Source organism: Pararge aegeria, chromosome 6 (assembly GCF_905163445.1).
Source record: "Pararge aegeria chromosome 6, ilParAegt1.1, whole genome shotgun sequence".
Taxonomy (NCBI): Eukaryota; Metazoa; Arthropoda; class Insecta; order Lepidoptera; family Nymphalidae; genus Pararge; species Pararge aegeria.
The window spans coordinates 8,983,783-9,127,961 of record NC_053185.1 but is presented as its reverse complement, the minus strand read 5'-3'; the positions used below and the strand labels follow the sequence as shown (position 1 = coordinate 9,127,961).

General features: G+C 34.8%; 2 protein-coding genes across 4 annotated transcripts; one reads left to right on the top strand and one right to left on the bottom strand.

Annotated features, from left to right (window-relative positions):
- Positions 1–45,674: 45,674 nt before the first annotated feature.
- LOC120624302 (G-protein coupled receptor dmsr-1-like) lies at positions 45,675–117,844 on the top strand. Of its 2 annotated transcripts, none has more exons than XR_005658758.1 (6): positions 45,675–45,830; positions 82,663–83,533; positions 100,162–100,342; positions 111,598–111,764; positions 115,819–115,894; positions 117,401–117,844. XR_005658758.1 is itself a non-coding variant. In XM_039890767.1 (6 exons), exons 2-6 carry the CDS (start codon positions 82,772–82,774, stop codon positions 117,417–117,419), a joined length of 1,209 nt encoding a protein of 402 aa, XP_039746701.1. In that variant the 5' UTR covers positions 45,675–45,830; positions 82,663–82,771; the 3' UTR covers positions 117,420–117,844. The 2 variants fall into 2 exon arrangements, 1 of the variants encoding a protein (XP_039746701.1); XM_039890767.1 differs by having other exon boundaries at positions 111,598–111,768.
- LOC120624304 (protein ALP1-like) lies at positions 96,565–99,044 on the bottom strand. Of its 2 annotated transcripts, XM_039890769.1 has the most exons (3): positions 98,639–99,044; positions 97,399–97,797; positions 96,565–97,227 (listed from the first exon to the last, which is right to left on the bottom strand). In XM_039890769.1, exons 1-3 carry the CDS (start codon positions 98,926–98,928, stop codon positions 96,915–96,917), a joined length of 1,002 nt encoding a protein of 333 aa, XP_039746703.1. In that variant the 5' UTR covers positions 98,929–99,044; the 3' UTR covers positions 96,565–96,914. The 2 variants fall into 2 exon arrangements, with proteins under 2 accessions (XP_039746703.1, XP_039746702.1); XM_039890768.1 differs by having other exon boundaries at positions 96,565–97,797.
- Positions 117,845–144,179: the final 26,335 nt, after the last annotated feature.

Below are 144,179 nucleotides of genomic sequence, written 5' to 3'. Positions count from 1 at the left end.
TATATCCAAATTATTACAGCTGGCTTCGCGATATAATTTTATAAATTCTTTCTCGGGGCTTTGATACTCAGGAATGTTTTGAATTTTCTCAATTTTAAGTAAATTGATTAAATCCATTATCTTGTTTTTCATTCGTCTGACGAGAGAATCAGTGCTATCAAGATGTTTATCATTCGACCAATTTTCAAGCATCGATATTACCTTTCTATGTTCTTTACACATTTTGTTTTTAGTGGTCTCAGTGTAAGTATCTTTGTTTGCTGATGGTAATGTATTTATACCTCGGTTAAGAAGGGGTACTCGTATATCATGTTGAACACTCGTTGTTTTATTAACACAAAGGTAAGCATAGGTATTAGTTTGTACAGCTACCGTGCGATATTTCATAGGTGGCTGTCCTACTTGTATACTTTTTGATTTAAATTTCGTGCTCTCTCCTACTTTTCTTCCCGAACTTTCAGGAGCTGATCTGCCTTCTTGAAGTTCTTTTGTTCTTAAATGTTCGTTTTCAGTAAAATTAGTAACATTTTCAGATATCTGGGGCTGCCCCAAGAGACGTTTGCGTAATGCATTTACTAAATCATTAGATGGATCATTTACCAGTTGTGCTATACCCCACAGATAACCAGACATAGGTTTTATAGCCTTAGGGTCGGTTTATCAGTCTGTAAAAATAATTGTACGCTGAAAAATAAAAAAAACAACAAAAATAATACATATACAATATTTTTGTTGTTTTTTTTATTTTTCAGACTGACAGGTCCGTGATGCTAACTTGTCAACGAGATGTTTTATCTACAGGTTTCTTCCTCTTTGGCTTTGTGCTCAGGTGAAATGTGTCTTCACTTGACACGAACTTGACAGATATATAATTTTTGTTCTTAGTTATAAGTCAAATTTCAATAACTCCGTCAGATACCTGATAGTTGTGATAACTAAAGAGTACCTATAAAATTTCTTCATTGGAGTAATTTTTTAATTTAATTTTACGTTCGCTGCCATGAACTTCACTGTTATATTTATTACTCTCTGAATTAGCATTAAAATAATAAAATACCTAGACTTGACTGAGAACTCAGCTCAGAAAATTTACTATTTTTATTCCATGAACAATCATGCTGTCAATATTTCTTTTGAGTTCGTTTGTTTTCTGTCTAAGAAAGCCCACCCGAGATTTATCGCCGGTAGTACATAAATCTACCATTTTCTGATAAATAATTCCATAATCCGACATTCGAAAGCTGTAAGACGAATCGCAGTCCTACGAGTAGAGTAAAATTACCTAGTTCTTCGCCACCGTTCTTCAAAAATTATACGCGTGACAGAATTATAAATACAAAGTCTCAAAGACTCGTTTGACAAGTCAGTCTGTTTGAAGTGACTCTCGTACCGGTGCATGCTAACTATGTTATATAGCAAGTTGTTCAAGAATTTGGCCATACAGTGTGCATCGACTTTGGCCTATGTTTTAAAAAGTTGATGAAGATGATATACATATACGGTGACTTTTTCTTCGTCTTACAGAAGACACCGGCGACACCTGAGATATAAATTCAATCAACTGCAAAAAAATATTTTTTATAATTTATTTTATGTTTTATTTTTTATCACTAAGTAGAGTTAATTTAGGACTGGAAGATAAGTCTCACTGTTTGACGGATAAATCAAAGTTAATAATTGTAACCTAAAATAAGCTGAAAAAATAATGAATTGTTTTAATTGAAAAGGCATTTTGATTAAGTACCAAAAAATCCTAGGTCATCTAAATAGAGAATTTTAATATTATATTCGGTTATATTTTATCAGTTACTTAATATGATAACTTGTTAAACTTACAGAGTATTTTATAAAAGTAGGTGGTGCATAAAGTGGAAATCTTAGACCGACGTAGATACACCAAATCTACCTTTGAAAATTATGTGTAATAGCCATTATCCAGTTAAACTAATATTATAAATGCCATATAATCTTGTTTATGTCAGGAATCTAATTTGAAATAATATTTTTGCGTTAGATTTCCCGTTAATTGGCTTGGCATTTATTGGCGAGGAAAGTTAACGGGGAAGTAACATCACTCTCAACAGTAAAGCTAGGCGAGTAAAGCCACAGGTCACAACTAAAATGTATTTTCTTCAGTTCATGGAATGATAAAAAACAGTCGAGTAATTACTGTCTATTTTAATCAACAATTAGCTATGATAATCTAAAACAGAACCGACTTCATAGAACTACGTCGTACAGGATAAATTAATAAACCATAACAAAAAAAATAATTAATAAACAATGCATTTATTTTTCAATCGACTTTGATCGAAATTCTTTTTTTAATTTAATTTTTTTGTGTGATCTACTGCAAGTCTTTGGATGTTTGAAAGATAGTTTGAGGTATCCCTCAGTCTTAGCTCCTATTACTAACAAAGAATAGTAATCGTTAAAGGAAGAATCGAAATAGCACTTAGTTAAATCGTATGCTTAAAAATTAACCAAGAAAATTTTATTTCAGTATCGGCCTCGGTTCAGTAACAGATTATATTTTTTAATTTTTTTATCTTCAAGTATCTCTTTATTTCGTTTGTGTGCTCTGTTTCTATTAATTGCAAAGTTACCTTTTAACTCTGACTTGACATGCCGGAAATCGAACCTGGGACCTTGCACTTATCACAGCGCTATAAAAGTTAACTCGTCATTATTTAGAAGACACGAAGAAAACCCTGTCTACTTTTCAAATGCTTTATTAGTATAATTATTATTTTATTGATGAAATGAAAAAAATCTATCATAGGAAATGAATGCAAGCAGACTTCATGAAGAATTATCGCTTTATAATCTGAAGAGACCCATATCACAGTGTCGACGAAGCGTCAAATTGTTCTATGATTAATCTATGATTAATTGATAGCTTTCATGAATACCACTTGCTTGTTATCATTAAACCAAATAATAAATTCTTATTTCTTATAGGTATATGTATTATGATAAAAAAATAAATAAGTAATATTATGAAACTTATTAAGTTTGCAAATAGCATAAACAAATAAAAATAAATAAATAATAAATTTACTACGACAATACACACATCGCCATCTAGCCCCAAAGTAAGAGTTGTGTTATGGGTACTAAGATGACTGATGAATATTTTTATGAATAACACACATAAATACTTAGAATATACATATAAACACACAGACAATGAAAAACATTTATGCTCATCACACACACATTTACCACAAGTGGTAATCGAACCCACGGCCTTGGGCTCAGAAAGCAGGGTCGCTGAAAACTGCGCCAATCGGCCGTCAATAAACGTCATTGGAAAAAATTTGGAAATGTTTTATCTTTTCATTTCACAGAATATCATCAATTTTCTGTTAATGTGTAGTAGTTACAGGTTTTGATATTATCTTTTTTCCAGCTTCTTAGTAGAAACTGCAAGTCGACCCACCGATGGTAAGTAAAGGTCAATAACAAGACTTGCAATTGGCTTTCCAAAAGAGCCTGTGAAGTTGGCCTTATTATTTAATCATCATAAAGCCAAGATAACAAAGATTAAGAATAAATAAATTTCTATAAGCTTGCATTCAAAATGGCTAAGATAATTTGGTTGTATTGATAATATCTCCGTTAAAAGTCGGTTAAAATATAATACGGACAATCACAGCTACGAGTATGTATGCACATGTATATTTACGATTTATTACGATTATGGCAGTGTTTTGTTATCCAAAATAGCAGATTCTGAGCGCGTCTTAAGAGTTTGAAAACTTTGCTAAGGGAGCTAATACTGCGTAAGAAGTTGCGTAATCGAATTGAAGGTCATTGTTGGTCTGAAGCTTTTGAGTTGTGAACCGAGTCACATGGGGCGCAGCTGCCAAGAGATCTCATAATAAATAACATGTGGTAGGTATGCCGTATAAGTAACGAAGGTTACCTCCTACTAAGCTAGGAAGAAAATATTTTGTGTGGCAAATGTTGCAGAAAATTTGTATTCGAATACGATTATAATTTTGACGGCCGATTGGGGCAGTGGGCAGCGACCCTGCTTTCTGAGTCCAAGGCCGTGGGTTCGATTCCCACAACTGGACAATATTTGTGTGATGAACATGAATGTTTTTCAGTGTCTGGGTATTTATCTGTATATTATAAGTATTTATGTATATTATTCATAAAAATATTCATCAGTTATCTTAGTACCCATAACACAAGCTGCGCTCACTTTGGGGCTAGATGGCGATGTTTGTATTGTCGTAGTATATTTGTTTTATTTTTTATAACTTTCGAATAAAAAAATTATGATTTTTGATGCATTCATCCGTTTCATTTGTTTGAGGGCTACGATGACGCAGATACACTGACAGAAACGACAATTACCCCATATTTGCTTCGTGACATGAATGAATTGTGCCTATGCTTTAAACGGAAGCACAAAAGAGTTTCACTTTTAGTTTGACCGTTGCTATTAGAAGCAAAATGTACGTTCTCTTCGTTTATTTAATACAATGGGTCAGCTTAGCCTTTCATTGCTAAAAAGCTTTTTAAGAAAGAGTCGATTCTGAATCAAAATGCTAGTGAACACGCTGCAGGTAAGTACGATTATGTTAACATTACAAAGGAAACCTTGTGTAGGCAACCTATAAGATAGAAAAGACCGGAGTTTATTTGAAACATCACTGATTTTGCGGAAATTTAATTGTTAGCGCACTGGAACCGTCGCGCGGTTGTATCTAACGTCGTAAATATATTCATTCCACCGACTTAAAAATATTCATTTCTTGCTTTTTAGATTATATTTTGATAATTGGTATGTTTGTAGTTTCGTTTGTGTAGTAGGTAGTAATACCTTTGTTTCAAAATCACAAACACACACCTACACATACACACGTGCACACACACACACATACACACACGACACACACACACACACACGCACACACGCACACAGGCACACAAATACACAAATAACAAATTTGCCACTTATAACCCCGGTATTTTTTGCGTCGAAGGTTAAATAAATATATGTCTAGTTAAACAATAATTAAACATATATATATTTAAACCCTTCGTTTCCACAATACGTGTTACCTACGTGGGTTGGTAATGATGGCCTGTCATGCACTAACGAGGGTATTAATCATCTGGACGTGTTCACGCACACGTGTTACAACGTCGAACTGTTAAAAGAAAGTATGAAATTTAAGTTTTTTTCAGTTTCTGAAAGCTGCGTGAAACTGTTTTTTTGTTTGAATGCGCTTATCTCCGAAGCTAACCGTAAGATTACATTTTTTTTTGCTTAACAATTTAAACACGTTAGATCATTTATAAAATATCTACACTCAAAGAAGTTATGAAAGTTTATTTCTTAGAATGCGTTAAACTCAGATTTTTTTAAACCTTTTGAAATTAATGTGCAATACACAGGAATAGGTATTGATAATTGACAAAAGGTATTAATAACAATCTATTTTATCTTCTAGAAAACCATGAACTTACATATAAGTATTTTAGAATTTCTTACTTAGCATTTGCTTGTAATTTAAGTAGAATTATAGTAATTCATACAAGTAGCATGTAATTATATTCCAGAAGTTAGTAACCACGCGATCATAACCGAATATAATTATATGTAAAGTGGACAATACACAGGAATAGGTATTGATAATTGACAAAAGGTATTAATAACAATCTATTTTATCTTCTAGAAAACCATGAACTTACATATAAGTATTTTAGAATTTCTTACTTAGCATTTGCTTGTAATTTAAGTAGAATTATAGTAATTCATACAAGTAGCATGTAATTATATTCCAGAAGTTAGTAACCACGCGATCATAACCGAATATAATTATATGTAAAGTGGACAATTATATTAAACTTAAAGCGATTAGGGAGAATCTAATTAGAACTGTACAATATCCTGTCGTGACACTAAGAGAATTAAGCCAACAAGTGCCTCGGGAGTTCTCGATTTCCGTCTCGTGAATTTCCAATAAAACAAAAGGTTTTAGTAATATAGATGACGTCGGTATATTATAGATTTTAATTTTTGTGTATAGCATGCTCGATTACTGATCACGAGATCCTGTGTCCGATTCCCGGGTCTGGCCGGAATGTATTGGCTATAAAAAGTCATGCGGTGCTATCTTGGAGTTGTTACAATCTCACCAAACAAATGTACCAATCTTGTAAGAGTTTCTAGTCGGTAACTTCTCGGTAGAATTTGCCTTCCGAACTGGTGGTAGAGTTTGAAAAGTGGCTTACTTGAAATAAATAAATTTACAGAAATAAATTTCATCTGTGTAAGCAGAAGGTTTAGAGTATGAAATTAAAAGTTGTAGTCGAGGCAAATTTTAGATTATACGCAAGAATTAAAATCAATGTTACGTGCATCTTGCTGTGTCTTAAAAATGTAACGAACTAAATCATATTGAGTGGGTGGGTTTTAGAATTAGACTCTACATAAAGTATTTTAAAAAAATATATAGAAAATGTAGTAGACGCCTTTTTGTGAGTGTTAAGTAATAAGCAAATACTAAAGTTGCCAAGGGCGAAGAGTCTAATGAATCGAAATGAAATTGGGACAGTAAATAGCGGCACACCCACACTAGTTCATTGCACACCTAATCCAGTTAGATTGGGCCAATCTTAATGAAAATCATGTAACTTGTATAATAGGAGTAGTAATATATTTATACCACAAAATATCTTTTTGATTTAATGGTTATCGCGTTATGATCTATTAAAGTGTTACGTTTCATCAAGATAAACCTCTTTTTAACTTTAAGGCATTTAAATAACTACGTGCTAATACCGTATTTAGTATTGCTAATTTAAAATTCTTTATCTTTTCCCTCGAAGACGTAGGCGTGTTCAATAAAGTGGACATATTATTTTCAGGAACATATTATGTATGATATGATATACATATGACTAAAATCGTGGGCTATGAGGCCAGGGTATATAGCTCTAATTGCTCTTGATTGTACCTCATTTACAACAATTAAATAAAAAAATCTCAATCTTTCTGGTTAGTTACATGAACATAAAATTTAAGATTTCATACACTGCCAACCCCACTTTCTATAGCTTGTCTTGTCTCTATTTCATACCTACTGTGATATTTTTATCCTTAAATACTCATAATGTAGGAATGTTGATGCCAAGTTAATACCTACTGTGCCACGTAAAAGTTCACAAATTCTGTCTTCCATTGCCCGTTGTCCTAAGTAATTAATTGAAAAAGCCTTTTTAATTAGGTTTCTGTGTGCTCACGTCCCTCGCTTTCAGATTATGTCTTTGATCAATCTAATTTATATTGATTACGGACCTTAGCGGCTAAGAATGTATTTCGAATAAGAACCAGGTTACAGGTTACACTTACAGTGAATAGTAAACTTTTTGTAAAAATCATTTAGAAGTGTTAAGGTAAGTATATTATACTACGTTCTGAGGTAAATGATATATATATATATATATATATATATATATATATATATATATACCCTACTACACGTTAGCTCTTGACTGCAATCTAACCTGATGGTAAGCGTTAAGTGATGATGCAGTCTAAGATTACCGGCTAATACCGTACATATATACACTTTCGGTGGGCCGAGTTCGAATCCCAGCACGAACACCTAACTTTATTTTTTTCTAAGCACACTGATGATGATAATATTTTTTTCCAACATATTATGTTTTTAGCGTCTTTATAAAAATTATTAAGATCACAATATCCTTTATCATTCCACACTTTACGTATATTGGACAATAAAACAAAAGGAAAGCAAAATAATCGATTGGGGTGTACAAAGCCGCTTAGCAAAGAATAGTTTTCGTAATGTTTATTATTAAACATGCGTGTTACTTTATCACCTTTTTTTGGGATATTTGTAACATTGGTAAACACCTTCCTTTGAGAATGATTTCTAATTTTACGATATAGGGATAGAAATTAAAGTTTTCTCTAAGTACTTTTTCCAGGCACATTGAACCCAAACAAAGACCGCACGAATACGCTTTCATTATAAAATGAATAAATAAACTATAAATTAACCTTAACACATTAAACTATCACTACTCAAACTTTTATAAGTTATTGAATTTATGCACTTGAACAGTTTATTTATCACCAACGCCACGGAGCATTGTTCGAAGGTAAACAATAATGGCGATTGAATATGCTAATGATAATATTGCAATCGAAATTAGTCAAAATATGTGTTTAATTTTTTTGTAAGTATGGGTACGAACGCTATTTTATTTTGATATGTAAACAATAAATAGAAACCATATTTATTGTTAACTCTCTCACTTTCCAATGATTCCTGGAAAACCTAAAATATTCATTTTTCAAAATTTAGACAGCGTTTGGTTTCGTAACTTATTTTTAAAAGGAAAGACTAATTCGATAATATTAGTTTCTTAATTTTCTTAAAAGACACTAAAAGGTATTTACTTTTCTTAATAATGTTTTTAATTCTAAAAAAAGAATAATGACCGTTAACAACAATAACAAACCAAACAAATAATTTAATTCATAAAAAAATCAAACACGTAATTGATTATCCACTTCCGTAAGCAGTCCTTATAGACACCCACACTTAAGGAATTTATGAATGAAACTATTCACACAAGACCGATGATAATCTTGTAAGTACAAGCGCACGATTATAACATTACACGCCACACACTACTAACTTGCACGCACACATCTAGCAGAACGATTCTTTCTTTGGGCGTGCTTATTTTATTTGATATTTCTATGCAACAGTAGAGGGCGTCATATGTCGAGTGATTCATAATAATTGATTTACCCTGAAATCAATAACATGAGATTTAAATAATAATAAGGTATTTTATGTGTTTTAAAAGGTAAATATTTAGCGTTTACGGTAAAAAATTAAAATAATAAGTAGATTTTATTTTGTACGCTATACGCCTCGTGCGCGCTGGTTGCGCTGTCGCCTGTCTAGCGACAATTGACCTAGAAGTTTGGCCGCTCATTACTAGATGGCGCTTTCATTTATTTTTTACTTAGTGTTTTTTTAATTACAAAACTTTAATGGTCCTATCTGAAAGCTCTTTAAGACCCTGAGGGTAGGGTATGCACTGCTTATTTGCATATATGCAATGCACGCCACTGCCTGTAGTGGGCCGGTGAAGGATTGATCTGATGATGATGACGTGATAATTTATGTAGGTATATCTTATATGAACATATAGAGCAGAAGAGTTTGTTTGTTTGCTTAAACGCGCTTATCTCAGGAACTATTGGACTGGTTTTAAATTTTTTTTCTGTGTTGTATAGCCCGTTTATCGAGGAAGGCTTAAGGCTGTAAATTATTAAATAAAAACTGGAGCTCCTTAAGGAAATTGCAATACAGTAAAATTAGCAAAATTCACCTACAAAAAAGACTGCTAGAACATATTATATCTAACAATCCAATTTAACTTAGGTATAAAAGCAGTTTTGTGATGAAAAATTTTATTAGTTCGCTGGTAAAAGATTTGTATGCAAACAAATTAATTGTTTGTTAATTTGTTTGTTGGTCTTTCCTTCACACTCTAACTAAGCAACCAATCAACTTGATTTTTGGCATAGAGTTAGTTGAAAGGACGGTGAGTAGTAATACAGACTACTCTGGATTTCTAAAAACCGCAAGAATTGGGAAAACGCGATTAACAGCTAGTATCTTCTTAACTTAAATTTGTAAGTTTTCACATTGCCTGCCATATACGAAATTTTTATATGCCTTTTTATCAGTGTTATGGCCACCGTAATTCTTATAAGTATGCATATTCAATTTATAATTAATTTTTCATCCGACTATAACTTATTTAATTAACAACACAGAGAACACGACACGGGTCTCCTCCCACAAAGAGAAGGGGAGGTGACCCGTACCCTGTAGTAGGCCGATAATGGATTGATATGATTATTTCATCCGAGTGTAGTTGAAACCATAGCGATAAAAACTCTATTAGGATTGTTAAAAAGTATTTAATTAAGTTTAATGAATGTAATAAAAATTTCACACCATCCGCACGCGCCAAGATTCTTTGTAGCACTCTAAATAATGAATAATTGACTGAAAACGTTTTAATGCTTTTAAAGCGCCATGTCACAGCAGGAAATGAAACGAATGCGTCAAATGATAAATTATTGGATTGCTAAAATTATGATTATTTCAACGAGTGTATGCCAGTTATTCAGATTATATATGCGTGTATGCCAATTATTCAGGCCAATGGGCGAAGTATTAAAACATCAATACTTTATGTTAATGGTTTGCAATCGGAATTATCTGACCTTGGTTTTTAAGTTAAACGCTGGCTTCTTAATCTTTCTAATTCTTTTATTTTCCCAATGCTGGTTTTGGCTTGCTAGGCAAAAGATGCGAAATATTGTAACAGTATTCCTTGAACTTTGACTTATAACGATATTGGCAAGATCATATCTGGATAAGAAATTTAAAGGCCACCCATTACCTTTTAGAATAGTAAAGGGTCAAAGCTCCCATGAGAGAAGGCCTAGTATCCCGAATTGGAATACAATCATCATACTGGTTATTGTGGTTGTCAAAAATTTAATATGAAAAGTGTGTTTTATAAACACAGTTTGCCTTTGTCTACATAACGTGCTGTTTTTCAGTACAACAACAGAAAAAACATGTATTGAAAGGTTGTACGTCGAAAATGGACAAGCTAATAAAATATGAAAATGAAATTGTGTGGCATAAAACTTGCTGCCACGCAAAGCATAAAAGTTACCAAAGCAAATATAAAATATACGATACAATTTGATCTTTACAGATTTTGTCTAGGCTCCATTTGCTCGGTAAGTACAACCATATTGAAACTATGCAAGTAGTAGAATATTCAAACTATGTATATATTCAAGAACGTTTGTAGAGTTATATTAGAGTTCTACCACATATATGAAGAACTATTCATTTAAAGCTGTAAGTGCCAATTAATACTAATTGCCTAGCGCATATTATGCAAGCAACTGTTGTTATGAAATCCCGTTCCTTGGAAGTTTGGTGTGAGCTTTCAAGATTAATATTCCGTGAACATTGCTTGGGGTCTTTGATATTATGTTTCATAACGTGTATAGCGTTATGATATGGGTTTGGTCAGTTTAATTAAATATAACTAGCTTCTATCTGAACCTTTAAACTTTTTCGTTTGTATAAATATTATTTATGTAATCACTGACGTAATACGTCATAAACGTAATATTACGTCGGTGTATGTATTCAACAAAAGTAGATACGTAACTTCAAGCTTGACAAGCCTGCATAACTAATTATTTAATGCAAACATGCTTGAGCGCCTGAAAGATGATTCTGTGGTGACTGCACGTTGGTTCGATAGGCCAAGTTCGAATCCCAGCACGCATCTCTATTCTAAGTTTTGTGCGTATAAAGCAATTAAAATATCACTTGGTTCAACGGTGAAAAAAACATCGAGTGAGATGCATGCCTGCATGCCTGAGAGTTGTCCATAATATTCTCAAAGGTGCGTGGAGTCCACCTTTATTCACTCGACCAGCGTGGTGGTCTACGGCCTTAAACCTTTCTCATTGTAGGAGAACACCAATGCTGCGTAGTGGGTTTATAATGGCTATGATGATGATGATAATGTTGGGTTACGCCAACAGTCCTTTCTTTCTGTGGGAAAGGTATCTATGTCCTTTATTGTAACCCTGTCAATGTGTATGCGAAACTGCGTGATGATCGGTAAAGCAATTAAAAAACTCACATTCGCTATATTATCGCTATATTGGGCAGGATTCCTATATAAAGAGCTCTACAACGCAGATTTATGATTCCTTTGCGCACTCGACTTCTGCGACATTTGAGATGCATTTACGTCTCTTGCTGGATTCACAAAATCTCCTATTAGAAAGTTCTGCGTCGCGTCATTTAAAAACGTCAGAGAAGTTGCATATTTAGGGCACGTCATAAGGCACGAGAGATATGATCAACTCATCATGATGGGTAAAGATGCCAGAAGAAGAAGCTTTGGTTGTGAAAGAAGTCTCGGCTAAGCAAAAACTAGCTGTAGACCAGAATCGCGAGTGTAACTCAATTATTTCGCCTCGGGATGAATAGACAGGAGCGTATGAAGCTGACTGCAAACCTCACCAGTTGGAGAGGCAACTATCTTAATTTACTTAGAAGGATTGCTATCAAAATCACAACCTAACTATCAAAGTTTAACGTCTCTTTGAGAAGACTGACTTTTGTACCTACCACGCAAATCCTCACGTGACTATTACAGAATACCCTACTTGTCAAAATGATTCATCAGTAAGTACTGTTATAAGTATAGATTACGAAATTTTGGGTAGACAATAAATGGCAACGCTTGTAGCTGACACATGTGACAACACATGGAATTATTATTTTTTAATTTTATCCAGGATACAATATCATTCATACCTGTGTTATTCCCGGTGCCTGTGACACCTAATGATGCCCTGTCAAGCCCTAACGATCTTATCAATCATGGGCGTGTTCTATACAATTATTTAGATAAAGGCTTTAATATAAAAGGGTTCTTTTAAAGTTCTCACGACTTCCGCGTGTACCACCGTGAGGATCTACACTTATTTTCATTATATAAGTAAACTAATATGCGCATTTTTAATATGAGTAGGTTTTTCGGGATTGAATGTGTCTCGTTTATAAAATGATCCAGGTATTTTTTACGCAAAAGATGTCACCCTCTGACCTATAACCTACTTTTATACAAAATAATCACGCCATTCCATTGCTCTACACAACACAATTCTATACTATGACATTTAAAAGTAAGGTTTATTTAAAATTATTTTGACGTAAAAAAATGTATTTATACCTAGACTTCATTTTTAGGAAACATTTCTCGGTTATCAAATATTTTTAGATGCGAATATCGTAGTTACTTTACCTTCTATTACTGCGATATAAATATTCTAAAAAAACATGGTACTCTAATAAAAGATAGTCAATCGCAATCATATGCAATTCATAGTTAGTTTCTGATAGATTTCGCATCCAGTAGGTAGTTGGTATGTTCGCACCCAGCACATTCCGCAAATGAAACTTTCGGGAATACCATTTCTCTTTTGGCCTTCACTCTGAGCCGTTAATTGGAAACATCCATCTTAATTATTATGTTTTTGTATGTTCACGTTCCGCTTTCGGTTTTAGTTTGAACGTTTGGTATACATTTGTTATTTATACGATCGGAGCAAAGTGTTTGAATTCCCTTAGATGAACTTGCACTTTTTTTATGTATAGGCGAAAAAGAAGGTATACTATGAATTGCTACCATGTTAAAGACTTTTTTTTGCAAAAATACAATTAAATAGCTTTTTTAACAATGACACAATGTTACAAGCGTCTTAAGAAAGAGAGTGGTATTTGTTTTCAAATTCGATCGACAACAAAAGTTTTATTGACTGAGGATTCTTGTTCTTTTAATTTGGAAATGTTTTTTTAATTTGCATTGTTGTTTCTTGTCTTAGTAAGAAACTGAACAAACAGGTAATTAAATTCGAAACTCGTAATTGCGACATACATAAGATACAGCTGTGCGAAATTTAGCTGAGAGTTTTCCATATAATAAAAAAACAAGCGCTGTCTATTCAAAATATTAAACGTTAAGTCTCAGGAGTTTGTAGTTTTATTTTATTTTTTGGCAAATTTCCTGTTACCATTCTATTCATTACTTGCCAGTAAAATAATTTTACTTCGTCACAACCATGTTACAACCCAGACCAGGCGTGGCTTCCTAGGGGTTTTTTAAGTGGGTAGAAATCCCTCAAGCCTGAGCCTACCCCATTTTTCTCCCAAGCCTCTCATCCCTATTATTAAGTCAGTCAGTCTAGGTTTGTTTTATTTGTGGCCGCTATTGTATAGGAGCTGCTTTCTATCGATTTGTGTTAGTAACGTACTTGCGCTGTAATTTCAATAAAGTGTTTCTAAAATAAATTTGGCCTGGTGCCTATATAAACTACCTACTTAACTTCTGATTTAACTAAGATTTTGAACAAAAAGCCGCGTATTCGAAATGAATTTGTCTTTGTTGTGTAAAATAGAAACATATTACATCAAGTTTGGTCTCAGTTTGTAAAGTACGTAAATAACTTATAATAACTGTAATTTGATATTTTATGTAATTGATAAATTTAACGAATGTGCTAATAATTATTATTAATAGATAAATGACGGTCTCTTGACTTCGTATATCTCGCCGTATGGCATATCAACTTTTGTCACCAATTTCCGTCATCCTAAGAAGCACTGCCAGCAACAGCAAGCTGCCTGAGGGAAGGTTATCTTCGGCATCGTACGACCCTGATGTTTCTAAATAGTATTTTTAAATAATAACAACTTTTTCCTAAAATTGAATTTTGTTTGGTTTCGGTCACGGTTAACACGTTTTTTTTATTGCGCGGTGGGAAAGCTTTATGGCTACCTATGTTCTTTGGGCAGGCTTCTTAGGAATCCTCCCCTCTGAGGGGAGAGGGGTATTTCCGAACTTAAAACCACCACGGCATGTCCCTCTTGTTGGCTTTACTAGATGCTCTGGAAATGGAACGAGTCTTCAAGCAATTAAGCGTATTGGTACGATGTCGCTTAAAAACCGATTTTAGGTATAGGTTTACTATAACTGCTATTGCCCCTAACAGGTTGGCCCGTTACCATCTCAGACTGCAACATGGTTTGTCATGGTAACCAGGTGACATTTCAGTCAAGGGTTAACTTGTATTAGAATAAGACACACAAATACAAAGTGTCTATAACATACGTTATAACGGGGCCACGGATAACTATGGCAACAACAAAAATATTTTTTTGTTTATCTAGGACCCCCTAGATAATATAAAAATTATTAATTTACGTTTACATGTAAATACACACTTCATAATGACTTATAATTGTACACGTGTACACATGTAAATGCAATTTCAAGTCTTTACAGTATATAGAGATGTACCAACTTTTATTAATAGAGCTGTACCTAATGTTACTTTTATATGCAAACTGAAATCATGTATTACGTATATGAAATTTTAATAATTGCTCTAAGTCTAAACAGATTATTATATATACTCTTAACGAATGGTAGGTATCCCAGTAGGTACTTTATAGGTATCAATTGGCTTTGTATACATTAATTACTTTATAAAGGAAAATCTTTGCGCGTTATAGAGGTAAAATGTCGTTAGGATATTTGCTTCGGTGTAAAAGCGTCACGTACTTACGTGGAGAGAGTTTTTACTTTTTTTTTAGTAACACGTTAATAATACACGCTTAATACACGTTAGATTAATAATAATTTTAACTAGTCATTTAAAAGACAAAGAAGAGCGATACGGATTAGATAGCTTAAAAGAAAACGAAATAAAACGCCGGTTTACATTTCCTTTTAATGTAATTTGTTTCAAGATTAAAACAAATTATCTTTAAAGAGATGCTTCATTATTACTCTCAAGAAGTGTCATCGTTAAAGTAAACAATTTACGCAGATTAATAAAGTTGAAGTGTCTGTCTGTCATTTGAAAACCATTGTAATTTCGACCGATTGATAAACAACTGTCTGTATTATGTGAGAAAACTATGACTCTGTCTTGTATTCTGGCTTAAAGTACTTGTTGGAACCAGTTTGATGTCCTATGTCTGCCTACGGGATGATCTCCACTTCTATACGTTGGTACTCCAGCACCTTGACACTTCATCCATCATTCAGTCCATCCGACTTTTGTGTCTCATAAAATAACTTATCTCTCTTTACTGTCAGGTAGTTTATGTATTTATTGTTAAAAAATATTATATACTTGTCTCGTTACTGCACCGTTTATTTGAATGACAACATAACCCCGATAAGCGATTCAAAAAACAATACAAAAAAACCGAAAACTAAAACAAAAAAAAAAAATATTTTCTAATTTTAGACGGTGCCAGTGGTTAGCAAACAACTACTTCACTCACATCAATTTGTTATATGAATAATGTAGATAATATAAATAAATGAATACCAAGAATTTAATAGGTTTATACAAGCTTTGCGTAAATTAAGTACCTATTTCATCAACCTGATAACACACGATATATTTTATAATAATACATATTATTAAGTATAATTAAAATAATGAAATAGAGTCCCAACGAAGATGGCTTTTTATGTTAATCTTTACAATATGTAGCCTAGCGCCATATAAAGAAAATTTATGACCCGCGCCTGAAAGCTTGTGCTCAGGGTGATCTTTTAGTTAGCAAGATTTGCGAGAGATGGCGTTCAACGAAAATGTGTCGTTTAACTGCCTGCCCTAATAGATGACACTGATTTAAATTCTTCGACTTGTTACCATTGATTTAAAGTGTTTCTATTAAGAGGTACGCATAACTTTTTGAAACTTTTGAAATTTTTTTGAAATAAATATTTTCCATTGTTTGAGGCTTAATAGATTTTCAGGAAATCGTTCCCAAACTTAAAAGTGATTTAATACTTGGATTAACCTGCTCATATTGTTATTTTCATCTATTTTTGACCATGTTAAACAATTATTAAGGACAAGCGGTTTTTTGCGAATTTGTATGCGTGCATTTTCTGATATGTAAGTTCATTTCCCTGCTATTACACCGCGGTGCTAAAGCAACGAACTCTGTCACAAATAGCTCAACTACTACTGGAGGGGCATAATAATTAAAATACAACATGAGTGACATGACGAATTGCCGCCATATTTAACAAAATTATTTGCTTTAAGCTAGTAACTATATTACGCCCATAACTATAGGTTCGTTCTAGTTGCCAAATATGATTATATTACACTCACTCAATCATGCGAGAATTAATTTGCAATCATAGTTCATATATTGAGTTATTATCGCACTTATAGATACTACTTCGTTCATTTCAAGCAGACCAACTTTATAATATAATCTTTTTGAATTATCTACTCTGTCCGTCTGTAGTGACATTCATTGATCATTCCTTTGCTATGAAAACTCTACACGGTTCAATGCTTTATTTTTAGCAATGTGCAAATTTCTACATTTCTATGTGTACTGGACCACACAGTTTAAGAAAACAATAAGTATTATTTTGAAGTAACTATAATCCGCTCTAAGAATAGCGGTTCTCTGATTTACACAGAGAAAAATACACGAAACGGTTATAAACATAAATGTTTATGTTCAGAAAATGGAGTAGACGTAAGATGCATTCCAGCGCGTTTTCAAAAACAAATGCTTACATTTGTAGCTACTCAAATCAATTTATCTTCTACAAACTGTTTGAAGTATTTTTTAAACTGTTAATTGTGGAATTATGTAGATACTTAAGTGAATAAAAATAAAAACTAAAATACTTAATACTACAAGCTCGCTCAAAAGTCAAAAACTTGAAAAAAATTATAGACATAGAATATCATTATCCGATCATCATATGCAAAATTGTATCACGATCGGTTTTGCTGTGCGTTGCATAGGTTACAAAGTTTTTTTATCCTGTGGGATTCTTAATTTGTTGCTTTTTTGAGATAAAAAGTTCTTTTTTAAGTCCGCCTCCAGGATCTTTGCACCAAAGGGTTTTAGTATTACATACGTCTTGTCTTTTTCTTTCGAATGCCAAATAATTAAGAACAGATAGACATAAAACATTGTTTGATAACTAATCTCCGTTTAATATTAATAAATATATAGTAAAGTCCTATTCTACAACCTTCTTATATAAAGGAGCTACTCAACGCAAAGATTTTACAGTCAGACTAGGTTATTTCCGGACATTAAAATAAACTTTTCAGCCTTACAATATTGAGTAAAAATAATATTACTGATAAAAAAAGCCGTGATCGTAAGTTTGCTAGAAACGGGTGCACTAATTTTGTAGACGTCAGGCTACTAATTAACAATATAGTTGGCAAGGCCTAGAAATCTAACTCAGGGCATCACTCCGTAGCCCCTTTGCTGAATACACAAAAGAAATGCTAACTAGTTATTTATATTCGGGATTTGTTAGAATAGCGAAAGATCGCTAACTTTTAAAGGAAAAATAATAAAGAAAATCAAACCAAGCTTTTCACACCTAGATTGCTTTTTGATAAACACAAACAAAGTCGTCGACACGTATTCGTACTTTAGACAATTTACTTTAATGGAAAAGAAACAGAAAAGTGCGTTGGTACATTATTCTGTTCAAACCGATATAATGAAGCCTTTCGATGTAGGTCAAGTAGCAAACAAGATCCTACGGAGTACCTTGATAAGGAGGCTTTGCGAAACTTCAAAGCTAAGCTTGTTACCCGACCACGGAATAGTAATGATTTTAACAGAGCTTGCCTTTCTTTGTCTGTACATTTGTCTCAAACTTTATGTGATTGTGGGACATTACAACCGACCGGACCGGTGAGTTAAAGAAAAAATAAAGTAAAGAGGTTGGTAACTTTTTCGAGGTGTAATTAGGCATAGTTTTAGATTTTTTTATAATTGTTTTTGTTCACTGAGAGCTCAACCAGTGTGTATAATAACTACGTACAAAACAGGTATTTTAAACCTTTTTTGTTTACCAAAAGAACAAAGTGCAAATTGTCAAGCCAAACTATATTTTCGCTACAAAATTTTAAGTAAGTATTTGTTTTTTAAACCCTTAATTTATTTATAAATGTGAGCAATAAATTTGTACTTTAAATTCAAAACTTCACTACTACGCAAAAAAAAATCCTTTTCCTCGAATACCAGGTAAACTGGAAGAAAATGTCATTAAGTTCGTTTTTCTACCTACTAAGTCATTAAGTGTGCAATAAAGAATTACAATAAACCAAAAAGTAAATAATGAAAATAATAACTCTTAACAATGTTAGTATGCGATTCGGTGTTTTCTAAGCAGTCGAATAACTACGCATCTTCGAAGGTGTGCAAGTTTGACTCGCACTTGACGGTTTAACAGTAATAAAAATAGTAGTATTTTAATCCAAACTGACTCTTGGAGTCCGGAGCATAAAGCTTATATAGCTCAGGGCACTTCCAACACGTTTTCTGCAAAACTTTGGTTGGTATGAACTTTTAATTTAAAAGTTAATGCATAAATCTCATTAAACACAAGCTGAACGTGATAAAAAAAATATGGAAAAGCACGTATGCTGGTAACTGCTTCGTTGGTCTAGTGGTTACAGTGTTTATTAACGTAACACGAGGTCTTGGGTTCGAATCGCGGGTCGAGAAAAAACTTTTTAGGTTCTGTTGAAAAAAAACTTAGTACCCAGTGTTGAGAAATTGTCGGTGTCTGCCCCCGTGCCTCGGAGAGCACGTTACTCTGTTGTTCCCGGTTATTGTCACTAATTGGAAATGATAGTTTTTAGAGCCCACCAACCCGAAATGTCATGAGTTCCTTAGATGTTACATAATACTTCACTCATTCCATATAATATCTTAACGACATCGGTATGTCTTTTAATTTTTCTAGAGAGACACCCCCAGGTGTCGGAAATAAATAAATATATTATGACGATACACACATCGCCATCGAGCCCCAGTAAACTAAGCTTGTATTATCGCAACTTACTAAGATAAATGACATAAACATGAGTATTTTTATGAATTATATACATAAATACTTATAGTATATATATATATATATATATATATATATATATATATATATATATATATATATAAACACCTAGATACTGAAATACAATCATGTTCATCAAGCAAGCATTTTCCAGGTGTGGAACTGGAACCCAGAGCCTTGGACTCAAAAAGCAGGGTTACTGTCCACTGCGATAATCATCGATTAAATTCTAAAAATAATAACGTATGTGCATACACACGCAGTTTCTTTTTTTAAGTTATAATTATTGAGTTAATAATGAAATGTTAAGACAACGGCAAAGATTCGTTCCATCGTATAAAAGGAAGAATATTTTTCTCTCAGATGATTGAATGTAAACAGTAATTTGTTTTCAGGTGAATAAATCGAAGTGAACTCCTCTGAGTCAGAATTAATTCTAGATGAAATTTTTTTCATTGGGTACGTGCCAATTTGTTCAATCAGATTTCCGTGGTTATGTACTTAATGTTTTAAAGTCAATATAATTTAGAATAGCAAAAGGTCTCATACATGGTAGTATTGTTTTTTTTTGCTTTTAACAGATAAAAAAAAAAAACTCTGTTTTACACTTGTATTTATTACAGTCTTAGAAAATCCTTCACTTGGCAGGTTATTTTACTGTAATGTTTTGACTGTAGTGCATGCGATAAAAACAAAAAAACATTAACTATTTGAGAGAAAATGAATGAAAATACTTAAAAGGTATCTTAAAATACCCAATATGTCTAAAATAATACTAAGTAAACGAAGCGATGATAGCTCAGCGTGTAGGACTTCGACTTCACTTTCGGGTTCGAATCCCAGCACGCACCTCTAACTTTTCTAAGTTTTAAACAATTCAAATATTGCTTCAACGGTGAAGGAAAAAATCGCAAGGAAACTCGCATGCATGAGAGTTCTCCATTATGTGCTCATCAAAGGTGTGTGAAGTCCACCAATCCGCACTGGGCCAGCGTGGTCGACTAGGGCCCTAACCCCTTCTCATTGTGGAAGGAGACCTGTGCCCTGTAGTGGACCGGTGATGGGTTGATATGATGATGATGATGAAATGCCTGCATTCATAAAACAAATTTATCGTGTCATAGCTGTTGCCTGCATTCTTTGTAGGCGTTTTTTTGCGGTTTTTTAACAAATCCTTTGCAAAGCAAAGCCTTTTAACTAACTCTATGCCTAAAATAAAGTCGATTTGTTGCTTAGTTAGGTCGTAAAGAAAGGACGGAAAGAAGGAAGAAACAAATATACACAATTTAGCATTTATAATATTTTTTATATTACAAGCTTCTGGCTACGACTTTGTCTGTGTGGTCTTCAGAATTGGGTCTAAAGCTTCGCTCGTGAACAGTATCCAATTTCCCCTTAGGGAACTACTTAAAGAATCGGGATAAAAGGTAGCCTATGTTCTTTTCCATATCAAAGTCTACGTGCATGCCAAAGTTCATCCAAATCGATTCCACCGTTTTTGCGTAATTTAGTAACAAACATCTACACTTTCACATTTATAATATTAGTAGCATTGTGTATAGATCAGTACTTTTCTTACGTTTTAATGGGGTAAAATATGTTTGTTTGTATTAAGAAACGCTCTGAAATTAAAACTTTGGTAATATAGAGTAAGTATATTTTTATTTTAACATAATTAAACATTAAACATAAAATTTGAGTTGCTAAAAGCTTGCTAGTAAGAAGAAAAAATATCACCTATTTTATATTATATTTCCGAGATACTCGTGATGCACTCGAACGGAAATTAAATAAGTGCGAATGATATTGTTGAAGAATAATATCATTTATCTGTCTAGATAAACAGAAGCTGTGGAATAACGCTCCCTAAGCGATCATTATCAAGGTACAGCTGCTTCGAAATGTCCCTGATATTTCAAGAACTCGGGAGCGGAGTATTCACTTGTGAATAAAATATCCCTACGGACCCCTTTGTTGTCTACAAGAAAGTCTTTTTAGACCCAATTTTTTACTGTACCTACAGGAGTAATAAGCAGGTGACATAATAAGTGTTATTTATACAATAAAGTGCCTTTCAAAAGGGATGTTCGACAGACTGATTACGACAGGCTTCCGACAGGCGTAAATCTTACAGTCTATGCTGCCAAACGTCATTTTTGTATAATTTTTGTATGCACCAGTCGCCTTTACACTTGTCGCATAGCTGTTGTGAGATACGTAATCACCCTGCCGGATAGACGTGTAGCAAAGAATAGGTACGATTAATAACTATACTAACTGACCGGTTCTAATTTTTGTTCCCAAACGCGAAAAATCTATAAAATAACCTAGTTCATATGATTATATAATATCTAAACTATCCCAATTACACAAAAACTAAATTTATAAAACTTTTAGAAGTTGACTTCGAATAAAAAAAACACCGTGACATGTAATTAATATTTATCTGAAGCTGTGCCCTGCGATTTCACCCGCAAAAACTACGAACGCACGCAACTTTCACAATCTACCTCACGGAAAATTTTACACATTACTGATACAGTAGTAGGTACAGATAGTAACAAATTGAGCTTTGTACGAATAATATATCTACTCTTGCTTTTCGAACTTCAAACCCACATTACCTATTTGAAACCTTCAATTGCGTAAACGTATCACCAGGAACCAACTCCAGTTTAACTTTACTTATTATTTTTTAATTCCCTATCAGAAATTACTGCAAATGATGTGGCCTAGAACAGGTAAGTGACCTAAGTCTGTTATATATGGGTGATTGACTTTGGAAGTTTAAAATAAAATTTTGCATCTGTCAGTTCAGCTCCTACTCCTAAAAAAAAAGAAAACGGAAGATTCAAAGCATCAATAAGTTGACTTGTATACAAAAGGTTAACCCATAAAAATTCTAAAGTCCTCAGTCGTCGCATAGAATCCCTCTCTCTTGGCTGCTGGCTGCTTCTCTGCTGTTGGCTGAGGAGTTCTGTTCCTCTTAACTTCAATAATTAAACTGCCTTACTAGTTCAAAAATTATTATTTTGTTCGTTATTAAATTTGATTCGTAACTCGAATTTGATTAATAAATTTCCATAGCTATGGTTTGAAATCGATAAAATTTTCATCTCCACTCTCAAACACAAAAAATATCCTACCTCGTGATATGAACTCAGGTTTGTATTAACGTAACTATCTTTGGTAACGTTACCACACAAAGTTCCTCTAAGTATAATAAACAAATTATACGCTTTTTGACACAAAGTAGATATGTATCTCGCAAAGCTATAGAACTCGCGTGATTCCTTATGCTAACGATCTTTAATGATTCATTCAGATGAACTGAGCGTTTGTTAAGAGATGGACGAATCTGAAACAAACTTGAATACGAAGTTTATATTTTTGTTGAATGTTTCGTCCTTTTATAGAAATCAGCGGAGTGGAAACATGTAAAAATTTGTTAGGTTTATAAAGTAGCTGGCATCTGTTTATACGATGGTTTACAATCCTTGTTGGCATTTTCAAATATCAAATATGGATGAGAATTCAGTTTTTATTCCCGGTTCGAGCTTAAAAGTGTTTTTAAGGTCGAACCGGGAATAAAACAGTGTTAGTATTATACTATAGTAGTGTTGCATTGGATTTCACGGAGTTTGGTGATGGTTGTCTGAGTTCCTCGGAGATCTCATCAAGTCAAGTGAAATACTAAAAAAATAATCGCTTAAGCTCTCAAAACCCAATTAAATAATCCTAGATGGAGATACAATATTCAAAACAGACACGCGAGAGTGCGTCAGCATCTACATCAGCGGAGGGTGTTCTGATCTTTCTTTTGACGAGAAACCTAGCTAACCTAGGCGAAGCAAAAACAAAAAAAAGTACAATGACAAAATATATGACCTTAACTTAAAAATGGAATACTTTTCTGCAATTTACTCTTCAGAGGTGATATTACACGTTCGGTAAAAACTGTATTACACGTTCCATGTTTATACGGGTAGCCAAAATATCAATTTTCGTAATAATAACTTGTAAGATAAAGTAGGTTCTTTACCTTTTTCACCTGTTTAGCCAAAAAATTAAGTTGCTGTTTTTTAACCAAAACCCTAAATACAAAGTTTCGTAAATTCATTCAAACTTACCTTCTGTTTAATTCCAATACGTGTAGCATTTAGTACACCGAGGGTTAAAAATAGAAAATGTAAGAAATATTGTCTCATAATATCAATTTGTTAACCAGTCAGAACATAGACTCTTATAGTTATTTATTTATTTATTAGCTTTTCCAAGAAAACGAACAGTAGGTACTTTTACGCTATATGCCTCAATTTTTTCAATGCCCACCAACTTACTGGTATTTATGGGGCTAAATTACCATACATTTATTCAAATCAAATACCTACGTTTATTTATATTCAGATGTAAGCAGAACAGATATTACAAAATATATAAGTAATTCTCAAGGCAATCGTCTAATGTAGAACATTTCAGTGAACAAAACGTTGTTTTTTATATAAAAACATTAACTTCGAATTTGTGCATTTCATCTAAAATAAGCTACATTAAGACGAACGACGTGATACATCATTTTAAGGTTTTCAATACTTCATAATAATATATTATGGAAACATCTAAAGTTATTGTTCCTTCACAACGGAAACAAACAAGGACGAAGACGTGGGCAATATATATTACCTACTATACTATAACAGCCTACTAGGCGATATATATTTCAAATTTATCATTTATCCCTATCCCTACTTCACTACTAATATTATAAATGTCAATGTAAGTTTGTTTGTTACGCTTTCACGCAAAAATTACTTAACCGATCCTCATGAAACTTAGTACACATATTCTTGGAAGTGTTAGAAGTAATATAGGATACTTTTTATCCCGACATTAAGCTCGGTTCCTTTGGGAGAGGGGATGAGTGTTTGACGATTTTACACCATAACTCCGACAAATTATAACCGATTTAAATGATTATTTTTGTACTATAGAGGTTACAATATGTGTTTCATTTTGCCCAAACTGTGCCTGGAGATAGAGGACAGAACTCCTCAGCGGACAGCAGCAAACCCCTCATTTAAGGCCGTTTTATCCATTAATTCAACCCATGAATGTGCTGATTTTTTTTTTAGATCTACTTCTGAATTTAATGCCACATAAAATAAACAAAATGAAACGCAGACGAAGTCGCGGGCAACAGCTAGTAGTCTCATAAAATTATGATTACATTTTCAACCATCACGAATATGAATTGAGAAAATTTTAGATTATAATATCGATAAATTTTAATATTTCTATTTCAATGCTCTTCTCATGGTCTGTGTAGATTACTTAACTATAAATTTTTATGATCTCCAATTTACCGAAATACTCGTAGTTGGTCGTCGTTGATTTATTATTTTGTGAGATTTTATATAAAGACATCCTAAAATAATATTTCTTTTGGCCAGCAGGTTATTAGTGTTAACGGATTGAAATAGAAAATGTTGTTTGAGTAATTTGCCAGAAATATAAGTACTTTTTCTGGTGAAGTGACGATAACAAAACATCTTGCACGCCCAACAACGTGTTATTTTTAAATAGGCTTTTCCCGCGACGTTGTTTTATGTAAGTATAGGTAATACTAGATTTACGTTTATCTATCTCATAGAGACTGGGAATTTTTCCCGGATTAAAAGTAGCTTACACTTAGTAGTAAAAGTAGTTACTCTATGCAAAAAAAAACAATTTTAACCGTTTGTCTGTTGCAGCGTGATCTAAAGCGCATCCAACAAACACACTTACTCGACAGGATGTAAGATCTAACCTGTATATACAAGACTCGTGAGAGAATATCTACCTAACATAACATACCATAATAAAACACTATTGCCCGTTTTTACCTAAACTTTTTACCAACTGGCGAGCTCTTTTACAACCAAGCCCTACTGATACTCCCGAAATTCCCATGGAAAGACCTTTGATTAGCGGTGCTCGTTTATCGGTTCTGAATACGATGTCCCCACTTTGATGTACAATTATTTCACGTGCACATAGAATATAAAACATATGAAAATAAATTGCAAATATAACTAAAAGCGTTGAACTTAAACTTTTGATTTAACATTATATCGTGTTGTTGACTACGTTAATTATCTACGAGCTGTTTTTCAGCAGAATTTTTTCCTGAAACTTTATTATGGAGAGATGTTTTTAAGTCGTGATTGCGCCTGATCTCGATAGTAGGTACGTTATGCGGATAATAGATAATGCAGTTTCTGAAAGAGAGCACTAACCTAAAATGTTCTTAAAAAGTGTATTCTTTGCTAATTATATAATTAATCAAGCGGTGGTAGCCCGGTGCGTAGGACCTCGACTTCACTCTCGGGGGGTCGAGTTCGAATCCCAGCACGTACCTAAAACTTGTCTAAGTTATGTGCGTTTTATTTAATTAAAATATCACTTGCTTCAACGGTGGAGGAAAACATCGTGAGGAAACCTGCAAGCCATAATAGCTCTCCATAATGTTCTCAAAGGTTTGTGGAGTCCACCAATCCGCACTGGGCCAGCGTGGTGGACTTGGGACGTGGCCCGTGCCCGGTGCCCCGTAGTGGGCCGGTAATGGGTTGAATTGATGGATGAAACAGTAATTATGGTCCAAATTAGCGTCTACTGAAGACAAACGTTAATACCTACCAGTATTTTTAACGTTAACCTGATGATTATCTACGACATTGAAATTTGTTAAGTTAGGTACCTAGTAAATAAATACTTAGAATGCACGAAAACCCAGTAGTTTTTACATTTAATTGGCACCAACTTTTTTTCCCGTTTCATTGTCAATATTTTTTTCCCTTTTAAAATATGGCATCTAGTGGTCGTATTTTGATTACTGTCATGTCTATAGTGTCATTCGTAAGATTTAAACTAATCGATTAACGTAAGAATCACCAAAACGCCAACCCACGTATTAGTTCTCTGGAGTGCCTCAAAAAATCCTTTCTGAGAACTCTTCTAGGGTGCTGAAAGAATATTCCATTAATTTTATAATCCTACAGTCAGCCGTTTGGGATATAGGTTTAATATTGGTAAAATGTAACTACGGTACGGTACGGTACAGTAGGTTTGTCAGTAATTTAGGACAAAATCTTTTGTAGTTATTGATTAACCTTTGATTTTATTTTAAAATAATGTTTAAGATTGTAATTAGAATAAAGTCCTACGAATTATGGTTATTTTATGATGTAAGCAAATATATCAAACGCGAAGTTTTTAAATTGATATTTACACTAACAGCGTATCCTTCGATTTTAACCACATGGATCCTCACATGCTTGACTTTGTATATTTATTAGAGTTGCGTTATGTTCGTTTTCATGTTGTCTCTATATGTGTGAATAACCCAGTTTAAAGATTTATAACAGATGAATTTCATCAACATTTTGACAACTTGTTTGGCACTGCGTAATTATCTCAGGTTACTTTGGCTGTGTGTTTTATTAGTGGAAAGTCCGAGATTTGGTTTATTGTAATACCATTTTAGTAATCCCATTATGGTATTCCCATTAGGAATTAATATTTCTGATTCTAATTGATGGATTCGGCTATAAACCATTTAAGTAATAATACATATAGATGGAAATAATAATTACAAACTAAAATTAATATTTATAATAAATATAAGCCGTCTAACTGTTCACTTATGGGCATGGTACCCAAAATGCTGGCGCTATTGCCCCTTTGTATAGCTAGACTTAGCCGTTGGGCTAAATAAGCGCCAGCTCTTGGGTCACCAGACGTAAGGACCAATTTTTGTGACACTATGTTAATAAAATTTTTCGTGTCCGAAGACCATGGCCCCAGAGTCTCAAACGCAAGCGCCGCAAAAACGTAGTCATTACAAATAACGGAGTATTTATGGCGCTTAAGCATTTGAGCAGATTCGGCAGCTGCTGCCGCTTTTTGGGACGTACTCGGCAAGTGAGAAGCTGCCAACGTATCAACGCAGGTCGCATCCCACACCAGCGCACGCCCCATCGACCACGGTACTATAGTCATACCGTCTGGTCTCTTGCCATCATCCCTGAACAAACCGGGAGGTTCCAATTTGCTATAAACCGCGATAACTAGACATACTGCTAATCGATTAAGCCTACCTACTGGCCGAAGCTGCTGTGACTTGTGAGACTACAATTACCATTGTGGGATAGTTGGTTTTAGAATAAGGAAAATCCATCTTTATTGTACAGATTGAAGATAGTTCTTATTGTAGAGCAGAAATGTCAGTGCCCTAAACTATTAAAATTGCAAGCTTTGTGAATGTTTAAGGTTAGTCAGAAATAGGTATAGTCGAGAATTCTCATTTATTATGAATTTCAAATTTATAAGTCGGGTGTTCTGGAGAAAGCTTGAATAAGAAACTAAATACGAGATTTATAACGCTTTAATGGTGTAGAACATGTTTTGAATTGTGCAACTTTGTCCGTCTGTCACAATTTTTGTGCGTTTTAAACATGCCACAGACATAACGTTGATGGTCTAGAAGAAATAGTAGGTGATCATTTCAGGAGAGATGTTATAAGTTTCGTAAAAATAATTAAGTAATTATTAATATGCAGCGACGATTTGAAAAGCAAACACATTTGTGCAACGATGTGGTGTTTGGTTTAAAAAGAAATGTTTTTTTAATGTGAAAGTTTTCTCAATTAACACATTATGATACATTATTTTGCTAAGTAACGGCACTTTACATCTATTCGATATTTGAAAACGCAATAGCATTAAGCGTGCTGAAATATAATATGCGAAAAATCGTCAATCAGCTTGTTCTAACATTTTGTTACAATACCAAAACAACTATACTTAAGGTAACGTACTAACTAGTTAATTATTCTATTAGAGCACTCCTAACCAGATAGACTCGCTCGCATTAGCCAAGAACAACCAGAAATATCGGTATATAACAATGGTATCGACATAAAAAGTAGGTACGCTTCAAAATAAGGAAAAATTTCACAAAGCGACACATCAAACACTTGCAGGTTTCTCTTTATCGCTGTTAGAGACATTCTTCTATAGCTAAACACGTCAATAACAAAGATTTTTCAGTGAGTAATACATAAACCATACAATTTGTATTGGATTTATTAAAGCTCCTTTACAAAGAATAACTATTAGATAAAATTGTTCCACGCAAGTAATATTTTAATGTTAGTATGTAACATCCTCAATAGAGGATCTCGTAATTTTTAAAATCATTTAACAGAAGAAATAAGGTAATATTGGTTTTGTCTTGCCTCTGCCTCGTTGGTACAGTGGTTAGCATGTTTCACTGAATATCACGAGGTCCTGTGTTCGATCCCCAGATCGGGTCAAATTTAAATTCAAATTTCAAGTTCAAATTCAAAAATGTTTTTATCATGTAGACCTTATTACAGGCACTTATGAAACGTTCATACATTTAACATGTTACACTAATGTTAGTGATGGTGATAACTGCATTCGTTAACTTAAAACTAAAGCAAAAAATTTTTCTCTTAAAAACTCTCTTGGGCCCATTTTATATATTGCTCGAACAGCTCTCTTCTTCAGTACAAAAATAGAATCAATATCAGCAGCATTATTACCCCATAATAATATGCCGTAGGACATAATGCTGTGAAAGTAACTAAAACACACAAGTCTGGCAGTTTCTAAATCTGTCATACTACGTGCGTCTCATGACTCCTCCCAGGCTTCAAATATATTTTGTATTAACTCAACAACAGCATTTTTTCCAATAGGTCCGATGTTACTGGCACAAAAGTTATTTTATGTTTAGATAATTTATTCTCCCAATTTTTGCTTTACTTTGCGGAAATCCATGATGAATTATGAAAATTAGGCTTAATTGGCTATAGTCCCCGAAAAGTAGGAGAATACTTCATCCATAACCCTATCAAAAAGTTCAAAGTTTGATAAGGGTGGCCTATAAACAGTAACAACAATGAATTGCTCTAGTAAAGAATAGTACTGGGTTTTTCTATCAAGAAAGTCTTAGTACCAGTCGTGAGTTTAGAAATTGGAGTTGACTCTACCCTGCCCTGTGAAGATTTAACGAAGAATCTTTTTTTTACTACTCAAAATAAGTTGACACTTTAAGTTCGTATGGATTAAAAAAACTTCATTAAATGTCCAGAGTTGAATTTTATTATACGAAAATAACCTGAATGATAAAATCACTGATCGAGTTTATCGATATTGATCCGCGCGCTCAGGCGTTTCTAATTAATTTTATCGCGTAATATAAATAACAGGTACAACCAATTGGTAACACATCGTTTGTACAATAAGTACTCATCAAACATTTTCTGATAAAATAACCTATCCCGAATAAGCGCTCGGATTTAATTGATGACACTTTTGGTATAAATTATAAAATTGAAATTGATTAAATAAGGTTAATATTTATGGTTAATATTTATAGATTATATCTTCAAAGCGTGTAAGTGTCTAATAGGACGGTACTTACCGGGAATATTTGGTTTGCAAATTTAATTTATGTTTTACAGTAAGTATTCGTTGAGTGCGCTTTTGTATCGGAAGATCATTTGTTTGCCAGCAGAAAAGTTAGGTGAGTGGTGGTGTATGTTACGAAATTTTAATTTACTTTTGACTTTTTTACTTTTTTTCTTCCTCTATTTTCAGTGACAAATGAAAAATTAAGATAACGTTTTCGTAAATTTTTTTACGAAATACCCTGCTTGAGTGGCAAATTCAAGCGCAACGAATGTTTGCTTTTCAGTTTCAGTTCAATACAATATGCGGGCGTTCGATAAGTTAAAAAGTAGGAATATTTTAATAGAATAGTAGGAATATTTCATCACACCCGACTTAAATTAGATATAAGTCAGGAGTAGTGATATCCTAGCGGTTAGGACTCTGGCTTTACTTTCAGGTGGCCGAGTTCGAATCCCAGGATGCACCTCCTAATTTTTCTAAGTTATATATACCTTTTGAGCAATAAAATTATCACAATCCACGACAGTGAAGGAAAACATCGTGAGGAAACCTGCTCGCCTAAGAGTTCTCCATAACGTTCTCAAAGGCGTGTTGTGTCAACCAATCCGCACTGACAGAACGTGGTGGACTACGGCCTTAAACCTTCTCATTGTGAGAGGAGACCTGTGAAATGTAGTGGGTAATGGTCGGCATATGGAGAATTTAATTTCTTTGATGAAAATGCCATCTATTCGACATCTTGTTTTTTTATAGTGGCATTAGAAAAAAAACTTCTGTATAAATTTCAACACTCTATCTGTGGTTCAACCAGCCCACTGACAGACAGTTGAACGGATTCATATGCAGACGTCCGGAAAGCGTAGGCTCCTCAATGAGAGGTGCCTGCCGTTGGAACCCTTCGCTTACGGAAACCTAAATATATACATGAGCTATTACAGATTTGTGGTGGAAATGTTGAGGTGAATGTTTTAAACACAACGGTGCTTATAACATCTGTACCAGATTTCCCACACTCAAGTGCACTCAGTAAGTTTTTATGGAAACTTTTTACTCTGTCCTAAGTTGATGACATGTTATCAAGCGGGCAAATTGAGTGCAAATTCTGACTTAGTAAATACCGAGGGACGTATTTTCTGAAACTAAGTAATTGAAGCAGTGTCTTGCTTATCATTGGGGAATATCATATATTTTTTTCATATCTTGGGCGGTGTGATAATATGTAAGAATAGTATGAGTGATATAAAGGAGGAATGGGTAATACTTGATGTTTCACAACGTCTCGCACATTAATTTTTATTTAATTTAGCTTCTTCATATAGACTCATTACCGGCCCACTACAGGGCACGGGTGTCCTCCAACAATGAGAAGGGCCGTAGCCGTAGTCCACCACGCTGGCGCAGTGCAGATTAGTGGACTTCACATACCTTTGAGAACATTATGTAGAACTCTCAGGCATGCAGGTTTTCTCACGATGTTTTCTTTCACCGTCGAAGCAAGTGATATTTTTAATTACTTAAAACGCACATAAAGTTAGAGATTCGTGATGAGATGCGAACTCGGCCTCCCGAAAGTAAAGTCGAGCTCCTGCCCACTGCGATTTCGTCCTTTCTTCACGCTCTAACCATGAAATGATTAACTTAATATTTGGCATAAAGTTAGATGAATGGACGTAGAGTAACATAGGCTACTTTTTTACTCTAGGAAACCAAACGGTTCCCACGGGATTAGGAAAAAAAAGCCCAGGTATATTGTGTATGAAAGTATGTATGGGAAAAATGGACTTATCAGAAGTGCTGCGAAACGACTTAGAAGTTATAATATTATATTAATATGCTTAAAGCTTGAAGAAAGACTGAATTTGGAAAATATTATTTCGTTAACATTCTGCCACAAGACAAAGTGCCGACGCATCGTGTCGTATTGGTTAAAACCATACGACTTTTAAAGCGTATAAAGATGTAGACAAAAGGTTTTTCTGTAAGGTAAAAAAAATCTTCTTTTTAAATATGTAAATAACAACACTTTAACAACACTTCGTGTGTTTAGTGATCGAATCCGAATCTGTGCTATAAACTTTTATAAACTGTCCCGAAGTTATCCTTTTAGTTATATTAGAAAAGTTTCATACTCCATTGAACACTGATACTCTCTTTGTAAATCTGATATCATGCTGAAATGGTTTTCTATACAGTATAAAAAACATAACCAAATTATACGTTTTTGGTAATCTTAAGTATCTCTTAAGATCGGTGATAGCCTAGTGAGTAAGGCTTTGGCATACCTTTCGTGGAGATCGAATTCGAGCCCCGGCACGACCACCTGACTTTAAACGTTGAACGAAAACATCGTAAGGAAACCAGTATGCCTGAGAGTTCTCCGGACAAGGATGTGTGGATAATACCAATCCGCACTTGGCCAGGGTGGTAGACTACTGCCTAAACCCATCACAGGGCACAAGTCTCATGTTGAAGAATACTTTATATAAAAATATGTAAATCTTTATAACTGAAACCCACTACAATTAAATCTTTGGCATATCGACCCCTCAACTGAGTAAAAGCGTAGCTATCTCATGGGCCAGTGCCTTCCGAAACATTGATTAAACCATTGACTGTATTACTAGTGGACTTTAACAAGAACTAAACGTGTGCGTGCGTGCGTGCTTGCATACGTACCTTTCATTTGCTATTATTTACATTAAAACCTGCACGACCGCGTCACATCGTTTCAAACAAACGAAAAAACTATTTTTGAGCTAAATTAATAGTATTAAAGATAAAAGTAGGTACAGATGCAAAATATGTTATTTGAATTCGATTTTTTATTTGTGATTAGCACTAGCTGCATAATGGTTGACTTCTCTTTATTTACGCCTATAATTTTATTTACCATCCAACGTGATGTACATTAAAATAATTACTGAAAACATGATTTTCAATTCACTCATATCAATACTATCTTTTGCCCGTGACTTCGTCTGCGTTTGATTTTGTTTTTTTGATGTGGCATTAAATTTAGTTGTAGATCTAAATAAAATTAAAGTATTCAGTATCGCTAAGCCTTAAATAAGGGGTTTGCTGCTGTCCGATGAGGAGTTCTGTCCTCTATTTCCAACCACAGTTTGGGCAAAATTTTAAAAATATTATAACCTCTATAGTACAAAAATAATTATTTAACTCAGTTATATTTTGTCGGAGTTATGGTGTAAAATCGTCAAAGACTCATCCCCTCTCCTAAAGGAACCGAGCTTGATGTCGGGATAAAAAGTATTCTATGTCACTTCTAACACTTCCAAGAATATGTGTAACAAGTTTCATGAGGATCGGTTAAGAAGTTTTTGCGTGAAAGCGTAACAAACAAACTTACATTGACATTTATAATATTAGTAGGGATAGGGATAGGGATGTTAAATGAAATGTCTAACATGCAATTATCTATGACAAATAACAGATGTCGTTTTCGAAATTTACAAGAACAAAGGACACCGACAGCTTTTACTAGCCATGATATTCTAAATGAACAAAGTAGAAGCATATATTATTATTAAATATATATAAGTAGAACTTTCGCGTAAAATATAATTGTTTAATTCGATGTAGCTGAATTATTATGACCGGTTTATTTTTTTCAATGTACCTAGTATACTTGCACCACGACTGACTATAGACTAATTACCAGAATATGTCTGCCAGGCAATCGTGCCAGCGTTTTGGATACCTGATCCTGGATATGTGATATTTTAGACGGCATAATTAAAAATTATTTACTGTTATGGAAATATGTGTGAAGTAAATATCTCCTGAGAATGCTCCGATGTCGGAGCGATAGTGTGTACCCTACATTGCCTAAGATCTGTTTGGTGTAGAGTATAAAAATTGAAGAAACTATAAATTACACCATTTTGTCTTACACCATTACATAAATTACACCATTTTGTTGATTGTCTTAATTTTCATAATATATCATGGAATTTCGTTAAGTAACGCCTGTTTCCACATTATTTACTGCTGCCCAGTACTTCTATGCTATGCGTGTGTCCACATCTTTTAAAGAATTATATAAATATAAACAAAAAATAAAAACCAACCTTTATCTGTCCGGAATTCAAGCTATGCAAAATTTCGCCAACATCGGTTAGAAGCGATGCTAAGCTATCTAAAAAAAAACTTTTTTTTTAATTTCGCGGAATAGGTATTTTTCAGGGGAAAAGTGTTAAGATAGGCTCTTAATTAAAAAAAAATTGAGTGATAGCACATCTTGCAAACTATATGATTACGTGAAAGTTGTGCTCGATAGCCTAATGTACGAGTATATAGCTATTGTGGTTTACAATACAAGGTTAGCAATAATGCTTTCCGCCTCTGATTGAGTGGGAACTGCCATGGAAACTTAGTCGGTAATTGCGATAACCCCTTCGCTAATGAAAATTGCTGATATTGTGTGTGTACTCAAGAGAGGTGCTTGAATACACAGCTTGAATACCATATCATTCCTTGTTCAGCTTTGAACCATACAATCACATTGTCTTTGATTTGTTACAAAAATCGGTTACACTTGATATGATCACCGACTATAAACTTTTATAAAGTACCTTTAATTTGTTTGTATTCCCACGAACAATAATACTTTTTCAACCGACTTGAAAAAACAAGGAGGTTCTCAATTCAACAATAATTGTCAGGAGATAACTCCACTAATCATAAACCGTTTTTTTATGATTTTGTTTTTGTTTGGTACCCGTTTGTCATACTTCAGAACTGGTCCCATTTTAATGTGGTGAAAATTTATTGATCGGAATCCTGTATCCTGACAGAACTCTTCGTTTATTATACGCACTCCTATAACGATTTGAGTATTCTCATGAAGACCACGGATGCTACAATAATAAGAACGACAAATGTAGAGTTAAGGGTGTATACTAGCTGACCCGCGCAACTTCGTCTGCATCAAATAGGTTATTACCGGTTTAAATATCTTAAAAAAACCTTAAACCTAAATGCAGCGCAACCTACCGGGTCCGATTTTACTTCCTAACTATTCCAAACAATAGGGGCGTACTCAAGCATTTAACTTCGTAGGAATAAAAAAATAAAAATTGTGAATCCAAACTCCAGCCACCCAGGAAACCCACTCAGACAAATACCTCGTTAGTTTGCGAAAATCTTCTTAAATACAGTTAGAATTCGATTGCAGTACAACCACCGAGTCCAATTGAAATAAAAACAATCGTATATAAGTATAGCTCAATTTGGACCTAATGACGTGTTACACATGTCTGCAAAATTTAAATTTAAACAAAAGGGGGTTATAAAATTCGATTCGGCACTTCGAAGTTCACTTGAGACAAACACCGTGACACGTTATTTATATTAAACTGTAAATGAAATTAAATGAAATGTATTCGCTGAACATGAGCTTTCATAGGATCTTATTTTAATATAACATTCCTTCATATTCCACTATAAAGCATGCGAAATGTAATGTGCACAACAAGAACAATCATATATATACTTATATAATACATGTGTGCAAAATCTTTTTGAGCAAGGATGGAAACATAATTAATAAATTATACTGTTAATTTTAATGGTATCATAGGAATATCCAATAATAATATAACATTTAATTCGAAGTATCTGTCCCACCCGCAAACACTACGGGACGCAACCTGCAAAATCTTCACCAATAAATGAACTTTATAACAAAAGGAGTTTATAGATTACTGATACAGTAGGTACAAATATTAAGATATCGGTGCAACATTCCGCGGATGATAAGTCAGACGTGTGCGGAGCGTTTTCACTGTCTTTGGACATAATGCACTGTTTACTATAATGGCTGCATGAGGATTCTGTATGTTGTTAATTCTGTGCTTTATACTTTATTCTGTGCTATATATCTGTGCTATACACATATAGTGCATTATTCTCATCATCAATGATTTTCGCGACGGCGTGAAGGAAAGCTCGTAGTCGGTATGACATCTTTAACAAACATCCTTATATTACGGCCAATTTACAGAAAACCATAATAAAATATACACTAAAACCTTCCGCAAGGATAAATTTTTTATATACTTTGTTTTATAATATGTAAAGATGTAAAGATAATAAGTAAGCAATTTATGCTCGCCACAATAAAGGAGCTGATGGTTAAGTGCCGTGAGAACCATTACCCCGGGCGGCTTAAAGAAATATAAGTTTTTTCAAAAAAGCAATATTTAAAAAAAAACTTATGGGCCGTTGACATGTGGCTATGCTAGCTTAGGAGGAAGTCCCCTAGTGGCGGACTTTCAGGTAATAAAGGTTAATAGTTTTTCAGGTAATAAAATAAAAACTATTGTGAAAAGTGTAACATTATTAATTAATAAAAAAGGTCAATAAATTTTTAAATAAATATAAATAAACTAAAACGAAACTTCTGCATAATTATATTTAAAAACCAAGGTCAAGCAATCACTGGAAGTGGCACCTAGTAAGTAGTACCGGACAAACGTTAAACGACGTCTAGCACCGGTCTTTTTAAAATGATTATGATATGATATGAAACTATCTATCACATCCCGGAATGTCGGCGCACGCTTTATGAGCCCACCCATGGCAGCTGAATTACTGTATCCAGTCTTAGTCGTAATTTTCTGAACACGAAAATGAATTTTTTTGGATAATCTCTTGGATTCCGCATAAAATCGCATCGCTATCGTAGAGGGTACTCTACATTGCCGATGATCTGTTTTGTGTGGAGTATAAGGATTGAAGAAATTATAAATTACGCCATTCAGATTCTCCTAATTAAGCTTAATTTTCATAATATAGCATGGCAAGCTATATCTGTGTCCGCTTCTGTAATTCTCAGACGAGCTGTGTTACAAAAAGCTTAGTGACTTTGGTTACTTGTTTCAATTTTATCGAGGCTATTTATTTCCGCGACAAATTTGGAGATTGTTCTTTACAAACTTTTACATTTACATTATCTACTGTTTATCGTTTAAATATGGCCTCGCGCGCTGTCTCTGAGAATGGCTTTCCATATAACTAATTTCTAAAAACTTACAGTGCAAGTCATTGCACTTTGGAATGCATTCCCAATAGACATACGACAGTCTAAATCAGTACTATATTTAAATAAACAGTTAAAAATCATTGAAAACGACTTTATATTGTTTTTACTGTTTTTTTTATGTAAAGTAGTACATGTATTAGTATGTCATTGTTAATTGTTACTATACACCGCCTTCAGTCTGTTTTCTTAATCGTAATGTTGCCTGCCGGAGATCGCTAATCAATAAAGCCAGCCTTTAAGTTCTGCTTCCGTCTTTCTTTTCCATATTCTTCTTTCGTCTCTTTAACTTGCAGTAGTGTGTAAAAAAAGTATAGGTACATATGTAATTAAATTGTCTGATTTTTACAGAGAAATTGATAATACTGCAGTTGACATCAATAGTAGGTAAACAATATCAAATCAGCGGGCACTTCTAGTTCTAGGTACGCAAATGAAAGCCGTTTATAGTGCCAAGTTACATCCAACATACACGTTATTTATTTTAATGGTCGTTAAGGCTTGAAAGCTTTTATTATTAATATTTGCTAGAATTTAACATATTCGTCAAATTCACGGTCGTTTTAACCTTTCGATTCATTTCTAGGAATTTATTGGCTTAAGGCTGACCGCAAATTATCGCTGCGTCGTGGAACGCTGCTAATATGTATCAAAGCTAGTGTGGAAGGCGGCAAATCAAATTAGCAGTTGGTTTTCCCAGTCGAGTGCTTACTCTTGCTATTTTATAGAGCAAAACCAAGTCAATATCGTACACGCATTTATTTAAGACGATAAGGACAATAATAGTAAGGATAAATATAGTATTTTAAGCTCTCTGATGAAATTTGAAGTAGATTCTTTGTATTCTTTTTTTTTTTTTTTTTAACTGTGTGTTAAAATCTACTTATATATATTATGTTTGTTATATATTTATATATATTATGTATATTTTCTATGTATATATCATGTAGGTATATTTTATATATTACGTATATTTATTTAAATTATATATGTATTTGTATCTTTACATTTTGGTATGTATGTATATCTATCAAAACTCTTGGCACTATCCCGTTCTCTTGCTGTAAGTCCTATCTACAAAGGTTGCCTATAAGAGATTGCTTGCAGCAATAAGGCCGCCTTTGCATGTCTACATTGTGTACTGTATACTCCTTACTGTTTCTTTTCCTGTATGTTATACGTGCAATAAAGTGTTTTTTCTTCTTCTTCTTCTTCTATCTATATAGTTGATTGAGGAGTTGTTAAGAAGGCTTTGAGGTGGTTAGATACGAATATGCGGTTGGCCTTAGTCCTTTAAAGCAAATTACGACTGACCTTAGTCCACAACCCATTTCTATTACGCAGTTGATCAGCAACAATTTACTTCAAGTGCTATATTTGCATAATTACACATAGCCTACCATTAGTTTGATTATAAGTGAAAGTGAAAAATATTAGAAATCGGAATGTAACATGAATAATCTTATCTTGAAGTCCTATATTAATTCAAATGGGAATCCTATTTTTATATGATCGAGACGGAGAGGTGTATATATATATAACATGTCCCAATAATCGGGCCCCAGAGGTTCTAATTGTTCACAACTACTCGAGAAAAAAAGTGTGTGCGTGTAACCGCGATTAAAGTAAAACCTTTATTATTATTTATTGATGAAAGAGTAATATGTTCCTGGGAGTCCGCCATTTCATTTAATATTAACTATTCATATCTCATTTAAAATTCTATTTAAAATTCATTAATATCACTTTCACATTTTATAAATACTTTCATTTGTTAAATAGAATAATTAAGAGTAGAAAATTGAAGGTTAGATCAGCACATGTCAATACAACCTTGTCATTGAATATTATAGAATATCGCAATCAATCGTCAGAGAATTTGTTAATAATTTATTTATTACAAAAGTTATAAATAAACAAGTATATTTAAAGATTTTCAAAAAACTTTGCAATTTAATTATTTTTTTAAACTGTTGAATTTTTATATATATATGGATATCACAGTAAATTACTGTGATATCTTTTTATATGTACAAAAAAATAATTTAAATCCTTCCAAAATTTACCACCCCTTTGATATTGTTAACTACAATAAACTCCACTTTTTAAATTTATATGTTTTTTTTTCTATCGACAACTAATGTAACCCTGCTATCCAAAAAGATCCATTAAAATGCCAGGTTTGCTGTAGTTTTTACCAAAAAAAACAATGGAAACTATTTTTTCCCCAAAAATATTGAAATACCTTTAGTCGAATTGCACTCATGTTGATGTAAAAAAAGCATGAACACTGATAAGGCAAAAAATTGACGCAACTTACAAAGATTCCGCAATGATATCATACTTTAGGAAAACAATCCATAAAGGGTTTCGGTACGAAACTCTTCGGGGTGTATCGTTTGCATTCATTTTGTATATCCATTAATTCTTTCGTGTCCGGTTTTGCATTACGTAGGAAGTGCAAGCAATCAACATACCGAGGTACTGACTGGGTAGATGCAATTGTGGTTTTTTTTTTAATATTTACATAGTACCTATATATTAGTACGAAAAATAAAGTTTAACATAAAATGCATAGGACGTGCATAACGACAACTAATAATTCTCTATAGATATTTCTTCCATAAGCCCTCGAACGTAAAAAAAAAATGCTGAGAAGGTTCTTATAGAAATAACTATAAGAATACAAATATAGGTACAATACAATATATGACATGCACAGATATAGTATATACCAAACGTAAACTACAATGTGTGAATATATATATATATCTACATACAATAATGTATGAAATTTAGAATGATCTTTATACGAATAAACTAATTATATGGAGAAGCCAGATATTGCTTCTTGAGCCTTGACTTGAACACATTCGGGGATGGGTAATCACACAGAATCTTGAATATTGTGTGGAAGAGAATTCCAAAGTTGAAATATTTTATGATTAAAGTCAGTTAGGATGTTATTTAATAATAATAATAATAATAATATCACTAATAAAGAATAGATTTTAACGCCCATCTTCGTAAAACACGCTCAAAGTAAATTAATAAATCTATAAGAGCGTGTATAAATTCATTTTGTGACTTAAATGTTTACTCATATCACATACAATAATAGTCAATTTAAATTTCATTAATTTATCATTAATTTATGAAAACGCGAGACAAAATTTTATTTATTTGAATTGAAGTCACAAATTGTGGATAGCAGTTGTGGTTGGTTGTTATGAATATGAAAACAATTATATACTTTCGTACCACTAAAACATACATTTCCTGGTTACGAATAAATAATACAATTTGATTATGATATCTTTAGCGAATAAAACTACATTAAAGCAATGGATTAACAGCCAAGAGTTAGCGCTATTCAATTAATTAATGGGAGATATACTGTATTTTATTTGAGCCGGATATTCCTACCAATCCTTCAGTCCTTAAATAATATTGGTACCTACCCACAAACCATAAAATTAGCAACAACTCCTTCCGAAATTACCTACAAATTGCAATAAATTTACAAATAAGAAATATATAATAAAACATTTTTTGCTTAGGTAAGTTATGAAAAAACTTAAGGACTTCGAGTTGCCCGTAAATAATTAAACGCAGCTTAACGTAATGGTATACTTTTATAAAATACGGCACTAATTTATTTATTATATTTCTTTCCTAGGTAGTACCTACCTACATAAATTAAATCACAAAATTGTTGGATATAACAAAGACGATCGCCGGACGTGAAAGTAATTACGTGTTTTTAATTTCAGTCGTCAGATGGCGCACCCAGATGGTAAGTTGAAAAGCATCGCCTATAAAACGAGAAACGCTTCACCGGGCACGCAAGCACCACGTCCTGCAACAAGCCACCCTGTGTCCATTTATTTGAGGCGTAGGTTTTAAGCCTCATATGGGAAGCCTCACGGAAGGGCGTGGTGCCGGGGTAATTACAGGTAATTACCACGCCCTTCAGACCGGAACATAGCATTACAACAATAAATATAAATGATAAATAAATATACTACGACACTACACACCACACTAGATAGTACTTCCCAGGACGAGCTCTATCACAATAAGCTCTACGACCACTGTTTTAAATTTGTATATAGTTGAAACTGGTTACTGTAACATAATACGCATATATTTTAAAGTTTTAAAAATAATTTGGTATCTCTTTCTCACAGTATATGGGAGCGATGTCCGAACATACATATTTTATTAATCCACTACAATTTGGCCCTAGTCTTTACAATCTCACTTGGATAACTCCAGGTGAGATTGTGAAGCCAAGTGGAAATTGGTTGCAACTAGTCTCAGACGAAGACTCCCAGCAAGGCTAGCAGAAGACAATTATCTCCCCGGGAAAAGGATAAAAAATTATCTTCTCCCACAGCTTTATAAAGTCTCAGAGCACTGGCGCACATGTAGAAATATTATCCAAATAATGTATGTGTAATAATATAAGGGGGTAAACTTCTATTCCATGTTCCCGTGCTTAAGCACGTGGACACGTTAATTATATCTCTTTTCAGGGGACATTCTTCTTCTTCTTCTTCTTCTGTTCCTGGGCCTTTTCCGCACTTGGTTGGTCTGGGACCGTCCGTTGTACGTATGGCCACTGATGCGGCTCCCCGCTGGATCACTCCAGCCAGCCGAGCTCGCTCCAAAAGCTTAGCAGGCCGCCCAGGTCGCCGAGTGCTTCATGGAGTGTTGCTGAGGAGCCAAGGTGTGCTGCGCGTTGTTCTGCTACTCCGTTGCATTGGAGCATTACGTGTATCGGTGTTTCCTCCGTCTCCATGCATGCTCTGCAGAGAGGGCTGTCAGTTATACCTAAAATGGAAAGGTGTTTGTTTAGTGGGCAGTGCCCTGTTATCATACCTACAACTGTCCTTAGTTTAGATCGATTCAGTTGCAGTGATTTTGTTGTTAGTCGTGGGTTGAGAACTGGTACGGCCTCCTTCGTGTGTTTGCACTCTTTTGTTTTAGACCATAGCACCGAGTGTGATGCTTGCGTCTGTTTGTGGAGCCATGTTTTGTATTCAGTGAAGGGTATGGGTATAATGGGTTCTGGTCCAGCTACCCTTAGTGATGCTGCCTGCCGCGCTAATTCGTCGGCTGCGTCGTTTCCTCTGTTTACGTTGTGACCTCGTATCCATTTTAGGGTTACTCTGTTGGATTTTGATAGGGCTCGTAGGGCCTTGTGACAGTCAAGTATGAGTTTTGATGTTGTTGTGTGTTTTGTTAAGGCTTTTAGTACAGCTTGACTGTCGCTGTTTATGTTGATGCTGAAGCCTTTTACTTTTCTGTTTAGCATGGCTATGACTGCTGTTTTTATGCCCACGCACTCCGCTTGGAAGACGGAGTTGTTCTTACCAAGCGCCTGGGCAATGTTTATGTTAAGCTCCGGGCAGTATATCCCTGCTCCAGTGCCTGAGTTTGTTTCAGGGGACATAATTGGGTATATAATTTTTTTCCCCTGCTAGCTAGCACAATATCATATATTATTAACAGGCAAAATTAATAATATATGATATTGTGCGAACGAGATAGCGTAACAATTTTACGGCCGCCTTTTATAAATCTATTTTATAATAGTGCGAGCTATAGCTATTGTAATGACGGTAGTTCAAAACGACCGAACGCTGGGATTTGAACCCACAGCTATCGGGCTATGGCAGGTGAGGTGATCTAAATCAACCCGGGTGCACTTACCCACTGTGCTGATTTTTCGACATACGTACTAAGTCCTGAGAGAAGCGTGTCTAGTCCTTAAAACATACGTACAATATTTTAGTATTATTAGCAGGAATTAAGCAGGTTTAGTATTATAAATAAATATCTGACAGAATATCTATATAAATATATCTATTTCATGATGCAATGTGGTTATTGTAAATTTTTTCTAAAAGATAAATAAAACCGAAACGTGTCGAGTTTAATTAATTATTTCAGCAGCAAACTAGTTTAGTATGTTCGAAAATAGCGCACTGAATGATGCTTGAAACCGCAGATGTTAACTTCATCAATATCAGATTCAATTTAATTTTTTAACTAATTGCTTATTGTTCGCCAACTGTGGTTTTGAAAACGTAAGTTTATTATACACATAGAAGTGACAGTTTATTTTATTTTTTAAACTTTCGAATACGAGACCTGTGGGCCTTATTAATAAAATTGGCCAAACGTTGTCGTCTTGACAAAGGTACAAGCAGTGTTTAATCACACTTCAACAGACAGCACCTTTTAAATTTCAGAGCGTGATTATACCTATGTTAAACCGAAAAAAAACCGTTTTAGTTTTGTGGAATATGTGGCCACCGTCTAAGCTTATTTCTTAAATATAAGTAAGATATTTGTTAGATAATGAGGGTAGACCAAGCGAGCTAGGTCCGGTCAAACCTTTAGCAATTTTGCCGAGCTGTTGATTAAGAACTCGGTTTCAAACGAGCGATGTTACTTGGCTAGACCGAGGTGTGATAAATTGCATGAACAAACGTAGCTGTGAATTAAATGCTTCAAAGTGAACGTTTCGGCGTGATTGAAAAATTATTTACATACAATTAATATAGGTGGTGTAAAAAACGACCTCACCGATCGGTCTACCTGGGTATTATCCAATCTTTGTCCAAATACGTGTTATAATGACGTACGCGTAACTTAGTACCACCTACACATTTATTGTTCGTGGAACAACTGAATTTCTGTGAATTTGTTTTTCTGGTGGGAGGCTTCTGCTGGAATAAAAAAATAGAAAAATAATTAAAATAGTCTAATCTGTCCCCGTTCTCAAAAAGGAAACAACATGCCCAATATAAAATTCAATTTCTTGGTTTGTCGTTTATATCATGTTAGTAGAAAATAAACAGAAATAAACACACAACGTCGCATTATATTACTGTAACATTTAAATTTGAATTATAGGATTCCTTATTATGAATATTAAATAGATATTTATATATAGTACACACTAATATAATATAATAGTTTGTTTCTTTCATTAATTAGCATTTTGTTTTAAGGTATTGATATATCGTACCTCAAACATCTTGTCTCTGCATTACTTCGTGTACACCGCAAAATCATACAAATGAAACATTTATCCGAATCAGGAATAAGAACATTACGTCGTACAAAAACTTGTTGGGAAACCTAACATTTGGTTTCCAGAAAGTTTATATTTATTACAAGCGTTGATTATGTTTGTAGCGTTTATGATACATGTACCAACCATGCAAATGGATTGTTTGGCGTGTACTAATTTGTTTAGGCTACGTTTGTATTAAGGTTTGTGGTAAACATTACCGATAAGTAGGTAGGTACGAAAATAATGTATAAATGAAATCGTATATGGTGGACGCACCACTATGTGGTGTTAAAGCGTTTAAGTATGCGTTAATTAAATTTATGGCAATCAGTAGTAGCGTTTATTATAATATATAGTATATTAGAATCGTAGTGATTGCTACTAAACAGAAACACTATCTTAATATATATAAATCTCCTGTCACGATGTTTGTCCGCGATGGACTCCTAAACTACTTAATCGATTTTAAATTAAATTGGCACACCGTGAGCAGTCTGCTCCAACTTAAGAGATAGGATAGCTTAGATCTTTAATTATAGTCGCAATTTTATTTTATTGCAAATTATTTGTCTATAATTAATTGACAGTCACATGTTATACATATATATAACTACTATACTCATTTAAGGCTTAGCGATACTGAATAATTTTAAAACACAATCAACCGCAGACGAAGTCGCGGGCAACAGCTAGTATTATTATAATTATCAATTATTACTTTATATGAGATCACCGTTGAGAGTGTAGAACCAAATAGATGCTCCAACTGAAGCCTCTGAACATAAATACGGCTTTATTTTTGAGAGTTTTTAAATATTGTCCCGATCTGTATTTTCAAAATAAGAATTTGTGATGAGAAGAAACTCTTTGAAATTAAAAAAATGCAACGCGAACTGAGCTACTCTCTCTCTTTTAATGTTATGTTCTACGGGTGAAAAACAGTCGATGTTCAAATAATTTCATAATTAAGGTGCAGTGATAAGCTTTGAGGTAGTGTCCGGGTTCGAAGTGGTAGGTGTGTAGATCCCGGGTTCTATCTCCGACAGGGGCTATTCCTGAACTTTCTCTGATATAGTCCGAAGGGTTTCAGCCGTGGCTTGTTACCATCAAAACGACAAAGACGTTACGGTACGATGTCGCGTACAAACTGATTGGTTCAATATAACTACCATACTCCCTAACAGGTCACAGGTTAACCCGCTACCTTCTTTGACTGCATCATCACTTATCATCAGGTGTGATTGCAGTCAAGGGCAAACTTGTAGTGGAACAAAACAAAAATAAAAATGTCGTTGAACGATCAACGGGACCTGCAACAACGATTATTTGCATAGACATTCGTGTGTCAACAATAAAACACGATAATACTCGTGAAAACATATTTTTCGTCATTAATTATATCGTACACTCGGTAACCAGGTTGGAGCTGAGCGTGAAGAATTTTATCCGAGTAGAGGCAGCAGTGCGGACTCCGTCGCCGACAACGTCGCACGTAAACGCGAATTTTCTCCGCGTTTTTCTCTGAAACGCGAGTAAAAAAGTGATGCGAATGTTTTCCGCGCCGTTTAGAATGAAGGGCTAAATTGATTGGCACACATTTATATGAACGCGCTGAAAATGGATTTTTAAATACAGGTAAGTTATTTATTTAAAGAAAAGATTAACTGAAGTTATCAACAATTTACATTTCTTAAAGTACATATTAAGTGTACCAAGAATTTAACATTGAATGAATAAATAAAAATATTAACATTTTATATTTGGTCTGAGATATAATTTTAAAGGAATGAAAAATAGTTGTTTTAAAAAAAATCTAGTTTTATTCTAGTTTACAAGATTAAGTTTAGATTAGATTAACTTTAACGTTATAAAATTTTGATAAAAAAAACCTAGTATACACTTTTAGCACCGTATTATTTTGAAGTGTATTAATGTAACGGTGTAGTATCATATAGGTTAGCGTGGTGTGGTTTTGTTAATTGGATGGGTTTTGGATATGGCACCTTAGGCTTTTCTCCGTGCCTTATCGCTAAAATTTTGCAGAATGTGTGGATAATCCCGTCTCGGTAGAAAATCTCTTCCAAATCAGTAGTGAGGTTCCGTATAACTACAAATATGTATAGGTATACGAAGGCCTCATTAAATATATAAAATTTATATTTAAATAAAGAATCTAGCACCCGTGGGGCCTTGTTACCTTTCTATAATATAAGAGAGCCCACAATGTGAACATACGAGTACAATGACAGTCTAATCTGAACTTATAATAAAACTGTTACAGGTCAAATTCTGTTTATTGAAGATATTTTTAAATTTATTTTGGAGGGCACTTTAGAACCCATACTAACCCAAAACTATTTTTTTTTTAATTCGTGCCTGTCTGCCTGTATCTGAACCGCGCATCACGATTAAACTACCAAATGAATTTAAATGAAAACTCGCACGATTTGAGTTCATACTAGGAGTTAGGACATGGGATACTTTTTATTCAGAAATTTAGCTCAGTTCCCTTGGGAGAGGGGATGAAAGTGTTTGATGATTTATCCCCATAATTCCGTCTAATGATAACCGATTTAAACAATTATTTTTGTATTGAATAGGTTATAGTTATGAGGTTAGGATTTTATGAATATGATTGGAGATAGAAGACAGAATAGTAGCAAACCTCTCACTTAAGGCTTAACGATACTGAATACATTGTGTGTTTTCACATTAATGAGTAGATACTGTATCTAGGACTGTGTTTGGACTGAATAAAAAATTTAGTCATTTACTGGTTAACTTTCAGCATACAAATCCACTAACAAGGTGATTTCGATTGATCTTTTAACTATTTCTATTCTTTGTTAGTAATATGACCTGATAAATTATCTTTCAAAATTCAAAAGATCCCATCCCATCCATTTACTGAATTGGGTCAACGTTGCATACCCAGCTCAATCGACTAATATGTAGTGCTGCCATATTATTTGCAGTAATTTGTTGTAGGGAATTATTAGTATTTTAAATTAACCAAAATGGGAATAGGTTCCCAGTTTTTTGTTACTGACAATTTTTACGTGATTGAAGGTTTCAAGTAATGGGTGATTAAAGCTTCAAGAGCAAGAACAGATATATTATCCGCCCCCACAGTCGTTTGTTTAAATATGTTGAAATACGACTTGTACTTAATATGTGTTAAGACTCTACTTGAGCCTATTTGGCACTACCAGTACGATTGAAAGTTATGTTAGTATCTGGTAAGAGAGGTGTAGTTTATGTAGCAGTCCCGTAATAAATGCAGCCGAAGGGCACATCTAGTTATACTTATATAACCTAAATAATTCACAGGAAACTTAACCAAAACACTAAATAGTCTAGTCGTAATAAGACAATATAATATGAAAAGACCTTGACTTGATGCTGCTGTCAAGTACCCTCTGCCGAACATAAAGCAAATGTCGTAGTCGGACTCATTCAAGTGATTTTGTTATATATATGTCAAGATTAGAGGAAACCAGAAGTTACTTGTAAGTTTTTTTATAATTTAAATTTTCTTACCTTTTATACAACCGCTTCTCTAGCTCGTATTTTTTTCTATTAAAAGTCACCTCATTTAAGATTATCCGGTTCTTAGCTTATAAGCGGGATAGCTCCTTGCCAATATATCTATGGTTTTATGGTAGCTACGTTAGTAATAGTAGGTAGGTATATCTAAGCACAACCGGTGAATATTTTTATTTAAATTGCAATGCAATTTCCAATGATTGCCTGCATGGCATCCTATTTGGTAGAATTTGTAACAAGTTATTACTTGCAGAATGGTTTACTAAACTGGAAATTTAATATAGGTCTGGTGAGGCTTGGTATGTAGTCTAAGCCATCATCGATAGCCTTTTACAGTCCACTGCTGGACTAAAGAACAACAAACGGGAGGGTTTGCCCATGATCGCTACGCTCGAAAGACGTGTTGGCGATCGCTGTAGATGGTAATAATAGCACAGAGGACTTGTCGCCTCGTATGACACCAAGGCAGAGAAGAGTTGGTGAAACCTGCATCTGCCGTCACTACACAGCACGTCCAAGCTATAATGACTGTAGAAAATCGAGTTTAGCGGGTGCAAAGCCTATAAAATATTACAGTAGCTCATGTTAAATAACGTTCTATATCGTTTTTCTACGTTTTCTACTTAAGTTTTTATTCAGTTTTAACAGACCTTCATTTTCCCTTACTCGTACCAGAGCTCGAAATTGTTTCACAGTAATTTTTACCGCAAGAGTTGAGTCTAAAAGCTTTGCCACACCTGACTTCGGAAAATTTTAACCTTAATTTTGGGGTAAATTTCTAATTATCGTTTGCCGCGTCTGTAATATTTAGGGGAAACCAATAGGTACTTAGCTCTTCTATGGCTCATATCACTCGTCGATCCAGATTGAGGTTAGCATGTTATGTCATGATCAACTGAAAGCAATTTTGGACGTTACGTCGCTCCCCTTCCCTGAAGCTCATCTCCTGAAGGGATTTGTTTTCATAGCACTTCGCGGTGTCGCTATTACTATTACAGTGGTTATAAGAATTTAGTATAACCTTATCATAACATAACACCAATGCGGTTCTTGGGTCTAGTCATTGCCAGCCTGGAGTTACGAAAATGTATTTTTACCCCGAGTGGCTCAACGCACGTTAATCATAAATCCTTGCTATACGAAATATGTATAATTGAGAACGTGTCGTTTTGTTTGTTTGTTACCCTTTTTTCGGCTCAACCGTTTGACCGATGATGATGAATTTTGGCACACACTTTGCCAAACTACATACATCTCTTGTGGTGCAAGCTATGTAGCTTGCATCCTGAAAATAGGATAACATTTATCTCAGAAAAGCTCTTCGTAAAAACTACCCGCAGGATTTTAAAAATAGCACTTGCTATTTTTGCACGGCTTGAGTACTTAATTGAAGTTACATAGAAGTAGTTTGGAGGATATATATATTTAACTGTGGGATTTTAAATATCTAATATTTATTTATTTATTTATTCCCCATCTCACATTTTTGTCATTACAGGAAAAAGTTATCCTAATACGACAATGCAGCATGTTATGTAAATTTTAATAATATATATAACTATAATGTATATGATAAAATCCAAATCGCTAAATTTGTGAGTTCACTCAGAGTGCAACAAAATAAATCCGTCTTCTCGGCTATCACAAGAAAAGTTTCTTATCACTATAGAAGCAGCATGGATGCAATGCTGTGTTCCGGTCTGAAAGGCGTGATTGCCGGTGTAATTACAGGCCTGTGAGGCTTCAAGTTGACACAGGGAGGTACATTGTAGGACGTGTTCCTGGCATGCCCTGCGCAGTGTCGTTGTGTTTATAGGCGATGAATTCCACTTACCATCAGATGAACACTCTGCTTGGTCTGTCAATTATATGTATAAAAAAATCAGTACACCATCGGATTCATTTTTTACACACGGTATAAAGAAGCAATACAATAGTTCGACAACTTTGATGCCGTGGTAAATGCCGACATCGTCTAGACAACTTTGCTACAGTAGAGGTTGTTAGTAGGCTATGTAGGTCTGAGGCCCCGCACAGATTTTTTACGCACGATTACTATGTCTAGATGATTTCGTTGGACTTCTGTGTGACTTTGCTTACTCCGTGGTAAGTAATAAGTATTATAAATAGGTATGAGGATGTGAATTCCTATGATTAATTTTTATGTTGACATCGACTCCATCCTGTCCGACAATAACCAATTTTCTAGCTCGTGGCGTTAATAATTTTCAATACATAGTTTTTTTTAAGTAAAAAGGGCAGGTGTGATACAAGTAGTTATTTTGCAGCTCATTTGAAATATCAGATCTATGACAAAGTCCCCGTTAGGCGCCGTATTACGCATTTCTTTGTCAAGAAATATCGGGTGTGTTTAACATTTTAGTTTTTCTTGTTTTTACAGACGATTTGTGGATGCCATTGCTTATTTACACCTTAGATCACAAATACTTATTTATAGGATAATTTTTGTTAACGTGTTATGTTATAAGCGCGGTAGAAACGCAAATACATCCTGTTTTCTCACTACTCAAAGTTTTTAATGGGTACAATTCCTCCGTTTCTTTTAATACAGTAACAAGTGACATACATTTTTTCTGGTACCTAATTATTTTGCTGGTGTGTAAGATGGTTTTGCATTAATTCGTGAGTTTTCCATCTTAAATAACAGTTTTTCTTCTCATAAATATTTACGTTTTCGAAACCATTGCAAAGGTTTAAAAAGAAGGGCGTTAAAAGCAATTTGAGTTTAAACAGACGTTCTAAATAATGGAACGGTTAATTTGCACTGACAAGTTTACAAATTACAAATAGGTGACTACGTCCGCTCCAGAATTCCAAAGTGATGCACGTTAACCACGCCCTTGACCATTTTCTTTATTCAACTTTTTTATTTGTCTTCAAAATGCTAGACTTTTAGAGAGCCACATTTATAACGACTTAAAAAAATCTTTTGTTTTATTTATGAGTTCCATCGGTTTCTGCGAGATTAATGGATCTATATGATTGATTTGTGTTCTATTCAATAGGGCAAGCTAAATGTAGTACCAATATTTTAGGTATCTTCTATAAAATGTATTATATACTTTGATTGACTGCTTTAAACGTAATTGAGGAAGTACCAGCGTGAAATATCAAAGTCGTGAATATACACCATAGCCTTGTCTAATATCAGAGACGCTGCATAAATACCAGTAACTTCTAATAAGCTTTGACCTGAATACAGTAAGCGGCGAATATTTGTCTAGTTTCCTATAGAGTATCTAGGGTAATGGATTATTCAGTCAAAGGTTGAGATCTATAAAGCGTTCTTAGCCCTGCAGCTCTGACTTAAGAAACAGTTACAACGAGACAAAGTTATGTGTCTGACATTAATCTGTCTCGTTTTTACACTAACTTTGACTGAGCAAATTCAAAGTACCTATGTACCATAGGACTCAGCACAATAATTCCACACCGGCACTGATATAGTTAAGTTGAATGTGGGTATATTTTAAGAAAGTTTAAAGATTTACTGTAACATTTTAGATAACAATTCGACGCGACGATGCTTTGGAAATGCTTCAAGATGTATTAACATCAAGGACTTAAGAGTCGATAAAAAAAAAATTGATGGCTGAATATGATTTGCCAAAGTAATCATTTTTATTATACGCGCTATCGACTAATCTATACAGCGGGCTATATTGTTTCGCTCGCTGAGTGAATATAATCCAGTCGGTAGTCTGTAGCACAAATACATTATATGATTACACACAATGGGAGCTCATCGCTTTTGTCGGTAGACTTCCTGACCGTGCTAATAGACAACGATTTGGGAAGACGAATCCAAACTATTAACCTCGAGAATTCTCACTGACCTCGGTGTTATTTTTTTTAAATTCTATTTTGACAAATGCAATTCAATGTACCCTTAGTACTTACCTAAGTAATGATGCCCGATTGCTATTGACAGCTCTCATCAAATGAAGACTAAATAAAATATCTGAAAGCATGATTGTAATAATCCCTTGGGAGCCCGTTCAAGACTAACGCTCTGTTTAAACTGAGGCGAATCTCGCAACATCGGGGTTTTATTTAAATCTCGCAGATTACCTAAGCTTTTTTTTTTAATCGAATGCATATTAGGTACGAGTACATTGTTATAACTTACGTTGAATCTTGTGAGTATTTTGCTACTTCATTTTTAAAATTAGAAACTTGCTCGGGAATACGCGGGACGAGTTTGTTACAGAGTATAAAGCCCATTTTCACTAAATCAAGGCCTCACCTAAATCGAATGATTTAGGCTATAAGAAAAAACGCCTCACCACCTCGGTGATAACTATTGGTAAACGGTTGGTGTATGCCTAGGAATCTCCTAAGATTAGGCGTAACTTATTTAGGCATTGCGTGTGTGCACGTTATCGCTACGCCTCCTGCAAATAACAAACCTACTTTTAAAAATATTCGTGACACTTTGTATCAACGTCTCAACGGAAGTTCATAGACGTCCACTACAGAATATTATTAAGGATTTTCACGCTCTTGCCGCTTGCGTCCAGCGTCTTCCCGGAACTCGTTTGATGCCTTTTATCCACCTAATGGGGGGACTCCTACGCTGAGTGTACCGGCATCATATTAGACACAGGTAAGCTTAGATATTCTATTGCGCTAAATAAAATTTATACACTTCTTTCTTAGCGTCCAGGCTAAATCAGATTCCAAATTGTGACTCTTCGTGTCATTTTCATGATATCCTAGAAATAATTATGTTACTTCTTTTAACTTGGCCTTACTAATAGTTCAGAACGGTAACTAACTGTATGAAGCGGAGAAAGCCTAGTGTTTGGGATGCCAGCCTTACTTTTGGGATACATAATTCCATCCCAGGCTCGCACCTCAAACTTTTCTTTTGAGTTATGTGTAATTTAAGTAATTAAATATCACTTGCTGTAACGGTGAAGGAAAGTATAGTGGGGAAACCGGTGTGCCTGATAGATGACGGCTTACGCCTTTCTTATTCTGGGACTAGACCCGTAGCCTGAAAGGTTAGCTGTGGCGTGTAGTGGGTTGAAAATGATGATGATGAAATAATGAGAATGATGTAAAAAGTATGCACGATGTGGTGTATACTTTTTACGTCATTAACGTAGTGTCTGTACCCAATGTTCGTTACAGGTGAGAACGTTTTACTATGTTTCTCAGTTTGACTATGGTTGTATTGAATAAAGTGTACACTCTATGGAGCTTTTACTCTGAATACTATGATTTGACAAGTGAATATTATAAGTGTTACCTACCTTGTAGGTATCTACAACTAGAATTATCCAAACTTAAATTTAAAATAAAGTTCCAATAATTGTATTATTCGGTCATACCGAAGTTAATACTTAGTGACATAATTTAAGGTTTAAGCGAACAAATATGAACCCCGCCTCATCCTTACTAATGTTATAAATTCGAAAGTGTGTCTATTTGTTTCTTACCTATGTTTGGCTCAACCGTTAAACCAATCTTGATAAAATTTGACATATATGTGGCTTGCATCCTGAGAATGGACGCAGGATTTTTCTCCCAGAAAACCTACTGTCAAAAGTAACCCGCGGGATTTATAAAAATGTTAATATATTTCTCACCTATACATGGTTTGATCGCTTATTCGTGGAATTTTACATCGAAGTAGCATCCTAGAGAGGGCCATAGGATAAATTTAATCTCGGGAAAATAAAATTTTAAAATGCCCAAAGTAAACGCGGATTAAGTCTCGGGCAACAGATATTGATAAATATGTAGAGACCGGTGGTCACGATACCTATACTTGAAAATACGTAAAACTTTGACCATTTTCAACGTGAGTTCCATAAATAATTCATTATATGATCGAATATGGTACAGAACGAAAATTGATCATCTAGACGGCACGTAGGATTATTGTTTGTGCTACCTTTGGATTAAAAGAGAAGGGAATCAATACTAGGAAATTACATATTAATAATTTCTTCCTGCAACTAATCTTCACCAAATTAAAATGGGACTGACCACCTGTCAGGTTTAACGTACCAAACAAAAAAGAATCATCAAAATCAGTTCATAATCGGCGGATTAATATAAAAGAAAAACACAGGTGAATTGAGAACCTCCTACTTTTTTTTAAGTCGGTTGGAAATAAGAGTTTACAAAGAAATAAATAGGTCATTTTTATTTTCGTTGCTCAACAATTTAGTATGTTGTGAATGCATCCGAAAAATTAAAGGAAAGCAATACTTTGCGCTTAGCTAAGTCAAAGTAATCAGCTACAATGTTATCTGCGCCTTAATATTTGATATTTTACTAAAAAGCATGTATAAACTATGGTCAAAAATATCATAGGTTATCGGAACTTTTTTTTTAACATACACAATATTTGGTATTTCAAGAAACGTGTCGAGAATTAATAAACCTATTGAAGATATATTTTCGTCGTACGATAAATTAATTGCTAATTAATATTAGCTCGATATTACGACCTCAACAGTGTTCGGTACCTTCCAACCCCTGTTTAGGTCGTAAGAAAAAGTTTATGAAATCTAACTACCTACACAGGTATTTATTTTTGCAATGTTTGCCTGGTATACGTTAAGGCTATATAAAGTTCCATGCCTGACGAGTGCTAAGGATACTCTATTACTTAGCTTCCGCCGTCAGACCGTCTGTATGTTTGCAGGCTGTACCCATGAACCGGTAACAGCAGGTCGATTTTGTATCTCAGTAGCACTAATATTAATGATGTTTCACTACAACATAATAAGTTTACAAACAGATGAGGCCAAGAATAAAGTTATAGTAGTATGATAATGGCTAATAATTACGAAATTACTTCAATTTTGCCTAAACAACATAGAACGAAAAAATTAAGTTTTTTGTGCAAACCATCAAAGTGCGCGCCATGAATTAAGCTTTCTATCGGGTGTAATAAAATATTGCATAGATATAGCTTCTTGCATCCTGGAGAAAGACAATGCATAATTTGAAGCGCGGGTAAATAAACTGTACATATGCGGTCCTTTAAAATGCTTAACAAACGCGGACGAAGACGCGGGTTTAAGCTAGTGTTTCAAAAATGTGCTAGCATCAATTGAAGTAACCACTGGCCCGTCCTGAAAAAAAATAATTATGATAGGCCTGACATTTGTCAAGCTTTTAAATTATTGTAAAAGCGGTTAAGAAGGGGTAAAAGCTGTCATCTCTCGTCATATCTAATTTTATGAATTATAATATGTAGCAATTAAGAAATAATTCCCTTTCCGTTAATTAAAACAATATCTTATTGAAAAATGTTATTATTCCGTAGATGAGTAGAGTAAATGACTATGCTGATAGTTAAGGCCTAAATTTCATTTATTGTAATTATATAGCCTTATTGAAATTAATTGTGATTAATCTAATTCTGAATGTTATTAATTATTTTTAAGTTAAGATTTGAATGCCTTTAAATGGGCTAAACATTGTTTTGTAAACATTTTTGTAACATCTATAATTTGACATGTTTTTTGCAAATAAATGATTATCTATACTTATATTATAAATCTGCCAGCATCTTAGGAACTGTGCCTCGCTGTGGTTTCGAGGTCGTTTTAGATTTTGTTTAGTTTTAAATAGGTTATGTTAGGTTAAATTTATAAAACAATTATTTTAAAGAATAAATAAATAGATTTGCCATAAATCTGTAACTGGAAGATTTCTGTACATTTAATATATTTTGAAAATTTTGCCCGGGGTATGCCTTATAATCGATACTGAGTCCAAAACAGATTTTTATTAAATTTTTGTCTGTCTGTCTGTCTGTCCGGGCATCCCGTGAAAACTACTGAACGAATTTAAATAAAATTTGGCATAGTTGTAGCTGATATTTCGGGTCAACATATAGGATACTTTTTATCCCGATAAACATTAAGTTTCCTCCGGGAAATGGGATGAAATTTTTTATATATTTTATTATTTCATACCACCGTTAAATTTGAATCGATTTTAATAATTCTTTTTTTATTTGAAAGTGTATACTATTAAGCATGTATAGTCTAATTTTAATGAGGATCTGATAAATATTGTCGGAGATAAAGGACATAACTCTTCACAGATAACAGCACGTTGCAAGGCATTTGGTACAACGATTGAATGCATGCGTACCATCCTGGAATAGCTCAGGCTCAGCTCGCTTCTTTTTATCCTGGAAAATAAAACAGCTCCTACAGGATAGCAACGCAATTTTTTCCGCATTTGTCTTTCAAAATCCGCGCAACGGTGTTTTAGATTGACATGATTTTTTGAGATAGGCATAGTTGAAATATTATCAAGCTTTTGAGTTTGTTTGGTTAAACGCACTAATCTCAGAAAATACTATTTCGATTTCGATTTTTTTTTGGATTGTTAGTATCAATTAAGGCTATATAACATCACGCTACGACCAATGGCTACCATCATTAAAGAGAAATGTTGCAAAAACTATTATTTTAAGAGATTCCGATGCGCAAACGGTAAACGTTACGACAAACGACGGAAATATGTAGTAAGTATATCGAAATTGTTTCTTTAAAGTTCTATAAAACAGTCCTCAACAACATACGACTACTTTTTGAAGTTGACTCATTCGCGGACGAAGTCGCGCGGGTCTGCTAGTTATTATATAAAACAACTTCCCTGGGGAAGGAATGTGCGCTGTTCAAGTCTTGGATTTGGGAAAATTATCGCTTATTAACAAAGCAAATCTTCACAGGGCATGCAAGAAACATGATCTACAAAGTGCCACCCTTTATCCATCAACTTGAGGTGTAGGTCTGTTTAGCTTCATGTGCCTGTAATTATATTGGCAACAACACCCCAGCAACCACAGCAATGCTAATTGGCGGAAAAAATTATCATGTCGGTACTACTTCCCGGACAAATTCTGTCAGTAATTAAATTCTTACTCGGATTAAAAATGCATAATTAACTAAATTTTAAATAATGAGATCATAAGCATTTTTAGAAACCTGTGGTAGACAAATGTAACAACAACACATGAGGCAATTTCGTTAAGTTAAGGATTTCATCTATATAATATTCTCTATTATCATATCAGCTCCTTGGTACATATAACCTTAATTGCATTGTTACCGAAGCTACATTTTGGTTCGCCAAATTTTTGTTGAATCGTATAGTGCTTGGAGATTGGATTACAAATTTTAAATTTGGAAGAGCTACAGACGGAGCACGTGTAAAAAGGATCACAGATTTCTTTGTATCTTCCTATAATAAAATATGAATTAGGTCTACTTCCTTGTTGGTCATACAAAGAATTGTTAGGATTTTCCTGTCAAAAATTATTACTACTATTCAAGTGTTTGGAAATTAGGGGTAGTAATTCTCGTGCCTCGGAGAGATCGTTAAAGCCCCCAACCCTGTATACCCTGAAAATTTTTAATATTTATAAGCAGCGGGCGTGTCAGATATTGTAATGCGGTAAAAAAATGCCTGGCATCTGATCGCAAAGCGACTTAGTTGGTCTAGCTATTAATCTAAATGACTTAGGACACGCCTCAACACACAGCAAAACAATCGGTCAAGCCGCTACGGAGAAGTTCATACATAAAGAAGAATATATTTCGAGTTATAGATAGATAGACGTAATAGTTACGTTATTGTTTCTACGTCTGCAACGTGACTCCCAAATTGATGTTACGTGACAAACAGGCATCCTGCCGTTTATAGGTAGGTAGGTATAGGTAGAGTTTTCTGGAGTTTAATGTGATAAATTGGCGGCGAGGTCGGGACTGCGGAAAATGTTTTATGTAAAAGTTTACATTAAACGCACGCTCTGGTATTTGTAACGTCGTACTTGTACCTCCGAATTGGAATAGTTACCTAGATAAGGAAAATTGAAGGCATTCAAAAGGTAAAATTATATATAAACTTCAAAATTCAAGATTTACTACTACTTTATAAGCACTCTTGAAGATTCAAGTTGAGTGAACTTGAAAGTATATCTGCTAGTTACGACTCTACCACCGGTTCGGAAAGCAGATTCTACCGAGAAGAGCTGGCAAGAAACTCAGAAGTTGCTCTTTTCCAACATCAACATTTACAATCATTTTTCTATCTGGCGGGAGCAGAGAGCGAAGCTGGCTGCTTCCAATCTACCTTGTCATTACGAAATTCAACAGATGTATAGTAACCTCGCTGTATTTGATGTGTTTTTACACATTTTTAAAATGTATGTATTGGTAGGTCGTGAATTACCATAGGAATCATGTTGTAATATTAAAAAAAATCAAGTTATAATTTTATTATACAAGACAAATAAAGTTCTTTGAAGACCTAGCCTGAGTGGATTCAGACTTGTCCCACCTCTATAAATACCACCCAACACTTTTACCGATTGTATCTTCGTTTCTGTTTTCCCGATTATATTTATTGTTACTTTACGTAGTGGTGTAGTTACAATAAGGCGTTTTATTTTGATCCACCGACTTAGCGATAGTTAAGGTACCATATTATTTATTTCACAAAATATAATTTGTTACTCGTAACAAGACTTCTGGCAAGATAAAGCGTACCTATGGGGGTCGCTAATTGTTTTTTTTTTCACTAATGAGGATTTAATAAAGTACACACAGCCTTATGTATGCCTCTTTGTATGCTCTGCACCCTACATTCGCTAAACATTTATATTAGTTTTATAAAGTTTTATTATTTTCAGACCTTTGGGACAGTTGTATCACATATACGGATGTTATGCGCGAAACATTTATACATTTAGGTCACGAAACTTTATATTCAGTGTCGCAGTCGACAAATAGATGTGCAAGTCAAATAACGTGTCACATGAAAATTCTGTTATACTCGGCGTTGTAACACTATTTTACTAGATTCTCTCACTTCTTATTACCAAAAAATTCGTAATGTAAATGAAAGTTTCGGCGTATGTATAATTAAAGCTTTTTCTGTACGTGGGTGGTAATCTCCGGATTTTATATTCCATTCCTTGTTGAATAGCCTATATATTATGTGAGAAGGTTTACGTATTGTATCTCTGTTTTTTATCTCTGTTCTGTTTGCTGTCATTTGGCTAAAATGATTATTATCAATTAATATTAATTATTATAAAATTCATTTCATTTTTTATTTATTTTTTATGACGATAATTATCCTGCCAAAAGCTACACTATCTAATAGCTGCTGAATTAAAAATAATATTCACCTTTTTGTGAAAATGAGCTTTCATTTCTAAAATGAATAAACGTAATTTCGGTAGGCTCTAAGATTATATACTTGCACAAAAAATTATGTAATTAATATCTCTTATATTTGTTTTTTATTCAGTCTTGTAAAGGAGTCTTGTAAACACCTTCGTTAAAATGTATTTAATAGGTACTTAGGATAAATATATAGTGAGTCGATATTACGTCAGAGAGTGCTCGCTTGAGCAACTTTTATCATTTCAGCGGTTTCGTCTCGGACTCAAATCTATGGATTTGTGTGGAAGTAAGTAATGTTTGCCACGCGACAGCTGTAAGAGTTTTTAACTAGATCTGAGGTTAAGGGGTTATTTAGTTTTGCCGAAAATCTACAACCGTGTTGGTATGATAAGAGCAATCAATATGGAAAAAGATGTACGATGGGCTATAAATAATTAAACAAAACTGAGGCGACGTCTTCATGGATTTACGTTGCCAACCAAGATTTTCACATTTTGTGATTTTTTTAATAACTAATTTTTTTTTTTGTTATATGTTGCATGATGTACCTCATGGTACTAGTATAGGAACACATTTAGCTACAATAGCTTGGTATTTTAAAATAAATCTTTACCATTTGAAATGTCTGAAATTCTGTTTTTTATTTGCTTAAACGGAATTTGTACATTTCAACCTTGTTTTTTTCGACTTACATTTTTTTTTCTTGACAAGACAAGTGAAAATTCGATAGTAAATTTACTTGCCATTTACATTGTCAACCACAGATTGTAATCTAAAATTGAAAATTATAAAACATCTCAGAATGCTAGTTTACATGTACAACCGTCAAACAGCTCAAAACCAGCCAAGTCATATTGACCAATTTTTTTAAACTTTATGATTAAAATAAAAACAGTATTTTAGGGCTGACTAAGTAAAATAACATTTTGTGTCTGTAGTTCTACCTATTAATAATCCATTATAGAATAATCACTGAAACCTCAATATGTTGTTATTCCTATGAATCTATCTCTATCTATATAGAGGAAAGATTCAGCATTTATTTTTGTGATAGCTAGGTATACTAATATTCAAAATACCTGTCATTTTATTTTCATATCGGCCATGACAACGAACAATAACTTAACCTATTTAAACAAAAATACTCATAGGACATTATTTAATTGATCAGGTGCTATTCTATTATTATAGTCATATTATTATTATTAGTATTGCTATCGCAACCATTAATCAAATTCATAACTTAATGATATAAGCATTTAATAGTTATATCAAGTCTGATCGGTAAGAGACGATAGTAACATATTAAATCAATGGATATGAGGCTTAATTCTGTATTCAACCGCACCGGTATGTATACCGAAATACCCACCTACAATGCCATTATAATACGCTGTGAGTCAAATATATAGATAGCACTATTTGTAGATCTGTCGATTTAGTTTAGAGATTTGTGTACGAAAGAATTCTATTGTACTATAGACGCCTTAGTGTATATCTGTTATTAAAGTCTCGTTTTACTAGATATACGTGCGATGGCATGTAGGTACGAATTGTTTGAAATAAGTCAACAGGGTGTATCGGTTACATTATATAGGGATTTTAACCGATAACCGGTAGTGCAATCGCCAAATCATACTAATATTATAATATTATAAATGCTAAAGTGTATACTTATTTATACTTATTACAGTTATACTTAAAAATATAAAAAATGTGAAAGTGTGTCTGTTTGTTTGTATATTTTTTTGTTACTTATGTTCTGCCCAACCGTTGAACAGATCTTGATGAAATTTGGCATGTGTAGCTTGCATCCTGGAGATTGACATAGGATATGTTAACGAGAAAAGCTGCTGTTACTTTTTTTTTAAGTAGCATTCGTTGGCTTGACCTAGCATGGGTTGACCGCTTAACTTGTTTTGGTGAAATATTGAATAGAAATAGTTTGAATCCTGGAGCTGCCCATAGGACACATTTTAACCCGGGTAAATAAAGTTCCTGATAAGATTAGATGAGTTGTCTGCGACTTATAAAAATCCCGCAGTGTATACAGATGTATAAGTACGCAAAAACCCGTGCCAACTAACAACCAGGTTCTCGTAAACGCAGTTCAAAGAAGTTGCGAAGCGTTGCTATCAAAGTAAGTTTCATCGTACAATTATTATTAGTCATAACTAACGTGACCATTTATTTATTTTCATAGCGGGACATCTGCCTAATAATGTAAAAACACTAAGTATTTTACTAGTTTTTATTTGTAAAACGAAGAACTTTTTTTTTTAATCATTAGCAACCCATTAGCAGCCCGCTATAGGGCAAGGGCTCCTAGAATGAGGAAGATGTAGGCCGTAGTCACACACGCTTGCCAAGTGCAGATTTATGGTGACACGCCTTTATTAAATTATGGAGAACTCTCAGGCATGTAGGTACGATGTTTACCTTCACTGTTAGAGCAAGTGATAAAGTATTGCTTAAAACGCGTACTAATAATAGCGAGTCTAGTTTTCATCTTTTTCATGATTTGATAATTTGTCTTTTGCAATCAAAATGGATTTCAATGCCACGATACTTAACCATTTTTGCTACGTGTCCCTTATTTATTCATTATAGAAAAGAGAAAATCTTCCTCTCGTCAAATACGACTTAAAAGAAATAGTATCTACCTACCTCATTTACATTATAGTTTGATCTGTTTAAGAAATCACGACGTGACGACAACAGGCAAATAACCTGAGAGTGGAACTGTCCCGCCAAAAGCGGGTGATATGGTCACGTTAGTCATAACATTTAAATTACGAAGTCGACGTGAAACATGTGCGTGAGACCAACAAATATAGTTCGTATTAGTTACTTAGGTAAATATCACTCATTACGTAAATTGAACTGTTCGAGGGAAATTAGTTGCCGGATATTCCAGGGTATTTTCGGGTAAAAGGAAATAAAAAATTATTTTTATAATACCGATTACCTATTTTTTTTTTTTTTTTTTTTTTTAATCTTTATTATTTTCAAGGGGGCTTTATCACTTTGTGATTATGTCGCTCCCGTAATTAATTTTAAACCTATAATCTGATATTATTCTAATTTAATCACAATAATGTACACTAAATAATAGTGTGCATAGCATCTCCGCCTGCTTTGATAACGGGAAGGCCAATATGCTATTGCACAAACCTACCTGCAAAGATTGAGTAAAAATTTGTTGTCGTTCCACGGCGTTCCGTTCACACTCCGTCAAAACATGTTGGATGTCGTCAATAACTCCACAATCAGGACAGTTCGGGGAGTCAGATATACCCATTAAATGTGTAAACTTCTTCGACGGAATGTGACCAGACCGCAGCCGTAATAGTGCGACCACATATCTTCTTGCCATTTTCTCAAACCATGGATGTCGAAGAGGCTCACTCTGTAAGGTTTTGTACCAAATACCCTTCGTTAGTGACCGTTCATTGAAATACTCGTGCCACATTTGTTTGCACATTACCTTCACTTTGCCGAGTAAGTCAGTTGGCAAAGGTAAACACGTGTAAGGCGTACCGTCTCGCGTCGCTAGGCGGGCAGCAGAGTCAGCCTCTTCGTTCCCTAATATTCCTACATGTGACGGTATCCACTGTATCGTTACATTTTTGTTAGTTTCACGTAGTCTGAAAATAATATCTAAAACGAACATGGCTATCGGGATGCCTCGACAACTCGAGGGTATCTGAGCCAAATGTTGGATGCTGCTTTTTGAGTCTGTAAAAATGACGAAATTTTGTTTTTCTATGCCCATTATATATGAAAGTGCCTCAGCAATAGCTATTAATTCGCAGTTCATAATAGAGATGCATGTGTTAATTTTAAACTTTTTAGAAAAATTACTCTGTGGATCATAAAAAGCAGCTCCCATACATATATTATCCTTAGACCCGTCTGTGTACAATCTGTAGTGTAGATTATATTTATCATACATATATGTTACACATAGCGTTCTTAAGTCCGTGGTATTAATCAGTCTTTTGGCTGTGTCTACTCCAGTTATCTTATCACAGACCACGTTGGTGAGATCAATATTACTAGCCCATGTGTTTAAAGTAAATACATGGGGTATGGAACTGGAATACATGGGAACATCTTTATAGGTTCTATAAATATCTACTAATAATGGCAATTTTTTATTTCTCCAGTAATATCCATGGCATAGATTGGAAAGTTCGTCTAAAATACAAGTAGTGAGATTATTGTTAATGGAATTTGTTCTCAAATAGAACTTCCCTGCCAGAAATCGCCTGCGCATCGTAAGTGGTTGAATGCATAGCTCACTTTCCATCACATGAATTGGGGTACTCTTGATGAATCCTCCTACAATCCTCATTGCTTGGTTCTGTACACGATCTAGTTTAAATAGGTGACTGTTAGAACTAGTATGATACAAAAAACTTCCATAATCGATCCTGCTACGGATTATAGCTAAATAAAGTCTGCGCAGATGTTTGGGATGAACGCCCCATGTAGACCCTGCTAGAATTTTAAAAATGTTCATATATTTATTTACTTTGTCCCGGGTTTCGTTGATATGCTTTGCCCATTTTAGTGAACAGTCCAACCACATGCCAAGGTATTTTACCACGCTAACTTGTTGAATTGTGTAATTATTAATATTTAATTTAATTGTGCTTCTTATTTTACCTCTGCCAAACACACACACCTTTGTTTTTCTATCTGAGATATTTAGACCCAGGTCGGCAATTATAATTTGGAAGGAATCTAATGCGCTTTGTAAATATGATTCTGCGTCTGCTAGTCTTTTTTGGCAACTATAGATTATAAAATCGTCCGCGTACTGGGAAATAAAAACTTGATCGATATTTTGACAAACCTTTATGGTAGCCAAATTAAATAATATCGGAGACAGGGGATCGCCCTGGGCTATACCAATACCAGTAAACCTGCTGAGTGTTTTATTATCACTGGTATGTACTATTAGATTCCTTCTATGTAGGTAATGCCAAAGATAATTGCATAAAAGTGACCCAACACCAAGACTATCCAGAATGGTCAAAAGAGCTGAGAGGTTAACGTTGTTATACGCACTATCAATATCTATAAAGCAAGCCGCAGTTGGGAAACCCTTAGAAAAACCAATCTGAATTCTGGAGACCAGTCTGGATAGTCCATCGTAACACGACCTATATCTTCTGAATCCTGTAGTGTTTTGCGAAAGGTAATTATTGTTTTCAAGGAACCATTCGAGTCTACGCGTTATAATTAAATGTAGTATTTTGCATGGACATGAAATTAAAGCTATGGGTCTAAAATTTGAGTTTACATTATTATTGAGCCCATGTTTTTGTAAGGGGACAATTCTTACATTTCTCCACTGATCCGGAATAAAACCGGAATTTATAAATTTATTATATAAGGAGGTTAGTATGTATTTACCACTATTCGGCAGGTGTTTTATCATGGAGTATGATATGTTATCTTGACCTGGTGCAGTATCTTTACTTTTAATAGAATTGACAACTTCCTGTAACGAAATCGGGCTACAAAGTTGCATATTCACAGAGGTAAAATCAGGAGTAGGTGGAACAACATAGTCTGGCGCCAGACTCTTTAACAATATGTTAGCTTTCTCACTATCTACTATAGGTCTACCTGATTTGTGTCCCTTAACCCATTTCATCTTGGTCCACATTTCACCTGCAGTTGTTACATTGTCTATATGACTACAAAATTCTTGAAATGATTTGCAGCTACCTCTACGTATGTCTCTTTGTGCTACTTTGATTTTTCTTTGTAATATATCGAGATTTTGTGGTGTCGGGTTTCTCCTGAAGGTGGCCAATGCACGTCGTCGTTGCGCAACCGCATGATATAGGTTTGGTTCCCAATAAGGCCTTGGTTTAAATTTTTGCTGACGTAGGGGATTATCACAAATTTTTATCATAGGTATAAAGTCATTCGCCGCCCTGTTAATGATATCTATAAAATTATTATATGCAGTCTGTAAGTCAAAAGGAAGAGCAAAATTTGTAAGTTCTGATTCTATTTTACTTGTATATGCTGCCCAATTGGCTTTCTTGTAATTTCTAAGCTTAGTATATTTTCTTGAACACTGAATTTCTGCACTGATTTTGATAACCACATGATCGCTTCCCAAATTTTCGTTTATTACTTCCCAATTAAATGTAAATGCCAAATCCGTAGATACAATAGATATGTCGGGGGAGGTCTTCTGGATAACGCCGTTAACCAGCTTTATGCGTGTATCTGCCCCATTATTAAGGGTTATTAAGTTATTCTCTAGTATAGAGTCAAATATTTGATTTCCTCTTACATCTATTTTAGATGACCAATTAGAGTGATGTGCATTGTAATCCCCCGCTATTACTGTCTTTTTGTTTACTAATGAAAAAATTTCGTCCCAATCAGTTTTTGATGTACATACTGATGATGGACAGTATATAGAAATTATGTTTTCAATATCAGCACAGTTTAAAAGTTGTACATGTATAACTTGTATGTCAGTGTTCGTTATACTAAGGTTACACAACGATGACTTTATTGATCTATGTGTTAATATAGCTATTCCTCCGTATCCGTCATCTCGATCTGCTCTAAATATGTTATAGCCACTAATACTAAAAGTGCTTTCGGGATCTAGCCACGTTTCACTGAGTATAGCTATATGTATTTTCTCCTGGCTTAGTAAAAGTTCAAACTCTCTTGTTTTCGGTCGTAAACTTTGACAGTTCCATTGGGCTATGTTTATTTTTATGTGTTCGTGTCTGTAATCCATTGTCTTATGTAAGAGAAGAAAGGCTGGTCAGATAGATATTTCAATACCAAGTGTTTGATCAAATCGAAAATTATCTTTGCACAGGTTTTTACTTTTTCTTCTAACGAAAGCTTACTATCAAAAATCTTTTCCTTCACTTGTTTCAATATCTTTCTCCAGGTAATTTTATTTGAATTGTGCTTAGAAGTTCTTTCTTCAGTATTTTGAACACCTTCAGTCTCACTTTCCGATGAATGATAATTATTTATACCATCATCTTCCTTAGATGTACATTTTGCTTTCTGCGTTTTCTCTTTTGTATTATCTTTCTTCATCTTATTTTTTGGATTACCCTTATTTTCAGATGATTTTTTCAGTATATTTGCATATGTTCTTTTACCTTGCATAGAAAATGAATTTTTCTCTTCATCTGTGTATTCTTCATCAACTTCTACTTCACTTGGTTGTTCAGTGTAATTGCAATGATTTGGACGATCTGGTGGTACATATATACTTAGCGCTCTTTTATATGAGCAGTTAAACTCTGCCATTAACTCTCGGATCCTTTTCTCTTTTTTATATATAGGACAGGTACGGGCTAATGCCATGTGTTTCCCATTACAGTTATTGCATTTGAAAGTTGTGGTATTACAGTTAGCATGGTAATCACTACATTTAGGGCAAATGATTTTGTTAGATGGGCATACCCTAACTGAATGCCCATATCTCCAGCATCTCGCACACTGTGTAACAGGATATAGGTAAGGAGTTACTGTACTTACTGTATCAAAGATATACACCTTTCTTGGCAATGATGATCCTCTAAAACATATTCTTACAACTTCTGAGGGTTCCCATTGTCCATTAATGCTGCTTCTTCGTTTGAGTCTTTTAACTGCTATTATGTCAACATTACATCTTAAACTTTCCTGAATTTCTTCCTCCGTTGAATCCAAATCTATATGTTTAATAGCTCCATAGGTCTCATTGATATCAAAAGTTCTTTGGCACTTGAAGCCTTTTTCTTTGAAATATTTTGACTCCATTAATTTATCTGCACTGTCATCGTTGTTGAATTGTATTGTAACTTTGAATGCGTTAACGTATTTTACCCTTGTGATATCCTGTATACCTTCTGCTTTTAATATTTTAGCTAATTTGAATTGCTTCGGTATTTTTTCTGTAGCTGTACTGGTGATATTAACTTCTATCTTATCTTCTGGGATCCTGACAGACTCAACGCTATCGTGCGTTCGAACGATTCGTTTACCTCGTCTTGTGACAGTTGTCCATACTTCCTCTTGATCTACTGGTCTATTTCTCTTTGGTGGTCTTAAACCAATATTTTCCTCATCCATGTTCTCATCTATAATTTCAACATTCTCACCCTGACGTGTCATCTCAATATTTTCCTCATCCATGTTCTCATCTATAATTTCAACATTCTCACCCTGACGTGTCATCTCAATATTTTCCATCCTCTCATAATACTCGTTCACACAATTCGCGGTCTGAACATCTATAGGTAACATTTCATTATCGTGCTCAGTGCAATCCATAATGAATAAACATTGTTAAGCGATATAACATCGACAAGGTCCCGCGCGTCAACGTGAAACCGGTTCGCGGTGAAACAAAAGGCGCGTACTACAATGCTGAGCGATCGCCCGCAACTGGATTACCTATTACAAGTACCTATTACAATGCTGAAAAGGGTGAAAATGTCGTCTCATAAATTTGTAAGCATAAGCATAATATAAATTAGATTAAATTTTTTTAGCTATTCACGCCACCGGGCTTTCCAGCAGAAGCTCGAGAAGCGAAATATATTCTAATACATTCGCATTTACATTATTATTACATATGGATGAGGCTACCTAGTAGGTTTCATTTATGTCTGGATTATAGAAAACCACACGAATTTGGTTGCTAATTAATTGGCACAGTAAGTGGTTGTTAATTAATGAAGGCACGTGTTCATAATTCTCCTTGTTTAATTTTCAGAAAACGTGTTTATTTACAATATATTGTTGGAACACTTAATATTGGCTCGATCAAAATAGTCAGTGACCCTTGCCGGAATTCACAACAGGCTGAATATTTACAGGGACATAATGGATACCATTCTTATGAAGTCCTGAAGTCCCCATTCCCCCATACAGTTAAAGGTTGCTCAGTGGATTTTTAATATTTTTGGCCCAATAGCTCACATTAAAATTATTGATCAGGTAGTTCTATCGACTAAAATTGTTCTCATTCGTTTTTTTCTGAGAAAACGTCATCCGAAATTAAGCTGGAGCTGTATTCCCCATAAAATGCACACGTTTCAACGCCTTAATTATGAGGTAAGTATAACGTAGTGTACGAGGAGCGTTTTTAACTTTTTTTTAATGACTCCGGATTATATATAAGATTGTTTATATCTTCAAGCATGCGACTAGGTGGCCGGATTATTTATTAGTTATCTTAGTACCCATCACACAATGGGTACTAAGATAACTAATAAATATACTAATAAATATTTATAAATAATATACAAAAATCCTTAATATGTATATTAATATAGCACACTAAAAAATATTCGTGTTCGTCACACAAACCTTTTTCAGTTGTATTGATCCAACTCACGGCCTTAGACTCAGAAAGCAGGATCACTGGCCACAGCGCCAAACGGCAGATTAGATTTATCAAATAAATCATAATAAATGGTATAGTAACCATATTATAAAATAAACCACAGTGAAAATGCTTGATAAACAAGTGTCAAACAAAAGAACAATAATTCTGTAAAAGTAATGAAATTATTTATTGGTGAACCACAAAGGATTTCCTTTGACATCGTAACAAATAGCAAACAATTGATCAAATAAAAAAATAACGTAATTTAAACGTATATTGTTTGCCAACATAGTTTTCGGTTTTTAATTAACCTTAAGCAGAAAAAGTTCAGACCTTCGCTAGTCGGAGAGGCACCGCAAGAAGAACAAAAAAGTTAGAGTAATTATGACTATCTCGAATAGTAGTCCTATAAATACATACCTAAATATCAAAGGGAAGGTACCTATTCGTGATATTCAATAGGTATGAAATGGATATTTTCCAAGAAACCATGGTAACGACATTTATTTCAATACCTAAAATTATACAGCTGGCCTCTCTAATACCTTCCTAAATATTGTTTCGAGCATTAAGATTTATCGAGTATAATAAACAAAAACAGCTCGGTTTTGTAGAACGGCTAGGCGTTATGTGCTAGGCTGTATTCTAGAATCTTGCGATACATATAAACCAAAATTGTACTGCAAAATGCTTATCTTTAAGTAGGGAAAGCCGTTATGTAAAAATCTTCTGAGGCTCTTTCTAAACGTACTTTTTTACTTTGTTGTAGCTGGGAACGAAAAATAAATACAATCTTAGTTCTTAATAACTGTAAGCTAATTTCACGTGTTTGCCTTAACACAAAGTAACTGTAAAATAGGTACTTTTATAATTTATTGATTTTCTTTAATCTCACATCTTCCATTGCCTAGCAATATAACGGTGGAAGTGGTGGATAGTGGTTATGGCTTCGGCCTCCCTTTCGGAAGGACCTAGTTCGATTCCCGGCATGCACGTCTAATTGTTCGGAGTCGAAGCAATTAAAAAAACATTTACTTTAACCGTGAAAGAAAACATCGTGAGGAAAACCGAAAGTCTAAGAGTTCTCTATAACGTTCTCAAAAGCGTGTGAAACCAACCGAACCGCACCTGACTGTCCTACGGAATAAATCTTTGTCATTCTGTAATCTCATTCTGGTTGATGATGAAATAATCACGGCTGAATATTGTTGTATACTTTTTGTTTATTTATGTTACTCCATATATCCGTTGTGGATAAACACGGTGGTATGTTTTCCCTAAGTATCTAAGCCGACAATGCGTATATATTTAGATAACAAGGGTTGTTTCACAAACTGACAACAAGTAACGAGTCGCTTCGTTATTCGCCTTGGAGCGTATAAGTAGAAGAAGGTTTATAGGTACATTAATATATCATTCAACGTTATCTTAAACAAAATGTATGAAAATGTTTTGAATATTATTTCTAATTCGAATATTGTGATTTAGATACTCCGGGAATAATCTTTATTATTATCCTAAAACAACATGTAAATGTTATTTTAGAATAATAATAAAGATTATTCCCATTAGCGGCATATTTTATTCGGATTCATGCGATTTCTATAGACACCAAGAGTGTTTACACATTATTCGGTTTTCTATATTCATAACTATACCTCTATATCTATACTAATGTAATAAATGAGAAATATTTGTGTGTTTGTTTCCACAGTAGAAATCTATTTTAATCCAAAAGTAATATATTTCATTTCTGTATAAGATTTTAGCCTGAAGTAATTGTATTTGTAAACCAAGCCAACAGAATTAACGTTTGTGATTTGTTTTTTACGCGATCGCTGTCTACAAAAAATAATGTGCTCTGTCTACAAAAAATACTGGTCCTTAGTTGATCGATCTCCAAAAATGTGCCGGAAACCATATACCAATCGATTCTAATAATATAAACTGAAGATTTTGTTTGGTTGAAAGCGCTAATCTCACAAATTAATTGTTCGAATTGAATAAAACTTTTTGGTTTTAGTTAATCTATCTATCGAGGAAGGCTAACATAACGCTAGGTCCAAAAGGAGCGGAGTGTGATTGAAGAATGTTGCAAAAACGAGAAAAATATTCCTTTTGAGCGCTTCCGATGCTTGCGAATCGTTAACGGTTAAACTTACGCCAAAACAATGTATGAAATGAATTGTTCCACATTAAAAGTTCCAAAATAAGCCCACGATAGAATATGTCTACCTTTAAAGGTTAACTCGTACGAGAACGAAGATGCAGGGTACCGCTAGTCTCTTATAATAGGCATTAATGCATTGTATGTAAAAAAAAACTTATAATTTTTTTTTTGGGCATAAAATATTCATCATTATCAATCCATTACCTACCAGCCTATGACCACTAGAAAGCACGTCCCCTCAGAATGAAAAGGGTTTTAGGCCGTAGTGCACCACGCTGGCCTAGTGCGGATTGGTAGACTTCACACGCCTTTGAGCACGTTATGGAGAACTCTCCGTTATTCTCACGTTTTCACCATTATCATTGAACAAGTGATATTTTAATTGCATAAAAATAAAATAAAAACGCACATAACTCCGAAAAATTTGAGATTGCAAGCCGAAACCTTAGCATCTAGGCTATCTCCGCTCATAAATTATTAATCTTAACAAAAAAAGACTCAGTTGATAATCAAGACAATTTTATGATAGCCCTTACGCTGTACAGTATTTTATTTGGTTGTATACTTAGTATCTAAATAGCGGGAAAAATAATATTGCGTGACGTGGGAGGGATTTTACGCCTATAGGCAGCGTATACACGCAGCCATTATAACATTACGTTACGGTCTTTAGAAACGACGAGCGCACCGTGGGAAGCGGCGAAGTGGAAACAATTCTAGTTAAAGCCGGGGCACAGTTAGTTATTCATTTGAGTATAACAGAAGTAGTTTTATATCTATTGGTTCGCCCCAATCGATCTTTTAGGGTAAGGAATATAATATAACTTTAAGCGCATGTAAACTTTTATTTTTTTTATTTTTTTTGACGGCCGATCGGCGCAGTTTGCAGCGACCCTGCTTTCTGAGCCCAAGGAAGGCCCCGTGGGGATCGAACTCCTACTGGAAAATGTTTGTGTGATGAGCATGAATGTTTTTCAGTGTCTGGGTGCTGGGTGCGGGTATGTATATTCTAAGTATTTATGTATATCATTCATAAAAATATTCATCAGGCATCTTAGTACCCATAACACAAGCTACGCTTACTTTGGGGATAGATGGCGATGTATATTACCTTAGTATATTTATTTATATTTATTTATTTTTATAGGAATAATTGACGGACCATTACCGTCAGGTGGTACATCTGCTTGGCAGACATCCACATAATGGTAAGTTGAAAACCATCGTCTATAAACAGAACAACATTTCACAGGTCATGCAAGGAGCACGTCCTGCAATATGCCGTCCCGTGTCCATCAATTTGATGTGTTGGTGGACTAAGTCTCATGTTCCTGTAATTACACCGTTCAGAACGGTACATTACTACCTACTAAAAATGTAATAGTTTGATATTGGCCATCATCATTTCAACTCATTACAGACCACGGTCTCCTCCCACAATGAGAAGAGGTTAGGCCGTACACCACGCTGGCCCAGTGCTAATTGGTGGGCTTCACACGCCCTTGAGATCATTATGGACAAATTTCAGGCATAAAGCTTTCCTCACGATGTTTTCCTGCAAGTGATATTTAAGTGATTAAAACGCACATAACTTACAAAAAAAGATAGAGGTGCGTGGGGCGTAAACTGGGTGGGAGACGAAAGTGAAGCCGAAGTCCTAACGACTAGGCTATGACCGTTTTGATATTGGTACTGATATATGGTTGATTATTATTGATAATAACTGATACAGCCTTTGTGTGTAGTATGACATAGGAAAACCTTAAGAATGAATGTTAAAAATAAAAAAATTAAATTCATCACATTCGATCCATTACCGGCCCACTACCGGGCTCGGGTCTCCTCCCACAACGAGAGAGGTGGGTTAAGATCGTAGTCCACCGCACTGCCCTAATGCGGATGGCTGGACGGTGGTAGAATTAAATTATAAATAAATAAATATAATATCTGCCCCGAAGTAAGTGTGTGATACTGGTACTTAAAAAGCCTAGTTGACACTAGACACAGAAAAACATTAATGTTCATCTCACAAAAAAATTCCAGTTGTGGGAATCGGACTCACGGCCTTGGACTCAGAAAGCAGGTACGCTGCCCACTGCGCCAACCAGCTGTCAAATGATAATGATCATATTGCGGTAGTTTGTTTTTGAAATGGATCTACCTACGCTTTATTTATAACAATTTTCCAACTTCCTATTTAACAACCATTTTCCTGTTTACTGTGAGATGAAAGCGGAACCGACTTCTTGCAAGCATCGTAGTCATTCATTAATTGTAAATAGTAACCTCGCAATAAATGAACTAATTTGCGAGATTTGTTACAAGTTAGCCCTTGACTGCAATCTCACCTGGTGGTAAGTGGTGACGCAGTTTAAGATGGTAGCGAGCTAACCAGAACCTGACAACATCGTACCGGAACGCTAAATTACTTGGCGGCTACTCTTTGCCTGAAGGGTGGTAACTAGCCATATACTAAGTCTTGCACCATACCAAAAGTAAGTAGCTGTTTAGCTGTGATAGCTATATTTGCACGATTACGTCAAATAAAACGGCAATAAAAGCGCGTCATTATGTACCTACCTATTTACCCATTTTACCTTATAACAATGTAATCCCCACATTTGGACTGTACGGCGTAAACCTCTTTCTTTGTCTCTAAATCGCTGCTTAAAAGCCCGACCGGTTATTACTTACATCCATTAGGATGAAATACACGTTATACACATTCCCTAATGCATTATCGAACAAAAATAAGAAAGGTATGTATATTATTATCAAGAGGTAATATAGCTTTGATTGTATTTCAACATAATCAAACGTTTTATATTGGAAAATAATACGTTTTATTATACTTGGAAACTTTAGAAATTGTTGTATGTTAGATACATATATCGATAATAATATTATACCTATCTAATCAATTTAAAATCTTAAGATCACAGAATGAGTAGAGTAAACAGTGCGATAAGAGGCTAGAGCCATCTTTATTACTTAATTGCCTTAAATTGATTATTGCAAATAAATAAATATTATATGAATAGTAGAGCAATATTTAACTATAACTATACTTCTTCGTTATACCTATGAAAGGTATTCTGGTGTTTCGCAATAATATATTATATACCTATATGTGTGTAAATAAGTAGGACCCCATATTTTTTAAATCGCAATTATGCATACAGACTTGCACATCGCGGGAAGCTCCGAGGACCAAACTTACTAGTTAATTTGTAATTACATCCATAAATCATATAGATCCATACATCCTCAAAGCTTTCAAGTTTATAATAATAGTAGGATAAAATATCTATCGATAAGTCTAACTTTCTTTTCTCTAGCAGTAGTTCTTGCGGGAAGCTTTATCTCGAATTGTTATTGATTTTTAATCGACGATGAAATATCTTCGGTTTCCACGGCGGCATTTTTAAAACAAAGCTATTAACTTGAATAAGATGCTGTATACTCAAATACTCAGTAACATGAATTTTTTCCATTTTTAAACAGTTTTAGTGCTTCATCTCTGGAAAAATCACAAGACATCATACCGGGGCTCTTATAAGGGACAGAATACGTGCAGACGGATTCGTCCATTTAGAAGTAAAATTCGATACGTGAGGAGACTATATTTTATACAGAAATTAAATTCAGAACTAAACATTATTTACTGTTTAAATAATTACAAGTTCTAATAAAATTTAGGCATTTACAAAGTTTTGTACCTACTTGTCTCGGAAAAAAATCATTCTTAAAGAAAAATTCATTACAAAGACATTTTTCGGGAGTTCCAAGAAAACGTATAAATAATTGTTGAGTCAAAGGAATTTCATTTAAATAAGACTTTCTTATTTTTCTTGTTAAGTTGAACGTTATTTTTTACTATGAGAAATCCTTATGGATACCCCTGTGCCACGAAGATGCGCTGAGGTTATGTCAGTTGCCTTACTGATTTAAGCCCCATTCTGTTCCTACTCACCACCTGACGTAGCCACGGGATGCTTTTGCATACAACCGCGATTCCACCAGCTAAGGCCACCGCGGTAGACGTACCTTGGGAACTACGAGCCCAGTTTCAACCCAGGACCATAACGCGGGTGATAGACAACCCCGTTTTTATCACTCACAAGCTCTCCGGAGACACCAGATTTAGGCAATTTTACCTTATACATTCTGCTTATAAGGAAATACTTCTTCTTAAGCAAAATGCATATCCATACTGGTTGCTATCCTGACCAGGCACTAAATTGTTTTTACCGGCTATCAAATTCTGCGGATTTTGTAATGATTTAGTAGCTGCAAGCTTTTTGATATAGAAACAGGAAGTTACGTATAAAATACGAAAATAGTCTAATCTATTCATCTAGGTCCTTGTTTACATATATAGAAGTCTACAGATTTTCTGTCTACTCGTATTTCTTTTTTTATATCTACCCGTCTGCGACAAACGTCCGCAAGCAAATAGGTATTATTTGTTCAACTAATTACTTGTAGTTTAGTTTGAAGTCGGTTCTTTTAGCACAATTTTCACATGCTACATAGGTACTTATTTCACTTACGCGTAGCACTAAGCTACGGTAAAATAACTCTAAGAGAACACTGTCTCCGCTTAACACAAACACATATTTCTTCTCCTTTCAAGTTGCAACTATACCAGATTCAAGAGCTTAGACGATATTACGAAAAGTAAATCTTAGAAACGTTCATCTTTTACGGGCTGTAGGTATTTTGTTCATTTGAAATTTATTTGTATTGTGAAAGTTATGTGTTTTGAATTTTATGTATTTTTGTTATTCTTTTCACTTGATTTTGGATGATCTTTGCAACATTGCGTATATATAATTTTCATATCGCAATTGCTAAATATGTCGGTCTGCCAGTTTGTGCTATTTTCAGGTAGGTCCTATAAGATAAAATTAATGGAAATAAATAAGGGAATAAGCTAACTTGGCATAGTGTCTAAATCTCACGGGAAGTCACAATTTCCACGCAGAAGGAATCGCAGTAACAGCTAAAAGTACGGTATTCAAAATCAAGAGGCTCCAGTAATTGGTAAAACCTGAGCACTCAATCCCTAATGGATGGTCCATGGTGGGGACCAGTAAAGTCAATTAACAGCTGTATGTTAATGGGTTAAATTTACATGCCCAAAGGTCAGGGTTCTGTAATACTGCATAGCTTTTTTAAAGTCAGTTGTCGCGCTAATCTTTCAATAGAAATTAAACATTTCAAACCTAGGCCAAAATTTAAGCTTATTGTATTTGTCAGGGTTGGATATTCGTATAAAATGTTATGCGATACTGACAAATTTTTATTCCTGTTCCAATAGTTATTTAGCACAACTCTATGGAACTCGCAACTAAATTGAATTCTATACAAAAGCACAACTTTATCATTCATATCATTCTTTTCATTTAATATAGCGATCTCTGGCAATGCCAATGCTAAAAATATATAATATTTTAAGGTTTCGAAAGTTTGCTTCGTTCATTGTTTTAGAAAATATTTTACTTCGTAATTCTTAATCTATAAAAATCCATTAGTAAACCTTGCTTATTATGCTTATTATATGTAATCCACATAAGCATTTAATTAAGTTTTACTGAATATTCAAGTTCTATACGAGTGGATTTATGTAAGATTTGTTATTACAGCCCAACGCCAGTAAAGTGGAAATAACAAAAAGTTTAACAATTCTATGTAGTAACTTTTGTCAGCAAAAGTTTTATCAATAGCCACCTAGGACACGACCTACTTAAAAATTACTCCTTATTAATTAAAACGGCTCACTTAGGCGTTAACTTTTAAACTAAGGCAAAAGCTGTATCTCGTATTTACAACATTTTTACTTAGTCAAAGTACAATAAATATTATTTATGATGCCGCGCCAATGAAAACCAAAAGTTTATTTTCTCTCGTGGGTTACGGAACTTGTATACTTTTTTTATCTAACCAATTCCCAACTCAATTGTTCTTTTCCGTTTAAATCGGTTTCTACGCACTGGAACACTGAAGCTTAGCGGCACGTCTTTGCCGGTAGGTAACTAGCCACGGCCAAAGCCCCACCAGAACAGAGTGGCCATCCGTGGTCTTCATCATCACGGTGACCAAACGGTGCTTTTCGTTAGCAAATAGCTCAAGTTACTTTAAAATACTCTGATCGCTATAGGTGTTTATCTAATATTTGAAGAATCCCCTCAATTTCTTCAGGATTCTTCTTCTTCCCTTAAACAAATTTTGACCTGATGAAAATGGGACCATATGGAAAGTATACCGTCTCAAACAAAAGAATAATTTTTCAAATAGGTTCATAAATGACAGAGTTCTGAACCAACAAACAAAAAAAATATATAAAAAACAGTAAAAAAAAAATACAACCGAATTGAAAACCTCCTCCTATTTTGTAAGATGGTTAAAAATATGATCTATCACGAGTGGAAGTAATCCAATTAAGACTACTTTATTGTACGGTTATTTTATTCTTTGGAAAACTAGTGAAAAAACTCAGATTAGTATAATAATAATCAATTCTAGAAACAATTTCTAGAATCGATTATATTTTAAACACGGAGCTATCTACGCATCAATAAACATGTAGGTACTTAAAGAGCGCAATATAAAAGAACATTATACATGGAATGGGACATAATAATAGAAGTCAGATATACTCCTTTATAAATTTAAATATGTCAGTAATGCCCTAGGCAGTGAGGCGTAAAACCAGGCCAAAAAATTTATTCCGTGAAGGAAGCAGTCCTTCAAGGTATGAATTGTTTTTACTAATAGCATGAATGTTGTTTTGTATGCAGATAAAGTCAAAGTCAAAGTCAAAGTCAAAAATATCTTTATTCAAGTAGGCCCATAGGTAGCACTTTTGATGCGTACATGAGAATTACACGGTAGTGAGAGCCAAACCAAAGCTTCGTACGAGGGTTCCAAACGCGTCCTGCTCTAAGAAGAACCCCACAACAAACTTAGCCGTGTGGTTTTTTTTTGTTATCACCATCTCACATTGTCAATTAAAATTATTAGAAGTGCAACCTGGTTAAAGCAATAATTCACACCCAAGCTTTTTTATCGATAACGTAGTCCTTTATACTATAATAGGACTTTTCTATAAGCTTACGTTTAATAAGATAAGTACGATAAGTACGATAAGTTTAGGTACCTTTAATCTGTGTGTTTACTAAAATATTCTCGTCTCATTAGACATGTGTATGTATTCAATTCGCAAGATCGACGTGGGATTGGCGGTCCGAATACCATTTGACAGAGATCGATCGATTGCTCAAGGAATACGAACAGGAAAAAATTGTGTACCTACCGGTCTCTTGCTGGACTGATTAATTTAATGGAAAGCCCTATTTGGGGCTAATTAAATGTTCGAGAAAGTTGTCTACAACACTTACTCCAAAATAAACTCTAACAAAATTTTGTTGATAACAATATAATCTGAATATTTTTATTTCCATGAAAATTTGCTTTTGATATCTAAATGTAAAACTATATTATTTTTGTAGAAAAATACATTCTAAGAACTCCGTGGAGTGAAAATATAAATCTTCAAGACTGCGAGTTTTCCATCAATTTTAATTGTCTTTGTTAGATTTGTTACCATTTGTTTTCCATGTTTTTAGTTCATTTTTAAACCGTTATTTTATTGTTTCTAAGAAGGGATCTACGAAAATGCTTTAAGCACGGTACCCTACCGAATGTTCCTATGTGGGTGAATGGGCTTTTTTATTTCCCTATCTATATATATTATCTTTGAAAACGTGATTTTTTTTTATATTAAAATTATATTGTTCCGGAGAGTTTATTTAAGTATAGATACAGACATGGTTATCTTTTTTAAATTAGTTGGATTTTTCCTATCCCAGTAGTGCTGAACACAATATTGAAAATTACCATGAAGGTAGGTCACCTTAGTTTCGCATTTTGTTAAGCTTAAGACTACGAATTTTACAGAGATAGAGACCTTTGACTCTTGTATTCACTATATACGATTCAATTTAATACCTCCTGCCGCTACATAGAAAATGGTTATTGACGTCGTCTATTATTCTTGCTCCTTTTTTTAAGTTAACTAAATCGTTCTATAGCTTGTCTCAGATAGATTGCATCTGTCCTCATCTGCCGTAAACTTTTCATCAACGATATTAAGGACGTTACCACCTTAAGTCTTTATTAAAAAAGTTTTTACTCTAAGCTTTGAGAACTTGAGTATTGTAAAGCGAAGGTATTTTTGCATATAACATAAATTGAACTGTAGCTACAGTGCATAGTTCCTCGGAAACATGTTCAAAGAAATATTTATAAAGGGATTCTCTCTGAGAGATACACAGAGAATCCTTCTATATTTATAATTTTCGTGGGAACACGGATTTTTAAAATAATTTGCACAGAAGTTAAACTAATTATTAAAGTAATTGCCAAAAGAGTTGTAGTTTAGCTTAAGTTTTATCTATATCATAAATGCATAGGTACTTTTCGTTACGAAAAAGAGTGTAGCATACATTGGATAAATACCTATTTTATTTAGATTAAACTATACCCAAGACTATGTCTTTTCTATTTTTCGTCATGTTCTTATTCATTTTATTGCAGACGGCTAACGCAGCCCTGTGGTAACGGAGGCAGGATAATTATACCTATTATGTGTCTGTAAAAATAAGTTCTCAACCACGAGGTTTACACATGGCAGTTCGAAAAGCTAATGTGAACGCGATTCCCGTTTTACTGGAGGGTGTCAGCAGAGAAATATAATGACGAAAAATACTGTTTTAAACGCAATAGATGACAGTACTACTTACTGTAAAAGGCAGACAAAAATTCTGTTAATTTTGATATGAATTTCAAACTTGAAAGAATCTATAAGTACTTTTGATGCATCAAATCTATTTATTTGTAGTGACCACCACCAGTTGGGAAGGCGCATTCTACGAAATTCAGTACAGTTGCTCATTTCCAACATCAACAATTTATGTTTTTCACATTTATTATTCTATCTTGTGAGAGATTAAAGCGGCGACGACATCCTCTGAGCAAATTTGAGTAAGAAATTCATCGATTGATTGTTAATACTTTACTAGGTTGTTGACAATGTGAGATAGTGATAACCAAAATACAGAGCTAAGTTTGCAGTGGGTTATTTTCTTAGTTGAGTCCATGAGTGATTTATTATGTAACTCTCTGTAACTCTCTGCAACTCACTGTGCAATGTAATCTGTAAAAGTACATATCCTAGAATAAGTCAAAAAAATATGAAAATAGTACACACTTTTACTGAGTTAATTGTGGTCTTTAATTTAAAATTACTAGCATTATCTTTCTGTGTGATGTTGACAGATAAAAATAGAGTGGTCACCCGCGGGTGTAGTACGACGTGGCTAAATGAATATAACGGAGCAAGGGCCGTTTTATTCACCAACCCGTCTGCCAAGGCTACTTTTTTTTTTTTTTTATTTACGTCACTTTACAGGAAAATAAGTATAAAAATATCTCTACAATAAATCATATATAAACGGAAATAATTAGTACGTAGAGTATAAAGTCACAGACACCCGATGTTAATAATAAGATTCAATCTATTCCTAAACATTCAAATCGCAGATTAAATATTGTGCTTTCGCCATCTACAGAAAATAGTAAGTGAAGGCTATCCTTTAGCCATCACTAAATTCAATTTGTCATCAGAAAAGATATTTGATTAGATTGATTATTAATTTCCTGCTATATACAGCTTACTCCAAATAATCCTCATCGTAACCTAATTGTTGTCTTGCTGAAACCTATAACTTAATTTTATCTTGTACACTGAATATTAAGTTTAATTTAATTTACTGATCTATGGAAAGGCGCGTTAGTTTTTCCGTGATTATAGCAAACTAAGTATACTTCAAAATTCATTTAATGTCATAGAATTCCTTAAAGTAATGCCTACTTCTATTCAATGCATTTTACTTATTATTTTATTTGAATTCTAATTATAGAAATTAAATTCGTTAGTGAAACTGAATTTGGATAATCTTCAATTTATAAAAAAAAATATTTCCGTACTAAATTTTATTCAGGCTCAGAGTTCATAGATTGTTGTTAGAAAAGTCATTATCAAATAAAACATGTAAATAAATATATGTAAAAGAGATAACAAAACTTAACATAAAATAAGAATTAAATTTTGATCGAAATGTTTGTGTCCTCTTTTATATTAGCATTCGTCTTTTATGACATGACGTAGTATTGAATTTTTATTATGTTGAGGTATATTTTACTGTTTGTGTCCAGGGAGCTTACATATAGTAAGTTATTAAATACATTTTTGTGTCTGTCGTGTTCACCATGGTAATATAAAAAGCCTGCTAAATTTGCTGTAATTACTTTGAGTTAAAATATAACGGTGCTGAAAATGTAGTAAAGTAGTCCTCTTTCACCGAGTAAAATTAACTTTCTAAGTAACCAGTTCTTAAATGGGATATTTCATTAGATAAGGCGATCGCCTTTTTAAAAGAGAATAAGTGAAAATCCTTAAGTGAGGCGCAGCATTTTCTTTCTATTGTATCCTATCTATTTTACAGTCTATTATTTATTGATTTTCTTTTTTTTTAATTCTTAACAATGCTTAAAAAAGTAAAAAACACTATTAAAAATTTATAAGAAAAAACATGCATATACAAACAACATAACAAACTACCTATTTTTATTATTAATACGCTATGTGGTAATAGCCTAGTGGGTAAGGCGTCGGCTTCCCTTTCGGAGGGGCCGAGTTCGATCCCCGGCATGCATCCCTCACCTTTTCGGAGCTATGTGCGTTTTAAATTAAACATCACTTGCTATGGTGAAGGAAAACATTGTGAGGAAACCAGCATGCCTGAGAGGTTTCCATAGTGTTCTCAAAGACGTTTGAAGTCTAACAATCCGCAAATCCGTAGTCGACTACAGCCCAAATCCTACTCATTCTAGTGACAAATATTGTTTTATATTTTATTGCACACCACAAAAAGTACATAAGAAAAGTATAACAAAACAACGTATACAATTTGGCGGCCTTATCGTTTCATAGCAATTTCTTCCAGGCAACCAATGGCGAAGAAAACAAATACAGAAAATATTAGTACTATATTTATTTTAGTATTGATATATTGGTTTTATGGGTATATATATATATATATGCGCACCACCAAACTATTTTCTGTATTTGTTTTCTTCGCCATTGGCTGGAAGAAATCGCTATGAATCGATAAGGCCGCCAAATTGTATACGTTGTTTTGTTATACTTCTCTTTTTTATGTATTTCTTGTGGCTTGCAATAAAAGTATATTCATTCTTTCATTCATTCATTCATTCATTCTGAGCGGATACTCGTTGCCTTTAGTAGGCCGGTGATGGGTTGTTATTGATTATGATGATGATAATTATTATATCCAATAATTTAATAACAAACCTAGCTGCTATGAAAAAGCCATATTTTGATATTGACTCGAGAACAAAACACCTCTAAAGATCTTCTTCAAATCGTTTATATTAACATGTAATATAATATAAACGAAATTAACATGCTCTGACTTACCTACATCGAACGACATCGATTTTATGTAACCGTGTCATAACTTCGTATAAAAACGCAAAAGAATATCGCACATTTTTGATGATGAATAATGGTACCAATTCTGTGGTATACATATCTAAACCAAATTTTACTGACATGCTTTAAAGGCTAGTAATACTGTCCTTTCCACAATGTTTGCCATGGAAAAGGATACGGCCAATTAAGTTTAGTTTAGACATCTCTCTGTACAATAATAAATAATAGGAAATATTAGGCAACGACCCAATATAATTAAGTTAATTAACCATTAAAATGTCCACATTTCCTACCTACATAAATTGTCATCAACGGCTAAAGTGTTTTATAGATATTGTGTATTCCTTTGTCGAGCGGAATTTTAAGTGTTATTTTGTATATGACATTTTATTAACACATCTTTCATGATCGGCAGATCGTCAAAAATTCAGTTTAAATCAGTGCAAATATCATAGACGTAGGTTTTGAAGTAAATAGTCTAAGATGGCGTAGGTGATATTAAAGAGGCGGGGTAATCATATTACAAACTTTTAGGGTTCCTTATTAAAACGGTTAAAATTAAACGCAAATATTTGAGCATATTTTCTTTGTTACAGATTTTCACGATGAGGACGAAAATATTTTTGAAGAAAGACCAAACCAAACACCAGATAATACAATACCGATGACTAAATGCAAATATAAAGGTGTGGAAAGATACCGAGCATGGCAAACGTGACAGACGCAAATTGTGTCCCTGGAGCAACAAATTTTAATAAAGCATATAGTAGATTACATGGGTACATAGCTATAGTAATATGTATCATCGGATCCGCAACAAACTCGATCAACATCGCCGTACTCAGCCGGCGGGAAATGGTCAGTTCCACAAATTCAATTCTCACTGGCCTCGCCGTCGCAGACCTTCTCGTTATGTTGGAATATATACCTTATGCCTTGCATATGAACATTAAAATTGGGCCACAAGTAAACAAGAACACCTATGCGTGGGCTGTATTCGTTTATTTCCATTCGATATTCAGCCAGACGTTCCATACGATATCAATCTGGTTAGCCGTGACATTGGCTGTGTGGCGATATATTGCTATTGCATTTCCCCAGAGGAATCGAACGTGGTGTAGTAAGAAAAACACGACATTGGCAATAGTAAGCGCCTATGTAATATGTCCCTTCCTGTGTATGCCGATTTATTTCGCGATGAATATAGTGCCAAACGAAGTGACTCCACACAACAATTCCAAATTCGCAGAGGACTTATCGTTACCTCAAAATCGGACCGTGTATGTGCTAGAGATGTCAAAAAATAAAGAGTTAGTGACGGCAATTATGTGGATTTATAGTGTAATTTTAAAACTGGTGCCTAGTATAGCGTTATCAGTGCTAAGTACTTGTTTAATATCGAAGTTAAGTACGACAGAAAGAAGGAGGCAAAAATTGCTAAAGAGGTCCATAGTCGGGTCCAGCGAGGCAAGTATAATAAGAAAAGTATAACCATTCTGTAATGTCGAAATGTATGACCGCACTTTTGCGCCTTCATCTTCATTCTTAATCTTGAGTAATCGTTATTAAAAGGCACTCTCACGTCTTTCGTGAATGTACAAACTGGTATGGTACTGGTTCGGGACGCAAGATGCACATGAGAGCGTTAGAAAGTAAGAAAACGAGAGACACACTTATTTATGCGCTACGGTAAGCAAATGTTGTGCTACACGCGTGCATAACAGAAAAACACACAATTAGGTGGCGGTTACTGACAAATCTGTACTTACAAATAAAATCATTGGTGTGTATTAAAATAAAACGTGCTGTTCAACACAAATGATCTGTATTAATGTAGACAGCTCATTAAATAATGTTATAAATATATTGTTGACTATGCCCTCTTCCTTTATAATTTCTAAATCTTGCCCCTATCACACGCTTTGTGGGGTTGCAAAATATGTTTTCCTGTAACATGCAGACAGACTTATTGTTTTGGTTTTAACTTCTGTCGACCTCCCTGGCGCAGCGGTGAGTACTGGGGTTTAAAACGGACGGTCTCGGGTTCGATATCCGGCGAGACAAATTGGAAATTTTTAATTTTTAAATTTTTCTGGTCCCGACTGATGGAAGGTTTCGGCAGAGGCTAGTTACTATCCTACCGTCAAAAACGTGCCGTTATGATGTCCCGTAGAAACAGATTAGAAGTATAATGTGTTCAATAATAATAATAATAATGTTTATTTCCAAAAAAATCTTAAGTCTAAACAATATAGTAAAATGTTTTCTTATTGTATAGGATGGGGCATCCATGAAATCTTAAATAATTATTTTACTACAAGCTTCTGAAGCTAAACTGAGAAACCTTGTATTTCAGCTTCAGTAATTATAATATAACCATCATACCCCGTAACAGGTTAGTCCGTTACCTTTTTAGACTGCATCATCCCTTACCATACTGGACTCACTCACCAAGTGAGATTGCAGTCAAAGGCCAATTTGTAGTTTATAAAAAAGGCGATTTTTTACTACAGAACACTTGCCACTAACGCCCCGCACACTTTTCACTACACACACGCGTATTTTATTTATTATTTATTTATACTCTTTATTTGCATACAAAACATACAGAAGAAGAATAAAAAAAAACACAGACAGTAGCAGTATGCAAAAGACGGGCTTATCGCTTAGTAGTGATCTCTGCCAGGAAACCTTAGGATAAGGAAAAAACAAAAGGATAACCGACGGCAGGATGATCATAATTTAAAAAAAAATACTAATAACTACATACTAATACTTGAACTAGATTACAGGAATAAAACATATATACCTACTTTAACATATTATAAACACAATGTTGCTAGCCTAAACTGTTCCCATTTTTTCAATTTGATGGTAAAAGTTTAGAACATTAGAGGTAAAATAATTACTGTCAACTGCTAAATGGAGTGAAGTGACTAACCTTCGAGAAACACTACAAAAGTGGAGTGGTTTTTGATGCTCCAATATTAGTTCCGTATACGGTTTCTATTGGTTCTTTATTCTGTGATTGATATACAGGCTATTATTTCAGAGCGAAAGGGGAACAATATATTTTGTCTAAAACATTCTCGCATTATTTATTGTAGATAACGTAAAACAGCTTTAATATATGTAGCACACCCAGAATTTAACATATAGCGTGATAGCTCTTTATAAATAATTGATATTGGTTGGTACTTATTTAATATTTAATACTTTATCTATAATTCTTCGATATTGATGAAGATAGATACCTATTCATAAATGTAATTATAAGAGTTCTGTGATTGAGAGACCTAACTGATGCATAGCCAAGATTTGCTCGCTTAGTGTTCGTATTCTCTTTCACGGCCTGGCCACGATTAGCCAGTTTAATTAATTAGGTACTTCTTTATATGTATATTAACTCAATTATGCGTCAAAAAAGCGTAGGCACTAAAATAAATCACTTAGGATTCGGTCAGTTTTTTTTTACCAGATATACTTCGGTGATTGTTCTCAGGAACTTCAAAATCTTGTTCCTCCCTCCCCGTTCTACCACAGCGGGACACCGTGAGCGATGGCATCCTCAGGTGGTTGATATTCAATCAACACGCACGAATCTACGTTTCTGATACCTACCGCTGCCACGTATAATTTGAGTATCTTCAAAGCTAGAGTAAATAGGCTTTTTATAGGCAAGCTTGCTCCAACCTAGACCTCATCATTGCTTTCTAACGGGCATGATTGTCGTCAAGCGCTGGCCTATCGTTAATAAAAAAAAGGTACCCATTCTTAATATTATATATGTAAAAGTGTGCCTGTTCGCTTGTTAGTTCTTTTGTTCGCTTTCTTCCGATTGGATTGGCTGTTGAACTGATGTCATTTGGCACTCTTGTACTTGCATCACGGAGATGGACATAGGATTTTTTTATATACTATTATTGCCAATAAAAGCTCCCTAAGATTTCCAAAAATAGCATTAGTTCACTATGCTTGTCCGCTTAACTTGTCTCTGTAGAATTTTGCATCGAAATAGACATCCTGGAGACGGCCATAGGCTACTTTTTGTCCCGGGACAAATAAGGGGTTCCTGTGTTTTTATAAACACAAAATATTTTTTTTCAAATCAGTATCTTGCTTATTTAATCCTATTCTCGGTAATTTATTAAATAATTGTCTGCTCTTAAAGAACCCTTTGTAATCTACATCAGGGGCCCGAGGCAGCGCAATGTTTTTAGGTAATTTTGTACTTCGGATTGATAACATAGAATTCTAATTATTTCAAAACATTTGCTTGCTAGCAAGAATAAACTAACTCCAAAGTTTAAATAAAATGGAACATGCAAATTTAATTAAATTAGGTATTTTGAACAAATTCGCCTAAAGAACTTGTCGTTGAGGCGACATTAACAGTAGCCCGGGGTTTACTTTCTTGAGAAAATCCCCAATGACGGGCTTTGAATAAATTATGCTAAACCCAACCCATACTTTCAGTTTTACTTTATTATTTTTACTAGCCGACGTTTGTGCATAGGTCTGCGTAACATAAATGACTGAACTATGTTGCCAAGTAATAAAATCTTGCCCATGGTTTTCTGTGACTGTATTTATAGCCGCAACTTTATTTATTATACAGATTGTTCTGAATTCTGTGATATACACAGCACTATGGTTTGAAACAAAATTACGAGTTTATCTTCAATATTAGCCTATTAATACGGTAGGATCGCTGATGGGCCCAAGCCTCCTCTTTCTCAAAAAAGAGAGGGAGGGGTTGCGACCCACCACACTGTTATAGTCGTTTCTTCGGATCGATACAAAAAGTCCAGTAAATCTGTATATTCCAGTATATTTATAGTAATCGCAATACCGTTGTCGCCACTGACGATAAACGCTGGAATTCAGATTCGTCAAAAACTGGACTATTGGTAGCTACTGAAACAAAAATACACACAGTCCACAAAACGAATAAAGACCTAGAACCCATAATAGTTATACTGATCATGAACTGATTTTTATAAGTGCCTATGCTTTTATCAGATATGTTGCTATCAGCCAATATGGCAATGTGTTTTCCTCAAACATAATCATATTTGAATATCGCGTATTCAAATACGATATTCAGATAATAGAAAACGCAACAAAGCGTAGCCGTCCTCTTCTTCATTTTTAATGACACATCAAACGACTCAATATATTCGGCAATTTAATTAATTTACTAGTAGATACGGTTCATGTGGGGAGGACATGTTTGGATATTAGGAATATTTGTGGATACCCAAAACACTCGGGCCCATATATCGATGTCGCTACACAAACACGCTATGCCAAATGAGAATCAAATAGCATTTGATTGTGTGGTGCCGGTGATAGAGAAATAAAGGCCAATACTAACATTAAATTTAAAAGTTATAAATAATTTATTCTACATACTTACCTATATCTAGTAGTTATTTATTTTCCATTAAAAAAACTGGCAAACTGCGAGTCTCACTTGTGCACTTAGGTTCGGTACTTTAGAAGGAAATATATCAACATCAGCATATTAACGTAACACTGCTGTGCCTTTTATCTCTTAGGACAGAAGGTTTTAGAGCATAGACTCACTCACTCTGCGTCACTGCAAAAAAGCGAGACGTAAATAATATGATAATTATTAATTAAAGTAGCTAGTTAAATTATTTGACCGGGACCAGGAAAGGTTGTGTCTCACATTAGCGACATACAGGAAAAATTGAGTTATAAAGCCATAACTGAGAATATGGAACTTGGCAGTTGCCTTATGGATGGACAGATGGACTGTCAGGTAGACATTTAACAAAGTGATTCTAAATATGTTCCCGTTTTATCATTAACTGCGAAACCCCAAAAATAGTTTATACAAAGACATGGAACCACTTAAGATCAAAGAAAAATTTCAATTACGATAGCCGTAGTTCAGCTTTGAGTAGAACTAACTCGTAACTACAACGTAAATATAAGAAAAGAGATTAAATGGAAGTTTATCTTCCACAGTTACGAGGAAGCTTTTATTTCAAGTGTTTTGAATGTATAGATAATAAATGAATTGTTTTTACGTTTAGTTTCTTTTCCAATTCTCGTAGTTATAATTAAACTTAATTTTTACTACTAATAGGAACCATATTTCGAAAACTATTTATTGAGTGGCTTAAATAATAATACTAGTAGGTACAATTTCCGCAATAAAACATTTTAAAAAATTTCAGATTTCAAAATAAAAAGGGAAGTTGAAATTGTACTTTTTATTTCAACTTTTCCATTTAACAAAGCCTTGCTCGACGCTGATACCTATTTATATTAGATGAGTAAAACGTCTTCCATAATGAAAATATTTTCAAAGAACTCAACGTTGACGCAAATGTCTCGTAACTTTTTCTCTTCAAATTTTGAAAGTACTGAGTCTTTTATAAATGCATATCCAAAAGTTGAAGCATTATTTAATATGACTAATTTAGATTCTTTTAAAAACACAGCGGAAAATGTTTGAATGAAAAAACAATAAGTAGGTATATGGAGCTGATCCATGTACCTATTTTATTTAATGGATCCATGTAGCTATTTTAAAAGTTTAGACGGCTAGACTTCTGTCATATGTGGCGCTTACGCTCCATTTTATGTAAGGCAAGACCGAGAGCCCAACTCCGAAATACAGCGGAGAGTAGAGTTATGCTTATAAAATGTCAGCTGAGGTGTTGCGGGCATCTTGTACGTATGAATGTCTCTAAATTTCCTAAAGCCATATTCTACTCAGAAAGTCAGAACTAAAGAAGGGAATGCGAAAATCTGGTTATCAGTTTCTGCGCTACAGGTATTTTCTGAAGCACCACCCTAACCGCATCCAACATACGAAGCGACTTTGCTTTCTAATAGCAAACGAAAGATCCAACGGCAACAAATCTTCCTTCTCGTGAATGTTTATCCTACATCAGAACTAATGAAAACTCCCAGAACGAATGCCTAGGATATTCTCCAACATTTAAGTAGTAAATACATCTTTAGCAGTCTCTACTGTTTGAGGGCTTCTTTTTCTTTGGTCAAATTTAATGTTTATTTTCATGAGATGCAGCTAAATCTCCTAATCCTGATTGTTACCGGTGTTATCCTAGTTGTTTTACTAACCAGGTTTAAAATCGTAATAGATAATAGCGTAAATTTTGGCGATTAAATTTCATCGTTATAAATAAAAAGCGCGGGAAGCGTCAAACAAAATGGTAAGGAAATTGTTCTTTTTTTCAAGTGGATTATTGAGTTTTTTTCTCAAATTAAAAAAAAAACATAAGATACAGATGAATTCCATTTGTGATGATGATGATCTCATATCTTGTTGATGAAATGTTGTTGACTGACCCACGTGTTGTTAAAGTTGCAGAGTTTGATTTTATGTTTGTTTGTTTATATTATTTAAACGCTCCCGCTTATCTAACTACTGTTAGACATCATAATTATTATGTAAATATATAATGATTTATAGGTATACATTATTTAAACAAATATGTTAATGTATGCTTATGAGGAAAGTGATCGTATGCTCATTACCTACAAAGTGTACCTATTCCATATTTTGCTAATTTGTCTGTGTTTTGTAAGTAGGTCTAGGATTGAAGTGGGAGTAGAATGTTGATCTTTGTTCATGGTAGTACATTCGACGACTCAATTCATTCCTATTCCTACCCTCGAATTGGTAACACGTGTTAGTGAAAATATATTACTTCAAGTTCACTTTGGTATTTCTTTTACTTTTATACCAAATTCTCGATAGTTTAATATCAGAAGTGGCACGTCCCAACCAAAAATTGGTTAAATGGGTCGCCGAAAGCGATCTAAACGCTCACATCACAATTCCGGCAAACGAAGACGACGGCAAGATGATACGACGAGTGAGTCATCGGACAGCTCCGGCCCGAGGGATCGAAGTCCAAGAAGAAATAGCAGAGATCGTTTGACTGTTTATAGATCTCGTAATCAGCGCAGCACAAGTAAGCGTACCGCTGCTACACCAGAGTTATGCGACGTTGTTTCTGCGACCGGACGAGTTGGAACTTGTACTGATGGCGAAGGAAGAAATATAGTACGGTCAAGAAATTCTGCGACCGGACGAGATACCCTTCAAATGCCTCTTGAGCAGACGAGCGACGGCGCTGCTGCACAGGCGCCAGGCTGTCTGCCCGAAGTGGCTACAGATCCTGCAGCATCCGCGGCTATTACAGACGACGCTACCGACGCGGCTGCTGTGGCCAAGGGTATATTCGCTGGACATCAAGCGCAGGTACCACATAGTGGTACATCAGGTCAGTGTAATACCACCACAATACCTAATTCTTTCTTAAGTAGTAGTGATTTTGCTCAATTGTTACAATCTTTTGTAAAGCCTGGTTTATCATCATCGATTAATACGAACGTCATTAATATGATTCCTGAATTCGATCCATCGATTAAAAATCATCGAATCGATTTATGGTTATCTAAGGTGAACGAATGCGCAAAAATATATCGGTGGGACGAAGCGCATATTATGCACTATGCGTTACCTAAACTTGTGGGTAATGCGAAAAAATGGTATCAGGGCCAGACGTCTGTACTGCGTGAGTGGAAAGAATGGCAGGTGCTTTTACGCAAAGCTTTTCCGACTGAAACCAACTATGGTGTACTTTTGTCAGAAATGCTCGAGCGACGACTAAAATTTGGTGAAAATTTGGACGAATACTATTACGAAAAAATTATGTTATTAAACGCGTGCGAGATTTCTGGCAAAAGAGCTGTAGATTGTATTATACATGGTATAGATGACCGAATGGTTCGCGCGGGGGCGTCGTCCGGACGCTTTACTGAACCGGAAGATTTGTTTAAATTTTTGAAAGATGTTTGTAAGGAGCAAAAAGATATTATAAGAAATTCTAACCTAAATAAAACTAGACAAATTATTAATTGTAACCGGTGTAATGAGCCTGGGCACCGGGCGGCCCTGTGCCGAGCCATTAACCCTCAACTTAATCAGACCACGGTCGTTACCTGCTTCAACTGCAGGGATAGAGGGCACAGAATACAGCAGTGCCCAAAACCTATCATTAAGTGCGAGGGGTGTCACCGTTTTGGGCATAAAAGTGACGATTGCTATTTAAAAAACAATGCAAAAAATAATGAAAAGCGTGTTTTGTTTGTTGACAGTAAAAAATCTAATAACCTGAAATATTACAAACAAGCTGTAGTCAATAACTGTAGTTTTATTCAATGTTTTGTTGATTTAGGGAGTGATTGCACACTCATTACTAAGGAAACAGTAGAGAAATTTGGTTTACAGTTGTCAAAAGAATGTATACCCTCTATACGAGGCGTAGCTGATGTGGTTATTCCAATATTAGGAAAAACTTCCTTTTCTTTGCGCATTGATTCAGTTGAAGCAAATATTACCGCTTACGTAATTGATAACCGGCATTTACACGTACCCTTACTCGTTGGTCAAAATTTTACCGAACTACCCGACATTGTTATTACAAAAACTGAGAATTCATTTAATATTTTATCACGCAATTCAATACCTGAGCTCCCTAATATTAATGAAGATTGTTTTAATAGCAGAAAAATTAAATTAATTGTCCTATCCGATACCAAAATAAGAACAGTAGATTTACTGCACTGTTATAGTACGGATTTAAGAGATGCTAATATTTATGTCCCAAGTAATTACAGAAATGTAAACGGACAAGATTATTGTATTCAAGGTGGTGTGTATCAGATAAAGCATGGTAAATGTGATTTGTTAATATTTAATATGGATAATACTGAAGATCCACAACCTCTTTATTTTATCAAAGATTTATTGATTGCTCGTGCTGTTGCAATTGATAACGATAGTTCCTCGTTAAAATGTCCTGAAGAACACTTGCAATGTCTTACCACACACACTTTGAACCCACTTGATCGGAATGATATACTTATTAACCCGGATATTTCTGATAAACAAAAAGAAACAGTCTATAATCTAATAAATGAATATCGCGAATGCTTTGCCCAAAACTTGTCCGAGTTAGGATGTACTAATATTTCAGAATTAGATATTAAATTGACAGACGATAACCCTGTTGCTTACCGTCCTTATCGATTAAGTCACTCCGAAAAAGAAATAATCCGTGACATGGTAAAAGAATTAGAAGAAAATAAGATAATTGAAGAGTCAGATTCTGCTTATGCCAGTCCGATACTTTTAGTTTCCAAAAAGACGGGTGGTTATCGGTTATGTGTCGACTACAGGGCACTTAATCGAAAAACTATTAGGGATCTTTACCCGTTACCCCGGATAGACGATCAAATAGACCTACTCAGCGGCAATTCATATTTTATTAGTCTTGACATGTCTAGCGGCTACTACCAAATACCTATTAAAGAAGACTGCAAACATTTAACTGCGTTTATAACTCCTGATGGTCTATATCAGTTTAGACGTGCTCCGTTTGGTCTAGCTAATTGCCCTGCTGTTTTTCAAAGAACAGTTAATAAAATGCTAGGGAACTCACGTGAAAAGTGTGCCATAGCATATATGGACGATCTACTCATTTCTGGTAAAAATTTTGATGAGTGTTTAAGGAAACTCGAACAAACTTTTATATTATTAAAAAAGGCTGCTCTCACATTAAATATCAAAAAGTGCCGTTTTTTCGACACTACTATTAATTATTTAGGGTTTGAAATTTCTGCTGAAGGGGTCAGACCTGGTCAAACGAAAATTAATGCGGTTATTTCTTTCCCTGAACCGAAAAACGTCCATGAGATTCGTCAATTTATGGGTCTGGCAAGCTACTTTAGAAAATTTATCGAGCATTTTGCAACAATAGCTAGGCCGTTGACTGACCTTACAAAACAAAACAATCCTTGGAAATGGGAACAACCACAGCGTGCTGCATTTATAACATTAAAGGAAAAATTAACTCAACGACCTATTCTTGCTATATATAATACCGCATATATTACAGAACTACATTGTGATGCCTCTAAAGTTGGATTAGGTGGCATCCTTTTTCAAAAAGAATCCCCTAATTCATGTTTGAAACCTGTAGCATATTTTAGTAGAAAAACCACTATAGATGAAGAAAAATTGCATGCATATGAATTAGAAACTCTCGCTGTGGTTGCCTCATTAAGTCGATTTAGAGTATATTTGTTAGGAAGACCTTTTACCATTATCACTGACTGCAACGCTCTGCGGTCCACTTTTACAAAAAGAGATATACTACCTCGCGTAGCCCGCTGGTGGATAGCACTACAGGAGTACGACTGCTCGATAGAGTATAAGCCAGGACAGGCTATGCAGCATGTGGATGCACTAAGTAGAAACCCACTTCCATGTGCCAATGATAATGATAAAAATGAGCATTTTGCTCGTATACTTCAAATTTCTCAAGATGACTGGCTGCTCAGCTTACAATTAATTGATCCAAAAATTTGTCACATCCGATCAGCCCTTGAAGATCCTCAATATAAAGAAATAGTCGATATAAAACAAAATTTCGTTGTGAAAAATAACCGCTTATATCGTAAAGTAGGAGATGCTCTCAAATTAGTAATCCCTAAAGGTGCTAGATGGCAGATTTGCCAGCGCAATCATGATGACATCGGTCATTTTTCAGTTGACAAAACACTTGAAAAAATTAAAAAAGATTTTTGGTTCTCTAAAATGAATAAATTTGTTACCAAGTATGTTAAATCATGCTTGCATTGTGCATTTGGAAAAGAGCCTGCTGGTCCTAAAGAAGGCTACCTACACAGTATACCAAAAATTGATATCCCGTTCCATACAATACACATTGATCATTTAGGCCCCTTTGTAAAAAGTTCTCATGGTAATCAATACATTTTATTGATAGTCGATGCATATACTAAATTTTGTTTAATTAAACCACTGCGTAATACGAAGTCCACCCCTGCGATCAGGGTTCTAAAAGAAATATTTTGTACATTTGGAAATCCTTGTAGATTGGTATCCGACCGCGGAACTTGTTTTACGTCGCAAGAATTCAAACGCTTTTGTTTGAAATTCAACATATTCTTAATGCGGTTTCTGCACCTCGCGCCAATGGTCAGGTTGAGAGATACAATCGAACTGTTTTAGATAGTCTCAGAGCTTATAATAATGAGATGGGTGAGAACAAATGGGACCTGAACGTAGGAAAAATACAATGGGGTCTTAATAACACACTCAATAAGGGCATAGGTAAAACCCCGGCTGAAGCCCTATTTTGTAAACGACCGTTAAGTAAAGGTGAAGGCATGTTAGGCGACACAATAGCTGAAACTAGACAGAATGACAAAAGTATTGAGGATATAAGACAGGAAATTAATGAGCATATAGATAAAGATCAGAGTCAACAAAAACAGAGGTTTGATCAGAATCGAAAAGCAGCTAAAGTATATAGAATTGGAGATCTTGTTAAAATTTTGAAAAATATACCGTCTAATGAAGGTAAAAGTCGAAAACTTTTGCCAAAATATACGGGGCCTTTTAGAATAAGTAGTATTTTAGGGAATGATAGGTACGAGATATCTAGTATTCCCGGCTCAAATATTACTAGGGGAAAATATTCTAATGTTTGGTCTGCTGATCGTATACAACCGTGGATCACACTCTTTAGTGATCAAAGTGATAATTCAGATGATGATACGGGCTCAATAAAAGATTGATGATATTAATTACTATATTGCTGGTTTGATAATATTAGAGATTATGATGAATAATTAACGTCTTTTACGTAGGTGCTATCGATAGTTTAGTGTCTATTTTATTTATTACTACATATTATTCTGTTATTATAAGATTTTTTTTATTATTTTTGTGTCTGTTATAATAAAGTCAGAAGTCGATCAAAGTTAACAAGTATTAATTGTTAAGTGATTTGATAACTGAAATTGGCTATTTTTTTTTGTATATTTCATATTATAATGAGATTATGCAACATTTTATTATTTTTGTATATCGGACTATGATAATATTTGTTGTTACTTACTGTGATTCTATTATTTTGTTAGGATATTATACAATGATAAATTGACTTGGTTTTTGTGTTAATATATTTTGTTTTGTTACTCTGGGTAGTGATTACTTTGATAATATTAATTAGTGAGTATTTTGACAGTTGATATTATGAGAACAGTGAAATAATCTGGAAGGCGTGATACGATCGCTATCTTGCGATGAGGGATCCGCTGCAGATGTGTTATAAAATGATTTGTCACATTTATCTGGAAGTCGGGCACGGCCGCGAAGTCTAGTAGCAAGATAAGCTTTTGACTTGGCGGTGAGGGGTCCGGTGCAGATATGATGAATGGGATTGGAAGGCGAGGGTGGCCCGGATTGGGTGAAGTCCTCGATGCAATCCAATATGTTGGGAAGTTTCACACGATTTCATTATGTAGTGTAATGAAATGAGGGGTGAAGTGCCAACAGTAAAATGAATACTGGGATTGGAAGGCGGGGGTGGCCCGGATTGGGTGAAGTCCTCGATGCAATCCAGTATGTTGGGCAGTTTTGCACGATTTCATTATGCAATAATGTAGTGAAATGAGGGGTAAAAAGTGCCAACAGTAAAAATGAATATTATTTAGTCATCATATATACTAGATCATAAACTTATATTTAAAGCCGATTTGGTGACACTATGGTAAATTAAATGTCAAAGTAAATATAATAGTGTTGTTTAATAAGTTTGAGGACAAACTTAGTGTAGTAAGGATGGCCGAATGTTAGACATCATAATTATTATGTAAATATATAATGATTTATAGGTATACATTATTTAAACAAATATGTTAATGTATGCTTATGAGGAAAGTGATCGTATGCTCATTACCTACAAAGTGTACCTATTCCATATTTTGCTAATTTGTCTGTGTTTTGTAAGTAGGTCTAGGATTGAAGTGGGAGTAGAATGTTGATCTTTGTTCATGGTAGTACATTCGACGACTCAATTCATTCCTATTCCTACCCTCGAATTGGTAACACGTGTTAGTGAAAATATATTACTTCAAGTTCACTTTGGTATTTCTTTTACTTTTATACCAAATTCTCGATAGTTTAATACTACTATTTTTGCGTTTGAGTGTCCAATGCCTAAGGAAGGTTATATTATGGCTATTTACACAACCATCACCCTTATAAGCCCACCAAGCGAAATAATAACGCAGGCGGGTTACGAGACGCGGGGCGTTAGGCTATAGAGCTAGTTCAGACATGGCGGATTCCGCGCGGATGCAAATCGCGCGGTTGAACCGCGCGGATCCTAATTACATTAGCGCCTTACAAATCGTTCATACCTGTCCGCACGGATTGACAATCCGCGCGGCTCAACCGAGAAAATGAATTCGCGCGGTCGCCGCTCGGTTTTATTTACTTGACGTACCTAGAGGGCGTTCAGTTGCTCCGCGGAAGCCGCGCGTATCGGACGGTGACAATGGATCGCTTCGACACCGAGCTATTCATCGATGAGGTGGAAAAAAGACTTGCTTTGTGGAACATCCAATGTGCAGAATATTCTAACAAAACGATTAAAAACGGAGCTTGGCAGGAGCTGGTGGAGATTTTTGGAGAAAATGAGGATTCTTTGGAAAAGAAGGTTCTTTTTGGTCAGTAGACATTTAATTATACATTTTACCAGGGTAGTTTACATGTTTTGTAATAGACAGTCCACCCCAAATAACTGAAATGTGTATAACGTTGTTTGGCGGTACGTAACGAGCGCGGGAAAACTATCACGTTACCACAGTAACGTATAGCTATTAACTGTAATATGTACAACCCACCAACGCGACGCGCCATCTTGAGTTTAGTTATTTGGCGCGAACTGTAACAATTTTAATTTCATATTTTCGTGTCTTGCCATTCTACACGACCCTCATTCACAAAGTAATTAGCATATTTGTCTCTAATGTTTAATGATGATGGTGTACCCCTTCCTGCATGTAATGTAATAAGATTACTCATTGGCGCAGTATGTAAAGTATCTTCATACTGTATACCATCTCTAGTTCTAACAAAATTGTGTAGCACGCAACAGGCCTTTATTATGTCTTCGGCAAAGTCTATATTCACGTTTATAGGCCTATGAAAAATGCGCCACTTGTTTGCCAGAATTCCGAAAGTGCATTCAATAAAACGTCGAGCTCTTGATAACCTGTAATTAAATATTTTTTTTTCATATGATAGCCCTTTACCTGCATAGGGTCGCATTACATTTTCGGATAAACCAAACGCTTCATCGCCAACTATGACGTATGGCAATGGTTTAGGATCTGTTTCAGATATTGGTTTAGGTTTTGGTATGTGTAATGACTTTTCTATTAACCTTTTATAAAATGCTGAATTTTTAAAAATTGCAGAATCACTACTTTTTCCGTAAGATCCGATATCTATGAAAGTAAAACAATAGTTACTATCACAAAGTGCCAACAGTACTATGGAAAAAAAAGTTTTGTAATTATAATACAAAGAACCCGAATCTTTGGGTTTTGTAATCCTTATATGCTTGCCATCTATGGCGCCTATGCAATTGGGAAAATTTGCATATTTTTCAAAATCTTTAGCTATTTTCTTCCATATATCTTCGCTGGGTTCAGGCATGACGTTTTTTGTGACTTTTTCCCACAGAGTTTCACATACTTCACGGACAATTCCTGTGATTGTAGATTTGCCAAGACGAAAGTTGTAATGTAGTTCTCCAAAGGAACAACCAGTACCCAGATATCTGAAAAATAAAATATTAATCTGTATCGTTTTGAAAGTCTGCCGGGTCCGCTAGTTAAAGCATAATGAGTGTCTTGAATTACCTAACCGCTACTGTATTTATATTTGTTAAAGATAGTGATTTCTGTTCCAGGTGTATCATTACAAAAAAAATGGAAGAACATCCGTGATGCTTATAATAAGGAATTCAAGAAAGGCAAATCAATTCCTTCTGGTTCTGGTGCATGTAAAGGTTCAAAATACATGTATTTCGACCGGCTTTCTTTTCTTCAGAAGACGATAGAAAACAAAGAAACTATCACAAACATAGATGAAGCCAAAAATGAAGAAATTCGGAACATTGACCAAAAGCTAGATAATTTTGTAAATGCACGTGAAATACAACCGGTACCCAATAAAAGGAAGAAAACTAAAATTACTTCAGAAGAGCGATTGGCTAACATATTAGAAAATAGTATTGAATCAAGAGATAAAATACAAAGACAAATACAAGAAAGTATGTCAAAGCAAGATGATGATGATAAACTTTTTTGCATGTCATTGTATAAAGAGTTAAAGAAAGTTCCAGAAAATAAACGATTGGCTACTAAAATTGAATTGCTCCAGGTAATACAGAAAGGGCAGAAATTACCATCGCCTATTCATATCACGAGCCAGCAAAACACGCCTAATGCAGTATTTTGGCAAAACCAACAATATTCAAACCCACAAGGATATTTCACTGGATATTCTACAATAGTACCAGGAGAGTCTCCATCGCCTTTATCATGCAATAGCACTGACGATTCACAGTCTTCTATAGTACAAAATATATATTCTGACGTATAAAATAAATATCTTACCTTAATGTGATCACGAGTTTTTCTTCTGGGGACACGCTTGACCTCATATGGGTATCATTAGATTCAATTTGTTTACTCATCATTTCTAATAATTCATCAAATGAATTTATCGACATTCTCAAATAATTGAAGAATTTTGGTTCAAAACTTCTTAATTTTGGATATAAAGTCTGAAACTGACCATGAGTAAACCGATCGCGTAATATTGGATGCACCCAATACTGCCGTTTCTTCTTTCTTTCTTTTTTACGGAGCAACAAGTACACACATATTGCTTCTTCGACTTCCATGATTGGACTGTCACCCTATGCGAATAACGGCACTCCGCATGTACATCCGCGCCTGTCTGAACACTTGCGTTTAGAACCGCGCGATTTGCATCCGCGCGGAATCCGCCATGTCTGAACTAGCTCATATTGTATTGATCAGTCACGTATGAACACGCTGGGAAAAGCCATTCGTATATGAACAATTATAAATCAAATTGTTTGTATTTAAAGAGTTATGTGACCTCAAAATAATCAATTCAACATAAAATAAATACAAAAAATGGTATATTTTCGCAAAATTTTCTTTCTTTTAGTATGAAAAACCGTAGCAAATGTTAATTTTATCATCGTATTCGATAGTATTATCGACAAAATTGTGTACGTTTTTTATTTTTTACCATTGCAAAAAAATAAAAAACGTACACAATTTTATCTCGCTGCAATGACCTTGGATGGTTTTGCGGACTGAAAAGTATCCTATATCGATCTCCAGGATAAAATATATTGTTGTGTCAAGACCGGTGCGGTGCAGCCGTGAAGCCAAAGATAAAGAAGTTGAAAATATCTAAAAAACAAAAACAAAGGACTAAGTTTGTAAAATTTAAATACGAATTCCTTTTCCCGCGGTTTAAAGAAGCTGCAAGTTATCCGTCCATCATCAACGTCCCACTGCTGGTCACAGGCCTTTTTTTCTTACAAAGGAGAGACGGTTTTAGAGCATAGCCACCACGCTGCTATCGGCTGCAGGTAACATATACTGCAAAGTACTTCTTGCAAATTAATTTTCTTCTATTCAAATACGTTGAGACAAGCCACTACTGCGTAAAATTATTACTTACTTGCAAAATCCAATACATTGCTAAAAAAAACATAAAAGTTTTAGGAGATTGCCGATAGAAGTGAAAACTAAATCTATGTACACAGTTATATACACAGTATAAATATAGCTCATGGAAAGCCTTCGGCTTCGATGACTCGTGTTCCATGACTTTTGGTCACCCAAAAAGTGCTCAACGATCCCAAAGAAGTTTTCACATCAAAAACAAACTGCAACATTGCGTTTTGAAGTCGAACCCTTTCATATCACGATCTTGACTAATAAACTTTAATTACTAGCGCTTCCCCCCGCAGAGTTAGCTGGTATGTGTTAGCTGTGTGCAAACTTCCTGATTTATAGATAATATGTAACACCAAACTCTGAAACACATCACGTAATGTTTCTGCAAAATAAAGAATTTGAATTTATTTTAACAGCCCGAAAAGCAGTGCTTGTCTGAGGAAGCGTCAGCTCGTCGGACTAGCAGGACGGATCGGACTACCCGGATGCTGCTAGCCGTCCTTGGACTATTCCTCTCCACGGAAGTCCCGCAAGGCCTCTTGGGCCTAGCTAGTGCATTAGCCCCAGACTTTTTCAAGAACTGCTACAGCATGTTCGGTAAGTTTTATATATTGGAAGTCCTTTTACTTAGCACCTACATCATCTCATATTAATAGCCTACTACAGGGCACGGGTCTCCCCCCCACTGTGAGAAGGGCTTAACCTAGCTGGCCCAGTGCGGATTGATACACCTTTTTGAGGACATTTTGGTGGACTCTTGGGCATGCAGGCTTCCTTACGATGTTTTCACTTACAGCTGAAGCAAGTGATATTTTAATTGGTTAAAACGCATATAACTTAGATAAGATAGAAGCACCTACATACTTAAAGATATTTTCTTAATTAGTTTTAATTTGAAATTAATATTTATGCCTTGACTGCAATCTCATCTAGTTTTAAGTGATTTTGCAGTCTAAGATGGTAGCGGGCTAACCTGTAAGGGGTATGGCATTTAAACTAATCGGTTTCTACGCGGCTTCGGACCGCTAAATCGCTGGGTGGTACTTTGTCGTTAGGGTGGTAACTAGCAACAGCCAAAGCTTTCCAATGGACCCATGAGTGAATATGTCATATCCTTTTGCAAACTGTGTTAAGTATCGGGGTGATTTGATCTCTATCCGCATGCAATACAAATGCAAACGCTCAGTTGTAATTGACAAAACTACAGAAGCGTTAAACGCCTGAAGAACGCAGAATAATACTACAGTATTCTTTATTGTTAAAGGTATTCTCCATCGTACTACAAAGGTCAAATTCCTGTCATTGCTTAAAACTGTATTATTTTTAGTTTTAGGATTACAATCCTTATTTATTAGCATTATTTATTTAATTTACTTGTTACTTTATGCGATGATAAAGTTTAAACCTTTTAAGTTTAAACAACGTAACTTGGTACATAATGCCGGCTAAGACCCCTCCACTCGTCTCAGAGTGTTAAAGTGGTCGCAGTTATATAGGGTCCAATCAAAGTTTACCGCACACATTGCTGGAAGACCTTGCGAGTTGCACAGCTAAGGCCAAAGTGAAACGTTAAATTTGCGTTTTTATTCCAACCAATATTGCTCGAGGCTTGTAAAACTCGCATCCGTGGTAGCGTGCAAATTTAAGACCAATGCCAATGACCAGCCGGTAAGCAACACGCCCGAAATGACGTCCGAAACCTAATGGCAAGACAGGCTCGTAAAAAGTCACAATGAAAGGACAAATCGCCCATAAAAATGCTGGCAAAAGCAGTAAAGTTTTGGTGATATCGTTAATTAAACAAATGGTGTGGTTTATTTAGAAAGCGTACAACACGTATTGTTCATCGCTCACGCGTATTGGACGCAATGAAGAACTATAAGCGTCCGGTGCGTTAATTCCTCCTATTTTAGAGTTACAAATCGCCTCGTTACAAATTGTCAGTCTTATGACCAAGCGATTTATACTCAACTTTGTTTTACATTTACTGTACTGTCTTAACTTAACAAGGTCAGTGCTGCCCATTTGCCTAATTCACCAACGCGCGACATGACGTCAAAAACCTAATGGTAAGACAAGATCGTAAAACGTCACATTAAAAAGGCAAAGCGCTAATAAAATGTGTCATAAAAGTACATAGAGATCATTAATTAATTAATAATTAGTCAACTTCGCACTAAACGAGCACGAAACCTTTGGTTTGGGTATAGTGGTTAGCATGTTTGTCTAAACATCTCGAGGGTTTCTTAGAAAAAGGAGTTCTAGGTTTTATACATAGTGAGTAAGACTCTCTTGGAGTATAATGCCCTTTTTCCCTAAACCTAGGAAACGCTTAAATCGGATGCCTAATGATTTGGGTGATGCGTAGAGGAAAAAAAGCGTTTCACCAACTCTTAGGGGATTACTAACAAGGTTAGGCGTCATCTAAAGTTACGCCACCGATTCAGCGGTGCGTAGTGTTAAAGTTGTAAACCGGCACTTTACAGATGAAAAAAATTTGAAAATAAGTTGTTTTTAGTAACTTTAAATCCATACGAAAAATTAAAAAATATGATAACACAAACACAAACTACCATACTTCATGGCAAGAATCATAGACAAGTTAGGTTACAAGAATAAGTTGCCTAGTAAATAACGATTGGTGAAAGGTAAAAGTCCTAGAACTCTTCTTTGAAAAGGTGTCACTTAGGTACTCATTGCATTATTCGTCTTTAGTGAAAACGGGCATAAGAGTCGGCACGCACCTCTAACTTTTCAGAGCTGTATGTAATATATTAAGCAATTAAATATTACCTGTTTTGTCGGTGAAGAAAAACGCCTTTGAGGTAACCTACATACCTAAGAGTTCTCTATAATGTTCTCAATGGCGTGTGAAGCCTTGCAATCCGCAATTGAACATCGTGGATGCCCGTAGTAGGCCCGTTATAAGTTGATAAACCCGCAGCACAATAAGAAAAATGATTTTTAAAATTTAAGTTTCTGCTGGCTTTCCTTTCAGTAGAATTCACCTTCCAAACCGGTGGTATAATCACTACAAATAAACTAACTTAAATGTGACTGAAAATGTTTGTCTTATGAGCATGAATGTTCTTCTGTGTCTGGGTGTTTATATATTTTTTATATGTATTTTCTAAGTATTTATGTATATAATTCATAAAAATATTCATCAAGCATCTTAGTACCCATAACACAAGCTACGCTTTCTTTGGGGCTAGATGGCGATGTGTGTATTGTTGTAGTATATTAGTATAGTATATTAGTTAAAAGCATAATCGAAATAAAGGAATCTTGAATTTTGATTATGATGATGATCATCGTTGAAGACCGCCTGCCAGCATTGGAGCCACGTGAATAGTCTAAACTCTTAATCCCTGTCTTCTGTATAATAGTTAATATATTATCGAGTGCTGTATTTTATACTGTTTTAATTTAACTGAAAATTTACGGGTTATTTGCATTAGACAGGCAATAACATTAATAATATTCCTAATCATTTTTATTGAAAAGAGATGTAGTTTTTTTAACTGGTACCAACTGAATTTGTTCTACAAATATTTTACTATCGAAATAGAATTTTCAAATGTGATTCTATTAGAAATTTAATTAACGTAATTGTTTTATGTTGTATCGTCAACAACGTATGTTATGATATAACGTATGTTAAATTACGTAACCATAATTTTATTTGTATATTTGAGAAACGAAAGACTATCTTTTTTATCTGTCCAACGTTAAACATTTATACTAAGAAACTTAGGATATCGTTTGATTGACCGCGATCGCTATTACTACGCCTAATCACAACTTCAATATCAAAGTAATAAGTAAGTAGTTTATCAGTTCTTTCTCTAGAAAGAAGACTTGAAATCTATACCGATAAATATACAATATCCTCACCTACAGACCGTAGGGAAGACTATATCGTCGGTATTGCATTAAAAGGAGAAGAAATAATAATATGTTGTTATGTAGTTACATAATGTAGCAAGCATGATCGACTACATAATATTATATTATTTTGAGTCCTTGGCTCAATAAGTATACGACGTATAATGACGTTTTTAATCCCCTGAGAGTTGGTGAAACGCGTTACGTGTACGGACCGCGAGGCACCGTAAGGATTACGTGCGTACGTAACGCGGTTGATCTAACCGCGGAATTGAATAGGCATCTTTCAGGCAAGTGCGCTCTACCTTAAGCTGCATCGTCACTACGTCCGTCTATATACTTACAAGTATATATATATATATATATAGTTAGGTCACGGGGTAATTTCTGTCTAGAAAATTTTCAGAACTCCTGGCCAGGAGTTACGTAATTAGCGCCTATGCCTCATAGAGTACGTTAAACCGTTCTGTTCCGGATTCAATTAAAATGGACAAATGTAAACGGATAAATACTGTTCTTAGTCTGTACGGTACGTGAAGAACGAGCGATTTAATAAATCATGATGTGTCGCTTACTTAATCAAGCAACGTGCGCGGAAAATTACATTAATATACTGATTAAAATATAGAAAAGTTGGGCAGTAAAGCTGTTTATGCTTGATATGATCAGAACAACAAGTAAACATTTCAAACCGGTTTCGGTCCGCGGCCAAAATCATTAAGGTTAAGTATTTGGTTTCGTTTAACGAACATCATTAATAGAAAAACTTATTTATTTATATTCTAAAAACAATTATATTTAATATAACTTTACCAGGGAACAGATAAATTTACGGATACATTTTGAGTAATAACCGGTGCAAATATTGTTCTTTGTCTGACCGGTTAGTTCAATGAATGATTTCTAAAGAACCAAAATTATAAAAAAACGTTGAATAGGTTACTATGTTAACGAGTATACTATAATTTAAAAAGGAAAGGCGTTGCATCAATTCAATAAACCTTTAACAGGTTATCTAAGCAAAATCGGATTAGGAACGGTTATTCCGGTTAAAAATTCTAACCATGTCAATGCTAAGTTTTATATGTCTATCATTTATTATTTTTCTTTTTTTTTTTTTTTAATTATTAACAATGCTTACGAATAAATTAAAAAACACTATTAAAAATTTATAAAAAAAAAAAAACTTCCACCCTCCGCTTGCGGGGCTTTTGAATGCCCAAGCAACCGGTGGTCAGGGCTCCAGAGTGAGAAACCTCCTCACCATACGCGCCGTTTCAAGGACTACTGCCTTCTGTATCCGACCCTGGATCCAACAACCAAGCGAAAGCTTCTTGAGATGTTGGTCGAAGCTTTTCGCGAGAAGACCATTGACTGAAACGACTATCGGAACAACAACGGTCGACTCAACATTCCACATGGCGGTAATCTCGTGAGCAAGGTCCAAGTATTTAGATACTTTTTCCTTTTCAGCTTTCACCAGATTATCGTCATGTGGAATAGTTATGTCAACAATTATTGCACGGCGCACTGATCGATCGACTAGCACTATATCAGGTCTATTAGCTGTAATATACCTGTCAGTGATAATCGTTCGATCCCAGTAGAGCAATGCACTGCTATTTTCAAGAACTGACGCTGGGTCGTACCTATAGTAAGGCATCTCAAGATCGATAAGGCCAAACCGAAGAGCAAGTTGTTGATGAACTATCCTGGCTACTTGATTATGTCTGTGCAAGTATTCGCCGTTAGCAAGATGAGAACACCCGGAAACTATATGCCTGAGGGACTCCCCAGGACGATGACACGCTCGACATATGTCTAGAGTGCCATCTTTCATAATGTGTTTCCGGTAGTTTCTCGTCTTGATGACTTCGTCCATAATTGCACAGACAAAACCCTCGGTTTCCCCAAATAGGTCACCGAACTGTAACCAGGATACAGATGCGATTTGCCTTGTAGAATCTGCCATGCAACTCCTTACTCTTCCATACCGCCACACGATCTGAGTTGCTAAGTACTTTTGGCTTGCGCCAGTTCTCTTTGCCAAGGAATAGTGGAGTAAGACCCTTATCTACTGCAACGACATCCTTACACATACATCCTTACACATACCCATATTCATTCTAAGAAAATGATCTCTAAGATTGCACACCTCACGATTATGAAGGTTCTTGGCATTCAGAAGACCACGTCCTCCACACTTGCGTGGGATGTACAACCTCATTACAGAGGAACGTGGGTGATGCATACGGTAAGCCGTCAACAGTTTGCGAACTTTACAGTCCAGGGTGTCCAGTTCAGTTTGAATCCACTTTAGAATGCCAAAAGTGTATATGAGTAAGGGCATGACCCAGCTATTAAAGGCACGCACCTTATTACCACCTGATAAAAGACTCTTTAGTACTTTTTTCAGGCGGCTAAAGAAGCGTTCCTGCACTACCTGTTTCATGTGCCCTACCTCAACACCAAGTGCTTCTGACATTCCAAGATATTTATATGTCTCCCCTTCACGAAATGATTTGAGAATAATAGTTTCTGAAAGAACTATATTCTCAGAGTTCACAACCCTACCTCGCTCTACATTGATTACCGCACACTTGTCTCCACCAAATTCCATCCCTATGTCATTGCTAAAGGTCTGAGTTATCTTTAACAATGCCATAAGGTCTGATCGTTTTGATGCATGCAGCTTGAGATCATCCATATACAGTAAGTGAGATATGAGCTCACCACCCCTGCGAAGGCGAAATCCTAGTCCTGAGTCCATCAGCAAATTACTGAGAGGATTAAGGGCTAGGCAAAACCATAGAGGACTCAAACTATCGCCCTGGAAAATACCCCGCCTAATTCCTATCGGTTCAGTCGATTCAGAGTTCTCAACAGCTCCTGGGTGACGAAGGACTGTCATCCACTGCCTCATGCATTGGAAGGTTTTAGGGTCCGTGGTATTTCCGGATTTGTGTAGTAGGAACGTGACACCAGTTGTCATAAATGTCGGTAACGACTTAGTGTCAATGGCATTTTGAAATTGCGCTGCCAAGACAAAATGCGCACTACGGAACCATTTTAGCCAGAAGTTGTGCAATCCGTCCGGACCTGGACAGTTCCAGTTTGATGCCAGTCGAATTGCACAACTAAGTTTTATATTATTATTATTTGAAGAAAAATATACATTTATTAAATAAACATAACAATACATCTATTACGAAAAAAAACCCAGTCGGTACACCGGTATTCATCGTGCAATGCTCGGAATTATGAGTAGGAAGTGTTTTTAAAGCTACATACAAAATATTATGCGTGAGTGAGGGTAGTTCTAAAAAATAATGATTGCGTTGCAGCTAGTAGGCTAGTAGTAAATATTATTTAACGGCAACCACCGCTACGCTTATCCATAGCAATTGTTATAGTTGTTTTAACCAAGTGATTAACAATCCCGAATAACATGTAAACATTATTGATGCAACGCAACACCATTGTTTTAAGCGTGGCAAACATTTAGGATCTTTAGAAATTATTCAGTCGGTTAAGGTTGAACAAAATAAGATATTCAAGCCAGTTACTAACCGAAATTTAATTTTTTGACGGCGCAACGGTGAGCGCTGTAAATTTAAGTAGTAGGAAGTCTGGGGTTCGATTCCCGACTATTTACCTAGTATTTGGCTAGTTACCACCTTACCGACAAAGACGTGCCGCTAAGCGATTTAGTGCTCCCGTGCGATGCCGCGTTAGGGCTATGACTACCATACTCCCTAACAGGTTAGCCCGCTACCATCTTAGACTGCAGCATCATCACTAACAACCAGGTGAAATTGCGATTGAGATTCGAGGGCTAACTTGTAGTGGATTAAAAAAAAACTTAACCTAAAATATGATTCTGACCGAAACCCGATTATTTTTTTTCCATAGGAATTGTTTTATTTGGGATTAAAAAATGATTCAATATTTTCTTTGTGTCCGCACATGCTCGTGCCTAACCAAGTACTAGAGAGATCACAACCCCAGCTCCAAATGACATAAAAACCTTTTGTACGTGCTTACAAACAGGATTACGGTAACGTTCAATCCTATTAAGTACAGGTGTATTTGTATACGTATCTACTCAATAAGAAATCTTCCGATAATCCTGCATTCGCTAAGGAAGATAAGCTTGTTAACGGTGTGCCTCTTTATTTAATAGGCTATTATTGTACATTCAATCCTTAAAATAGAATTTTAGTAGTTGTAGAGTTTTCTTGTGATAGTAGGTAGTCATCCGGGGAAGTACGACCGCCATGCTTATTTATGCATTGTTGTGTTCTGCAAAGTTGACGTTAATGGAAAGCGGTCTAACGGGTCATTAGTGAAAGTAGGTGTCCTTCAGCGGTCTATATTAGGACCTTTTCTGTTCCTCATCTACATGAATGACCTTCCTTACCTTGCTAAGGACAATCACGGGATAGTATTGTTTGCGGATGACACATCACTGATGTTTAAAATTAAACGACGCGAAACCAATCTTGACGATGTAAACAAATGTCTCGCTAAAGTAGTACAATGGTTTGAGGTCAATAATTTAGCTCTAACGGAAAAAAAAACTAAGTGTATTAATTTCACGTTATCTAATGTTCAACAAGTAAAAACCATTGTAGAACTTAATAATGAAGAATTGGATCTGGTGGATACGACAATATTTCTAGGTATAACGTTAGATGCTAAACATCAATGGGGCAAATAAATAATTTATCGACAGACTTAGCTCTGCATCATACGCGGTTAAAAAGATACGTACAGATGTAGAAACTGCCAGGCTTGTGTATTTTAGTTACTTTCACAGCATTATGTCCTACGGCATATTATTATGGGGTAATGCTGCTGATATTGATTCCATGTCCAAATTTGTCGAAGATCTGTTGAATGTCATAACAGATAGAGAACAGAACTAACTCTTCAGCAGGCAGATTCAACCCACTGGCTTAAAATTCAACGGTGTTTTACATGGACACACATTCCACATAGTATATTATGAGTTAACATATAAAATGTTAGGATTTTGTTTGGCTTACTAAAAGTATGATTGTGACTCTTTAATTCAACGATTAATATTCATCTTTGGTTAAAGAAGCTAAAACCGAAGTACGCTTAATTCTCCTTCAAAACTCCAAATTTGGTCACCCATCCATTTACTGTCTTAAGTCAATGTGGCTTGACTATCGCAATCGAATATTTTTTGGTGCTACTTTTAGGTCACACATCTGTGAATTATTATTATCAGTAAATTGAGAAAGGGAGTGAAAGGTGTTATAGGTAACAAGAAACAGATGTCATTGTAACATAAACTTGAGCTATGTATTTCTGTCGGATTGTGACCTGAAAATGTATAAATAATGTAACTGCTTTTGAGGTTCTGCTGGAGATATGAGTAGTCCCAAGATTTTTTTCAATTTCAGGGCAATTCAAAATTATTCGGGCCATTGCTAGTACAAATATAATAATAAAATAATATATTAACATAAATTAAAGGATTTTCGTCCTTTGTCAGACTTGTGTCGAACCCGTTCGGAGTTCGTATGCTTGTTAACGCGACGTAGCACAAAGCAAACGTAGGCAGTTTCGGCAGTTTGCTTTGTGCCGCTTCAAACAAAATGAAGGTTGGTATGGATTGACTCATTCTCATGCGATTATTTGCACAACGTAAGAGAGATTTTTTTTCTATGTTTTATGACTATTAGCCACAAGGAAGTATTGAAACCACGTTAATCTGTTTTTTTTAACGTATTGGTCCCAATTTTGATGCATCATAAGGTGTCAGTTTTGGGAGGAATCCAGTTAATTTTTAAATAAGGTTTACCTATTATGAAGTGATTATACAGGTATTTAGTAAGTATATTATTACGATTTAATAGAGATCTCCGTAGATAGGGATCTAACTCCCTATAACGGAGAACGCATTATGTTTAATCCTAAAGCAAGTAGCCAGTAGATACAATAGCACAATCACACTAAAATATATTAGGATTAAAACGCAAACAGATATTAAATAGTAGAAATATTTTAATAATTAATCTCGCTTCAATTGATATTCTCTACTTATATTCTATGTGTATTGACTTTATGGCAACATTAACAAGGATGCCATTTTACCACACTATCATTGTGGCAACCACACAATTCAATTCTATTTGTACTCGGTTCCCAGGCTTCGTTTATTACATAATATGTAGGTAACAATGTATTTCGTAGCCTAAGTAACATATTCAAAATCATTAAATTAAAATCATTTCTTATATAGTTTGAGTAGATATATAATATACCTATATACTGGGACCTGTTTATTAATTTACCAGTACCATTTTTTTAACCTACTGCAACCAGCACCATGTTGGCTTTAAACCTTGATTGGCTTCTAAGCAGCAACGTACCGGAACAGTTGGCGGCACAACTTTGTCGGTACCATGGCTTACTACTACTCTACCCATTTTTTATGATACACGATAACTAGAAAAAACTGCATAGGGACTAGAGACTTTTTCTGTCTCTCTGGCATAGAAAATATTATCATAGAAATACAAATATTATAAATTACAAGAAGGCTCTCATCTCAGGCTCTTTTTGAAAGTCAAGTGTGTCAGATTTTAGTGACTCCCACCACCAGTTCGATTCCAATTTCTACTTTCTTCTAAGAAGTTAGAAAAATAAAATACAAACATGTTTAGAATTGAATAATTTACGTGGAAGTTTCCTCTACACAGACTTAAGGATGCTTAGTGAGGCCGCCCGTTTTAAAATGCACAACATCATTAGTATAATGAATGTTCCACTAGCTAGGAAGCTAAAAAGCTGAGGTCGCGCGTCATAATCACCACAATATCTACCAATTGATGGACAGATCAGTTGCTGGACATTGGACTTTTGTATAAGAATTTCTAAATTCTGAATTATCTACTGGTGGCGTTTAGCGGCTTAGCAGCAGGGTTTGGATGATCTCTGGCAACCCAGTTGGAGGTCTGCCAACGGTGCTTTTATTAGTGTTACGTTCCGAAGTTCCAGCTCCTTGAGACCGTAGTGTCCTATTGTGTGTGTGTGTGTGTGTGTGTGTTCTTGAAGATAAATCAGTAACTCTAGTTCTCCGAGTTCCTCATTTCTGATGTAATCACGTCCTACTTCTCCAATAATTACTTTCCATACTTTGATGCCGAGCTTTCTTATCAGGCACATAGTTAGCGGCCATATTTCAGACACATAAGTCACCACTTGCAATATGCGCTGTTAGAAGACTGTAGAGAGTTTAGTGAGACTCATGCCTCTCTGGTCTCTTAAACAAACTGACATGCTAAGGATTCAGTTCAGAAACTTTAACTCTCAATATTTGTTGTCTTTGATTCGGTATCTCGAATTCCACCGTTACCGTCGAATTAAATTCTTTTCCACAAAGGCTAAGCAGAGTGCCAGTCTAATTTTATGTAAATGCAGTTTGTTAGTTTTTTGAATAACCTGCTCTTTGGGTTTTCTATTAGAACTGCCGCAACGTATGGTTTTGGTTTCTGGTATGAAAGCCCTTTCGGAAATCGACACGTTCGGGAGGCTGGCAGTCGGCGATGATCGTACCTTGCGAGAAGATTTAAAATGATTCTCGAGAACAATTTATCGACATTGACCCAGTGAATTGAGTCTTATTAAGCAAGGTATAATTTAACACCTTCTGTTGAAGTAAATTATATATAATCATTATACTTTTTTGCCAGCCATAGCATTTTGGTGAGTGTCATAGTATGGTGTACATACCTAGATTGAAGCAATTATAAATTTCACCGTACAGATCTGCTGGATTTTCGCTGATTATAACAAATTAACGTAGGTTAATATGACCTAATCCTCCCATTGGGAGCAGTGTACTGTTTTATGCTATTGAGTTATGAAAACAATATAGGCAGACTAAGTTTAATGTTCATTGAAGAATTTATAACTATGTTCTTTTACAGGTGATCTAATGGACGTGCTGGCACTCTTCACGTCTTCAGTTAACTTCGTGCTGTACTGCAGTATGAGCAGGCAGTTCAGATGTACCTTCGCCCGCCTCGCTCGAAGAATGGTCTACGCGGCTGAAGAGCCCGCAAAATTTGGTACAAAACTTGAACCTACAACACAGGTAGGTTGTAGGCATTCATGTAACATCGTGCAGGGTAACCTGAAAATATACAAATATAATTGATGGTTCTGTAGTTATTAGTTTTTTAGACTAGATAGGGTTCTATTAAACCGCTATTATAATAATAATAAATATAAATTTTTTTTATAATTTAAATACAGTTAAGATAAACCAGTAAAGACTACTGTTATAACAATTTATTATTATTTAACTCTTTATTTGTATACCACAACATTAACATATACAAAATATAGTAAAAACAGAAACATATAGAAAGAAGTAGAATACAAAAGGCGGCCTTATCGCTTAATAGCGATCTCTGCCAGGCAAACTTTAAATTAGGAAAAAAAAAGAAGAGGAGAATAGACTGCTGGTGGTACTAATTTTAAAATACATACATGCAAATAACTACATACTAATACATAATCTAGTGTACACAAATAGATCAAAAGTCCATAATATAATGAATAAATAAATATAAAAATAAACTAATATATATAATAACACTTACATATTTAAATACTTTAACAAAATAGCATTAGCATTTTGGTAAGTGTGGTAGTATCATAGTATGGTGTACATACCTAGATTGAAGCAATTATAAATTGTACCGCACAGATCTGCTGGTTTTTCTCTGATTATAACAATTTAACGTACATTATTATGACCCAATCCTCCCATTGTTTTATATTACATATTTAGTCAAGCAGTGGTCTGTTATGTATGAGAAATGATTATAAAAATTACAATTAAATTAAAAAATTAAAATATCATATTAAAACTACAATTCAATTAACAAAAAAAAAAAATAATTAACTACCCTTTTGACGGTAAGTGATGATTTATTCAAGATGGTTACGGGCTCACCTGTTAGGGTGATATGGGTTTCTACGCTACATCGTACCGGAACGCTAAATCGCTTGGAATTTTTCGGTCTAATAGTAACTAGCAACGGCCGAAGCCTCCTACCAGACCAGACCATAAAAATACAGAGATTAGAAAATAACCATATCGCCCCTGCCGAGAATTGAACCCCTGGCGATGGCACCTCCACTCGTAAAGCCACAGCGCTCACCAGGTCGTCAAATGTTCATTTTACGAAAATAAATTCTAACTTTAAGTTGATATCGCCATGCGCCAGGCGCATAGTACGAAATTACTTTCCTATTAGACGATCCGATTGAAGTACCAACAGCCGGGATAAAATGACAATGTTCGAGAAAATTTTGCGATAAAATTTACCCGCTCTTCAACACCATCACTTTGTACAAACGAATAATGCTTTTATACTTTCATATTCTTTGAGTTCGTTTTCATATTCATTCATTTTTTTAAATGACTAAAATTATATTTATATTATTCGATTTTATATGATTTTAATAGATGTAAATTTCGCTCTAAATAGATACTTTAATAATGCTAAATCAAAAATACATGTATTTGTCCATGTTGTTTGATATATACGTGACGTACATAAACAATTCTGCATTCTGCTTGGACAATCAGAAGCTTTAGTAGTAACTTAAACATCTTCACACACTTCGCTCACGTATTGTTTGTTGTTCAGTAACCATTAAATGGGTATAAGTCATCATCATCAGCCTATCTCAGTCCACTGCTGGACTAAGGCCTCTTCATTTGCACGCCATCTCGGTCTATTGCTGGTTAGCTGCATCCAGTTCTTCCCTACTGCCTTTACAATATCATCTCTCCATCGAGCTGGTGGTCGGCCAATGCTTCTGTGTCCAATGGGTATAAGTATTGTTACAGTAATTTTGTAAAGTCGGTAAATGATGAAACTTTAATAAGTATGATATTTGCCAGATATGTTATAAAATTTATAAGGTTGTTTACAAATTTGTTAATTCTTATTCACTTGTTGAAAATATTCATGATTTGATGTAGCGCGTGTTCATAATATTGTGCCGTCGGGTATTTTGATATAAATATGGATGCATAACCATACACTTCAATCTTGTATTGAGATTCAGTCGACGCAATGATACCTCATGGTATATTAGTGGTTAATGGAAGCATAGATCATATTTCAAAGCACACCAAAGGCTCTATTTACAAGCAAATTGAATCCGCTTGAACATACCTGCTTCAGAAATAGAAAAGTTACAGAATTTAACTCCTTATCAACGTTACAAATATAATATACAGGTCTGTTTTATTTATCCAATCCAATGTTTTAACAACAAGGTACCTATATCTTCGACATACCTGGGTTATTTTTATTTAACTGTGAGTCCGTTACATGAAAAGTTAACTTATCTTTTTTTTTCAGCTTAAAGTTCTCAATAAAACAGGACAACGTTTTCTTGAAGGTATTTAGTAGATAATTCACAAACACTTCTGAAGTTCCTGATTGATAAAATACCTTTGAGCGACAAGAAATTACAAAGATGAAGTGTATTCGGAAATATCATTTTACATAATCGTTAAATCTGAGTTAAATTAAGAAGAGGTAGGAAGGTGACAAATGGCGTCACCGAATAAATAACTCAACGATCGAAAACTTACGAAAGTAGCTTGTCAGTAACTTAACAATATTCAGGCGTTAATAATTTTCCGGGTGAAATTCATCATGTTAGAAACGATCTTCGTCTACAGTACAGGAGTTACAAATTTTGACCATACACTAGTTCTTAAAATCTTTATAGGAGTGACTGGAGTATACAACGTGTAACTATAAACCGAAATAATACTTTACAGACTTTAGAGGAACATTATTTACTGTCTCTGAAACTCTGAGACTTATCTGTGAAAAATCTAATAGTGTTTGAGTAAACCACTGTCATACTTTTTATTGAAAGAAACAGCACACAGCTCTAACATCACATAATAAAAAATCATGTGACTCCTGTCGCTTTATTAAGTACACATCGCGTAGCGTAGGTACTACGAGTATGTGCGTGTCCGTCTTTTATATACAAAAGGGTAGCCATAAGTAAACAATTCGTATGTGTGGAAAAATAATTATGCTTCTTTTGGTGTAATATTTTTACAGATTCCTTATGAAATAAATATACATATGCATCCTTCAACATTATTTCGTAATTTGATTACACGTTGTATAGAAACTTATATAAGCTTGTCACAAACTGCTGGACTGCAACGGTCATTCGTATTATTGCCGTGCTATAAAAACTATTAGCTCATTAAATACAGTGATTTCCGCCGCTAGAACTGCCTTAATAATTATACCGTCAGATTTTAGTCGCTAATATCTAGGTGATCTATGATGCAGTAACAATGCTCTGTAGTATTTTTTGTGCCTGTGACCTGAACAAGCAAACAAACGAACTAGTGTAGGTGCAATCGCGTAACTGTGTTCAAAGTTAAAGAATTGTGAACCTACCTACCATGAAAACGCACTACTAGGTACAAGTGAGAAAACAAAATCAATTTTCTAATTGTTGGATAGAAGCATGCTCTATTTGCGGAATTCCGCGATATATTATCAAAATTAAGCTTTATTTGCTATACTCTACGAAAAACTGGAAGAAATTAAAATGTAATTTTGGGTGTATAAAAAAAAACTTTCTAGTAACAAACTAGAGAAAAGTTCAAATGGGTTTATTTTTCTAATGTTTGTACTAAAGTACAAAATTTTAACTACAAAACTAGCTTAAATCGTAGTCCAAAATTTAAAATAAAAACCGATTTTAATTTCCGATTTAGACGGCAGATTGGCGCAGTTTGCAGCGACCCTGGTTTCTTAGCCAAAGGCCGTGGGTTCGATTCCCATTACTGAAAAATGTCTGTGTGATGAGCAGGGATGTTTTTCAGTATCTGGGTGTTTATATCATGTATATTCTAAGTATGTATGTATGTTATTCATAAACATTTTCATCAGTCATCCCATACCCATAACACAAGCTACGCATTAATTAAAAAGAAAAAAATAGAAGTTAATTCCTATGCTAAAGAGCAAAACAGCATAGTTGACCAATTTTATTATAAACTACTTTTTTATACATGCTAAAATTAAAATTATATGGACTTAATGTATTGATCACAGAAGTTACAAAATACTCCGTTGTTTCAGGTCACCGGCCCTCTATAGCGTCAGATTCCCGCCCTCATCAGGGTGGTGGAGGAGAGTATTCTATAGATTTGAACAGGTAAATAATAACCGCCAGAACAAAAGTTACCTAAGTACTCTATATACCTTACCTGCTCCATTTTTTTCTTACCCACATTACTAAGAAAACCATTTCTTCATTTCCATTTAATATTAATTTTCATTCAAAAGGTTAAAAAACATAGAGTAACCTGTAACTTCCAAGCCAGAAACAAGCTAATAAATGCATAGCTTATTTTTATTCATACAACAAGAAAACTGAAAAATAAAGAGTTACGTATTTGGTTTTGGTTTTTTTTTTTCTGGAGGTTTTTAGACGGTGGCCATAAATTTTATATTGTCAACCGAGTTCTCGACAAGATAGGGATTCCTTATCATAACAAAGTAACAGGTTTGACATTTGCTTAACTTTTACAATTATTACAAGCTTCAAGAGAGCTTAAAGTGTTCATTTTCGTTCTAAATTCATACCAATTGAATAATTAGTTTTTTAAACAAAAAAAGACAAAAATGTTATAGAGGTATCAATCTTAAAAAACTATCAGTTCTTGCTCATAACAAAAATACTAACTAAATTGTTGTTATAGTAGCATGACTACTAGCAACTTCTGGCTTAAAATAATCTGAATTATGGAAACAAATGAAAAGTTTAACTTGTGGTGAACTATGTTAAACTTAAAAACAACAAAAACTCTTGACCGAAAATAGTAGTTCCAAATAGTAATCCCAAATAGATTTCCAAAGACAAAATATCGTATTGAAATGAACATTTTAGGAGTCGGGTGGTAATATCTTCTTTAAATATAAAAAGACTTGTGTTTTATCAAAAGCTTGCTTTATTTTGAGTCTTAATGGGTGGGTCTTATTTTAAAATAACGTTGTCCTTCTTTTTTTGCATTTCGTACACTTCGCCGCCGTTATTAAAATTTATTGCCGTTGTCACTTTACTCTTCATTTTCACCCAAGATTAACGACTACACATTTTGCATAATTAATTTACTTTGTTAAAGGAGAACAACAGTTTGCTTCTGTTACTCAGCGTTAAGAAGTTATGAGATCCTTAGATGCTTAGTTTGACTCCGCCCTCTTGTATATATTTAGTTACATTATATTATGAGAAATTGAAAATGTAGAATTTTTCTGTTCGGTAGAATATGTTTTTCGTTAAGACAAACACGAAGATTTGTGTATTTGAAACAATATCATCAATTTATCATCGAAACGCACGTGCGATTGGTGGAAAACCAATTCACATACCCAAGATCGATCCTTTCTTTAAAAGCCATATAATAATAGCATTAATATATGGCTTATATGGCTATATAATAATAGCATTTATTATATTCTATTAATCTTTAAAGCACCTTTTCTTTAAATACAAAAGATTTCCTAAAAATATTTTCATAAATCGTAACGTAACAATGTGAGTCAGTGTGACTTTTGTTATTTTTTAATCATCACACAGAACTTTTACATAACCTTGAGAAAACAGTAATTAATAATATACTTGTGATTTACAATATTTATAATATTTATTTCTTTCCAGGTTCTTCCGTCCTGTTTGAATCATAATAGTATAAGCCTATTATATAGATTAGAGCTATTGTTACTAGATTATAATTATAAGTTATTTGATTGACACTTATAGTAAGTTGCAAACTGATGAATTAATCTACTGTGTATTGTAAATATTTACGTAATACAGAATAATTTAAACTAGTCTTCGTGTCTTTTGAGCCAAGACGCAAAAACTAGTGTTTACCTATGATACGCCTTATTCTTCATGTAAAATTTAGAATTAAAGCGTACCTAATAAAATTAAGAAATTTCTTAATCTGTGAACTACCTGCTTAGGGTCCAAAAAGTGTTTCTAATTCCGAATAATTCTGTACATATTGTGTGTTTTTAAAAACTGCGTTGTGAATATCTATTATTATCTCACATTTAGTTTTTATTACTTAAATAATTTTTAAATTTTTAATACTTTACATTGCATCAACTCGATTTATTTACAATTTTGTATATTTACAAATTTTACATTGTACTACGTACTGTGTTTAATTTTAAAAGTAACTTAATTAAATGTATTCATTAATAATAATCTTTTCATTTCCCAACCATATTATCCAAAGTGGGCGTTAGCAACCCACAGAGGTCGAAGAAGATCTGCATCCTGTGCTATCCATGACACTGGAAAACAAATTGGGGGACGATGAGATAGGTAGGTGAAAATTTTTCTAACCGAAAACCTGTCAAAAACACATTTAAAATGGACAAGCTTACTAACATTCAATATAAAGTAAGAAGGGGGTATATCCAAGACTGAAAAACATGGCAGGTTTGTAAAACTCAGATTAAAAAATATATATATACTAAAAAGTAATAAAGACTTCATTAACAATTGTTTTAAAATGAGAGTAGGTACGTAATGTATCGCGCAGTATTAGTGCTTTAATGCGAAGTTCGTTAAACATTACTGTCTAGTGAATAATTTTTAACAAGACAAGTTGAAAAGAGTACAAAGATTTTTTATAGCACCTAATCATTGACGGATCAAGCAGAAGGTCCACATAAGAGAAAAACCAACGCCTATAAATAGGAATATTAGCAGGGCATGGAAGGAACACTAGAAGGCAAGTTTCAAGTGCCTGTAATTAAACCGGCAATCACGTCCCTTAGACAGGAACAAAGCAATGCTCGGCGGCAGACATAAGCATTGCATGGTAGTATGAGGACGAGCTCCGACTAAAGAAGCTTTCAGCATTAAAAACAAACTTAATTACGAATTTTTGAGACAGTTTTACTTAATATCATACGCAAGAATAGAAACAAAAGCATGTAACGTGTATAGATTTAATAAAATGAGCAGAAATAAAACCAATATCTGCTCGTGTTATAAACTTTTTACCAACATTACTTGGCAGTTCACCCAGATTGATGGAATGTGGGCGAACAAGAGACATAAACTTGGCTTTATTGCATTGAAATCGAAAGGATCAATAAGATCAAGCATTTTGGCTTCTATTTTGGGATCATATGAATCATATGAACGGGATAGGGCAATAAGTAGGGCGTATTTACATCCTGTCCATTGGACTTTAAACAAATAAAAGTTAATTCGAGAATCTCAAAGAGTAGTTAGCTCGTAAATGCTATTTTACTAATAAACACAATTAATATATTAATGAAGAAAGAAGACGATCCATTGTGAATAGCAAAGTTAATAAAAACTCAACAGTTATAAAAAAAAATTTTAAACTGCAAAGTTATTTGAAAATCTCTAAATATACTTCTTTAATTATTAATTTTGTAATAAATAAATTATTAATAACTGACGATCGTGACATTCTATAATATTCAGTGACAAGGTTATATTGACATGTGCTGATCTAACCTGCAATTTTCTACTCTCTTTAATTATTCTATTAGAATAATTGAGAGAAGAGATATTAATGAATTTTAAATCTATATATATAAAAGAGAAAGTGTGTGGGTATGTTCGGTATAGGCTCCGGAACGGCTGGGCCGATTTCAATGAAACTTTCAGGGAATCTCCGGATTGACCTGGCGAGTAATCCTGTAAAGTTTGCCGACGATCGGAGCACTCCTATTTTTGAACTGTCAAACTGTCAAATACAGCTTTTATTTACTATGATGATATTCTATTGTTGGGTGTACATGGGTGTAGATCTTCACCCGTTCGAGAAAAGAATAGAAGAGAATGAATACGGAGAGAAATAAATGATTTAATATATTATGAGACTTAAATTAAAAATTTAATGATGTAAGTTTATTGATTAAATAAAATAAAGCAAAATCTAGCCCGGCGAAACGGGCTGGGTACGCTAGTAGAATATAAAATGAAATAGTTAAAATTTAATTAAATGGCGGAGTCCCAGGAACATCAATAAATAATAATAATTCCACATCATTCTACATCATCTGCCCGCTGAGTGCCTACCCTGTATGCACGCCACTGGTTAGTTGTTAACCTACCTTGTTATATCTGCACTCCAAAAGTTGTTTGATTACACTCATAATTTGCAACAGGCAGGCTAGGCATGTAATGATACGAAATATGAATACATCACATTTCGTATCATTAAAAAGTTTCTACATTCAAATTTACGCAAGTTCGTGAAACACGTGTTTCTGTAAAATTATTTATAGCTAAGTCAGCTATCGATCAGGAACTTAAATAATGGTAGCTATGTAGGATTGAAACGTTAAGATATTTCCCGAACGGTACCTATAGGTTGGAATGGATTGTGATATTGGATTTCCGCTTTAGAAGTTTTAAGTATTTGGCTCACTCTGGTTTTTCAGTGTCTGGGTGTTTATCTGTATATTATAAGTATCTATGTTTAAGTTATTCATAAAAATATTCATCAGTCATCCTAATACCCATAACACAAGCTACGCTTACTTTGCGGCTAGATGGTGATGTGTGTATTGTCGACTACGACACATACACCATCGCCATCTAGCCCCAAAATAAATAAATAAATAAATATATTAGTATTTATTTATTTATTTATTTATAGGTATAATGTCTCATTGCTAGCCATCCGCCTCCTTAAATTATCATCATCAACTTTGGATGAAGAACTAGAAGCAGGCGTTGCTTTGCATAATTCCATTGTATACCTACAGTGAAGATTCAGCTTAATTTGCTATAATCCGCGAAAAGCCAGAGAATCTGCGGTACGATATTGTGTAATATAAGTTCTTAAATTTTTATACTCTGCACCAAACAGATCTCCCGCAATGTACTCTCTACGTACACTTCGCTCCGCCATCGGGGCATCAGATGTTTATGCTTATCACGTATTAAGCTTCATGTTAATTATCTTAAGCAAATAGGCGCCCTCTCTATTATCAGAGCTTATATCTGCCATGTGCTGCTTCAGTTATTTTCTAATAGAGAAAAAGAGGACAACAGAAGTTCGAACTGTGTCGTTGACAGCCATTTGTAAGTAAATGTAATTTTATTTTCTGATACGCGTTCTATTTCTCAACACATTTTGCCGCATATTTTACGATAGCCAATGCACGCCTGTCATTGTCGTTACGATGGTACACAAATGTATGAATATATTAATATTAAAAATGTCTCTATATCGATCTCAACCCTTGTACGCTTACAACTTTACAAGTTATTTGGAAAGGCTATCCCGTTAGTTAAGAAAAGGAAGATCGTAGGACGTCCACTGCTAGACGTGGGTATTTTTTAGGGATTACCAAATTTAATAGTAGACCTTTTTATGAAGAGCTCGTCCGGGGAAATACTTACTACGGCCATGCTTATTTGTGCCGCCAAGCATTATTGAAGGTAGTGGTTGCCAGCTTAATTAGCAAGATTCATGTGCCTGTAGCACATGAATCTTTCTAAGGTTGTTGGATACATGGCGGCACTTTGGACGTCTCAAACGTGGCTCATTGTAATATAGACCTTTGAAAAAGTAGATCGAAACTGCAACGTTTCCTACTAGATGACCTTACAGTCGCTATAAGACTGATGTGAAAGGCATATACTAATTTCGGCACCGACGGTAGGAGAGCCGTAGCTTAATTGGATATAGCGCTCAGGCCGAGATTGCAAGAGAGTCGAAGGTTCAAATCCTGTCGGTTTGAAATTTTCTATATGCATTTTAAATTTAAAAAATTATTTAAATATCTTTTAAATAGGTACCGCATCCCCATCAATTGTACTTTTATATCTCGTTGTGCTAATATTGCGTTGATTGGACATATTAAATCAAATTCTCTGTTCAAAAACGGTGTCGCGAGCCCAGAGATTTTATCTCATCTAAAAGTATGCATACCGCGCTAAAAGAAGTTTTCACTTCACAAATCCAAAACGTTTTGCCACGTTCACGTTCAGCGGGGGGTGCGCTTTGCTAGAACCCAAGGAGTGCTCTTTGCTAGCACCCCAGGGGTGCGCTAGGGGAGCAACTAAAGGGTGCGCTAGGCGAGCAGCCCAGGTGTTAGCTTGGCGAGCAGCCAAGGGTTATAGCAGCAGGAATACCATTATTTAATTTGAACGCTCACATTTTTTATTTCTCTCTGGATCTAATTTTAAAGTCATGATGATAGCGATATAGTGAGCAGAAGTTCGTAGGTAAAATTGAAAACGGTCTATCTCATTAGATAGTTAACGTGTTCATGCGGTTCACGGATGGAACGCGCAATATAGAAGAGGCATGGCACCTGTAAACATGGCTCTTTGACAACGTTCCTACGTAGCAGTACGTACGTATGCTACGTAGGTACCATGGTAGATATAAGTCAGGTACATTATATGGTATAAAGGTTAATCGTCCTACACTTGTATGTCTCGATACAGTCATTATCACAATTATCAACCATTTGCGCCCCCCCCCCCCCTACAGGGCACAGATCTCTTAAAATTAGAAGTGTTTAGGCCTTAGTTCACCACGCTGGTGCGGATTTGTAGACTTCACACACCTTTAAAAACTATTATACTGAGCTCTGAGGTATGCAGACTTTTTCACGATGTTTTCCTTTACCGTTAAAGCATGTCATTTAGTTTCTTAAATCGTACATAATTCTGAAAATTTAGAGGGCGTTTCGTGGATCTATATAAAATATTGAATATTATATATTTCGCTTACTACCGATTTCAAAAAATACATCGTAAAACAAAAGTTGATAATTTTATTGTTAACAACTAACGGCCGAGAGCCTTCTGATATTTTTTACTTAATCATGGAAACTAACATCCAAGCTAAGCATTTTTCACTTGTTTATGATTATAACCGGCATCGACAACGCTTAACTTGCTCTTGGAGGCACGTGGGTGGAAAAGACCAATTTCGCAACTCCGGGCTGGTACTAAGAATGTCTAGCCAATAACAAAATTTGTTAGATACGTCATTATAAATCCAAAGTAAACTTACGCGGCAATACCAGGAAGGCTGTTTATTATCAACTAGTGGTCCCTCACGACTTTGTCCACTTATGAGTCTTCCTTAAAAGATAGTCATAATATACTATATGTTGTTTAGAACTTCCAAAGAAGAACAATTCCGTCTTACTTACTACATAGTTTCGGCGTTTTGGCGTTATGTTTACCGTACCGTTGAATCTCCCAAAAAGGCTATTTTTTCTAGTTTTCGCCACATTTCTCATTGATGATCGTAGCGTGGTTGTAATAGCTATTGGTTGTAGTTAAACCAATAAATAGACTATGACAAACAAACGAACCAGCAGTTCCTGAGACAAGCGCGTTCAACCAAACAAACTCAAAAACAACTCATTATTTGAAATGATAGCTGGTGAAAGTTAATGTAAAAAAAATACTTATCGGATGTTTTGCATGATGAATTTGCGGGGCAAGAAAATTAATAGAATAGGTATAAATTACAAAAGTTTTTCAGTGAGTGATTTCATCAGGACCAGTCATTCATATTCACATTAGCTATGGCCCGCGTTCTTCGTCTGCATTTATAACGGCTTTTAACAAATCTCGTCGAAACTCTTTCTCTTTTGTATTTACTCCCAGTCCTTCCAACTAACAAGCTAATAATAAAAAAAAAAAAAAATGTCATTCGTAATCCACAAAAACCGATAATTTTTACGTCGACGACGTTCCATTTGCTAGCACTTAGCTAATCTCTCGTAACTTTACAGGGTTCAACCTTTATTTCCCACTTGACATAACGGCAAAGTGTGTTTCTAGTTTATTTTCGATTTTAATTTAGTTAACAACGGTAATCTTATAAAATGGCGTCAAAACTAAAGTATATGTTTTTGATAGATGCCCTCTCTCCATTCGCATGCAACAGAAAAAATCTACTCATCACTCTTGTTTCATGAACAACCTTTAAGTTGATAATAATGAATAGGGCCGAAACTAGTGGCTGACCCACCATCTTAGGCATGATAGTGCAAAAACATTTCACTACTTAGGTATAATACTTATAATCGTATCATGACTTAACACAACTTTTTACCCAATTACGACAGACAGAAGGAGTGTCTGTCGTAATTGGGTGTATGTCTCTCGAGTGTTACAATAAGCATGTATGTAAATTACTTTTGCACGCCCTGGAGCCTCAACGACTTGTCGTATTTTTTTATTTCTGCCTACATAAAGAAAATAATAAAATGTTGGTCTAAAGTTGTATGGTCACTGCTTTCAGAGTAAGCGCGATGTAGTGTAATTTTTTTAAGCACTAATTTTGAGTTACTTTTGATATCTTTAGATTACCAGTTGGATTTGAAAAATCTTTTTTGTATTTGATACCTCATCCAGTTAGGAGACGAGCAAAGCCATTCACTAAACGAATTATATTCACTGTGAATGTATACATTATTTTTCTATTACATTAAGTAAGGTTACTTTAAATATAAGCTTTACAACATGGCGAGCTGCTGATGTCAAAGCGCCGTCGTAAAGTTTAGCACAATAAAATGTCGCTTTATCGTATACCAATTCCATACATTATAAGTAATAAAACTTTTTTTGTACATAAACGTTTGCCAATTCCACATGTGTGCTAATATAACTGCTAACACTTCCGAATTTAAGATTCTATAAAAAATCGTGTTACTTCTAATGAAATCAGAAAATTGAAAGCGGGTGATGCATGCGAGCTTTTTTCAGTCAACATTAATATCAACCCATTGCCAGCCTACTTAAGGGCACGGGTTTCCTCTCAGAATGGGAAGGGTTAAGGCCGTAGTCTACTGCGCTGATCAAGGGCGGATTGGTAGACTTCACACGCCTTTGAGAAGATTACGGAGAATTTTCAGGCATGCAAGTTTCCATTAATTCTTTAAAACGCAAATAAATAATAAAATTTAGCGGTGAGTGCCGGGAATCGAACTCTAAAAGGGAAGAACCAACTAAACTATCACCGCTTCTCGCTCATTGAAAAAATAAATAAGTAAAATAAAATAAATAAATATAGTACGACAATACACACATCGCCATCTAGCCCCAAAGTAAGCGTAGCTTGTGTTTTGGGTTAAGATAGCTGTTGAATATTTTTTATGAATATAATACACATAAATACTTATAATATACAGATAAACGCCCAGACACTGAAAAACAATCATGTTCATCACACAAACATTTTCCAGTTGTGGGAATCGAACCCACGGCCTAGGACTCAGAAAGCAGGGTCGCTGCCCACTGCGCCAGTCGGCCGTCGATTGAAGAACTGAATAAGATTTTTTTTTATTGTACTTACTACAAGTTCACCATGACTGCAATTCCACCCTGTGTAAGTCATGATGTAGTATAACATAGTAAAGGGCTAACCTGTTAGGTGTAGAATATATTAAACCCATACCCCTAATCAGTTTCTACTCGGCATAGTACCGGAACGCTAAATCGCTTAGTGCCATATCTTTGTCTGCACAAGATCAAGAAGGAGTCAGGTTCTGATTCTCGCTATGTTTTTGGATCCAAACTCGAGCTTATCGGAAACTGTGGTTCCTTTTTGATTCAGATACTTCAAGCATTGCTGTTTCCATCGCCTACTAGTGACTCTGAGTTTAAATTTCAATTTATTCAGCACAGTACATAATGTTACATTTATAATATATCAGTATTTAAAATAAATCCAATTATATAATGAAACGTATGTACATCCAGTTTGGGCGCAGCCATTTTTTTCCTTATCAGAACCTTAGTTAACACTCATGTTCGGTTCCGTAAGTAAGTGTAAGATAATAAATTAATTTCGTACCACAGGCACTGAGGTAGTTTAGACGCGTGGATGTCACGAATTTATCCGAACACAGCCTATCCTGCAGAGTGATTACGTTTCTCACGACAGCCTTGCGACAGACCTAAATGTTTGCTGCCAAACGTTACTTTTGTACTTTTATTGTATGCAAAATTGACGTGTGACACTAAAGATCACAAGATCGCCTGTTGTGAGATGTATGAAATTTTGGACAGTAAAACCTATGCCCTAGGTACAATTAACTAATACAGCAAAAGTAAAATTAAAAGCAACAAACTAAAAATAAGCAATTATATCTGTGAGCATGAATGAGTCTATAGTCATATGAATTGATGAATGTGTAACTGGAAGAATATATTAGCACGCTTGAAGCCATTTTTATGATGTATAAAATATTTTTAGTTTCGGCGTAGCTACAATTTAATTGGCATTCCTTTTAATTTATTTTCTATTTATGCTTGCTGAGTTAAATCAAATTGGTATTGCAAACGAAACGTGTGTTTGTTATTGGTACTGGGTACATGACAATATTTTTTTTTTGTAAGACAGTAGTCTGTTCATTGAAACAGGACTAAGTGTCCTTGAGGTACTCTAGTACTCCTATGCAACCTGTCATAAAAGGCTGCATGAAAATACAATAATTAACCTGTGGAACAACAATGACCCAAATGATCTAAGTAATTTAGTCAATGAAATTCAAAAAGTTAATGCCTCTGTTGTTCTCGAAAACTCGAGAATGATTGCTGAAGGTAACATGAAATTCCTTTTTTATATCTACTCAATCACATTTGTTTACTTATAATAATTAGTTTGATGTTAATGTTGCAGATTCGAGGCCTCTTTCATCATTCGACGTTTTAAGAATCCTAACCCCTTTCAGAGTCCATGTTTAAAATTTCATTTTGGTGTCAAGGTAGATAAGTTGTTATGTAGGCCTTGATGAATAAGTCAGTTGGTCAGGACATCAAAATCTATGCATATAAATAATATAGATTTACTTGTAAGATAAATGAAATTACCAAACATCTTACTTAATCTCATTGGTAATAGAACTGATCGTTTGTGTGCTTAATCCGTCTTAGCATCTGTAGCGTTTGTGTTTGCATTGTGATTATTGATCGATATCTTGGTATTGTTTGAATACACGTAGGTATGTCTATTTGGTTGTTATCAATTTACTAATTATTATTGAATACTAGATTTAAATCAAATAGACGATGTAGCAGTCTACGCATCGACTGCTAAATTTACCACTAGATCCTATACCCACCTATCCGCTCGCCCGACGTCTAACCGCCAGCGCATTTTCTTCATATATAATGAAGTAAATGAGGTGAACTGCCGAATCCAACGTTCGAGAAATTTCTAAACATCTTTTTGACCAAAATTCCTCACTTACCAGAAGCCTGTTGCCACTAGGTCGCTCACTATTTTTATTTATATTGCATTTACTCTGGCATGTTTTGTTTGTGCATATGAATTTATTAATTTAACACTTTCTAGGACTATCACCTCTTTGCTGTTGCCGTATTCATCCATAATCCCATTTGACCTCAAATGAAAAGCAAAGTTATTGCAGGATGATATGGTTGACACTGCATATTTTTTATGAAAACATTGTACAGTTATTTCACTATAAGTATTGATTTCCAGAGAATCTTGTGGAACAATTTTTATGAATCCTACTGTAACACCCAATCGTCGTAGTGTCCTACTTTAAAACTTCCTTTTCCCTTTTCTATTAACATTATAAAATAAAATGTTTCTAGGGACTAAATTTTAGTGGTAGTTCTATATATAAATTACTTATCAACCCAACCGATATACTCGGGTTAATGAAGCCCGCTTATTTTACGGACAGGTGATTTTGCAAAGGTATTTCTAATCAGGACACCCACGAAAACGGATATTTTATGTAGCTATGTGCGGAACACCGGTTTATGAAATTATACTAATACTAGCTGACCCGCGCAACTTCGTCTGCATCAAATCGGTTATTATCTGTTGTAATATCTTAAAAAAACTTTAGTTATTTTTAAGATAAGGGCGGTACGCATGCATTCGTTGTCCCACATGCCTTGCAACGTGCTGTTATCAGTGAAGAGTTATGCCTTTTATCTCCGAGAATATTTATCAGATCTTCATTAAAATCTGAGAATACATGCTTGATAGTATACACTTTCAAATAAAAAAAGAACTATTGAAATCGGTTTAAATTTAACGGAGCTATGAAGTAAAATTGATAAAAACTTCCATCCCATTTCCCGGAGGAAACTTATTATTTATCGGGATAAAAAGTAGCCTATATGTTGACCTGGAATATCAGCTACCACTATACTAAATTGTGTCTAAATCCGTTCAGTAGTTTTCACGTGATGCCTGGACAGACAGACAGACAAAAATTAAATAAAAATCTGTTTTGGACTCAGCATCGATTATAAAGCATCCCCCTGTCAATTTTTTTTTAATGTGTATAGACTATAAATGGGAAAGTGTGTGAGTTTGTTTATTTGTTGGTGAAATTTCTTCTTCTTGCAGTGCCTCTCTGACTAGCAATGGTTGGCAGTTAGCTTCGTAAATTCTTTTCTTTTTTCGAGAGGCGAAATAATTCTGTTGCACTCGCAATTCCAGTCCACTTATGTTACGAAGGTCCTGGCTTCGTTTTTCTGCGACTAACGCCTCTTCCTGCACGTGAAATTTAGCAAATATAATTTACCTAGGTTGCATCCTGAGGATGGAGTATAAAGACCCTTTTATCATGGAAAAATATCAGCTTTATTTTCCCTAGCGGTTTAAAGATATACTTTGCTTTTGTTACCTTTGAACCGCTTTACAGCTAAACCCATCTTAACGAAATTTAAACCCTTTCTCATTGTTAGAGGAGACCCGTATGTTGATGTGATGACGATGATGTATTTTGAAACAAAATTTTGTATAATAATGCCTAATATCTTTACCTAGATATATTTTAGAATTTAAACTGAACCAAAAGAGATACTAATTCTAATCCTAACTAATATTAAAAATGCAAAATATGTTTTTTGTCCTTCCTTCACTAGTTACTACCCTGCCGACAAAGAAGTGCCGCTAAACGATTTAGTGTTGCGGTGCGATGTCGCGTAAAAACCGATTAGGGATATGATAACCATACTCCCTCATCATCATCCCTTTTCACCAGGTGAGATTGCAGTCAAGGGCTAACTTGTAGTGGAATAAAAAAAAAACCAAAATGTTTTTATTAAACTTGGTACAAAACGAGTTGAAGAACAGATAGTAACATAAGCTTTTTATTCAAGGAAAGCAAACGGTTTTCACGGGATTTGTAAAAAACCGTAAAAAAACATTGACGAAGAACGCGGGCAACTACTACATTATTTTGTTTTGTAATACTGTAGGTATAGGTCATAATTATTTTTAAAAAGTTCGCTTTTACTAAAAGTTTCATCGTGAAAGCATGTTCATTGATCATAGACACACTGTCTGCCACACCTAGCTTGCTAGTTAATTTATTTCGTGTACCGTAAGTAAGTAATATAAAAAAACATGCCTCTTTATTCGCACATAATGCTATTATACCAGCAAAGTGAAGTAGAGTGTATGCCTGTGGGAGCTATTATGAGACATTATGTCCTTTATGTGCCTACTAATTGTAGTTGCTTTGCAGAAACTTCTTTTTCAGGTCAATGTATCGTTATATAAGAATGTTTCGACTTCAATGTGTGATGTACAAGTGAATAGAAGAAGGCGCTACTTTGCGGAAGTCTATGATATACTAGCGTACCCAGCCCGCTTCGCCGGGCTAGATTTTGCTTTATTTTATTTAAACAATAAACTTACATCATTACATTTTTAATTTAAGTCTCATAATATATTAAATCATTTATTTCTCTCCGTATTCATTCTCTTCTATTCTCTTCTCGAGCGGGAGAAGATCATTAACTACACCCATGTACACCCAACAATAGAATATCATCATAGTAAATAAAAGCTGTATTTGACAGTTTGACAGTTTAAAAATAGGAATGCTCCAATCGTCACCAAACTTTACAGGATTATTCGCCAGGTCAATCCGGAGATTCCCTGAAAGTTTCATTGAAATCGGTCCAGCCGTTTTGTAGCCTATACGGAACATACCCACACACTTTATCTTTTATATATATCTATCTGTGATATATTTTGAAAATTAGATGTTGACTTAACAATACAATACTTAACAATTGGTCATTGTAAAGTCAACATCTCTTGAGGATGCTCCGGTTTCGGAGCGAAACGTGCGTAGATGGTACATTGCTCAAGATATGTTTGGTGTGGAGTATAAGCATTGGAGAAATTATAAATTACACCATACAGATTCTCCTGCTTTTCGCGGAGTATAGCAAATTAAGCTTTATTTTATTAATTTCTTAATGAAGAGTAACCATTGTTGTTCTAGAAAAAGAGGGGCAAATAGGGGGTTACTTAAATACTACAAAAATAATCCCCCACTAAAAAGTAAAGTAGTGGAGGTACCCAAAAAAAATTACAATTTTGTTGCAACTAAAAACTAAGGCCACGGTCTTACAGACAGACATGGCGAACAGAATATACCTGTGGGAGCTATTATGTCTTTTATGTTCCTACTAATTATTGTAGTAGTTTTGCAAAAACTCTTTTTCAAGGCAATGTATCGTTATATAAGATTTTTTTTACTTTAGTAGTGGTAGTGTCTCGTGTTATTTAAGCGTTTTTATGATGTACCAAGCAGGTGGGGTGGTGTGTGTAAAACCTTCGCCGGATTTAAATAGCAATACTTCGCAAGGCATGCAAGGTATTGCCGCACTGTGTCCATCAACCTGCAACTAATGTAACTACACCGGCAACCTCTCCATCCGGCAGGAACGCAGCTTGGTGGTAGAAATAAGCATGGCGATCGAACTTCCGAAGAACCAGCTTCGTCACTAAACTTCTACTAAGCGGTGTTGATTATAGCCTTCCATTATTTTTTATTCCGCTACAAGTTAGCCCTTGACTGCAAACTCACCTGGTGGTAAGTTATGATGCAGTCTAAAATTGCCCCTGCCGGGAATCGAACCCGGGACCTACTACGTAAATTCGTAGCGTTCACCGTTGCGCCAGGGAGGTCGTCGAAGACTAAAGTAGCTCAGAATTATTTTCATAGAAAATCAAATTCAAATTCACGTTGTTCTTTTCTAAAATATATTTTGCCATCACTCCGGAGCCGCACACTGACACTGACACTCGAACCGCCGACATTTTTCAGAATGAAATATACTTTTCTGTACTTTCGACAAAGTGTATGCAATATTTCATGACGTTCAGTGAATAGTTTAAGCGTGAAATCGTGACAAACAAAAAAACAAATTTATAATTAATCATCATTATTATATCAACCGATGCAATAGATGTACACGGTTGGACAGAGATTTTTTGCAGGGAAATCCAAATTCCACGTTTTTATGCTGCTTGCGTCCAGTTACTCCCTGCGGACTGCGGAGTTATCTTTTTTGCCTGAATCACTCCAATCGGCCATGCCTCAAAACCATAAAAGAAGAACGGTCTTCTTTTAGTGGCAGTAAAAATCTTCCATTAGAATACTAACGCCCAGCTAAGCAAAAATGCCGACATAGAGATGTTGCGGTATGAGCTAACTTGTGTTTTAATAAATATCTAAGTGAGAGATCCGGCATGTTATGGTTTGAGGAAAATTTACGTAGGTACTTACTACATTGCTTATTAAATAGTTGATTAAAATTGTTCCATTTTAGTTGGTAAAATACAAACAACTTTATAAACTAACCAACGTTTTTCACGACTTTGTTATCGTGAATTTGCTTTAATGACTATGAAAAAACTCTATTAAAAAGACAAGTAGTGAAGGTACCATTAAAGAAATACCACTTTGTTGGTGTGTTTACATCTTTCCAGAACGCAATGCTAAGGCCACCGACAGACATGGCGAAATAATAAGGAGCCGTTGCTGAATTCGAAACTCTAAACAGAATCATAAAAAACGTAAAGATCTGAACCTAAGAGAATAGATGGAGCCTTCTCCATCCATTCTCTTAGGTGAAGTGAATGATACGTGAAAGCGAATAACTATGAATAATTTCATTGTTCTTAATGAATAAAACAGTGTAAAAGCCAATAGAATTTTTCAAAAGTCACATATGTGGCCAATAAAAATTGTCTGTCAACAAAACTAGTAGCCGTCAAAATCTCCACATCATGTCAAGCTATGTAGTGCAGTTCATTGATAACGAAGTGATGGAACGTGGCAAAAACCTAAATTAAAATGTCTTTCGTTCCGGGCGAGATTGACATTGATCGAAATAGTGGCGTTAATTAATACAGACCGTACGTCGAATATTTTGAGGCTGAAAAAAAGCGATTTAGTTACCGGTTTTAACGCAAATTCGTTATATTCAGTTTTTGTGCATATTCAAAACAAAAATCATCTTTATCAGTTCATAATTCCTGAAAATGAAAGTCGAACGAACGAAGTCCGTGGTAATTACAGAAAAGTTATTATATTACTTCTTAAGGCGGCGGTAATCTGCGATGTTGGAAGCAAAAGGATAACACAGATATGAATACTTCCCTAGGAGGTAAGTCATCTCAGACTAAACAAAGATGGAATGGTCTGGGATAGCCAAAGTAGCAAAACTTTTCTTATCAAGACCTAAAAACTATATGGCTAGATGACGGCCAACCTCCAATAGTGGAGAGGCACCAGAAAAAGAAGACTGCTTATAAATCGGATCATTGAAGAAACAAAATGGCACCGATTTATTGGCGCGAATAAGTTAAATGAGCACCAAGCGGGTTCACGAGATAACCTTGTATTGACGACTTGTATTGAAACTGTTCTAAATAGTGTATGGCTTATAACTTAAGTGCTCAAATACAACGTTGATCATTTAACTATTGCGAATGACCACTTATCACCACAACTAAATAAAAAATAACACCATTCTACTTTTTACGAAAAAACTACATGTAATCAGACGAACAAATTATAGTCGTTGAAAATTTAGTAAAATTTCCTTGCCAAACTTAAGAATCCGAAGAGTAGATACCAGCAATCCACACCTTGTACAAAGCAATATACCAAAAGGAAAATAGGGTAGTAATAAAGATTATATCTCGACAAAATACAAGCTGTTAGTTCGTATAAATACGCATAAAGGTACTTCTAGCGTATGCGAAACCACGTTCATACATAAATTAAAGTCACTATCTCAGCTTGGTATAAGCAAACACAGCCCTAAATTCAGCGAATCAAGGCAGAAAAATATTTGTTTATTCAGTAACTCTTTCCGGGGATACATAAATTTTTTATTTGGAACGAAACATAAACTTCTATTTTTCTTTTCCATAGTGACCTTTCATGATGCGCCAGCATAGGCTGAAACAGATTCTAACCCTAAGGATTTGCGTCAGATATTTCATCAAATCAAGTAAGCCGTTAAAAATTATTTGACTTATTAAATAAACAATTATCTTATATTTCTCTTTGAATAATTTTACGAGGGTATTTGGCTGTGGTTTGTAAATTGGATTGTTAGATGAATATCTGGATTTTTTTTCATTTTTATAAAAGGAAACGATAGCAACCGAAAAAGGTCGCCTTTGGCTTGCATTTTTAACTGACGTTAAGGTAAAAAATCAAAAAAATTACAAAATAGTGTAGTTGATAATATCCCTTTAAACAGCAAAAAAACGAGTACAAACCTTTTTAGTGGGTTAAAGTTATATAGATACGTACTATAATTTTACGTAAAATAATTTTAATAGTGCATTGTCTTAAAACAAAGGATAATGGTCAGAGCTTTTCTTACTTTGTAGAGTTCGTGTGGTCGATCTTTTTTGCTTTTCAATTGGTAATCAAAGTTCTAATTGGTACTTTCTTAATTATTAACGTTTCCACAGCAAGTCCAATTAATATATTAGAAGATAAAATACTATTAGGTACTGTATATATATATAACTGATTATGAAAAATGCCTAACCCGATTCAATTACATTTTTAGGGCCAACTCGAGAGCTCCTTCATGGTGATTAAGAAAAACTGTTCAAAAATCACAGAGCTATCCATAAATGTAAAAATACGCAAATAATTTATAAGTTTTTTTAGTATACTAAATTAATAAACCACTCTTGGCACTATCCCGTTCTCTTGCTGTAAGTCCTTTCTACAAAGGTTGCCTGTAAGAGATTGCTTGCAGCAATAAGGGCACCTTTGCATGTCTTCTTTGTTTACTGTATACTCATTAATGTTTCTTTTCCTGTATTTTATAGTGCGGTAAAGTGTTTCTTCTTTTTCTTCTTAATATTAAGTTATTAATAAGGTTAATAAGGGAATGGTCGAAAAATCTAAAACCTACTTTCCATTTCACTTTCTGATTTCCCAGTAGACAGCAATAGCAACTGCTTATAAATAATGCCTTAAAGCCGCGTAAGAAAATTTGAAGCCATGAACTGCTTTTTTAATCAATTTTAGATTCTTTTCTAAAAAAATGTTTCCATGAGAGAAAGAAAGAGAATTCTCTTGGTACGTTAAATTTTCTAGTGAATAAGGAATTATCGAGTAAGTCTGCATTTTTATATACACCCCACTTACACCTACAAAGTTAGGTACCTGTAAATATTATATTTATTGAAACACAGCTACACGGTGAGAATTTTCTTTGATAAAGTCGTACCACGAAGCGATTTTGCGGTACGAATTTAACGAACCTAGCTTAAATTATAGGTAGATATATTTTTCCCTTTGCTGCGAGGTTGAAAGGTTGTGTTAGGGTAAATGTGTAACATCGTAGTCACGCTGTTGGTTTGCCCAATTTTCCGCTGAATAAACCGTTCGTTGTTTATGACATACAAGTAACAAGGGTTTATTTACTACTTGATAATTAGGACGCTTTGTACAAGATTTCTAGCCGGTCAAATACTAAAATATTTTTTTAATTATTTTGCTGTTTTTGATTAAAGTCAAAAATATATTGTTCATTTTGATTTGACGCATGAACTTATTTGCAGTTTTGAAGCATTTAATGTCGCTTTTTTCATTATAAAGTAGAAAAACCTAATTAAACCAAATTTTATTGTATTTATAGAAAAATAAAATTTGTTTTTTTTAGAGTAGTGTACCATAAATACAACAACAACACTTTGATACTTTAGTTCCAATTCACATTTCGCAACAAAAAAATATTTTTTTATCAAAATAAATACTTTTATTGTTTCTGTTATTCGAGTCGATAAGTCGATAATGGTCTTTTACGCTGACAATATTCGGCATTGTATCAATAATATTGCGGGTGTATTGAAGAATTGATAAAAAATACTGCAAAAATATTGAGTGTGTGCCAGCCATTACAAATTACATTGTGTAATTTGGTTAAACATTTTTAGAGTTACGAGAACATAAAATTGTGCAGTCCAAGGCTCGCATGGCGGTCGGAGAAACTACAACGAACACGGATGTGGGAACAAACACCGCTCACCGCCGCATGAGCAACAAGGCGATCATGAAAAAGTTTTCAACGCAGATATAATGTTGTATACATCGATTAAAAACGCCTATGCAACTTACGCACATTTCCAATATGATATATAAACTTGCATAACATAAATCTATGTATATAACTAAAGGGTTAAATAACTTTTATCCTACGACGTTTCAAAATTCAGTATTAATTTATTTGATTGTGAAACCAAATACATGTCCCTGCTGCCAAACCGCTGCGTGCACTGACGATACAATCGTGGTTCGGCCGCTTTTGCCGATGTTTCATTACAAAGTACTAACAAGTTGAGTATCTATGTTTAATATTAAATATTTCATACTCTAGTTAGTTTTAATTTAAACAACTACAGTTCGAGAGCTTACCGGTATTTTTATTTAGCCCTGTATGTACACAGTACAAGCTGCCAGCCCAGAGGGTAGGACTTCAATTTCACTTTCGAGAGGCCGAGTTCGAATCACAGCACGCACCTCTAAGTTTTCTGTTATGTGCGTTTTAAGCAAATAAAATATCACTTGCTTCAACGGTGAAGGAAAATATCGTTAGGAAACCTATATGTCTGAGAGTTTTCCATAATTTTCTCAAAGGTGCGTGGAGTCCACCAATCCGCAATGGGCCAGCGTGGTGGACTGCGGCCTTTAGCCCTTCTCATTGTAGGAGGAAACCGTGCCCTTTAGTGGGCTGGTGATGAGTTGGTATGATGTTGATGATGACGATGATGATACATAGTACATATACATATACATATAGCTCATGGAAAGCAGATTCCAGAGTTTTGTTCACCCAAAATGTGCTTAACGCTTCTAAAGATGTTTTCACTTCAAAAATACATAGTAGCGGGCAACAGCTATAATTTTTCATATTATCTCCTATACAAGTAGATATAAGTTCATTGAAATCAAGCTCTATTTGTGAGTTTAAAGAAAGTGCACACGTTGTTTCATATTTCTAACGTAACTTAAAAACTTTTGTTTGTTACACCAACTTTTTTTTCTTTGAAGCACTCTACCCTCCTGTTTTCGAATAAGCTAACAGTTTAAAATTTTGCTCATAAAATATACAAAGTTCTGAAAAGCTTTTTAAAGAGAAGCTTGAAAGTTGTAGTTAACTATTAACTCTGGTTATTATCATCAAAATCATCTTGAGCCTATTGACATCCCACAACTGGGCACAGACCATAGAAGAATTTAAAGCTTAATGTATTTATTAAGAAAAACCAACAGCTCATAAATTTTTTCGTGTCCATGTTTTAACGTTGTGAGCTATAGTGATTCAGCTTATTGCAGGTTTTCGCACTGTCAAAGTCCAAATTTGGCTAAGCTTTATTTTAATGATTTTAAATGAGAAGTCAATAAATTATCTCTAACTGTCAATAAGTACAATTAAAAATGTTACCTTTAACCTACCAACCAACGGCTAACTGTGATTTCTAATAAGTACAAAGAAATCAATGAACTAAAATTTTTTGGCCTGTTCCAGGAATCGAACAATCGATACTTAGCCAAACATTCCAACAACCACAGCTACCAGGGATATACTGTCAATGCCTCTATACGTGTCAGCTTTGGTTTAACTACAACAAAAATGCACGTAGCAGTGTCTCTGACACTGCTACGTGCATATAACGTTGCAGTATAATAACGCGTACCGAATTCTGATGAAACTGCCCAAATTCAGCAGTGCGTCAAACATGTTTGCCGATGCCAGAATACCAGACTATTTCGTGCTGATTGGATCTCGAGATGCCGCCTCGGCAACGCAAGTATACGCAATTCTGTATACGCAATTCCAAGAACGGAATCCTTGGTGTATGCTCCGAGTAGGTACCCCGAGAATCCTATCGTAAAGAGCTGGCTTGTCGTGCATCGCGACGGAAACCATAAATAGTAGGTTATACGGGTACGAACCCTCTTTTGGGGTAAGTAATTCATTATATTTTATTTGTTTTTTTTTTTTTAATTTGTTTTCATTTCTTATTTTTTAGATCTTTTAAAATACTTTGCTACTTTTTTACGTGTATATTGAGATGGGTTTTAACTGAATTAAACAACTATTATTATTATCATTATTACTAGCTGATACCCGCGACAAAGTTCGCATGGATTAAAGTTTTTTTTATTCCCGCGGGAATTCTCACATTTCCCGGGATAAAAGGTAGCCTATGTTCTTTTGCATGTCAAAGGCTACGTGTATGCCAAATTTCATCCAAATCCGTTCAGCCGTTATTTCGTGATTGTGTAACAAACAGCCACACTTTCACATTTATAATATTACTAGATGTGCCCTGCGCCTTCGCCCGCGCCCGCCGGGAGGCAGCGTACTGCTAAATAGTCTACTCCTAAAATATATGAGATTTTTAGTTTTTTTTCACAATTTTTTTTTTATCTTACGTAAGTTTTTTTTTTCAATGAAAAGTATTCTATATTATTTATAATACCTCCAAGAATATGTATAAAAAGTTTCATGAAGATCGGTTCAGTAGTTTTCGCGTGAAAGCGTAACAAAAAAACTTACATTCACATTTATAATATTAGTAGTAATAGGGACAGGGATTATACCAACGCGGAAATAAGACTGTTTTCCTATTTATGTATAACTAGCTGCTACCCAAGACTTCGTTCGTTTTTATAGTTTTATTAACTGCCGGACCAAGTAGATGGCCTATCTTGTGGTAAATTGAAAACCATCGCTTATATACAGAGCAACACTTCGCAGGGCGTGCAAGGAACACGTCCATTAGCCTGAGGCGTAGGTGGTAAGCTTTCTGTGCCTGTAATTATACCTGCAACCGCGCTCTTCAGACCGAAACAATACTGCAACAATACTGCTTGGTGGCAGAAATTAGCATTGCGGTAGTACTAACTGCCTCAGAAGCAGTGGCGTGCACAGGGTTTTTGATCAGGGTATGCATAAAGAAGGAAGATGGCATAACATTGAAAAATCCTTCACCTTTATGAGTTATACAAAAATGTTAGGGTATGCATTGCTTTTGTGCATGTACGAAGTGCACGCCATTGCCCAGAAGAGCTGTCACAAAAAGCTCTAAATTTATAATATTTGTATGGATAGGTATATGAAGCAACAAAATTCATGTTAAATAATAAATAATTTTATTTTAAAAACCACACTCGCACACACAAACACACACACACACACATACACTTATAACACCCCATCGTTTTTGCATAGGGGGTTAAAAAATTAACAAGCTCAAACACGTTTGATCCACCAACGTAATAATTTGTGGGGTTCAGTACTCTCTTCCCAGCATCATCCGATCGACGCGACGTTCAGCCAAAAAATTGCTCAATATAAATAGCTAAATTCGTACCGTTGCAAGTTAATCATCATTATAATCATCATCATTTGACGGCCGATTGGCGCAGTGAGTTGCTTTCTGAGTCCAAGGCCTAGGGTTCGATTCCCACAACTGGAAAATGTTTGTGTGATGAACATGAATGTTTCTTAGTGTCTGGGTGTTTATATTTATATTATAAGTATTTATGTATATTATTCATAAAAATATGTTATCTTAGTGCCCATAACACAAGCTACGCTTACTTTGGGACTAGATGGCGGTGTGTGTAGTGTCATAGTATATTTATTATTATTATATTTATCAACCCATCACCGGCCCACTACAGGGCGCGGAACTCCTCTCGGAATAAGAAGGGCTTGAGCCGTAGTCTACCACGCTGGCCCAGTGCGGATTGATGGACTTCACACGCCTTTGAGTATATTTTGTTGAACTCTCAGGCATGAAGGTTTCACTTCACCGTTGAAGCAAGTGATATTTGATTTACTTAAAACGCACATAACTTAGAAAAGTTAGAAATGCGACTGGGATTCGAACATGGCCCCGTGAAGCCGAAATCCTAACCACTGTGCTATCACCGTTTCTTTGCTATCGCCACTTCTTATATAACTAGACAAATAGCTCAATATAAACAGCTACATTCGTAACGTTGCAAGTTGATATGAAACTTTCAATTAAGAAAGTATCTTAGGGGCTTTATGAAAGCTATCACTTGCGCTAGTTCTCCATTCTCAAATGGAATTCCTGGTTCGAAATAAAAATACTTTTTTCAATCAAGTCCCGGTCACGAATAGACATTATTGCTACGACCAGCACTATATATATAAGGCATGTTAGATCTCAAAGTTTTAATTTAGACCTGAACATTTAATCTATGTACCTATATGTCTACATATAGGGATAAAATGGTATTTAATTGTAACGATGATGATGACTTTGATGTATTATAAAAATGCCTATTTCATAAAAAAAAAAAATACGCTTAAGGTTGTAGTATTAGAGTACTACTACAACCTTACAAACAAGTCCGACGAGTATTTGTGATGACATACGTCTAGATTACCTTATGTTATTATAGATTAGAAAATCGGGATTTGTATGCTGGCAAATAATGACAGCTTAATTTTTGTTCCCATTTAAAGCGACAAATTTAACTATCTCTGGAACTGACAAAACTATCTCTGAAACTAATCAGTACTTAATTCAAAGTACTGAATAGTTCCTTGGATACTCGTTACATTTGAAGTCAACTAACTTGAACTGAAGGCGCCCAAATGGAGCAATTGCAGAAACTATAGCTATATGTTCTGTGGTAATAATAATTCTACCCTCGCACTGCAAGACACCGAGCGGGTTTTCATCCCTATGCTGTTAATATCCCAAAAACTCGCACTAAGCGATTTGCATTTCCTTTTCTTATACGCATGGCTGGGGCATCTTCTTACAATCTTTAGGCATCTTCTAGGACAGAGTGTCCCATTTTCGGCCACATTTACAATTTCCATCAGGTGAGATTATGAACAAGCGCTAGTCTATTAAATTGAAAAAAAAAGTTGTCAATGGGTTCGAATCATAACGTAGAATTGACGCCTATTATTTAATAGAGCAAGGTTAGTGCAGTAGCCAATGGGTTGAGAACACTACAGTAAATATATAAGCTAAAGTAGTATGGAAACTAGACCCGATTGATACAATAATTACCTACTCCTACACCCCACGCGTTACCTACACCATATTAACATTCGTATCGATACGGTAACCCCCACTGAAATACTTCGATAATAGATTTGGGGTGTCGTAGATCGCTCCAAAGCTAGATATACCGACCGTTACCTACGTTGTGTTTTAAGTCTCATTGGTATATGTAGAGGTAAAAAACCTGAAGTCTATCTGATCGGCAAATAAGCATATTATATTACATGTTTTGTGCCTGTAGTGCAACGGCGGATCCAGGGGGGGGGGGGGGGGGGTATGGGGGTCATGACCCCCGCCTGAGCTGGTTCCTGGACTTAGATGGACCACTAATTGAACATAATTATTTTATTTATATATTTCGTCACCATACAATAACTTTGTATGGTGGCAAACGTCTGGGAATGAACGCAACGAATATTTGAATTCTCTCGACTACGTAAAGTCTAGCTAGACCTAACCTCAATCGGAATCGGAACGACTATACTTCAACATATCATAACATAGTTCTAAGTTAAAAAACTTAAATCTCTTTCTACCTTTAATGTGTTTATAAGTGTACATTTATAAGTATTCTTAAAACTTATTGCTGCAAATTCACTAATTACAAGAAATGGAAAGTAATCACTTTTTCATTATTCCAGTGCGTGTGTTTTAACTTAAATGTTATTTTTGTTAGTTCTCTAAATTATTTTATTTCTTATTGTTTGGCAATTGAACTTATACGAGTATACTAAACCTACTTTAAAATTATGTTGTTGTTTTGTTAATATTTTATGCTACGAGTATATACCGTTTATACTAAGTTATAAATTCTTAGTTTATGCACTACACACTTGTTGAACCCACCTCTTCACTCTTGCGGAGTTTTGCGTCATACCCCTCAACATACCTCTAGCTGTTAAGGCAAATCATTCACCACGATTATGGAATATAAATAGGCTGCCTCATTACGTGAGTGATAATTCCCCCTGGATGTCTTCAAGAGAAGATGTCATTATGTACGTGTGTATGTACAAGTTATTTAGGTTAAGTTTTTCAAGTGTACAATAAAGAATAAAAAATTTTAAGTAGAGTACTTAGGTACATTAATAAAATACCTACATATTACCTCTATCTATTGTCATCAAAATTAAATTATATGTTCTCGACTTGACCACGACAATGTGACCCCCTCCTGGCGCCAAAGCTGGATCCGTCCTTGCTGTAGTGGACGCGCTGGCGTCATTATATTGGCATTATCCCGAACGCACGTTTTTGTAATCTAATATATTATAGAATATATCGTGTTACAAAAACATTCACAAAACTGGTCTACCTACGTGTTTCGAATAAGAAAATGGTTAAAATGATCCGGGGCATTAAAAGGTGAACCCGGTCCCAGATGTTCCCAATTTATCCAGAAATTAAATAATTGTTACTTTGTAATACTAATAGAAACGAACAAATTTATCTCGTAACTATTTTATTGGTCTTTGGATTTACTCTTGTTATAATATCGACTGTCTTAAGCTCAGCTGCTTTTTGACTAGAGATACCTATGTAATAATGCGAAAAGACGTAAGTGTTGACACCGTACCGCGGAAGCGTACAAAGCGCTTTGCATCTTCGTTTCTGATTCGCAACGCAAGGATCTGGTTTGCCCTTCCAGCTTCCATTTTCCGAAGTAGCTTCAAATCAAGTGTGAATAGGCATCTTCTAGGCAAGCGCGCTCCATTTCAGGGTGCATCATTAATTACCATCAGGTGTGATTGCAGTCAAGAGCTCGTCTATAAACATTAAAAAAAATACATCCATAAAAAATCCTCAAGAAATTCATAATACTTATTCGAGTAATTCTTCCATTTGTGAAACTTTTAACGTTTAAATTAGTTTTTTGCTGTATGCCAACCCAAAACCGTTGACCAAGCCAACACGAAAGACTGGTGCACGTCACAGGGAAGCGATTGTTTCTCATCTTCTGACATGTAGACATGTATTCTGCAGCTCTTTCTCACGCATCCCGTGTGAAATAACAGTCATGAGCCAAGGATCCGCAGCCGACGGTTATTTATTATTGCTATTAAGCCTAGAAATATAAACTACGACGCGCGCGCGGGAAAAAGATATATACCTACTTATTTAAGTAGCTATATATCTTTTTTTTCCGATTCGAGTATTTATTCGTGATTCACAGTCAACTCAGTCGTCGGTCTACCCTTTCGTGGAATGGTGGTTTCCGTGCGGTAAGTTCTATAGTTTTGCTGTTATGAAGAAACACTCTGTTCGTAAGGCGTATGTTTATTGTTTGTGTAACTTTAGAGCTTTCTTTAATACTTACCACCAAGTAAGATTGCAATTCATTGTGAAATATCTTTATCAAAATAAAAAAAACATGCCTGAAACTAAACCTATAAATTTAGTATAGAGCAGATCATTATACAACATACAATATACAATATAACAAGAATATTTCAAGTTCTTGCAATAGAGGAAATTTTAATTTCCTGTACGTAAACGACATGTTTATGCAAGTAACTCATACATTCATATCGTTGCAAGACAACATCGTCCTGGCACGTTATTATGAACATCTTCCTTGCTTATTATAAATGTGAAAGTTTGTTACACTACAAGCCAAAATGACTGACATGGTCGGTATTTAGAATGAAGACAACTTATGATCTAAATAAACAGGACGCTACATTCTATGCCGGAAAAAACTAAAGATCAAAGTTTTTTGACGACATCCCTGAGGCAACAGTGAGCGATGTGAATTAAAGTAGGAGGTTCCGGGTTCAATTTCCAGCAGGGGCAATTTGGGAATTTATTATTTCTGAATTTTCTCTGACCTGGTCTGGTAGGAGGCTTTGGCCGTTGCTAGTTACCACCCTACCGTGCCGTTACGCGATTTAGTTTTCCGGTGCGATGCCGTATAGAAACAGATTATCATACTCCTTAACAGGTTAGCCCGCTACCATCTTAGACGGCATTATCACTTACCACCTGGTGAGATGGCAGTCAAGGGTAGTGATCGTATCATACATCTTTACGATGCGCGTCGTAGTTTTCCACGATACGAAATCACATAGCGATTCGAAGGCTAAACGTGGCAAACCAGCGCAATCGTAATTTTTGGGATGTGCTTCTAAGTAACACATCTCTCGATTAGAAGCAGTAAATTGTGTTTGAATTGTGTAAAAAGGCTTAAAACGTATAAAGAACGTATAACGTATACGTATTAGATGAAATCGTAGTATGTCATTTGCTTGCGAAAATTAAGTCCGTTTGTATATTATCTATGTTTAGTTCAACCTTCTCTGATCTTGATGAAATTTGGCACAAGGTTAGGTTATGAAAATAGTTTACTTTGAATCCTGAAAATTCACAGTGGTATAGTACCCGGGTGGTTTAAAAAAGTGGTTATTTTAAACTGCTTAGTAACAGAAAACTATAGCTTTCATCCTGGAGATAGACATTACATTATTTAAAGCCCGGGTAAATCAACTGTTCCAAAACGATTCCTTAAAAACAATTATTAAAATAATTATTGACAGGTTTCTCAATTATTGCTATAAATTATCCTACTAATATAATAAACGTTAAAGTTTGTGTGGATGTATGGGTTTTTTTCCCCCTTTGCCCTTCTGTGGAGTTGCCAGGTAGCACGTGCCTAAATGTTAGAATAGAATATAAAAGAATTACTTTAATTGTTAGAATGTAGTACATGTTTTGATGTTACAATAATTAATTGCGACTCCGAAACACTCAACTAATTTAATAGTATGTATACAAAACTAGAGCAATTTGCAAAGACACTCGTGGACTTTATACAATTTATATCCAATAAATATTAATAAAGAAAAAACTAATAAGAAAAATTAAATAATTAAAACAGTTAATTAATATACGTGCATTTCAAATTATAAAGTAAAGTACAAAATATTTTAATATCATAATATTGTCAGCCTTAGTCCAAACTTTCAATGTCACTTTAATTAATATTGATATAGTTCAATCTTATTTAATCTAAAGCTCATTTTCTTACGCATCTAACTGTATGAAGTTTTCTGATTAAAAAGTTGATCAAATCAT

What these genes read in the sequence shown, in the direction of transcription:
- LOC120624304 (XM_039890768.1), bottom strand. Translation starts at nt 98,928, where the DNA reads ATGGAAGTCGAAGAAGCAATATGTGTGTACTTGTTGCTCCGTAAAAAA. An exon ending in AAACTCGTGATCACATTAAG is followed by an intron (nt 97,798 to 98,638) that starts GTAAGATATTTA and finishes TTTATTTTTCAG; the next exon opens with ATATCTGGGTACTGGTTGTT.
- LOC120624302 (XM_039890767.1), top strand. Translation starts at nt 82,772, where the DNA reads ATGGCAAACGTGACAGACGCAAATTGTGTCCCTGGAGCAACAAATTTT. An exon ending in CCATAGTCGGGTCCAGCGAG is followed by an intron (nt 83,534 to 100,161) that starts GCAAGTATAATA and finishes TTATTTTAACAG; the next exon opens with CCCGAAAAGCAGTGCTTGTC. An exon ending in TGAACCTACAACACAGGTAG is followed by an intron (nt 111,769 to 115,818) that starts GTTGTAGGCATT and finishes CCGTTGTTTCAG; the next exon opens with GTCACCGGCCCTCTATAGCG.